Raw genomic sequence first — 118,077 nt, 5'->3', positions numbered from 1 at the left:
TATAGCTTTCACCATTTCGTTGGATGATTGTGGCAGAAAAAAACTGGTGTGGTATATGCTGGTGCGGGTAATACACGGAACTAAAAGAATTTCCTATCTTATGAAAATAAATGCTCAGACGAAATAGCAGTAGACAAAATGGAAGCATACGAGACGAAATTGAATTGGATACAGTGAGACAAGTGGAAATTTACCAGTGATAATATAGGCCTATCATTACCTAGATCTCCAGGAAAGAAACGTCTATAAATTTTAAAAAGAAAGAAAAAAAAATCAGTCTATTCACCTCCAATAACTCGACCTCATACTAGGAAAAGTATTGAAAAGAAATCATACACATATCATAATTCCAGAACAATATTTCCCATTGACACGACCCTAAATAATAGAAACGAAAGAAAAGCCCAAATCGGAACGAAAAAAAAAATCTTTTTGTTTGCCTACCCAGGAGACATAACCTCATACTCTGCGTACCTATGAACCCGCGATTCTACCCCATGTAAATTGATTATTTTATTTCTTGTCAGATTTTAGCCTCATATTCATTTTTTTTAAAGGGGAGGTTCTCTCTGACGAGCAGTTGGTTTTAATCAAAGAGAAAATCGTAGAAAATTTTGATTTTTTTTTTTAAACAAAAATACATCAAATAGAACAGAGTTAGAATTTGTTAAACTTTTAAGTCGAGTTTTGCTCATCCATTATGTGATTTTGATGATTTTTTTAATGGCCTTTTTTTTTAATTGAACCTTTGTGAATTTATTATTTGTGCTGTGCATACATATATCATAAGACATTATTCCATATCCCACTTTATAAGAAAAATATTTTTAATCATCACGTTCCGATAAAAAAATGGAAATAGTACATAAAATATGGGGGAGCTGCTAAATGTGTCGTCATAAGTTAAAAATTCATAAAATGCATAACCTTTTTTGTTATCTTTGATGGATTTTCATTAAATCTTCAATATCCATCTCTTTTTTTTTGCTTATGTTAAAACCAACTTATCGTCAGGCTAAACTTCCCCTTTAAGGTATAACTGGCGATGTATGACGCTTAGCCTAATACATAGTAAGCTAGGTTCGGATTAAAAAAAAAAAAAATATATATATATATAGCTCGGGGCTTTCTAACCCCCAAGAAGAGGTTGCCATTGATCACTCTTTATTCCTCTATATCCTGAAATTAATCAAAATCAGAAACCATTACATCTATCGAAATTCCTAACAACCAAAAACGTCTTTCGATTCCATCATCATGCTTTCAAGTGCAAAGTGAAACTACAAATTATGATATATACTTTTGTTTCCAATTTCATGGTCGTTCGCTACGCTCTCTCGGAGGAAGGGGTTCGTTTATATAAATTCATATTATTATCATTGCATTTAAAAAGTCAAGTTAATGCCGAAACACTGGTCCCCCCCCCGATCCCAATCATGACAAATCATCACAATTTAGAGTTTATATTTGTATATATTTTTGCTCTATGTATGTATTATCACTTATTTCATTATCAATGTTACTTGGTTTATTATTATTATCATTATTATTATAATAAGTGTTATTATTATTACTATAATTATTCCTATTACTAAAATTATTGTTATTTATTTATTATTATTTTTATTATTATTATTACTATAAATATCATTATCAATATTGTTAATATCACCCCCAACGCACACACGCAATTTGAGGCACATGTATTAGTTTCCTAGTCCACTGTGGCTTAATATTGCCTGTTCGAAGACGAACAGTAATATAGGGGCGGGCTCTGTGAGAAGAACTTTCTGTTCTCATTGCAACTCACATTGATTTTTTCAAATGAATTTGATTATCGAGAAAGATAACAACAAAATATTACCATCACCTGAAATTCTGGGGTTCTATAAGCCCTGCTCCTGCTCGACCTAAAAAACTTGGTCTCGTGAAAGAATAAACAAAAAGAAATTAACCAAAAATATTCATTCATGCATTCATTGATCAATCAACTAATTCGTTTATTTATTCCTTCACTCACTCACTCATTCACTCTCTCACTACCCCCTCACTCACTCACTCACTCATTCACTCATTCATTCACTCACTCACTCATTCACTCTCTCACACCCCCCTCACTCATTCACCCACTCACTCACTCACTCATTCATTCATTCATTCAATCAATCATTCACTCACCCATTCACTCTCTCACCCCCCTCACTCACTCACTCGCCCACTCACTCACTCACTCACTAACCCACTCACACACTCACTCACTCATTCACTCATTCATTCGTTCATTCATTCTATCATTCATTCATTCACTCTCTCTCTCCCCCCTCACTCACTCACTCACTTTCTCACCCACTCACTCACTCACACACTCACTTACTCACTAACCCACTCACGCATTCACTCACTCATTCACTAATTCATTCGTTCATTCATTATATCATTCATTCATTCACTCTCTCTCTCCCCCCTCACTCACTCACTCACTCACTCACTCACTCACCCACTCACTCACTCACACACTCACTTACTCACTAACCCACTCACGCACTCACTCACTCATTCACTCATTCATTCGTTCATTCATTCTATCATTCATTCATTCACTCTCTCTCTTCCCCCTCACTCACTCACTCACTCACTCACCCACTCACTCACTCACTCACCCACTCACACACTCATTTACTCACTAACCCACTCACCGTCTCACTCACTCATTCACTCATTCATTCGTTCATTCATTCTATCATTCATTCATTCACTCTCTCTCTCCCCCCTCACTCACTCACTCACTCACCCACTCACTCACTCACTCACTCACTAACCCACTCACTCACTCATTCAATCATTCATTCATTCACTCACTCACTCACTCACTCACTCACTCACTCACTCACTCACTCACTCACTCATTCATTCATTCATTCATTCATTCATTCATTCACTCACTCACTCATTCATTCATTCGTTCGTTCGCTGGTCCGTCTATTAATTCGCCTATCCATGCATCACCATTCATCTATTCATCTATTCCATTCACCTTTTAGGACAATCGACCATTTCATTTCGTTCATTCATATTTCAAGTGAGGTAATAAGCAAACGGTTTTGGGGGGAATGATTATAAATGAAATTCAAATCGCATTTCGAATTATCATCATTAATATGGGAGAAGAATGAGCGTAGCAACATCTCTTTAACATCTCCCTAATACCACCTAAATCAATCATTAGATACAAGGTATTACTTTTTTTTTATTATCTCATTATGATAATGATTGTTTTGGTTTCTTTCCTTCACAACAATGCTCAAACAAACTGTTCATTAATTTCTTTGTCATGAAAGTATAGGTCGCTTTTTACATGTCATTTAATCAATCATGCTTTCAAGTATAAAATTTATGAATAATCGATTAATTACTTCATTCATTTCGTTCACCAGTCATTCGTAAAAAGTCTAATCATTTGTACATTCATTCATTTATTCATTCATTAATTCATTCATTCATTCATTCCTTCATTCATTCATTCGTTGGTTTATTCATTCGTTGGTTTATTCGTTCGTTCGTTCGTTCGTTCATTTATTCATTCATTCACCCATTCTTTCATTCGTTCTTCATTTATTCATTCCTTCATTCATACGTTGTTTCATTCCATCATTCATTCATTCATTCGTTGGTTTATTCCTTCATTCATTCATCATTTATTAATTCATTCATTCCTTCATTCATTCGTTTGTTCATTTATTCATTCGTTGGTTCATTCATTCATTCAATCATTCATTCATTCGTTTGTTCATTCATTCATTCGTTTGTTCATCCATTCTTTCATTCATTCATTCATTCATTCATTCATTCATTCATTCATTCACCCATTCTTTCATTTGTTCTTCATTCATTCATTCATTCATTTATTCATTCATTCGTTCTTCATTCATTCGTTCTTTTATTAATTCATTCATTTATCCATCCAATAATCTATTCATTTATTTATTCATTCACTTTCTCAATTACTTATATATCAATCCATCCGCAATCTTTTACTACACATAATTAATATACAACCATCGTCATGATTAATGAATGATTACCAAACTTTCAATTGTAACTTTATTTTCGTTTAAAATCGCATTCATTAGAAGTATTATAAGTATGTAAAAAAACAACATTAAAAAACAAAGATCTGTATCGTTTAAAAGCAAATTTCCAAGTCTAATAGAAAAAGGAAAGGAAGAATGAATCAATAATTTTTAGATGGGAGCTGATAAAATACGCTAGATCCTCATCTATTTTCTATAGTTTTCATTCTCAGCAATGAATATATCATACTTTATGACGTCATACTTTGTTAATGTTTTTCAGACATACATTCATCGAATATTAATTCAACCTTCCATCATTGTCTCATGTTGTGGTGGTGGTGGTGGTGATTTTTTTACCTGATTGCTAAGAAAGCATGAATGCTTGTAAGCAAGTTGTAAATTCAAAATGAAACTTGCATTAATTAGCACGAGCCTGATTCTCGTATCCACACATCGTATAGATATGGGACGTATGGATGTAGGACGTATGGACGTAGGACGTATGTAGGATGTATGGATATAGGACATATATAGATATATGGATATAGGACATATATGGACGTATGGATATAGGACATATGGATATAGGATGTATGGATATAGGACGTATGGATATATGACGTATGGCTATAGGACGTATGGATATAAGACGTATGGATATAGGACGTATGGATATATGACGTATGGATATAGGACGTATGGATATAGGACGTATGGATATAAGACATATGGATATAGGACGTATGGATATATGACGTATGGATAAAGGATGTATGGATGTAGGACGTATGGATGTAGGACGTATGGATGTAGGACGTATGGATATAGGACGTATGGATATAGGACGTATGGATATAGGACGTATGGATATAGGACAATGGATATAAGACATATGGATATAAGACGTATGGATATAGGACGTATGGATATAGGACGTATGGATAAAGGACGTATGGATATAGGACATATGAATAAAGGACGTATGGATATAGGACATATGGACATATTACGTATGGATATAGGACATATGGATATAGGACATATGGATATAGGACGTATGGATATAGGACGTATAGTAATAGGACGTATTGATATAGGACGTATTGATATAGGACGTATGGATGTAGGTCGTATGGATCATGATGGATGGATATAAGACGTACATGGATTTGTGACGTGTGGATTTATTAGGCCTACGTATGGATATAGGATGTGTTGGTATAGGACGCATGGATGTAGGACCTAAATGGATTTATGACGAAAGGATGTATGGATATAGGATCATGTATGTAAGACTTACGGTTGTAGAGCGAATGGACCGGATGCAGGGGTATAAGACGTATGGATATAGGATGTAGGACGTGTGAATATAGGACATGCGGATATCAGTCATATTATATACGACGTATGGAGATAAGACGTAATAATTGCTATCGGAACAACCATGACGTCATTGCGACACCCTTTTTTTATACTTCCACTCTGGCGCAGCATTGCGTCAGTTACCAAGGTAACAAAATGCACTGCCTATAAGTATACTTTATCATTTTTTATATGTAGTTCACACTCATGGCTTATATTCCCATTGGTATCAATTATAACGAAATGATTAATAACATCGGAAATGACTCCATCCCCAACCACATTATATCAGACATGATAGGCTTCAGAAGTGCGCCATATTTTCAAGTTCAGTTTCAAGTTCAAGTCGCAAAGACATTATGGAGCTTCAAGAAATCTCAACTCCTTGCATGCACGTATCAAGTGCATTAGGTGGGCGTAGAGCCCGCATGGGCAACTTATATTTCTGACTGGTAGAGGTATTTCATGACAGTCTAGCTCCTCCAAAGGATAATTAAAGGGAACGCCGATCATTGTGTTACTATATTAACTTTTGTAACATAGAAATAAATTGATTAAATCGGTAACCGGCCTATCTTTCTACATTAATTTCTTGGCATTTGACAGAGCATAAGCTTTTATTTCCCCCTGCAAGATCCAAGGGAGAACAGGAAGAAAATTCTTCCATATTACAAGGTAAACAAAGGGAGAAAGGGCGGCTCCACCATGTAGGCCCAATATTTTGACGGGGGGGGGGGGGGCGTGACAACCAACGCCACCAACATGTATCATCAAGCTTTGAATAGAGGTGTTGTACAGTTACACTACAAGGCTCTGTTTCAATACTTTTTTTGTTTCTCTAATTCTCTCCCCCTCTTTACCTCTTTTTCTAATCATCACTCTCCAACAATTACCTTCGAGGGCTTGTCGCCCCTGCCCCCATAATCCGTGCTTGAACGTAGGGTCCATGAAGGTAAACTTGCAAATTAACAAATATGATAGCGGTTGATGCCTTGATATCACTATAGAAATGAATATATTCCGAAAAGGTGAATTGGAACTCATCATTAAAACAATAAAATTCTGAATTTGAAAGGGCCAAGGAGTGATCCGTTTCCAAATTGTTAGATTATTACAATTGAACATGTTGAACATGCCAGATTCAACATAAAAATGGTTGAAAATATGATAACACTTTACCACATGAAATGTATATCGAATTATGGCAATATGGCCAGTCTTCAGAGTTTGTACATTTTAATTTGGAAATATTGGAAAACTGCTGTGACCATGGTAACCCATTCAAATCATTATTTCAAAAGAACACTCTGAAAAGGAACAGATAGATATAAATTGTTATTTCTTCAACATTATCAATATTACACTACTAACATTCCAATCAAAATCCCACAATCACCTTTCCATATTTTGATGAAAATCCTTATTGCCCTTCGCATTCTCAGCGAATATCTTTCGCTTTTGAACGTGTCGAATGAGAAGTTCTGTAATAATTCATATCTTTTAATTTCACACCACAGCGATTGGAATGGGGATATGTTTACAATATGTTTATGATTATTTTGTCCTTTCTATTTTCATGTAATTGAAATGGTTTATTTCCAATTGGTCTAATGCCAATTCGTCTAATTACCAACTCGTCTAATATCATTTTGGTCTACCATCAGTTCGTCCACTATCCACATGGTTTAATTGCCATTTCGTCCACTCACCATTTCGTCTGATAACAAGTAGGTCTAATAGCCATTTAGTACATAAACCATTTGGTTCAATGGACTAAGTGTTAATTGGGCGAAATGAATGAAAAGAAAATGGGTATTATACCAACTGCATGAACTGGTTATGAGACGAAATGGTCATCGACGAAGTGGTGATTAGACGAAGTGATGATTGGAACAAATGGTTATTGGACCAAATGGTTGTTAGACAAAATGTCGATGGACGGAATGGCATTAGACTGTATAAGGTAGACCATGTGATGAGTGGACGAGTTGGCAATGGACGAATTGGCAATTTACCATTGAAATCATCCCATCAATTGGAGCGTCATGACTGTTTAAAATGCACGTCAAACATTTTACACTAAAAAATTACAGGGATTTAAATAAAATCCAGGTGGACTGTAAGTTAGGGACCAATCGAATTCTGGATTTATTTTTAATCCCAAAGATTAATTTTCAAATCTCAAAGGATAGGATTGAAATCCCCGAGATTAAAAAATTAAGATTTAGGATTAAAATAAATCCAGAATTCGATTGGTTCCTATATACAGTCCATTTTGATTTAATTCAAATCCCTGCAATTTAGAGAGATATTCAATCGTTCTAGTTCACTCCCTTGTGCACTCGCATTCCAATGTTTACAAGCTAAAAGGGCAATTTGCCGATAGGTCTACACTCACTCCGTTTACTTTCAATTTCGAATAATCCCACATGGTCTAATCCTTATGGCCCGTATTCGGATAACAGGTTTAAATCAAACTCAGGTTTAAAGTTGTGGTTTAAGTATGGATAGCCAATTGTTACATAAATCACTAACGGTAGAGATATCATATTTCAGCTCATTTGGCTCTCAAATCATTCATAATTATCTAGGAAGTATATATAGATTATTGTCTTCACCATCGATGAATCAGGAAAGAGCATAGTAAACATAAGAAATGTACAACTTAATAAAAAATGCATGATACTTTGGCTGTCCATACTTAAACCACAACTTTAAATCTGAGTTGAAATTAAATCTGACTTCAGAATACGGGCCTATAAGTCTAAAACCAGTTCATCTAATCATTCGGTCTTATTGTAATTTTAGCCCATTAGCTATTTTGTCTAATTTTCAGTTAGGCAATATCCATTTCGTATATCCACTGGGTCTAATACTACTTAGCCTATTTAGGGGGTTAGATAAAGCGTTCATGATCAGAATGAACTTTACGAGATCAATACGAGTAATAACCCTACCTGCGTCAATGGGCTGGATTCACACGATTAATACAGCATATGAACCTTACGAGATCACTACGAGTATTACTCGTAGTGATCTTTAAGTCTACCTGCGTCAATGGGCTAGATTCACACGATTAATACAGCATTTGAACTTTATGAAACATGAGCACACGAACTTGACAATTAGGGGTCGTATAACCAAATAACGAGACACACACGAGTTAATGCAGCTAAATCAACTTCAAGGAACCCATGGTCTTGGTAACACTACGAATCATGCGGAGCCATTGAGAAAGACGCCCACGAGTAACATTATCTTTCAGACTATATGCGAGTCATGAGAGCAAGTTCCTATACGAAATACAGAGCAAACAACTGTAAATCATACAGCCTCTGTGCTTGGTATCCACGACCCATGTATCGTATTGACCCACGAGCCTTGAGTGACAGTCACAATGATACACGAGCTAAGATGATATAAGTAAATGGAGCCCACGAGCTTTGAGTCCCACGCACGAGCTATATTAATAGACAGGCATGGAAACGTGGCGCCCACGGGCCAGACAGTCGTGATTTATATATTATCCAGAGATCTCGACAACTACGATTCATAAACAACACCACGAGCTCGACAACCACGTGTGATAAGTCCGTCGTATATAAGTCGTATGAATATGTCGTGAGTATGTCGTAAATAAGTCGTATGACCCACGGGCTAGACACACACCATTCATAAGTACATGCTCATACATACTTCTGTATAATGAATACCAAAACCTTTTAACTTTTGTTCTACAAAGTTGGGATTTTATTTATCACGATGATATCATGTGACACTTAATTTTCCAATATTTTATAAGGTGGTATTCGATCGCTGCAGAAAACTTAATCTTCATTGAAAAAATGTTAATGGTAACGTGAACATACTTATGATTCTAAACAATTCCATTCTACTATACAACAACACATCGGTCATACTTACCTGGTTTAATTTTTGTTGTCCATACTCTATTTATTCGAATGTTTTATCATTAACCCCTTTACTTCACCTGTTTGCATTTTTTAACGTGATATTATTCATTTTTATACATTCTCCTTCCATTTCAAGTTTCGGATCTGCCACAAAATGGACGAGATTGTATATTTACCGAAAATTACCAACCAACCGTGAAATTCCAGAGTCTATTTTAAACCTAATTTCACCCGTTTCTCATAATTTCTCTGTGTATAAATTGGATAAATGCCATTGTTCCCGAATATTTTCCCATGGTAAAAGAAAATTCAGGACAAAGATCCGTGAATGGAAAAGGGTAAAGGCCGTAACTTTCGACAAAACAAACGGAACCTGTAAATATTTAGATCGTGTTCGCTTTCCCATAGTGCTTAAAATATAAATAGACAAGGTCAAATAGGAAATAAAGAAAAATGAAAACAAAAGTAAACAGACACAAAGAAAAATTATATGATAGAAATGAGTTAAGTGTGTGTTACCAATGGTTCTAGTGTGACGTTTGCTCCGGCTAAAATTGCTCAGTTGAAAGGTCTATCTACCGAAACTAAATAAACCCTAGTAATCCTTATCTTTACATTATTCTGAACCAAAACTCTATTACAATCCTAACTCTAACCCAATACCCTCTGAGATATTAAGACCGGAGCAATTGTCGTGTCACCGTTACTCATGGGCCGCGGAACGGTTTTCAAAGTGGGGGGGGGGGGGGGGGGGGGCTGAGCCAAAAGTTACCATGCAAAAAAATCACAATCATATGGTATTTTTTACGTTTTTGTACACGGTTTTGGAAAAAAGTGGGGGGGGGGGGCTGAAGCCCCCCAGCCCCCCCCCCGCTTCCGCGGCCCCTGGTAACTTACGAATATCCTTCTTGAAATCAGGTGGCGCACTAATTGGATGAGGAGGAGGAGGAGGAGGGCGTGACGGACGGCAGGGGGGGGTGGGGGAGGGCTGAGGATTTAGTGCCTTGCATTCTCAGGCGACAGTATATCATATCTACACATCACAACATTATACAAAACCTAACTTAAAACCTAGTCCCAAAGCCCTAACTTATAATCTTAATCAGGAATTATGGTGCTTGATACATCGGAACGACGTGTCTAAGCGATTTACAGATTATAACCCCGGTCATCGGATGCAATCAGTCATTCCCGCACACAATGTGTGCACATCCTCCACTCCCTGGGGAGTATTATATTCAGTCGCCGGTGAGGCGCACACAGTACTGGAAAGCTACAATTACTTTCACATCCTACCGGGTACCCATTTAGCACCTGGGTCGAGAGTGGCAAAGTGTGGATTAACGCCTTGCCAAAGGACGCCAGACCGCGGTGGGATTCGAACGCACGACCCTCTGTTTACAAGGCGAGAGTCAGAACCACTACACCACGGCTCCTCCACGATTGTGACAAAAGCAAGCAAGCCGCTCGATTTACCAAATAATCAATCAATCGACAAATTTACTGAAATAATGTAAGAATGAATATGTATTATTTATTATGCATCAAAATTTTGTATTTATTTCTCCTTGATTTTTTATGTATATTTTCTTTATGTCTTGTAATTTGTATGTTCGCATGTAAACGAAATGAATTTCCATCAAGTTGGACAATAAAACAGATAAATACATTTAAAAAAAATTGAGGGTATTGTGTCGCAAAAGCATAATTACGAATTCATTTCTGAATGGGGGAAGAATACATGCGATAAATCACAATTTGATATAAAATGAATCAAATATACATAATTATCTTTGTCTATTTTACTGAATGTAAGAGGAAAAAGGAGAAGGGGGGGGGGGGGGACACGAAAAAGTGAGGGTGAAAGACTATAGAAGAAGTAGAATCTGGGGAAAACAAGAAATATTTCAGCTTTGTTAAAACTTGCTTCCGTCAAGACGCATCACTGTCAGCATCGAGTTACTTCTGAATCATGAATCAAATGGGATGGCATGTCAGGCAATGTGAAATATTAAAGGGATTATTCAAGATAAAAACGCTAAAAATGCAACAAAATAGCAAGAAAAAGACATACAGTAACGGTAACGAAACGGAACGATAAGAATGAGGCAGATTACTATAATACTGAAGCACGTCAACACAGTCATGCAACAGAGTAATTCTCTTGTGTGGGCCTATGCGGTTCTTCGTCGCTAGATGGCGCTAATGCACTTCATCAAACAGATCCTAAAACGGAACTGAATTCAGTATGCGATTCAGGAAGAAAGCAGTAGACCTTCAACAAAACTGTCTTGTTCTGTTTTGTTTTGTCTTATCAACTTGTTTTGTTTGTGTACGGGAGTGATATAAGAGGTTATCCATTTGTCCACACGTGGAAGATATTGTAACTGATGACAGTTGACACGACATAAGTCCTGTAGTCGAGGTAACGGTATTCACATAATTTCAAAATAAATGACTTAAAATAATTCTGATTATCTTTCCTTGAGTTTCTTACTTGCTTCATCAGGAAGCTCATACAAATTGGTGTGGAAATCCAATAAAGAAAGGGAACCAGAGGTCAGGAGATAAGACATCCATTAGAGATAAATTAGTTAATCATCTGGAGCTTGAGCCTTGAAGCAAGATGTCCAAATTTCACAAAACATCAACAAAGTTTTACAATTGAAACTACCACTGAGAATTGACGATTGCACAAGCAACAGATCGCCGAAATACATCGAAATGAAAAGAAAATGTGCTATAAAATATGACTGCTTCGCTCCTCGGCACAAAACGACACTTTTCATAAAGCAGATAGACTCCATAGAGTTGCTGATAACAGTATATCGTGTTATTAAAGGGATGGTCCGGGCTGAAAATATGTATATCTTAATACATAGAGTAGAATTCATTGAGCAAAATGCCGAAAATTTCATCAAAATCGGTTAAGAAATAATAAAGTTATTGAAGTTTAAAGGTTAGCAATATTTTGTGAAAACAGTCGTCATGAATATTCATTAGGTGGGCTGATGATGTCACATCTCCACTTTCCGTTTTCTTATGTTATTACACAAAATTATATTTTTTTCATTATTTCATACTTGTGTGAATAATATGTCTCCCTTTAATGAAATAAGTTGCATCAATGAATATCTAATGCACTAAATCAGTTGTCAATCCAATTTTTCTAGTTCTTGGAGGAAACATCTTGAATAAACCTAATTTCATATAATAAAATACAAAAGAACAAGTGGAGATGTGACATCATCAACCCACGTAATGAATATTCATGACGTCTGTTTTCACAAAATATTGCTAAACTTTAAAATTCAATAACTTTGTTATTTGTTATCCAATTTCGATGAAAATCTTCAGCATTTTGCTCAGTAAATTCTACTCTATTTATTAAGCTATAAATACTTTCAGCCCGGACCATCCCTTTAATCCAAATTAGCCGCACAGTTATGGCAGTTATAGAGAGAAGTCCTGCAACATTGATGATTGTTTAATAGTTTCCATCAGGATAAATAGCAGAAAAATAGGCTTACATCGGTGGAAATAGGCCTACTTCACGGGTTAGGCAGGTTTGGTAGTCTTTTTATATGAAGAGTTTAGTTGCAAAAGGGGTTAGGTCCAGTTTGGACCATTCCGAGAAAAAACACGTTTTTTATTCTCACATATTGCAATATTCTTATGAGAAACTAAATTGTCATGGTGTACTACCCTATCATGTGAACATAAAATTAGGTATTGAAGAAATCTACCTGTCTTCAATTGTTATATATATATGTTTAAAAAAAATTATCATTGTGGACCTAACCCCTTTTGCAAGTAAACTTAAATGAATCCAATCTCTTTTGATTAAAAAAGTGATTTTTCTTTGCCACTTTCATTCACGTTTTCATTTGAATTTCAAATTGTCTTTGGTATCATCAGAGTGACTAAAAATGTAAAGGTTTAGAGATAGAAAACAATCAAATTTATGAAAAATGGACCTTAACCCCTTTGACAAATGAATTCTTCAGAAGAGTTTAGTTGCAAAAGGGGTTAGGTCCACTCTAAGAAAATCATTTTTTTTTAATTCTCCCATATTGCAATATTCTTATGCGAAACTGAATTTTCATGATACCCTACCATGAGAACATAAAATTGGGTATAAGAAAATTTACATGTCTTCATACTTTTTAAGATATTCTTTAAAAAAAAAATCTGTGTAGACCTATCCCCTTTTGCAACTAAATTGAAATGGACCTAACCCCTTTTGAAAAAAGTGATTTTTATTTGTCAGTTTAGTTCACTTTTTAATAGGAATTTCAACTTTTCTTTGGTATCATCTTATAGAGCTACTAAAAATCTATACATTAAGACATACAAATCATTTTTTAAAACCCTTTCACGGGGGTCCTTTAGTGAAATCACTATAATACATATTTTTGACAATACATGATTGAATGATTAACACAGTATATGACACACAAGTTGAATATGTACAATACAATATTCCATGAAATTGTCGTAACATTTGTATAAAAAAAGCAAAATCAAAGTGCAAAGGAAAGAAAAATCCATACAAGATATATATATATATATATGTATTTTAGAATGATATCTGAGAGACTTAATGTAATAAAGTAAAAGATGACCACCTTTTTATGAATTTCTTCTCTTTCAGATTTGTTTTATATATATACTTTTCCATACCATAATAAGATTTCATTTCAGACAAAATATGGTCAAAAACTGGAAGACAGTGTTTGCATTTTGCAAATCAAATTTGATGAAAAATGGACCTAACCGCTTTTGCAAATGAGCTCTTCATATAGAGTGTAAATTCCACCATGTACATTTTGTAAGATTGCCTTTCTAGTCTCGATGGTTATAGTTTTTGCTATCCAACGCAAAACGGCTGAGGTGCCATAGTACAAAAATATTCAACTGTAGAGTGTGATTGCCTGACCTATAATGCATCGAGTAACAAACGTTGAATAGGCAGAACGAAGGCCTTTTAGGCTGGCTGAATGAGCTGGCTCAAAGTGAACAAAGGGCTGGTTTGAAAACGAATTGCTTGTCCGCAGATTTTAAATGAAATAGTTAATTTTGAAGTCTTGAGTAAATTGTTTTTGTGCAGATCAGCTGAATAACACTAACCAACTGCGACTTAAATGCGTGTTTGTTTTATTTGGCACCAAGCAAAATGGGGGGGGGGCGTATAGGGCAAAATTTATCAAAAGTTGTGAGAGAGAAAGCAAAAATGTTGACATCTTTATTACAAAAATCAAACTTTGTGATAGATTTTGACGTAATACTCAGAAAACAATATTATATTTCATCCTTTTCTTCTTGGTCTTTGAAAATCTATTTCTCCCTTCGCCTTCTCTCTATCATCCACACTACGATCTGTATTTTTGCTTCTATCCATGACTCTTCCGTCTGTCAATCCTCATTTCTTTTCTATCCTTCTCTCCTCCCTTCACTATATCCTTCATCCCTTCCCCTCTTGTCGAATTTCTAATTTTCAGTTAACCAAAATACCGAGTCCACTTTTATTCTTCTCCCCATCTTTCCTATTTATCTCCTAGCTCTGTATCTCGTGTGATCCATAAACTCTTCTCCCTCCCTCTCATTCTTTCACCCTTCACCTCTCGCCCCCATTGTTGTCCGTTTCTCTTATTTTCAATCTTCAAATATCAAGTCCATCTTTGTTATCTCCATCTCTTCTGTTTTCTTCCTCTATACCTCCCATAATCATCGTAATTTCTCTTCTCTCTCCACTCTTACCCTTCTTCCCCTCACATCCCCCACCCTCGTTGCTGTCTCCACCCCATCCTCGTTCCAAACCCCCACCCTCATTGCTGTCTCCACCCCTCCTCATTGCAACCCCCACCCTCGTTGCTGTCTCCACCCCATCCTCGTTCCAAACCCCCACCCTTGTTGCTGTCTCCACCCCTCCCCATTGCAATCCCCCACCCTCGTTGCCATCTCCACCCCCTCCCCATTGCAATCCCCCCACCCTCGTTGCCATCTCCACCCCTCCCCATTGCAATCCCCCCACCCTCGTTGCCATCTCCACCCCTCCCCATTGCAATCCCCCCACCCTCGTTGCCATCTCCACCCCTCCCCATTGTAATCCCCCCACTCTCGTTGCTGTCTCCACCCCCTCCTCATTTCAAAGTCCATCTCTATTCTTCCAATTTCCTCACTTTCTCTCTACCTCTCTCCTCCCCCCAAAGAGAAAAACTATCAAAAAGATGGATGTTACAAGAGAAATCGTACATGTAATTCATCTTTACTGTTACACACAAGTTACAAGTGAAATTAGTATTGCATACATAATCCTCAACACATACATTTTATCAGTGCATTGTATTTCTGCACTTTACTGTAAACAAAAAATAGCTAATTTTGTTTAACAGTAATTACTGTGTCAGAAAACAAAATACTGAAAATGGTACAGATTACTGAATACAATAAAATAAATAACTAACAAAGGCTACATCGCTATATCTAATTTTACATTATTTTCCCCTCATATAAAACATACATTGTTAATGTTTTAAGCTAATTTTAATGTGCAAATAACAATAAATAAATTGATCATTTCAGCATTCTTGATCAATGCACCTCATTGATTTTTCTACATTTCACATTTAATAAATGTTCTTGGAAATATATTATGATTACTAACTTAAGCCTGATAAAGACTTGCACAACTTTTAATAAATATTACATGACATGATTTTGTATAATTTTTATTATTATTTTGCTTCAATCAGTATCTGAAAAACAATAATGAGTTGTCAAATTACCAAACAGATTTACATGATATAATCTTGAATGATAATTCATTCCAGTATTTAATGCAAAAAGGAAATAAATAATATATTTGCCTATTAAAAATGACATACTTTTCAGCGAAATGGCTCGACCAACATGACTCTGTATAAGTTTTCCTACATTTAATGAATAACTTCTGTGCAAAAAGAAAATTTATTGCCATATCATGTCTGAGTGAGCATACCACTGATGACAAAAACTAAAAAGACATCTTTTTTGAACACCATATTAACAGTAACTTTTAGCATTTACCTTACCTTAACTTTAACGTGTGCTCACTCAAATATTATATCAACATTATCTCTCGTGTTTATAAAATAAATGCCAACATTTTTGGGTAATGAAAATGTTGGCTAATGAAACCCGTTTTAAATCATTAGCACAGATATACGTCAATATTGTAAAACACTTCTACCGAGTTATTTTTCTCGAGACCCTTTTAATTGAGTCAAAATGAACTAGAATAGCAGAGGCACTGACTGTTCCACACACCAGAACGGCCTAGTGGTAATGACTATACCTGGCAAGTAGATTATGGGTTCAAATCACACGTGTTTGAATATAACTTTTATGACTGAGCAAGTAAATGTACAAGATGGGAGAGTTTCCTGTCTTGGTAAGAGGGTTCCATGACATTTGCTATGGCGACAATTGCTCTGGTGGAAAATCTGCACGTTAAGCCAAACATAAAACCTAATCTCCAAAACTAAATAAACCCTCATCCTTATTTATATACATTATTCTCTAACAAAAAATTCTATTACAATCCTAACTCTAACCCTATGCCCCCTGAGATATTAAGACCGGAGCAATTGTCGCAGGAGCAAATGTCGTGTCACCGGTATGAGCAACGATATTTCAAAAAATAAGAACTTCTCAACAAAAGTTTCAACATTCAGGTAGGAAAAAAATAGTTACAGTATTAACAAATAAATAACTTATCAATGTATACAACAATAACAGAAAAGTTTACATAATTTCAAATTTCATGTTAAAATACCGAGTCATTTCAAGCATCTTAATACCCTTCATATTCCGTATCAATTACGACATTTTGTGGGCTTCACTTGAAAATAAACTAGTCAGTCAAAAGGACTAGTTTATTTGTCAGCTGGAGGCAACCGATATATCTAGTCATATTTATTATGACTTTCTTGTCACAAATGACTGTCTTCAGTTCCATTCAGATGTGACTAAAATAATAGTTTCACACAGCTACACCATTCATCAAGTCACATTATAAAGTTTGTCTATAATTGTTCATTTTACACAATAATACATACGGCTCCATGACATTTCCGCTGGCGACAATTGCTCCACTGTAAATTCCACTCATCAACGGAATGACCAACTTCAACCCTGGATTATTCTAAACCTAACTCTCAACCTAATATAAAACCCTATTGCATCCCTAACCCTATAAGCCCGGAGCAAATGTAGCCGGAGCAAATGTTGTGTCACCAATACATACACTACACTTAAGTATAAATTGATTCGCTTTAGTAAAAATTGATCTATTACCTGTAAATATGCTTCTGAAATTTGTGATTGCAATATTTTTTGCAACATCCCCATAGAGAAAGGGAAATTATTACACCTTGTACAATATCTTGCTCATATTCTTATTGACCACAATCAAAATACTTGATGACAGTCTATTTTCAAACCCCTCAGAAAATATCATTTATAAAAAAATTGCAGTTTTGTGAGATCACTGTAATTGAGTTAAAATGAGTTGTAGAAAAAAAAAGAATTCTAAAATAACACTCAGATAAAAATATTTCGACGCATGACGGTCATAATGAATCTTCAAGGCCAATATCATAACTCAACATAATTATTCATACTATTCAGTTGTGATATCTTGTAATCTAAAATGAAATTGAACTCCTCTAACTATAATTCTCAGTTAGTATACGTTTTTATAAAAAAAGAAGAAGCTATAACTACAAACAATTACAATCATTTTCATCATTACTGATTAATCTATCCATTATTGAATTGAGTTGTAAAGTATCATGAAGTATCCCATGAGCCCAAAATTAATGAAAAGTTGAAGAAAAAAAATATCTAAACTAGATTGTTGAATATATGCAATATCCCCCATAATGAAGTCTTAAACAGCCTCACTCGATTTCTTAGATATTGTACTACACATCGGTATAAAAAAAAATCAATTTCCATCACATACTAAGCTCACAAAACGAAGCTTTACTTTTAAAAGGGTTTATTTCAAAATTCATAGTTTGTAAAAATGATGGCTCTTTTTACACAGGAATCCATGCTGTAGAGTCATCTTCTAATTCCTCCTCTTCTTGCTCTTCTTGTAATCGTTCTTCCCCCTCCCCTGGCTCTTCCCCTAATGACTCTTCTCCCTCTGAAAAATGTTCATCCAATGCCCCTTTTTTCTCTAATGGCTGTTTAGAAACTGATCCTTCCCCCTCCCTTGGCTCTTCTCCTAATGACTCTTCCCCCTCTGAAAAATTTTCATCCAATGCCACTTTTCTCTCTAATGGCTGTTCCGAAAGTGATGCTTCCCCCTCCCTTGGCTCTTCTCCTGACTCTACTCCCTCTGAAAAATGTTCATCCAATGCCACTTTTCTCTCTAATGGCTGTTCCGAAAATGATCCTTCTCCCTCTCTTGGCTCTTCCTCTAATGACCCTTCCCCTTCTGTATTATGTTCATCCAACACCACTTTTCTCTGTTCCTGCAATTTCTCATCCCCTTCTTCCGACTCTTCCACAAATGTCGCTTCCCACATTTCTAAATTTTGTTCCCCCTCCCCATCTTCATCCGATGACTCCCTCTCTTGTTTTATCACTAATGCTTCTCCAAACCCTCGCCCTTCCTCTAATGATGCTTCCTCCCCTACTGGCTCTTCCCCCACCCCGAGGTCTTCTGGCACCTCATAATCTTCATCCAAAGGCTCTTTCTTCAACGGTTTCCCTTCGACCCACAATTCTTCCTCTATCGATTCATCCTCATCTGGCTGTTCCCTGAACTGTTCTTCCTCACTTTCAAGCTGTTCCTTAAATTGCTCCTCCTCCCCCTCTACCTCTTCATCTAATCGCCCTTCCCCCATCCATGGATCTTCCTGTGAAGACCTATCCTCCCCTGAATCCTCTCCAATCCTCTGTTCTTCAGGTAATGTCTCTTCCGCTACACTTTCCTGATCCTTGGAGTTCCCGTGATGATATGTCCGCTTCACACGCAAATCTAAAGGACCAGAACTGCCACCCTCTACCCTGTACGTCAAAGAATCTCCTGCGGTGTCAGGGAAGGTGGCAGGAAGCTGATTCACAGAAGTCTCTCCAACCGAAACTTTCATAAACTTATGCAAATCCGTATGGTTCAGCATATGGACCTTAAGGGAGCTGTTCTGGGTGTAGCTCTTCCCGCAGATCCCGCAAGAATATGGCCTAATGCCGGAGTGCGACCTGACGTGGGCTCTGAAGCTGCTTGGATCAGTGAATCCCTTGGAGCAGAACTCGCATGTGTAGCGGTAGTCCCCTGTGTGTATTCTCATATGGATACCTAGTGAATCCTTGCGGGTGAAGCGCTTCGAGCACACCGTACACTCGAAAGGCTTGCTTCCGCTGTGGACGCGGAGGTGAGTCTTCAGGTGCTCCTGGAGTCGGAAGCTCTTGGGGCAGAGATGGCAGCTGTATGGCTTGGTCCCTGTGTGGATCATGAGGTGCGTCTGCAGATAGCACTGCTGGGAGAACCTGTGGTCGCAGTATTCGCACCTGTAAGGCTTGATTCCAGTGTGGACTTTGAGATGCTTATTGAGGTATCGCTGATCAACGAATGTCTTTGCGCAGATCTCGCACTTGTACGGTCTCTCCGTGCTGTGCGTCTTCAGGTGCGACTTGAGGTGGGATTTCCTGTTGAAGGCTTTGTCGCAGAGGTCACACTTGAACGGCCTTTCGTTGCCGTGATTATTGCGGAGATGAGCCTTGAGGAGGTGCAGCTTCGGGAAGGCTTCGGAGCAAAGCTTGCAGCCGTAAGGCGTGTAGGAACTATGGTTCTTCATGTGTGATTGCAACTGTGCGCTCTGCGCAAAGTTCTTGTGGCAAATTTCACAGCTAAACGGTCTATCCTTGCTGTGTGTTCTCATATGAACCTTAAGGGTGTTTGCAAAGGTGAAGCTTTTGGAGCAGATTTCACAGTGATGCGGTTTAACCCCAGAATGAATCTTCTTATGACGTAGCAAACCAGAGCGGTCTGAATAACACTTCAAACACTCATCACACTGGTGGGTCTTACCGCTGGCGTGCGTCCGCATGTGTGCTCCAAGTTCCCGAAAGTGTGCAAAACTCTGCGAACATACATCACAAGTGAAAACCTCACCACCGTCTTCGGCGCTTTCCTGCATCTTGCAGCCATCACACAGCGGTGTCTTCGGGTTTCCGTCCTCATCAGTTTCGTGGGCGATGTACAACGTCTTCTTGCAGATCTTACAAAGCTCCATTGTATACAGTTTCAAAGGAGGATCGTTCGATTCCATAGTCAACCCACTCTCATTGCCAGATCCTTTTCCTATTAAGTTCCCTTCTGTAACTACTATATCAGCATTCTTGTCCAATTTTCCTTTGGTGGTTTGACGAGGTTTCCGCCTCCGAGCTTTCTTGGTTGCGACTGCTTGTCCATCATCAACTGAAGCTGGAATACAGAAAAAGGGAACAAGATCAAGTTAACATAATTCTGTTTATTACTGAGAGCCTGTTTCATGAATGCGTAACAACTCCAGCTCGATGGCATTTCTATGGAAAGCCACGAACTATTATTCAATGGTCATTTGTACCAAGTGTAAACACAATTGATGCAGAAATAAAGGAATGAGAGCTATTTGAACAATAACTTGACCTTTTGACCCCAATATGACCTTTGACCCCCATCACCCTCTTGGACTCACACGTGGTATTACCCAAGCATCATAGGTACCAAGTATGAACTTAATTGATGCAGAAATTAAAAAATGAGAGCAATTTGAACAAAAACATGAACATTTTGGAACAGACTAATGGACTAATAAACCAACATTACTAGGTCTCTACTGAACTTTGTTCAGTTTTTGTCACATAATATCAAGGTTGATGTCTGGAAAATTTTTATAGTTCGTAGGCTAATAACATACCAATTGCAAAATAGATTTCGTTGTAACAATCATAGGAACAAGGTTTTGTTAAAACTGGTGTGAAATCATTAATTTTCACACACATATCATATTTTGCTAACCTGTAAGGAAATTGTATAATCTGTTTTAATTTGTTAATACTCATTTTTTAGTCTTTGTATGGATGATTGTAATATGTCAAGGGTACCCCTCTTTCTTTCTCTTAGTTTCCCAACGTGGTCAACCTTCATCTTTTGCTCTCTTTTCATCAATATTTTGTGAACCTCATACTTACCCACGGTAGTATTGATTATTTTAAAGTCAATATTTAATTTTGTAAATAGTGTATATACATTTGTGTTACAGTGTTTATATCTATATAATGTTATAGAATTTTGCTGATTATTTTACTCTACTTATATCATATTACCCTTGTATAAAATTTTGATAGGGGGTCTACATTTTACAAGCTTTGCTTTTTAGTAGGCCCCTCCACTTTTTTCACTTCATTGCTACGTTTCCATCCTGCATGTGTTATGCATTTTTTCATTGTAAAAATGATTTATTATAAATGTTCTTTGATGATTGTGGAATATGAATATATCAATAAATAAATACAAAAAACTTAGAAATATGGAATAAACGGTGGAAATAAATGGAGTAATTTCTTGCTAGCTTTCTCTTCTCCACACCTTCCCATCTACCTCTCTCGCTGATGTTCATTCCTTCTTCTCTCTCTGTTTGTCTCCCACTCCAAATTTGTTCTTTATTACCGATCTACTGCATAGGATGGCTCAGTCGTTAAATCGTCTGCCTATCGAACCAACGATCTTGGGTTCGAGTCCACCCCGTGCGGACGACTGAAGCCTGCGTTGTGTGGAAACGTATCTCCCCTGTTCCATAGATACAGGCTATGTTACAGAGGAAAACATTCCATCCCTTGGATAGGACGTTAAATGGAGGCCCCGTGTAGAGGAGAGTCACCACCTTTGCACATTAAGAACCCACTGCAATATTCGTATAAGAGTAGGGGGAAACCCCCGGTGTAGTGGTCCACCTGCACTCCCCCAATCAGTTATGTCGGGAGGAGAGCGGGTCACAGTGATTCAGTTCACTCTTTGCCTCCCAGGCGCAGGTGACGCCAAACAAATAATTATGATTACATGTCTTGATGTGTTTCTAAAATGTACCCACATTTTCATTTATTAATGTTTATATTTGTATCACTCTCAAATTATCCTGACTTATTGTACTTATTGTGCAGGGCCCTCGGTGAGAACAATTTGTAAACTGTTGAGGTCACCCTGTTGAAATAAAATGAGAAGTTAGAAACTCCGAGGAAAGACTAAGATGTCCGATGACATTAATGGAAAACATATTACATGATACTGCGCGCATATGCTTATATGACATCACAAAGTATATTTTTTAGAAGTCAGTTCAGAGAATTGAAGTATTTATCAACAAAGATGTATGACAAAGAAACACACAGGAACACGTTTATGCTTTGTTTTGCATTTATTTACAGCGCTATAAACAAAATATTCATTAAGTACGGTCATGACAGAAGTAATTGAAAATAACTTGATTGTTCTCTCTCTCACTCATGTCTCTCGCTCTCTCCCTCTCATTATTTTTTTTAGATACAGAAGCCAGCAATGATAAGATTTCATCATCCAATAGTTATCATAGCAACAGCCAGACACATGAGCTTCCCAGCTAATCGAACTCACGGAAAGTTGTTAGATCTGGGGATGTTAGTATTTCACAAAGATTGAAGTGTGACCAGAGTCGCATTTCAATTTCCAGTTGCATGGGGTATAAAAGACATCACCGCCATTGGTCAAATCATGCTAACTTGACACGCTATTGCTTAGGAATCAATAAGATTGTGCGTTATGTATCGTAAGTAGCGTCAGTATTTAAGCACAATTCTAAGTCGCACTTTACTCTCTGTAAACACCCCCCTGAACTTGTCAAACGACAAATGTTGATAAGATACCCCAGCGAGTCCTTTTAGACGTGCATTGAGAGGCTGTTACATACAATGTAATATACAGGTAAATCTGCTTATGGGCAATTCCATAAAATTATCAACCCTTTTTTACGTCCGACCCCCATTTTTCTCAAGTCTTGCTTCACTTCATAAACTAACCAAGTCATGGTCCTTTAAGAGCATCACAGACTTCAAAAGACGTAGACTTTTTTACATGAATGTATAAATTAAATTTAGTTGTTGTTGTATTCATGTTTTGCTACATTTATGCATTTATACATAATATTTTACATTGTATTTGGATATTTTTATATGGTTAATAAATGAAATAGAATTAAATTGAATTGAAAAGAACAAGAAATCAGAGACAGAAAATTTCATGAAGGTCCAACATATAGGGGGTCGCATGTACATATTTTATGGAATTGCCCTTAACTCTTTGCCTGCTTTGTTCGACTAGAGTAACATTCAGGGGGCTGCCAACTTCGACTCAAGTAATATTTCATTCACAATACACACAGAGTGTATAAAGTCTATTGTTCAGACACACATACACAATAGTGATGTGTGCAATAAACCAATCAAAAGCTTTTGTGAGCTGAATTAGCATGGTCAATGCAAAACCCCTCTAAAGGTTGCACCTTGAAATTACTATGACGCAGGAGTGATTCTGTCTGTGGCAGGCAAAGAGTAAAGTCTTTTGGGATCAAAGAAATCTTGTTCTATTTCAGCAAAATTAAACTAAAAAGATATAATTACACAAGTCTGCATATTCAGGTCTGAAGAAATGCTCTGACTCGGGCAATTATTTGACTTTTGGAAGGTCAGCTTTAGCCGAGTCCATTGTATATCACTCAAGACCTATCTATTTTTATCATCACTGTCATCACTTCAAACTCTCATGAGTAATGAAAAATGTTTGTACATATTTATCATGGCAAGTTTAGCTGCAAGAAACGTGTTACTCAGCCTGAAGTCCACAATAAACTCGAGTTGCTCTATGAGTTGTAGTTTTTTTAGTCCCCTCCACAACTTCTTATACCATTCCAAAGAACAGTCGCCAGCCATCTGCCTAATATTATGGGGCCCGTCTTACAAAGAGCTGCGATAGATCCGATCAATCACAACTATGGAAAGCCAGCAACGACAACATCTCAAATACATGTTTGTTCAAAATATTTTCTAGAAATGACATATACATTCACTGTTTTCTTGACAATTGAGTATGCTTCACTTTGTTTTCAAAGGACATTGAGCAAATTTCCAAAAGAAAAAATTATGGTATGGATGGACTTCCATATAGTTGGGATTGATCGGATCAATCATAACTCTTTGTAACTATGATGTATATTCATGCATTCAATGTTTTCTTGAAAATTCACTGTGCTTCTCTTTGTTTACAAAAGACATTGTGCAAATTTCCTGTAGAAAAAATCATGACATTGATGGATTTCCAGAGCAATCGTACGATTGATTGGTTCAATCGTAAGTCTTTGTACAACGGGGCCCGATCTATCCTTGAGCCCTATATTCAGCAAAGGATATACTGTTGTTTTCTTCAAGATCATAAGCACGTGTGTCATCAATGCATGAGCATCAAGAAATGTTCTTTCAGTTCTCCATACAGTTCCTCAGACTTAGTTAGATGTTCAGGAAAGATCCTCCATTACGATCCTGTGAAGTACAATGAAAAAAGGAGGAAATAAATAATTATAAGTTGAAGACATAGATTCTAGTCAGAGATTGTTGCGCACATGCACATGACCAGGCATTTGTTTTACCCGACTCGCACATTTTACTTTTGAGAGGGGATGAGTAAAATAAATGAAGTATGACCAGTCTTGGTTTTGCGATGAGCATGGTTTTGTCAAATAACAACATCACCATCTTATAAAACAAGTAATGCACATCATTTTCATATATAATTACCCATATAATACTTTTAAAGGGTCCAAATGTTTAAAATGTATAATCATTACTTTTTAAGGGTCCAAATGTTTAAAATGTTAAAAATGAACCTTGTGTGTATACTCTCTCACTGTTGTGTAATATTTGGATATTATTGTCTACTATTCAATATACAGTAATAATATAATAATAAACATCAATTTAATCAAAAACTAAATGACAACTTAATTTTACACCAACCCTACACATGCCCCAGTCAACAAACGGCTCCCCATAATACACATGTATAGAGCTTCAAGTGCTTATGGTATTTGCAGGGTGCAAACCATGGATATAAAAAGAACTGGATAGCGATCGTTGTATACTGCTGTGCACACAACTTTAAAGCTAGAGGAAGAGTACTCCATGACACAATTAACAGTATATGGGACCATACCAACAGGTATGAAACAACATGCAAGATAAAAAAAGTGGAATTTTGTGCACACTTGACCTTTTATAGAGTACTTTAAAGTGTTTCCGGTGCCCTCAAAAGAACATGTTGTTCCTTTATCAATTTTTTTTTATACTGATGGTGCAAATAGGTATGAAAGACAAGGAAGTCTTACCAGATGTTGTTGAGACGGAAGTGGTGGATACCGTGATGCCGGAGATGGTGGCGACGGGTGCTGTCGTTACCGGTGCCTGCATGAACTGCTGCCCTTGAGGAGGACCCGGGGGGTGCGAGTGAGGTGGCATCGGAGGGTACATTGGTGTTGGACCGGTAGAGGGCGCCGTAGGTGGTCGGTAGTACCCTGCGCCTGGATGATTGGGGTAGCCGTACCCGTGGACGGCATTGGGGTCGTACGGGGGAGCATGGGCGGGCGGGGCAGGTGGCCAGTACCCCACAGGGTACGAAGCAGCAGGTGGCGGGGCCGCTGGTGTCGCTCCCGAAGGCTTGGAATAATTCCGGATGACCAGCATAATGTCGGTTTTGACATCGTTCCATCTCTCCTCCGGGATGCGCCTCATGCTGCTGACGATGGTGCGAGCAAAGTCGTTGAGTTCTGCTGAGTGCGGAGAGTCGGGAGTGGCTGTGGGCTGGACGGGACCTTTTTCTATTATTCTTGCACATATCTGAAAAAAAGAGAAAATGCGCAAACAGAGAGAAAGTTATAGTGAAGACATTGTTTCAGTAATAAACAGTAAAGAGACAATACATGAATAGTACTGCGGTGTATAAAATGGAGTTGGCACCTTAGAAATCATAATAATTATATTATTATCATTATAAACAATGAGCTTCACTTTCACTGGTTTGATCCAATAGCAGGGGCCCGTTTCTCAACACATGGACAAGTTAGTCATATCTTTATCCACCAACCACGGAGTTAGTTCCAATCTTACTAAACCTGTTTCTTGAAAGGCTTCCTAACTAGAATACCTTGATATCGATATTATCGGTAAAAAGAGCAGACGAGGCGTAGCCTTAGTCACAAAATAGCATAATTTTCAAAAAGAAAAATTATGACAAAATTGCAAATATTATGATGAATTGGGAATTAAATCTTTTCAAAATAATAGCACAGGTGAATTATGCATCATACATACTTAGACCATGAAGACTGGAGCATTCAATTGCAGAGAACATTAAATTATGAATAATTCATTTCATGACTAAAAAATCACTTGTGGACGTTGAGATGGGTACCCCCGGAATACCCAATTTTAATAGTTAACGAAAGTAAACCATAACGGTTTTCTTTGTAAAATGATGATAATTATACGGACTTTTACGATTCCAAACGTCATCAAAATATAGTTTAACGAAACATTTTTAATCATTGATACCAAAAGATACGACATTGGACAAATTGTATGCATAAATTAGAGATAGAATTCATCCAACTGTTAATAGGGGTCTGAAAACAACAAATACGAGTTCAGTTATGGATGGCCCGACGTGGTAGAATCTTTATCGAATAAATCATTTTACTATTTCAAAATGAATGGTTTTGTGGCGTTTACCAACAGTTTTTATAGTTTCTTTGTATTACAATTATCATTGAATGCATTAACCCACTTGTTTTGTGATGTAATTTCAACCTCTATGATTGATAACGTAAGATTATAATTTAAAAATTTCTAGGCACTTTCGCATGTCATAGTCTACCCACGTGATGCCACTACGTCATTAAGAAAGAAGTTATGACAGGTTCGGAGGTGTCATAAATATTTAGTGAGGTTGTTGTACCCGATCTTGGTAAAGAGGGCTTCGTGAAACGGTTAGCGGACAAGAAGCTCACTATCTCCGATTTAGTCAAGAAGTTAGACTTATGACGGTGTTGAGAAACGGGCCCCAGGAAGATAATAAATGGTCCTAAAAATAGCTACATTTTGTTTTTGCTTATATTTTGACAGAACGTAGAATAAAAGTTATTCCTTCAAATAAGATATTCAATAACTTTTTGATTTTTTAAAACCCAAATGCTAATTTTGGCTAATTGCACAGAACCTTGACTTGGGACCTAGATGCTGGATTTTGATCTTGGCTGTCAGGATATAAAACAAAGTGACATGGTATGTCATACTAAATGTTTACACATTATCAGAGATGCCAACCTAATCAAGAACGTTTCACTATTTCAAAGGCTGAAAATAAGTATTTTGGTAAGAAAATCAGTATTTTCACAGAAATACCACATCACATAAACAGAAACTTTAGAAATCAGTAATTTACATGAAACCACCAGTATTCTTTCTCATTTTTCAGTAATAATTATTAAAAAAAGAGTACTACTTGGCAACTCTGCATTATGGAGCGTTGTGGCCCAGTGGATTAGTCTTCGGACTTTGAAACTGAGGGTCGTGGGTTCGAATCCCAGCCATGGCGTAATTTCCTTCGGCAAGAAACTGATCCACAATGTGCTGTACTCAACCCAGGTGAGGTAAATGGGTACCGGTAGGAAGTAATTCCTTAAAAAGCTGTGTGCGCTATGAACGCCTAGCTTAGCCGGGTAATATAGGAGCGCCTTGAGCACCTAACAAGGTGGATATGTGCGCAATATAAATACCCTATATTATTATTATTATATTATTATTATATTATTATTATTATTATTATTATACATAGGTTGTTGAAGACCTATGTTGTGCCATGTCTGTGTAACAGGATGCTGCAAGAAAATATTTGCTATCGACTGCAAATTTCAGATGAAAATTTACAAGAGGCAGATTAATTTTAACTGATGCAAATCAAAGTTTACTTCTTGAGGCAATGAGCAGACCACCCATCAATTACAATATTGCAATGAAATGAGTGACTTGCAACTAATTTTGGGTCCTAAAATTGACTTGCGATCAATTGCAATGTTGTTGGCAACACCCCATCAGTCATTTACATTCTGTTGATGGAATGAAAATTGATAAACTAACCCTTTCTATGGTGCCGACATCCATCTTCTCGACCGGTGCTGTCTGCATCAGGGGCGCTCTCGTCTGCAACGAGGGAACTGCCGTCTGCATCGAGGAAACTCCTGTCTGCATCGAGGGATCTCCCGTCCGCAACGCGGGTACTCCTGTCTGCATTGAGGGATCCCCCGTCTCCAACGCGGGGACTCCCGTCTGCAATGAGGTAATTCCTGTCTGAATTGAGGGAATCCCTGTCTGCAATAAGGGGACTCTTGATGGTATCAAGGGAACTACTGTCTGGATCGAAGACACCTCCACCTTGGCACCGACCAACTCCTTCCCGTCACTCCATCCCTGCAGAGTTGCTCCACCTGCGCTGGTGCCCAGACCGGTTCCACTGGTACCAGGGGCGGTGTCAACAAGTTCTTCAATCTTGACAACCTGCATGGGCTCTTCGATTGGATCGGTCACGATGCTGTCCGTGAGGCTTTCAGTGAGGCTATCAGTGTGGCTACCAGTATGGCTACCAGCTTGGGTGTCCAACTGCTCTCCCTTTCTTTTCCTCTTGTTGTATATACCTAACTGCAAACACAATAACATTGCAATCCTAGTAACTGATACAAGCTGAAGGGGACACAATAATATAGAAAATGCCTTACTATTGTTTTGAAATATTGGGGGGGGGGAGGGAGGTGTCATAAAAAATGTTTGAAAATTACCACAACTTTATCAATGACTCTCGATTGAAACAAACAATTTTCTTTTCTTAACAAATATAGAACATGACTTCATGGTCTAAACGGTTGAAAAATAGCTTATTACTTTGAATAAAATGATGTGTTATTAGGTTTGTTTACAAAACTATGTATTTACATTTCCCATGGTAAATTTCATTTGGTACAATTCCTATGGTACATTTCCTATGGTACTTTTCCTGTGGTACTTTTCCTACAGTACATTTCATGTGTGTACATTTCCTATGGTACATTTCCTGTGGTACATTTCCTATGTTTCATTTCATGTGGTACATTTCCTGTGGTACATTTCCTGTGGTTCATTTCTTACGGTACATTCCCTACAGTACATTTCATGTGTGTACATTTCCTATGGTACATTTCCTGTGGTACATTTCCTATGGTACATTTCCCGTGGTACATTTCATGTGGTACATTCCCTGTGGTACATTTCCAATGTTACATTTCCTATGGTAAAAATCCTGTGGTACATTTCCTATGGCTCATTTCTTGAAGTACTATTCCTGTGGTACATTTCCTATGGTACATTTTCCATGGTATATTTCCTATGGTTCATTTCCTATTCAATGATTCCCTCTCCGGAGATGAGCATTGATCATGCAAATGAATACAACTCACCGTAACACCTTTTCGACTCCTGATCCTGACAATGTGGTCCGATAGGAACTTAAAAGATTCTTTGATCCACTGCTCCCTGTCGGTCAACCTGTGGTCAGGTGGGAGAAAGGCGCCCTCTGGGAGGTACTTACTCCGGCCGATGTTGTCCAGTCTCCCGTAATACGTACGCATGTTTGTCATCCAAGTCGTAAGTTGGGCCACTGGAAGAAAAATTGAGGGTAAGCGAGTCAGATTGTAGGGGTGAACCTGGTGTTTCATAAAGCCGTTTGTAAGTTACAAGTGACTTTGCAAATGACCGGTGACCTTTTCTCAGGAATTAATCAACACAAATAAAAATCTTGTATCATTTACCACAAGAAACGATTACCAATCATTCTTAAAGTCAGTCGTAATTTACGAACAGCTGTAACACCCACCAGCACACAAGCAGATAATGAACTGATCCACATAGTTTTACTTAAAATTGCATTGCAAGTAGGAACATGCTAATCAGGAGGTCCTACACTATTTTCAATGTAACATGAATCAAAATTTTCAAACCTATCATGATGAATTCTTGATGAATATTAATAACTTCATGAAATAAATTTTGTGAATGTCACATAATCACTGAGAGGGACACTACTTATAGTAACAATTATTCTTACTAACAATACCACAATCCTTATGCTGTGTTTCATAAATCTCTTACTAAAATTTAAATGAACATCTTCTTTGGTGCTAAGTCCCCTACATAGAGATATATAATTAAGCACAAGAAAGGGCCATCAGTCTTTAAAAAAAATCACGCAGAACTTACAAACAGCTTTTTGAAAAGGTCAAGATATATGTGGTAGTAACCCATCAACTAACATAATATCTAATCATCATTATCAATAATTAAAAGAACCACTAGATTCCCCATCCTCAATAGATTAAGGGATGAAAGTAGAGAACTCACGTGAGCAAACGTTTCCTTCTTCGTCAACATACTCTTTGGCCTTGTCCTCTATAATGCGTCGCTTGAGGTTGGTGCGCCGGAACTCTCTGCACCGCTTGTCATAAAATCGTGGATTGTCTCTGTACCATTCAGCAAGTTCTTTCTCCTGCTCGGGAGTGAAGAGGAAGGCAACGATGTTCCGCCGACGCCTCTTCTTGCCCGTCTCGTCGTAGCTTTCATCAGGGAGATCCGGAGAGGGCTCGACAGGGTTGCTGCGCACTCTCCGAGGGGGCGGGACGGCTATGGGTACATCACGGGGGTCTTGTTCTTCCTCCTCATCTTCCTCATCATCATCATCCTCAAAGAAGCCCCGTGCCTCATCCTCCACCTTCCCAAAATACCTCTTCTGTTGTGACCTCCTAGGAGAAACCCGAGAGTTCTGGTTGAAACTTGGGGGCGCCCTTCGTCCGCTTCTCAAGTGCGATTCGGTTCTGTCTGTGGAGGTTGACGAGAAGGCACCATTAACTCTTTGTTTATACGCATCCATGTCTGTACATCTGGAACATGTGTCTAATTCTGCGTGATTGAGCCGGACTTAGGCACATAGCGTGGGATTTTAGAGTGATGAACTTGAGAGAAATTGTTGTAAACTTGTAATGTTCTCAGAATTATGTTCTACTTTAAAAAATATTGTCAAAATGAAGCACAGAACAAGTGTTGCTGATCCAGTTAGAAGACTCCATCTTCATTTTTCTCACGATGCATAAAGTTTTATATAAAGTTAAATATCCCAGCAATGGAGTGAATCTTTCATGAAATTTATACATGTAGCTGTGGAAGATTATGAAGACAAAAGGGACAAAAAGAATGCAGACTAAAAATTTCTCAGAAGCAAGTTCATCGAAAATCCTTTCCGCGTTACATGCCACTATGATCATCATTTCCATTTTCAAAAGGAGAGATTACATATATTAAACATTGGATCGTGATTGCATACATATGTACCAACAAATGTTTACAAAGTGTACATGTTAACCTTTCTGAAGTGTATTATGTGATTGTGTTTTAATTATGTACACATATTACTGCCTGACACTTTCATGAAAAATATGTATTTCCCCACCCCTCAACATTTTGTGATAATTTCTGCTTCTCAATCATTTCATGGAGCAAAATAAAAAAGGGCTTTATAGAAACCTTGGTCTTACTGTGATTGAATAGCGACCAAGTAAGTTGGCAACTTCTATCTTATCATAATATGCCACAAGTGCATACATCGACTCTCTGAAGTCTTATGGGGCAATAATAATAATAATAATAATGAAACGTTTTTGTATAGCGCAAAATACATAAGCAAAGTTGCATGTCTCTAAGCGCTTTTTACAGGAGTGGAGATGGAGGGCACTGGGTTCTTACATTAATTGTTTACAAAATGGTGAATAAATGTGTTTTCAAGCTATTTCTAAACTTTTCGTATGGTTGTATATTTCTAAGATATTCTGGCAGATTATTCCATAAAATAGCAGCTGCATGTGAAAATGATCTTTCCCCATATGACTTTGTCACAGTATGTGGGACCTGTACTAATGACTTTTTACTTGAACGTAGCATTCTGTCAGGTTTATATGCCAATATGGTGTTAACAATTCAATGAGATACAATGGAGCAAACTGATGGAAACACTGGTAAGCGAATAAAAGTACTTTGTAGTGTATGCGGGATTGGATAGGTAGCCAATATAAGTTTTTTAACTTAAAGAGTTAAAGAGTCATATGGGGCAATAAAGTCTATTTGATATCAAATGCAAATTTTGCATGAACACCTAAAGTAGTCTTCAAGTTACATTTGCTTTGCCATGAACGGCAAGACGTATGTTTGATTGATCAAGCGTAACTATTTTCTGCGAAAAAATTAAGTGTAACTTATGATCAATTGCAAATTTTGTGTTTAATCCGAAGACTTATACATTTGTACACTTGATTTGCAATTAAGTGTACAAGTTTCTTACACTGTCCCTCTTTTGACAAAAAAAAAATCCACAAATACATGTACCAAGGAGCTCTATCAAAACTACATGTAAACTTTTGTTCGTATAATCTAAATGAAACTCAAGACACACACATTAATTTTTTTTACAAAATATATGAAGGCATTTATTTACACCAAACGATCATTCATGATGACAATGAAATTCATTTGCAAACTTTACACTGAACAAAATACAAACAAAAAAGTGAATATGTGGGCTGTGTGTATACTACATGAGAAAGCCAAATATTGAGGTTTTGTAAAGAATCAATTAATTGTATTTTATTTGAAATTCATGAAAGCAAAATTTGTATGAAGGCATGAATGAGGATGAGAAACTGACAACTGCTCCGATGGAAAATCTGCATGTTAACTCAAGTGAAACATAAAACCTTACCTCCAAATCTAAAACGTTCAAAAGTTTTAATAATCCTTATCTTTACATTTATTCTGAACAAAAAACTCTAATACAATCCTAATTCTAACCCTATGCCCTCTGAGATATTAAGAACGTAGCAAATGTCACAGGAGTAGATTCTTGTTGACAAGCAAAACAAAAAACAAACAAAAAAGACTAACATACAGGCACAAACATACATCCACACCACAATAATTAAATTTCCCAATTTACAAAATGAGTCTTATAACTCTCCACATAGTTAGGTTTCTCTACACAACTTAAATTAAAGGCTAATTCATTGTCTGTATCATTGAGTTATCTCACAGTGTATATTTGAAGACTAGATATCTATAACACACAGTCAATGAGAGATCACAACACAAGAGTGTCGGCCAGTTTGTTCCCCTTTAACCATAGAATTAACTTAGTGCAGTTTGGCGGAATACTGGTTGCCTCCTCATACACAAAACAGAAATCATTTAATTCCATAGAGATTTTTTTCCCCCAAAATTTATTTTGTTACAAAAAACGAGAAGAATAGGATTAAATTAGCATACAATTGATTATTTTAAATTAAATTATTTGGTACATTATCTTTGTCATGTATATTGAAGAAGAAAGATGAACCCCAACAATCCACAGAAGTGTTGATTAAATTTAATGTTTAGTCTGGAGTTAAACCTTGGTTCACACAACAATAATTATGTTGCCAATTTGCAAAGCAATTATTTTAACTCTCCACTTATTTTGGTTTCTCTATACCAATAACATTAGCTAAACCTTGGTTTAACGAACAAAACACAAACCTATGCATCGGCCTGTATTCTGACGTCGGTTGAAACTTAGGCCACGGTCTAACTCTGTGCTAAATTTATGGGAAGCCTGAAATGTCAAAATTTTGTTTACATTGTATGTTTCTTACGTTTATTGCAATAATGTGCTCTTTTCGATATCTTTATGGTGAAGAAAACTCTTTTTTTTAAAATCCTTCCCAGGCAGTTAAGAATGATTTGAGAGTCCAACGACCTGATAAACTAAACCTCATGTCACAATTGGCAATCCATAGTTAAACCACAGCTTAAAACCAGAGTTTAAATTAAATCCAACTTCGGAATATGGGCCAATGAGTTTATATATGAGTGGTTTAACTGCCCAATTGAAAATACAAATGTACTTGATAACATAATAAATGGCAAGCATTACCTGGGTATGATTTCACAAAACATATTAAACATTGGCAAGTTGAGAGAGAATGAAATCAAGCCATTTGATTGGTGGAAGGCAAATCCAACAAAGAAACAAGTTTTATGTAACATTTTGCTGTCTGAATGGCATCAACATGCATTCATTGTCCAACATATAAGTGCTTCTTACATCACCGAACATATCAAATGTACAGTTGGCTTTCCATACTTCATATACATTACATTGTAATATTCACATTCTAGGTTTTACGAGTGTAAAACATTTCCCATAGACTTGAATGTTAAAGGGGCACTTAAAAAAAAAAATCATAAAAATAAACATGAAATAAGAGAGTAGAATGTTTACCATCAGTGGATAGGAAATATATCTGACATTCCATATCTGACTAGAAAAGTGTACCTTGACAGGCTTATTTCAAGAAAAAATCAGCATTTATGATGACATCTCCTGACACAATCAAATTCATCACCTGAGACAGTAAAATGGGTCTAATTCTTGTGCCAGTCAAAATAGTTCCAAAGTTGGTGATATTTCTTCATAATTTGGGAAAAGGAAGTTCAGTAGTTACCCTCCATAGAATCAGTGTTACATGGCCAATCATATTCATTCACAAAATAAATATGAATAACAAAATACATCACAGATTTTTCATACTTAAAATACATTGTGATATTCACATTTTGGATAATAAAATATAACACTGCTGGCTTTCCATACTTCAGATACATGAACATTGTAATATTCACATTCTAGATGAAAATACAACATTGCTGGCTCTCAATACTTGAGATACACTGTGATTCACGCTCTAAAAAACAAAATATAGCAATCGTGGCTTTCCATACTTCAGATAATACATGTGATATTCACCTTCCAGATAACAAAATATAACACTGCTGGCTTTCCATACTTCAGATACACGTAAATTGCAAAATTCACATTCTAGAAAACAAATACATCACTGGCTTTCCATAGTTTCAGACACATTTTGATATGTACACATTCTAGAAAACAAAATATAGCCATACTGGCTTTTAATACTTGAGATACACGGATTCATTATCATACAAACTATAACACTGCTAGCTTTCCATACTTCAGACACATGAAGGATGTAATATTCCCATTCCAGCTAATAAAATATAGCATTGCAATCTAAATATCTAAGTGCTTTCAGATTTACTATTTCCCTCGTCATTGGATTCAATCAGTCATTCCCACACACAAAAGTATGCACATCCTCCACTCCCTGGGGAGTATTCCAGTCAGTCAGGAGCACATACAATACTGGACAAGCTACAATGACTTTCACATCTTACCACATAACTATCTAATTCAGCACCTGGGTGGAGAGTGGCAAAGTAAGGATTACCAAATGGCGCCTTGCCAAAGGATGCTAGGCCGTGGTAGGACTCAAACACACGACCTTCTCATTACAAGGCGAGATTTACTACCCCTACACTCTGTGTAGTGACGCGATATTCACATTCTAAATAGGAAAATAGCACTCCTGGCTTTGATCATAAGTCACATTCAAATGTAATATTCACATTCTAGATAAAAAATATGGCAATGCTGGCTTGCCATAGTTTTCACTGATTTAAACCTAAAGCATCTTTGTTTTAATATGGTGACCTGGTGTCATGTTCAATGTGCAATCTTATTAGAGATTCTTTGAGTGTTCAGCTTGGAATATTCGGGTTGCTGCTAACGCTGTCTTGACCGTGGTGATTGCTGAGTCGCTTCAGATTGAGCCTACAAAATAAAAATTTGAGTCAAGTGATGAAATTGCATTTAAAGAGAGAGAGAGAGTGAGAAATAAATGAAAAAACATTTTTAATCAAAAACTTAGATACAGCTTTCACTGACAATGAATGATGTCATAAAAAACAGAGTTAAAATTGTATCTTAACTTTTGTTCCCACTCGATCAAATTACACCATTTTGCAGTAAATGTAGCAAACCAGTCGCTTGCTATTGACAACAGGCTTTAAAGAACATAGCCAAGGGGGACTTATAATCTCGTTGCATTTTGTCAGGAAATTTCACAGAAAATTATAATTTCAACCACTAGGATGCAAGGATTATAGAAGCTTCTGATGGGAAAATCACTTTGTGAAAAGCGAGCAAGGTAAGATTCAAGGAGAGACCAAAGTTACCAAACATCCTTCATATGGGGTAAGTAATACAAACTGATTGAAGAGTTGATTTTCACTATTGATTGTACAATACAGTCAATGCAGTCGATCATAAAATCATGTCCTACAATCAATTGCTAAGTCATGTGTGACAGGTTCCTTTGCATACCTTTGGCGAAGACTGAACTGTTAGCTCTGCATTGGACTGGGACATCTGTGGAAGGTGGTTTACAATGGGTCTGACTGTAAGAGGAACGACTGGCACCTGTCGCTCCTTTTCCTTCAACTCCTCGCTCTGGACGTGGTACTTCATCACCAGGGCCCAGGACTCCTGGTAGAAGGATGTCAGCAGCGACGGGTGCAACGATGTCACAGCGCTTGACAGGAAATTCCCAAACCCTTTGGCCATGCTGTTGTTCTGGCCGGCAGAAACTGCTGCAGAGATGCCAGCGAGTAGCTGTTCCGCCTGCCCACAAGGTTGGGACACCTGATTCACCACTGGAAAGGTCTGGAAGGAATCCATCTGCGCAGGAAGTTGGGCTGTTGATGAAGCTGCAGTAGGTACGTTTACTGATGGTGAGGGTGCTGCAATGCTGTTCGGAATGCTTGGAAGTTTGTACAGATCTTCATAGTTTTCCTCATCCTCAGACCCGGACTGCTGTTGATCATACAGCCTGGACTGAAACTTTTGCTTGAGCTGCCAATAAACACAATTTAAAAGACAGTTTCTGAAATGCATAAACTAAACTGTAACAACTACGATGCACCAACTGAGTTTGATACAAAATGCGGCGGGACAGAACTAAATTGAAGAATTTGCATTACCCTGATAAAATATAATACCTAAAGAAATCTTTGTCAAACACAGTCTAGCACATTTTCAACTGACAAGTGATAATATAATTGCTACAGGTAGAGTTTCATGGTTGATATTTATTGAGAAATCCTAACAATAGAAAAGGTGTGCATAGCATAATACAAGTATTAAATAAAGCACAAAAATATGAATACTTACAATGCTGCCTCCTCCTCTATTACAAACATAGATGTGTGGGGAGATGAAGTCAAAGTTCCTCAGTATCCATTGATCCCGCCAGGTGAGTTGTCTCGACTTGTTCACAGACATAATCTTCCTAAGTTTGCCAAACCTTGTCCTCATCGACTTGTACCACACTTGGAGATGGTCTCCCGACTGCATGCCCAGCTCGCTTGCCTTATCCTCCCAAATGCTGTTCTTCAGGTCAATGTCTTTGTACCTTTGGTGGCTCTTGTTGAACAGTTCCGGGTTGGACTTGAGCCACTCCACCAACTCTTCTTCCTGCTCATCCGACAGAAACAGGCGGGCGGCTTTGCGCTTCTTTTTCATAGCAGGAGAGTCCGTTTCGTGTCGGGGATTGTCCGACAACACCTCCTCTTCTTCCATGTTTGCTCGACTGCGGCTTTCGCGGGGAGGATTCATCCTACTTGGAGCCGGTCTCTTCTGAACTCTAGTCACCGAGCCTCCGGAGGCTCGTCTCTTTGGCAATGTCCCTGAGAAGAAGAGCAGGCAAAAGACAAACTCTGATGAATTCCAAGTGCAATGCGTCACAGTTTCTTTACATACAACTTGATGGAATTAGAAGCTGATGAGTAAATAAAGCTCTTCAGGCTCTTTGGACGAGAAATGTCTGATGGATTTCCCCACATGGACGCTCCTGCTAAAGTCTTTGGAAGATGTGCACACGTGATAAAAGAAATTTTGGTCCTGGAGTCGACATTCTTTTACTTGTACAAGTAAATGATAACACTCTTACAGCTGTAAGTGTAATTGACCAAATGGTGTTAACTGTTCCATATGATGAAGGGGATTTCAAATCCTTACCAAATGATGACGTTTTTTTAAATTAAAGTTGAGGGAACAAAGAGAAGCAATGCGAAATTGGATTATCTTAGGTAACAAGAGTTGATAGTACTGAACTCATCTGATCATGATATGTTTCACTGATCGGTTAAAATCATTAGTAACTGACATGAGAAAGTATTATACTAAAATGATTGATAGCAGAATAGAAATACAGAAAGAAAACAACATAGAGCACTGTGCGAGTCTGAGATTGCATTCAAACAAAACTTTGAATGTAATCCCTGCCCCTAGGATCATGGAAAGTGTTTAGTTGAATACATGATTGTATTCAAGTAAACGTTCCTACAAGTATACATGTACATAATTTAACTTGGTAAAATAGAGCACTGTGGGAGTCTGATATTGCACTCAAACAATGTCTTGAATGCAATTCCCAACCATACAATCATAGTTCGAAAAATGTGTGGTTGAATACACAAGCGCAGTCAAGTAAACGTTGCTACAGATATGTATAACAATGATTGAGAATGCACATAAAGAATGTACAGTTGAATACACGATCACGATTGAAAGAACGTTATCGTTGAAAACACAGGTGTGTAGTGTGCTTGTATTCATTCCCATATTCATATAACTTGTGAAAACACGCTCAGCAAAGATATTCGATTTTGAAATGGAATACTTTTACAAACATGACTGCCATGAATGCAATCATGTTCACTGACCACTGGGTAGCATGCATGAGATTTGGCCCATGGTTGAGTTTCACTCACATGGTCAACTGTGCAGCGATAGTGAAGGGTGATATTCGTTACACATCACTGACAAAATATTTCATGAATGCTCTTTCACATACCACTGTTCAAATGGTATTACAAACATTCTATGAAGGGGTTATAATTCCTGGAGTCAGACAATTAATATTTCTCACTTTCTTTTGTATAATAAGGCACACTTCGCAAAATTATGCAAACCACAAAAACTTTCCTGACCTTGGGCAGTCTTTATATATACAGGTTTTTTCAATATTACTTGAACCTGCCCACAGAGAACACCTTTATTGTCTACCTTGAGCGTTTTTTATACACATATTTCACTTCACCATGCAATCTCCTGTACAATGATGCTACTCATTTTTCTCATCACATTTCTGCGTAGCCTGTATCAAAACTGCGCAAGAGCTGGATTACCATATACAAAGAATATCTGTTGTTCAAGGTTCATACCAACCAACCATACCCACCATATGTTATGTGTGAATGAATATACACACACAAACACGCGCACACATGTTCATGGTGGAAATAATGTAAGTTTTTTTTCTTCAGAACATGTTTTCTATTGATTTAAGGCCACCAAATTTGCTTTGCGGGCAACCAAAAATATGAAATCGATGATTTTGGTGGGCTGATCGGGCCACCAAGAAAAAAAAGTTAGTGTGGAGCCTTGGCTTACTTTTCTTTGATCCGTAGTTCCTTCCATTATGATATTCATTAAAATACCAATTGGAACCAGTTTAACCTAGTTTTGACCGGTTTTAATACTGAAAGACTGTGCTTACTTCTCTTTGTGCCGTAGTTCCTTCCATTATGATATTCATTAAAATACCTATTGGAACCAGTTTAACCTAGTTTTGACCGGTTTTAATACTGAAAGACTGTGCTTACTTCTCTTTGTGCCGTAGTTCCTTCCATTATGATATTCATTAAAATACCTATTGGAACCAGTTTAACCTAGTTTTGACCGGTTTTAATACTGAAAGACTGTGCTTACTTCTCTTTGTGCCGTAGTTCCTTCCATTATGATATTCATTAAAATACCTATTGGAACCAGTTTAACCTAGTTTTGACCGGTTTTAATACTGAAAGACTGTGCTTACTTCTCTTTGTGCCGTAGTTCCTTCCATTATGATATTCATTAAAATACCAATTGGAACCAGTTTAATCTAGTTTTGACCGGTTTTGATATTGAAAGACTGTGCTTACTTCTCTTTGTGCCGTAGTTCCTTCCATTATGATATTCATTAAAATACCAATTGGAACCAGTTTAATCTAGTTTTGACCGGTTTTGATATTGAAAGACTGTGCTTACTTCTCTTTGTGCCGTAGTTCCTTCCATCTCCACCATCCGATGATTCGGGCGACCCCAGGACATCGGAGGTCATGTGAGCGAGCGGGTCACAGAGATTACCGGCCTCGTCCTCGCACCATTCCTCACCGAGATCTTCGACCGTTGCCGATTCGTTATCGAGGTCTCCCATTTCTATGTTTTCCGTGCCTGTATGATGTGAATAACAAGGTCAGTGTTCAATTTTGTTTTCATTTCAAGAATACCGTTTGCGCTGCCAGATACAGACACAGGGTTCCCACAGAAATTTCAAAACAGAATTCCATGATATTTCCATGACTAAATTGCTGGTTTCCATGACTTCCTGTGACGTTCCGGGAGTTATGTAGAATTTGGGATGTCACAAAACTGGGAAAAATGGATATCATGAACACCAATTATAATAGCACAGTATGGTCACAGAGTATGAGAGTTGCAAGACACGACAAACTGGAAAGCTGCCATAGCCAAGTGGTAAATGCAATTCCATGACTTTTCACAAATTTTCCAAATTCCGTGACTTTCCATGACCACAATTTCTTTTCCAGGATTTTCCATGACAGTGGGAACCCTGCAGACAAATCTGTCTATTAAAGCTACCCAGAGGAAATAGAGTAAGTGCCCACTGTAGACAGGTTACCTTTATAGACAAGTTCTTTAAAAAAAATATTCTTTACAAATGGCAGACAATTTTGATGGACACTAAAGACAGGTTTTTCCCCCGAGACATGTGGTCAGTGGTCACTAACACAGTTTTGACTGTACAAGTATACAGGCAATAGGCAAGTTTAGCCAGCATTAATCAATACTTTGGGTAGTTTTGGTTCAGATTTCATGCAATAGTATTTGCACAGTGATCACTGGAAATTGGTATTTCAGTTTAAGTGCCACCATACATGAATGGATACTTATGTACATAACTCACTCTCTTGGCATGAAACGACCACTGGGCAAACTCTTTAATTAATCCCATTTCGTTGTATCATGCCAGTGCGTGAAAAACATATGCAAGGCAAGACGTTTTATCATGTATTCATCATGAATTCAATTCTTAATATAGAATCAAGAGAACATTCTGTGTTGTTGACAGATGTTAATTCTTGATTCACTGCTTTGACGGAAGTAAAATTCAACAAAAGCTTACGCATAGTCTGTATACGACTTGACGTGTATTATCACACAAGCCTCCTAGTTAGGGTAGTATATTTTGATAATTTTGTTATGCTAGAACCTTATAAATGAAAGCAAATCGTCAACGGAATTATAAACTGAAGTTATCAACTGAATATCTCTAAAAAATTTTTTTAGAGGTCACCTGATATACAAAAAAAAACCTTGCTCTTCGACTCGACTTGAAGTCGGCTTTTCGAGGATATATTCGCATTCATGGTGAAGCCGGTATTCCGGCTTTTCGGGTTCAAAGGGTTAAGTATGAATATTATTACGTTTTACAAACCTTTATGACATATGTTTATTAAACTACCAACAGATAGATCTATTTACTCATTTATTCAAATCTCTTTTTCTTCTTAGGCTATATCATCAGGGTATCATTGACCTGTTATAAGTACTACCATGATTAAAACCCAATTTCCATACATGTACATTTCTAGTTGCTATATCTGACAAGTCTCTGGCAAGCTTTCTGTCTGTCAAGAACAAACAGCAATGAAAACTCATTATGAGACGAGTTCCCCAATAGCATTTTAATGAGGATGAAATAACAAAAGGACAGCAAACTAAAGTGTGTACTCTACATTAATCAAACACATGATACTGAATATCAGTCATGTGACTGATCATGTGATAGACAACCACTCACCTTGAGAATCAGGTGACTTAGGAGAACTCCCATCCAATCCTCCTTGATTAGATCCGTATTCTGATGTATTCAATAAGTAAGAGATATAGGGAGGGGAGGAGAGCAAGAGAGAGAGAGAGAGAGAGAGAATTAGAAGAGTGACAGTCAAAATAATTATCATAATCATCATCATCATTAGTACATATACATCAGAATCACCATTCTCACTATTATCAAAATCATTATGACAATCACTTCTCATTTGCAGCTCCCAATTGGATATATAACTCCCTTTACTTTAAATATTGGTTATTTCCAAATTAATGTCTGAACTTATAAAAGACCAATTCCAACTGATTCTTCTTTGGCATCTTTATTCCTCACCTTCTCTCTTTTCCCTCCTCCTCTTCAGGCAGAAGGTTCAGTAATACTCTTATGTCCATGTTTCATGAATTAGATCCATATATACTAAGTTATGATGACATTTCAAAAGCTTAACCTTGGCTAATATTTGGATGTTTATTCCCTCAACGTGGTCTAACTTTATTGACCCTAAATGACCTTTGACCTCGGCCATGTGATCTGAAACTAGGACAAGATTTTCAGTGATACTTGGTCACCCTTGTGTCCAAGTTTCCCGAAATACTGTAGGTCCATATAATTTCTAAGTTATGGTGATATGATTTCATAAACTTATTCTTGGTTAAGATCTCTATGTTGACGACGCCACCGCCGTTGGAAAAGCAGCGCCTACAGTCTCGCTCTGCTATGGAGGTGAGACAAAAATGTTGCTTGTACCTCCCACATGTTTGACAACTCATATCCCACTGATTCGGCCCACAACAAGACCCAACCCATTGACTGCCGAATTATGTAATTTTCATTACCTTTGTACAGGGATCACTTAGTTCCAGAATGCAAGGGGTTAAGGGTTGAAACAAACTTTTTTTCATTTTACCTTGCCAGGCGGGTTCCTGCTTGATTTCAACAGCAAGCTCTTGTTCAGCTTGGGCCATCACACTTCAGAAGCTAACACAGGCCTTGGAGGCAAAGGCATCGCATAACATCATCCAACAACTATGTTCTGGGTTTAGATAGCCAACTGTATACAAAGAAAATAGGGAGTGTATGATTTAGTAGTTATAGAAATCAGTAACTTCCATGTCACTTCAATGACACGATTTAACACAGGCCTCGGAGACAGAAGCAATTGCCTCAATCACAAGCAATATTATTGCTAGCATAGCAACAGATCAAGCCCTTAGCAAATATTGCTTTATTTTGCATGCACAACCTTTTGATTACAAGTGCTTAAACCTTTATCTTGCCTTCAGAAAGCGATTGCTAGAGGTTTGAAAAAAAAGCAACATCATGCTGGTGCAAACATGATAGTGGTGATTATGAAGATGATCAGATGATGTTGATATTGATGATTATTATTATTTGTTTGGCGTCACCTATGCCTGGGAGGCGAAAAGCAAACTGAATCACTGTGACCCACAGGTCTCTCCTCCCGATATAACTGATTGGGGGAGTGCAGGTGGACCTTGTCTTGAGGACTCCATGATGATGTTTTTTTTTAATTTTGACATATACTTCTTCATCATGGAGTCTTGAACCCCCAGGCATATATGTATAAGAGACACATGTACACAAAGATGGATTTCCCTAGGAAATCCATAGTTAGAGGGTGAAATCGGACTGTAGGGTCGAATTTTATATATCTATGAACCTTCAGGCACCTAATGCGTAAATTATCGATCTGTTTGTCAACAAAGCAAAGACAATAGGCCTGACCCTTGAACTGCGTCGTGATGACGTACATCCGACTAGCGATGCCGTTTTGAAGAACAATTTATGATAAAAATTATTATTTAACAAATACTAAAATTTAATACGTGATTATAAATAATTAGTATATACTACTAGTTATTTATAATCACGTATTAAATTTTAGTATTTGTGAAATATATAAAGATAAACAACTGAATAGTCTAATAATAGTTTAATACAACGAAGTGCAGATCCCTCCATTTACATGTGTAGCTGTAGGTCAACAGAGTACCCATCATCAGTATCATCTAGACAAATTTGATTCTATTTTGGCCGTGTTTATGCTTCCACTTTTCAGGCCAGAATCAGCGTTTCCAAACCTGATTAGTCCAAAACACGGTTGCGTCCATGCTTACTTTCATTTAAACGCTGTTTCAAAACGCCGATCGTAAACTCACAAAAAGGTGCGTTTGTAAACGTCGTTTGACAAGAATCAGGCTTTCTGGGGAAGTATAAACAGAACCACGATCGTAAACGTGTTTAAATGACGTCATTTGGTGCATGCTTCTGGTGAGATGAAAATCCACGGGCAAATACAGTCGCATTGCTCCATGGTCGCATGTTACCTCCACGGAATTACCTCTCATCTCCCTTGTTACATTTGCATGTGTGATAATTGATTTAAGTACTATCACTTCCAATTTGTCATCACGATTAATGTTGAGGGATTTACACAAAAAAACCTGGAACATGAGTTATAATGAGGAGACATCGCCAGATGCCCATAAACAAATAGATGTTTTATTATTTTATTATGTTTACTTTAATAATCTTTATTTTTTCTCACTATCATCCTTACCATAGTGGAAAATATATGGCTATGTCAAGTAGCTCCATGCAATGACTAAAATATCGGAAATTGTTCGATGTTTAAATAACAGTCAACGTACCTTCCCCATAACCATGATAACAACTCTCGGAAAAAAAAACTTTTGAAAAAGGGCGCGCCCAATTTGACCTCGCTTTCCTGCTCATCGAAAATTACGATGCGAAGCCAGCTGGAGTTTGTGATTTCGCCTCTGAAAAGTGAAGCATAAACAGCACTCCCAGAACCACGTTTACGATCATGACGATCAGCATTTTGAATCGACGTTTTGAAAACGCTGATTCTGTCCTCGCAATGGAAGCACAAACACACCCTTTGATCACTTGTTCACTGCAACCATCCTGCCTGTGGGGAATCTACAGATAGGACTATGGTTAGACCAAAAGCTTCAGTCTCTGTATTTTGGTTGTTCCGCTGAACTGCGTTGGCTCACTTACCAATACATAGACTGAAGAGCTTGGAGGCCCGTTAGATCCGTTAGATCTAACATTCGGCGGAAACCTGATTTTCCGATCGTTTTTTTGTACACAAAATGTCACATTATGAAAAAGAAATTACATCCATATTTACGAAAAAATGTATAAAATTCAGAAATATCGTACCTTAGACCGCAGTTACCGCTAATTCCTTTCAAATGATGATCGAAACATCGTCATCTTCGATCCTTTCGTTGGTCAATGTAAGTTGCCATCTTGGATGACGTCATCATCCTTACAGACGTTTCTACCAGTCGCTATATATCGTGATTTGTGCCGCTGCTTTGCGCTTGTAGATGTGTGTGCGTTCGGAACTTGTCGCTCGCATTGATTCGCCAGGATATCGAAAATTAATCGGAAAGCCTTGATAAAAGCACAACTCATTGAACGTAGAGGGCAGCAACACACGGCTGCCATTTTTTTCATCTCCGGCAGAAGAATTAAAAAAATAAGGAATAAATCATTGGTAACGTATATTTTCGATATTTTATTACATTTATATAGTATCAAAAGAAAGATTAGAGTCTAACGAAAATAGTGGGCATTCGTTCAAGATAAAATAATGTCATTTAGAATTAAAAAAAAAAAAAATCTAGACAACCCAGTCCCCCGAATTGGAAGCAATGATTACACATGCAGGCTCGCACTAACACACTACCGTCTGTGAATGGGGATGATAGTAAAATGCAAGAAATTGTTGAATAAATCCCCAGAAACGACGGTTATTCCTGTCTAGACTATGGTATGCCAATGCTGTACACAGCACACACTTTAAAAAATCATCAAAATGTCACTTTTGTGACCAAAATTACTAATTTCCATACAGTTGAAATTTATTTTTCATTAGTAACCAGGGAATAATTTTTGTATTCACCAGAGTGCTAAAAAACTTAAATTTTGGGCATATTTTTGTGTACGCCCTCTATTGATGGAAAGTAATATGGTAAGAAAATTTTCATGTTTCAATCTCTATAGACTATAGTATTTGTACAGTGTAATTAAGAAAAAAATAATTTAAAGAATCAAATTTACTTAAGAGCCAAGTTATATGATGAATAGCTGTAATGGAAACAGACAGTGTAAAAAATCAAGCATTTGTCCCAAAGAAAAAGAGAAATTAAGCCAAATATTGCTACCCTTGGCCATGTTGGCTTATTTTGCAACACATTTCATAAATCATGGACTAAAAGTATGGAGATGTCATGTAACTCAACTGAGTCTGAGAACAAGCCAGGTTATAATCATAACCTTGTTCAGGGCGCGACTAACCCGCTTGCCCGGGGCAAGTGAAAATGACGTGCGGGCAAGCATTTCTCAAAGTCAATTGCCCGATCGGGCAAGTGGTTGTTTTGAAAATGAACAAGATAAATTGACAGTAAAGTTTAATAATTTTTTGATAAATTGCAATTATCGGCCAATTATCTCTCATACAATGTCATACCAGTAAAAAACAGTGGAAACATGTCAAATCAGCGCCAATTTACCGACAAAAGGCAACAATTTATCGCCAGCGGTCCCGTTCGATGGAGGCTGCCATCTTACTTTCTAAACTACAATGTGCGCATGCGCTACTAATCGACGAAGGAGCTAGCTGGGGAAACCCCTCTCTCGCCCTCTGAGCGCATGTACGGACGTACACGAGCGATCGCGATCGAGCCAGCCGAGTCTCGAGCTAGATCGCGCTGAATGCATGCAAGCTTCGGACTGACTCGGCCAGGACCAGACGTCCCGTATTTTATTCATTTCTAAAACATTTTAGTTTTTTTTTTATTTTAAAAATATATAAAAGAAACACCAAATATCATTAGTAATTTGTTATATGATTGGATTGCTTTTATTTGCTTGAAGTTTGAACTTTTTCCTCTTTCTTTCTTTTCTATCGTTCTTGCCCTTTTTTGTTACATATCTATTTTTATTTCCTGATCCTTTCTCTCTCTCTCTCTGTTCATTTTCTTTTTTTTCCTTCTTTCTCTTACTTGCCTTCTTTATTACATTTCTTTTTTTTTATTTCCTTCATTCCTTCTCCCTTCCACTCGTTTTTATTTTCGTTCTATCTCTCCTTCCATTATTTTCTTTTTTTTTCATTCTGGCCTCCCTTCATTCTTTCCTCCCTATCTTTCCTCCTTTCTTTCTTTCATTATTTATTTCATTTTGTCCTTATTCTTTTCCCTTTCTTCCTTCCTTCCTGTTTTCTTCTTTCTTTCCAAGAATGAAGGAAAATTTTCTTTCCTCCTCCTTTTTTCTTACTTTCTTTTTGTCTTTCTCTTCTTTGTTCTGATTTTCACACATTTATTCATCTTCCCTTTTCTTTTTTTTCTTTCTATATTCAATTCAAAGAATGACCGAAACCTTTTTATCTATTTTTATTCTCTCATCCTTCTTTTATTAGAACTTTCTTATATTTTTATTATTTCCTTCATTTTCCCCTTCATTTTTTCTTTCTTTCTTCTCAATTCATCTCTTTTCTTTCTCTCCTTCATTCTTTCGTTCACCCTCCCTTCCAATTCTGTACTTTTTTCACAAGTCTAACACTGTGTAGCCTTCTTTCTTGATTTTTTTTTTTGTCGATTGTCCCGTATTTCATTTTGTGAAATCTGGTCACCCTGGCCAGGACTCGGCTTCAACTTCAAACCAAATAAACAATGAGTCATCAGACTAAAAAAATAGGCGACTTTTGTCGTCATGATCGGCGGCCAGAACAACTTGAACAAGAGTCAAGAAAAAGAAATGCCAAGGGCAGCGCCAGTAAATCAAGTTCAGCCAGGACAGAAAAGAATAATTAAGAGCAAAAGAATTTTTGAAAAAAAATCGGGCAAGCAGTTTTTCTATCGGGCAAGCAAATTTTTTTATCACTTGCCCGACAGGGCAAGTGTGAAGTGATGAATTTTTTTTATGTAGAGGCCTGCCTTGTTCATTAAATGAGTGCCTTTCATCAGCCTCAGACAACCAATACAAATTTCTAGCAAACAGGGGCACATTAAAATGATTTTGGACAAGCTTCAAATCAGAAGATAAACTTTTGACGCGCAGTTAACCAAACGGCCATTCCAAAAAGACGAGCGGTAATACAGGACGTCAATTCCTGTATTTGGGACTAAACATTTCAAACTGCCCATGGACCATTTAATAAACATCTACACCAGATCAATATTACTGTAAATTTCCATAAAATCAAAGAATGATTACCTTGGAAACCAGACAATACACTCATACTCATAAAGTTAAGATAAAATATATGCATTTCAGGGTAAAGAGACGACAATACGTTACCTTAATCTGAAACGAAAAGGCCTCCGACTCCCCGCAGGGTCATCAAACGGAAGTGACGTCAGTGTGCTCCAAAATTCAGTTGTCTTTAATATTTGTAGATCAAATAAAACACTTTTCTTGCCACTTGGTTAAGAAAGCATATTAGTGCCCCTAACAGTATGTTACACATTTTATTCAATGTTATGTGTGCTTATATTTTCAGGAAGGTGCATATAGGTAGTTGTGATGTTTATATTACTTTATAGTCTTGCTGACAGCTAGGTAAAGAAAAGATGATATGTTTTGATTTTAATTTGATAGTAATTATTTAACGTTTTCAAGATTAGTAAGGGTTTGATATTTGTACCGATATTTGTATCATCAAGAATAATCAGAAAGTTTGTTTCCTAATAAGCATTATTTATTGTTTTACGGAATTTCTATACCTTTTAGAGGTTGGTAGATTTTTAATTCTTTAGGGATATATATGGCATTGTTTTTAACCTGTTGTAAGATAGTACCTGTTCACATATGGAATTAGAAGTTTAATACTTTGTTACATTGCTAATGGCACTTGTAATCACCAATCCATATACAGTCTTAAAGGGGAATCCAGCCTTGGTCATAATATGTTGTGTTTGAAAGGAGAAAAACAGAATGGTGAAAGTCTGAAAGAAATCGGACAAGCAATGAGAAAGTTATGGCTGTTCAAGTTTAAAATTTAGATCTCTAAGCAGAGGCGTCGATCCTGGGGGGGCAGGGGGGGCGATCGCCCCACCAATGAAAATATTGGGGGGGCAAACATATCATTTTGCCCCCCCCAATAATTCCGGATATGCATTAAAAAAAAAACAAGATTGTAATGTTCAGCAAGCGAGATTGAGATACACAACTCGTTCTTTATTTAAAATCGTGCTCAAAATGTCAGCTTTTCAGATTGGAATATAAAAATTTTCAGCTCGCGCTTCGCGCTCGCATCATTTCTGCCCAGAAGGAAAAACCAGTAAGACCAGTAAGAATTTTTACTGGTTTCCAGTTGAATTTTACTGGTTTCCAGTATATTTTTACTGGGCCAGTTGATTTTTAACTGGACCAGTAAAAATCAACTGGAGACCAGTTCCAACAATTGCATTCCAGTTGAAGCAATTAGTAATACCAGTTAAATTGTTTTTCATCAAACTGGTGTTACTGGTCCAATAAATGGTTTCCAGTAGATTTTTACTGGTTTCCAGTATATGTTTACTGGACCAGTTGATTTTTAACTGGACCAGTAAAAATCAACTGGAGACCAGTTCAAACAATTGCATTCTAGTTGAAGCAAAGTAGTAATACCAGTTAAATTGTTTTTCATCAAACTGGTGTTACTGGTCCAATAAATAATGATTTTATTTCAAGTCAGATCATTTGTCGAATTATGGAAAATGAATCTTGCAATTCAGAGAAAGTTATCGTTATCGATTGTTATCATCATTCTTCTTATAATTATCATAATTATTATTTGTATGATTATTATGATCATTGTTATCATTCTTATTACTGTTATCATTGTTATTGATATTGTAATTATTATTATTAATATTATCATAATTATCAAGTATTAACATTATCATTAAAACAATTATTTCCTTTAATTATGATTAAGAGCAAGATAAATTCCTCTGATATAGTCAACTGGTCTAAATTAATTCATTGTTTGAAATTGAACTGGTCAAGACCAGTAATACCAGTAATTCTGATGTTGCTGATCACGTGGTTTACCTCATTTGCATATTTCCTGTTTTTAAAAGAAAAATCAGGATTTAGCATGGAATATCCTTGCAATGGCACTCATTGTTGTTTAAAAACTTTCTAAATAAGTGTGTGAACTAATTCACAATGAAAATGTGTAATTTCATATATCACATTTAAAATAACAGCAGAAAAATTAATTTACTAACCATCTTTTCCATCACATTTCACTGACCATGGTATATAACAAAGCAAATGCATGTAATAAATTGATCCAGTAAGACCAGTACGAGGACCAGTTCGACCAGTTCAAGGACCAGTCAGACCAGTAGAAAATACCAGTAAAGACCAGCTTAAATTGGATACCAGTATATGAAGACCAGTGAGACCAGTAACAACCACCAGAAACAACACCAGTATAAAATTCCAGTTATTCAAGACCAGTTTAATTTTTAACTGGACCAGTAAAATTTTAACTGGACCAGTATGACCAGTTAGACCAGTAAACCGATGTTCCAATTTCCAGAGTTACCAGTTAAAATTCTACTGGTCTAACTGGTCCAGTGGAACTGGTTTTTCCTTCTGGGTGTAGCAAAAACCCATACTTTTCATGATTAAATTGGTGAATGTAAATGTCCCATTTTCAGTTCTAAGCCTCAAAAGAACTGCTTCAATTTGCAATCATCTTTTCTTGGATATATAGCTTGTTCTTTATCAAAAACGTCCAGTAAACTGTCATTTTTTCAGATCGAAATATCAAAATTTTCAGCTCGCGCTTCGCGCTCGCATCTATTCTCTTTTAGATACAAATCTTAATCATTGGTACCAAAAATGCTTAGAATATCAAGTTTTCAGCTCAGAATATAAAGAAATTTGAGCTCACTCTCGGCACTCGTACTATCTGTGTAGTGAGATACGTGTCTGTGTCTATATATATACATATATATATATATATATATATATATATATATATATATATGTGTGTGTGTGTGTGTGTGTGTGTGTGTGTATATATAATATATATATATATATGTATGTGTGGGTGTGTGTGTGTGTGTGTGTGTGTGTGTGTGTGTGGGTGGGTGTTTTGTACGATCGAGCGCCTTTGGAACGTTAATGATTTCGCCCCCCCAATCTGAAAAATGGATCGACGCCCCTGTCTCTAAGACTATAGATTTCACATCATTGGCAACTGGCTAAGTAAATGACACGAAGCAAGGACAACTTTCCCATTGGCCATGTACTTTATTATCAGTGATTTGTGGTTTTCTCCCAAGTACCTATTCCCCTGGGGCAGTAATCTAAATATAGCCTATAGTATATTGTTTTATGTCCTCATGAAAGAAAAATATAATTTGAAGTAAAACATTTGTAAACAAGTAATTTTAGTCATTTTATGTATTGGAGTCACTGAACTGGAAATACGTATTTCTAGATCAGTGATTGGAGTACATCACATTTGTTGCCAATTTGAAATCTCCATGGGTAAAGTGATTACCAATATTCACAGCTTTTAAAAATTCATAACTTTCTTATTGTTTGTCCGATGATGTTCAAACTTTCACCTATCAACTTGTCTAATTTTTTTTTTCCTCTAAAAGCAAGTTATTCTTTCGGTTGGATTCCCCTTTAACGTGGGAAGGGAAAAGGACAAAGTGGTCACGCCAATGTTTGTTGTTTGTGCTATAACGCCACCTTGTGGTGGATTAGTTTTAGCGTCAATGCAACGATGGTATTTCGCCCCTTGTCGGCGCCGCGGTTGTCATGAGCTGCCTAATAAATTAAGGTACAATTATACAATTAATTTTAGTGAAGTGTCATTCTTTTTTTGTCGCCCCCTACTATTTTTGGTCTTTTATGATGGAAATGAATACATCATTCAAAATCGAAATAAAACGTGTATTTTTTTTGCTTGTCAAATTTCTATAGGATGATAACCTTTTTTGTAAACCATAATGGTTAGTCGCGTGCATTTGAGTGTCCGAAAGTCCACACAACAGCTTCAACACAGGGAACAGTGGTTTTCATGAACGTGATATTGCAGAAATCCGGGTATATATCTTTATAACTATCTCACACCAGATTGATAATAGTGTGAACATTTTATCCAATTTCATTAATTTGATGTAAATATTATTACAATTAATTCACTATTTACTTCTCGCTGTTCATTTGAAAGTGTCCATGTTCACAACTCTTGTTATGGCAAGCAGTCTGAAATCACCCATATTTTCGAGACACTGGCACCTTTGTTTTCCCACTGGAATATCCCTAAGGGTAAAAAAAGGTCGAGATTGATTGTCATGTCAATGCTTAATAGATTACCTACATGTTGATGTATAATACTTTATGACTGGTATAATGGTTACATCTCATTTTCTCCCAAACTTTGAGATCGAGCAGGCAGAACATGGCATATTTCTGTGTACAACGTCACATGACTAACGTATGATAGTTTCCGTTCCTAGACCCTTTTCATTTGAAACAATTAGTACAGTCAAAACAAACATAATTACCGCATTTAATGTTGACATTAACAATGTTCTTGTACTATAAAGCTTTGCTTACCGATATTTATAATATAGCTACAGTTTGAGGAAGCAAATATCGAGTCCGGAATTTATTTTGATTTGTAATAGGGTCTGCGTAAGTATACTATATACTAGCAGGCTAGCATCGTCTGCTACGTAAACCAAATGAGCGAACATGACCGAAACTAACCATTATGCTTTTTTTACATTTATTTCCGCACCTGGTCCCCCTACCTTTGGGGAGATAATTCCGTCCTTGCCAATTGTGTAATATGGGTTTCGGAAATTCTGCCACAGAGAAAATAGTACATGCCTTGATTTGCTCCCGGCCGTCTTGATTTTTGCAATGCACTTCTGTTCAATTTAACCCAGAAACAGTTATCGCAGTTTCAGAAGCTTCAGAGTGATGCATCTCGTATAGTTACACTGTCAAACAAATACTCACATATTACCCCTATTCTGAATTCGTTGCACTGGCTCCTGATCAATTAATGATCGGACAACTTTTTAACTCTTTGCCAGCTTTGTTTGACTAGAGTCACATACAGCAGACTACCAAGTTCGACTCAAGTCACAATCTATATATTCACAATACACAGAGAGTGCATTGCGCTCACTTGTGGTTCCAAAAGTTTCAAAAACTAGCGGGAAAGATTCTTTGCTCATGCGTGCCCCATACTATGGAACAGACTTCCTGAAGACATCAAAAGTTGTATCTCTGTTGAATCTTTAATAAATGGTCTTAAAACTTTTCTTTTTACATTTTTGAATTCTTTACGCGCCTTTTGCACTCTACCGAATGGATATGGCCCTTTATCAGTTGTATTATCATTGTTATTTTTAAATGTATTGTGAAATTAAGCGAAACTTAAAAATATCAAAAACTTTCTTATCTTACATCTGATTTTGATGAACATTTTAAGTTTTATGCTTGTTGGTTTTCCCCTTTTTATTAAAATCAACTTTCTTTTGTTGGGTGAACTTGTGACCTTTCAAAAACCAGATTGGATGAGAAGTCCTGATAATCGCCTGGCGGGGCGATGATGAGTAGGCTAGATGAGAGGCGACGAGTAGGTGGGCAGTGGAGAGTGGAAGCGATGAGGTTTCTCGACGGTATGAGTAGTATAGCTTTACTGTCCATCATCAGGAGAGAAAAAGACAGACAAGGGCGAGGGAAAACAGGCGCAGATCCAGAGTTGAAAACTTACGGGGTGCTACAGGATCTAGGATTTTTAGAAAGGGCTGGCACATTTTACACGTTGGAAATTTCACAAGCAAAAAAAAAGAAAAGTTTTCACTTATATTCAAGGTCGATTCGTCTCCCCCTCTTTTTTTAAAAATCCTACGGGGGGCTAGCGCACCTTCAGCCCCGGATCCGCGCCTGGAAAAGGGATGGGGTATGATATTATTACTGAATATGATGTCAAAATCCATCAGAAAAAATAACTTTTAATAAATTATGAAGAAGGCAATATATTTTTTTTTTTTTTTTTCAATGCCCATATTGTATAAGTTGAGATATTTAATTCATGTATATGTGAAGCGCATAGAGACCTTGTGTATTATGCGCTATAGAAATGTAATTTTATTATTATAATTATTTCTACTCAATACACCGTGTTTGACCCCTTTTTGGCTAAGAGCACAACTTTATTTTGATGTGAAACAAGGACTTTTATCTTTTCGATGACTATTTTGCAAAAGCACGATCGAGATTCGGGACCATGTACAATAAGTATTGGATCGGGGTCGTCAACAGTTCGCCGTGTGTTTTCCGTTCCTACTGTCGTGCGGTCCCTTACGAAAAGCCACGATTTGCCTTTCGTAACTTGTGAAAATATTTGAACCTTTCAAAAAAATTCGTTCGATCAATACTTGGGACCTTTCGCAATCCTCACGGACGCTAATATTACGGTCCCCTAACACAAAAGTTAACGCTTAATCATACACTTGATTTTTAAGATTGAATGTGCATTATAGTCAATAGAATCAAACGTAGAAAACTGCTCTACAATCAATGCTAAACTTTGTGTTACAGGGGGGTTACAGGCCCTACAGATCTGCTTTTCGTGTGCAAAATCCTTTTCTGCGACACTCGCACCATACATAGCATGTATATTACGACTGATGGTTTGAGATATTCGAAATGAAGACCTAAAATAGATTATGACATGGATAAGAAAGTGGTTTTTCAAACAAATCGAGTACATATTGAGTGAGGAAAAACTTACTGAATGAAGGCTTAGATATAGATCATTACAGTCCATCGAATCGATATTACATTTAATGTGGATTATTGGTGTATCACTGGCAATTGATTTCATGGGTCAGATCAACCTCTCCAGCCGAACATTTCGCGTGAGTTGATATGTGCACACCATTATGTAATACATTTGAACTCGTTTCTTTTTGTTTCTTTTGTTTCTTTTGTTCATTCCTTCTACACAAACGATATGCCTCTCGCACACGATGTAATGGGCATTATGTTTTACTTCCCCCAGAAATGGGGATTAGATTCAAATTCCGGGGGGACCACTTCCATTAATGAGTGGATACCAGGCACGACCATGGGGTTTCGAAAAATACCCTAAACAAGCTGGGAAGTAATTCTTTTCCAGATTATGAAAATGCATCTCTTAACAAGAATTTGGCTTGTGAAACCCTACAAGTATTGGATATCCCTTTTTTGTCAGCATTTTAAACATCGTTTTGACACCCTTGTAGAGCCTTATTTCCATAGTTCAGAGAACTTTATATTTTCATGTACAGGTTAGATGCAGTTCAGTATTCTATAGGTCAGAGAACTTTCTTTATAAACAAGTTGGAATGTTAGATGCAATTCAATTCATCTGCTCAGTCTTTGTGAATTTCACTTCTTTGTTAAGACATGGAGTTGACCTGGATTACCGGTACATGCTTCAATTCATTGATTCTCTGTATGTTCTGTTACACACACATTGACTATACAGTATAGGGCCTACACACTGATTGCTGATTGGTTAATTATTATGTTAATTCGATGTCTATGATTTTGGAGAGGAGACAGAAATAAAGTGAGCCACATGCTCTTGGGCAGTTCCAGCCTAGCCTTGAATAGAGAGACTTCTCTGTGTTTTTATATTACACCTGTGTAGTGAACCCTAACTCTAACTCCAGTAGCCACCCTACATCTGGTAGCAGCGGTGTTCTACAGTGTTCTACAGTATTTTCTTGCTGGTCATTTATAATTTTCTCCCTTCATCGTGACTATTTTGGATGTTTTAGTAGCTGTCTCCCTTCATCACTTTGGATACTTTGTGGAATCACTCTACTTCGTGCATCATTGGATACTCCGTGACTGTGCATATACTTCAGTGGATACTTTATACATTACAGTGATTAGTAGATTTACTCCATCATTGTGAAAACTTCTTGGATCCCTCTACTCTGGAACATTGTATTTTCTGCAGAGATAGGAATAGGATTTATGTCTTCACACTAATTGTCATCTACTCTGGTGAGACTTTTACTTTTACTTATGCCTATAATCTCGCTGTTACTATTTCATGATGTTTCGCCTGGAGCTCCCTGAAGTTTTTACAGGAGAACATGAAGCTGATTTTCAACAGTGGGTAAAGAGATTTGAAGTCGCTTTAGATGCGTCGGGGTCGACTTCTGGCCTGAAGAAAGAAGTGTTTCTCCCAACCCGTTTAGGTGGCGCAGCATTCTCATTGTGGGATGGTATGCCCACAGATGTGAAAAATAACTATGATGCAGCAAAATCAAGACTATCTCAAGTCTTCTCCAGAAAAGGTTTTCTAGACATTTTTAGGACAAATGCAGCAGCTAGACCCAGAGCAACTGAGGAGCCCTTAGAAGTTTATGCTGCAATTGTTCAGAAACTTGTATTAGAGGCGTTTCCGGATTATGAAGAGAGAGCAAGAAATGGAGAGAATCTAAGACGCTTCATTGCAGGTCTTGACCCATTTCTTCAGTTGAAGGTTCGAGAGCATGGTGCAAAGACAATAGAGGAGGCGTTACAGATTGCAGTAAGGATGGAAAGAGCATTGCACCAAAGCCCTATGCAGCATCCTCCATCGACTGAAGCTCCTTTCAAACCGCAAGTCGCCAGTGTAGACCATGATGCCTTATTGGACAAATTAATGGAAAAGATAGACAGGATAGATTTGCAGGTCAAGGAACTAAAGAATAGTCGGGATGGTGGTATGCCAGATAGATACAGGCCTAGATCTACTTTTGGGGGACGTCGTTCTTCAAGCCCATATCCCCATCGTTCTTCAAGCCCATATCCTCATCGTTCATCAAGCCCATATACCCGTCGTTCTCCAAGCCCATATACCCATCGTTCTCCAAGTCCTGGGAGTTCTTATCGTCCTTCAAGAAGGGATTTTGGCCGACGCTCGCCGAGCCCAGGAAGGCGTCCTACTTCGAGATATGGTGAATCGAGGTACCGATACGAGGAAACATACCCTCAAAATCGGAATGGAAGGCATCCTGACTATGATGACTCGAGATATATGTATGATGAGACACGCCCTCGAGACCAGAGTGGCAGGCGTTCTAGATATGATGACTCGAGGTACAAGTATGAGCAGACACATCCAGGGCAACGTACTTCCTATCGTCATGACGAGAGTCCTCGTCGAGTCCACTTCTCCCGGCAATCGGAAAACTTTCATTAGCTGATGATGAGGGTCAGTCGTCAGCTCAGACTACAACAACAGGCCCCAAAATCAACCATCCATCTCCTTATATCCCTGTCCTTGTTGACAAGACATATATTCTAGCCTACCTAGATACAGGGTCATTCATATCGTTAATGAGTACTGACTTCTTTAATTCAATTCCTCCACCTCACAGAAGTCCTATTCAGAAAGGAGTAATTTCTGCTACTTCTGTTACAGAGAATTCACTGGACATAACAGGTTCTGTTTGCTCCTCCCTGCATCTGGGTAACAAGGCTCTTCAACACAAGTTCTACATTGCCCGGAATGTTTCACATCCCCTTATTCTCGGCTGGGACTTTTTCCTTCGACATGAGGCAACGGTATCTGTAGCAACTTCCTCCTTCAGTATGCCTGGACTTCAGATACCCCTTGCTGATTATCGTCAACATCAAGCTCCCCTACATTGTAATGTATCTTTGATAGGAACAGTGACACTACCCCCTCTGAGTGAGGTACACGCACAGGGGAAGTTAACATCATTGCAAGCTGATCTTACTCCACATGGTTATGATGGGATATTTGAACCCTCACTTCATGAGAAGCTTGAAGTAGCAGGAGCAAGATCTTTATCTAGTGCTCAGAATGGGATAATCTTAGTACGCTTGGTTAATCCTTCTTCGATGCCTTTAGAGTTACAGTCAGATACACACTTAGGCCAATTTCATTCTTTGATAGGCGACCAGGAAGAGGAGTACAATGTTGTTAGTGCAATACAACCAGGGACTTGTAAAACTCCTCCAGCTTCTTCCTCTCTTCATAACGTCAGTGATACAGATAAAAGTCACACCAACTTTATTGATGCTGAATCTGATTTGACAGAGAGTGAACGACGCCAAGCTTTAGAGTTGCTTGAGTCTTACAGTGATATTTTCAGCTCTGGTCCAGAAGATGTTGGAGAAACAGACTTCCTCCATCACAGAATCCATACAACTACAGAGACGCCTACCAGACAAAGAGCCTATCGAACATCGCCATCTATGAGAGTAGAGATACAACGACAAGTTGATGATCTTCTCGAGCGCAATATCATTGAGGAAAGCCATAGCCCATGGGCTAGTCCAATTGTCATGGTACGCAAGAAGGATAATACTTATAGATTTTGCGTGGATTATCGTGCTTTGAATGCCATTACCATTAGGGATTCACATCCTATCCCTCGACAGGATGACTCCATAGATGCGTTATCTGCGTCTTCCTTCTTCAGTGTAATTGATTTGTCCAGTGGATACTGGCAAGTCAAAATGCACCCTGCTGACAAAGAGAAGACCGCATTTACCACGGGCAGTGGACTCTACCATTTTAACGTGATGCCATTTGGGTTAGTGAACGCTCCCATGACATTTCAACGTTTAATGGAGATTGTTCTTCACCGCTTACATTGGTCTACATGTCTTGTATATCTTGATGACTGCATTGTTGTGGGAAGAGATTTTAATCATCACCTACACAATCTACAAGAAGTGTTTAATCGCTTTCGTGATGCTGGACTAACACTCAAACCGTCAAAATGTCACTTCTTCAAGAGGAAAGTTACATATCTTGGATATGTAATCAGCTCAGAAGGTGTACTCCCTGATCCTAGTAATACAGAGAAAGTGACTAGATGGCCACAACCAAAGACTGCCACTGATGTTAGATCATTCTTGGGTTTAGCCTCTTTCTACAGACGCTTTATACCTGGATTTTCACAGATTGCAGCTCCAATGACTAGGCTTACTCACAAGGGCACACCCTACATCTGGTGGCAGCGGTGACTTCATCTGGACCGCAGAGTGTGACGCTGCTTTCTGTCACTTAAAAACTGCTTTGACTAGTCCCCCTCTTCTAGCATATCCTGATTTTAGTCATGGTTTCACCCTATCTACAGATGCTTCACTTGATGCAGTTGGGGCTGTCCTCTCACAAGTACAGCAAGGAAAGGAGAGAGTCATAGCCTACTTCAGTCAGATGCTGACAAGAGCCCAGCAGAAGTGGTCTACGTATGACCGTGAATTGTGGGCGATGGTATGTGCTATTAGACATTTTAGGCACTATCTTCGAGGTCAACACTTCGATATTGTGACAGACCACCAACCTCTTTTGGGTTATAGGAAAGCCCCCATTCAGGATGATGCAACGGGAAGAAGAGCGCGTTGGATTGTTGAGATGAATGCCTACTCATTTGACATACAACATAGACGTGGTCGTTCTCATCAAAATGCAGATGCTATGTCAAGACGCTTAGATGGTCAAAGAAACGGTACGAAACAGGAATCTGTTGAGTGCGATGCGGTGAGGAAAACATCCAAGGAGAAGGTTGATCTAAATATTCATCCTCCCTCTACATCCAAGACTACTGGTACTCAGACGGTTCACCAGCCTCTTTCATTACCGTCATCTACTACTGGTACTCGAACTACATACATTCAACCTACATCAGTTAAATGTGATGAAACTCAGGCAAACAATCTTCCTGACATCGAGAAGAGACCACTTGGTGATTTGATTTCTGACCTCGACCTACTTCAACACCAACGGTTAGATGAAGACATCTCTAAGGTTATGGAGTATGTCAAAGATGGGTATCACCCTACTTGGAAAGAACGTCGCCAACAATCTGCTTGTATGCGACGACTACTTTGGCAGCTCCCTCGTCTTGTGATTAAGCAAGGCATCTTATGTAGGAAGACCTATGACAAGCCTAGAGAGATATACACTTACCAAACTGTAATCCCAAAATCATTATTACAGAGAGTTCTACATAATTTGCATGGTCATCCTTCGTCTGGACATTTTGCTGCACAACGTACATTGCAGAGAGCTCATGCATCATTTTACTGGCCTTATATGCATAAGGATATAGTGGATTATGTTAACACCTGTAAGGCATGTGAATCTTTTCGCCTTCCAAATCCACAATACAGAGCAAAGCTGATGACCATTACCACTACACGTCCTCTAGAGAAGGTGTTTGCTGATATAGCACAACTCCCAAGATCTAGGAACGGATATCAATATCTGCTGGTGGTAGTGGATCACTTCAGCAAATACTTGAACGTGTACGCTATGAAAGACCAGACAGCACAGACAGTGGCAAGGCACATTTTTGAAGATTACATCCAAGAACATGGAGTGCCTGAAAGCCTGCACACAGACCAAGGAAGGCAGTTTGAATCCAAACTTGTGCAAGAATTATGTAAAAATCTGGGAATAGAGAAAACAAGGTCCTCCCCATACCACCCTCAGGGTGCAGGTCTTGTGGAGAGAGCCAATAGAGTCCTGAAAGATCAACTAGCCAAGTACATTGCAGACCAAGGTGGAGACTGGGATAGCCATTTACACCAACTTCAATTGGCATATAACTCTAGTGTGCATTCTACCACTGGGTTATCACCCTACTTCATAATGCATGGACGAGAGGCTAGGACTCCAGCCAACGTCAACTTCCCAACGCCAGCAGCTACCTCACATCCTACTTCTACTCCAGAAGGTTATACAGATTCACTGAATAAACGTCTGTCTAAAGCCTTTAGATTTGTGAAGGAGCATACTAGGAGAGCACAGGTAGCCCAACAGGAATATTATGACAAGAGAAATAGGACTATCAATTATTCCGCAGGTGACCTGGTTTGGTTACACGATCCGGTGAACGTGCGGAACAAGCTAGAGCCGAATTGGAAGGGACCATATAAAGTTCTATCATCATGTACTGAGGGACTGAACTACAAGATTTCTAGGAACGGAGATGTAAAGATTGTACACCACAATCGTTTGAAGCCGTTCAGGTCGAGGATGGGAACTCCTACTTCCTCCTTCAGTAAAGCTACTTCCTCCTTCGGTAAAGCTACTTCCTCCTTCGGTACACTTTCTCCCCCCTTTAATATACCATTTTCCTCCCTTAACAGGTCTACATCCTCCAATAGGCCTGCAGACTCTTTTGATATTTGGTGGCAACCACAAATACCACCAATTCCACCCCGCCGGGCAGACGAGGGTCAACTACCAATTCCACCCCGCCAGCCGGACGAGGGTCGACTACCAATTCCACCCCGCCGGGCATATGAGGGTCAACTACCAATTCCACCCAACCAGGCGGACCAGGGGCACTTACCAATGCCAGCCCCCCAGGTAAACCAGGGGCAATTACCAATGCCAGCCCCCCAAGCAGACGAAAGGTACCTGATACCCATCCCCTTCCCCCAAGAGGATGGAGAACAACTACCAATGCCAGCCCCCCAAGCGGACGAGAGGTACCTAATACCCATCCCCTTCCCCCAAGAGGATGGAGAGCAATTACCAATGCCTGCCCCCCAGGCAGACCAGAGAAACCTGATACCCATCCCCTTCCCCCAAGAGGATGGAGAACAACTACCAATGCCTGCCCCCCAGGCAGACGAGGGAAACCTGATACCCATCCCCTTCCCCCAAGAGGATGGAGAACAACTACCGATACCGCCATGTCAGGCAAATGTTGAGCAACCGCCACGACGATCACGAAGTGGACGCTTATTAAAACCGCCTAAGAGATTCAAGGACTATGATACTTCGTGATGTCACCAAACCAAAATGGAAAAGCGAATAACTTTGATTGGCTGAGAAGTCGTCGTTTTACTTTAGTAACTGTTTTTCTATTGCAATTTACAGAAACGGGTATACTTTTTCTTTTTTTGTAATCCCTGACATTGCCAACTTATAGTATTTGGATAAAAGCTTCTTTTTAATTTTGGTTAATCCCCCTAAAAGTGGTGGCCACTCTTCAAATTATTAACATTATAATTATGAACGTCCTCAACATATGATGTGATATAAAAACTTGATTGGATGTACCTGTTATTTTATACGAAAATGTCTTCGTGAACTTTTTCTCATCAAAATAAGGATGATGATTGTCAATCAAAGAATATGGATAGAAAGCGTGAAAACGGCTATTGGATATGGAAAAATATCACTTCAGGATGAAGATTATTGAACATTACTTTAGAATACAATATAGCACAAACATTTTTTTAGATAAATACAAATGTTATCCCAAAATGATTACTTTTAGGATGGAGTGTAGAAGGAAGTAAACTTGCAACATAATAGTATGCTACCCAGCTTTAATTAGGCTTGATTCCGGTGGTACCTTTGTGTATCATGGCATGATGTCTATTGTCTACCATCACTACTGTAGTGCGTATACGATGACGTGAAGCAAGACAAAGTCTCAGTAGAGACTACGGTATATTTAGTGGTATATAATATACTATACATAGCAAATGTAGAGAAACTGTTTTTAGCACATTTGATCTCAAATCGAGCCATCATAGTTATAAATATAGATGGGAATTGCTCTATGTGTCTTTATGTGTACAATGCCAAAAGGAAAATTTCCATTAGACAGACCCTGTGAATTGGAATTCATAATTTTCCCCAAAGGGCAATTTTTTTTAACGAAATATAATAACTCATACCTGTATAAAACCATTTCTAATACATGGAAAATAGAAAAAAAGTTCTTGTCATGGTTTGTAGCTTTGTGAAAGGAAATCACTTCACATCTAGGACAAGTGTTCAGAAAGCCATTAAAAAAAAAAAAAAAAAAAATCATTAGTAAGATACCAAAGAGACATATGGCTTGCTGAATAGGTCCTTTCACCTTTTTTTTTTAGGCCAAATTTTATACCATTGCAATGTTGCACAAATTTAACTGTTTGTCATTTTGTTTTTGTTTTTCTGGTGAAAAATACAATAGAAGTTGGAATATTCACTATGGAAAAGTAAAGTTTTCTTTAGAAAATTATCAAGGATTTTGAAATGGGGAAACAGATATCTACACATTTTGAATTTACTTGTAATGCAGAATTTACTGTACATGACCTACCAGCGATTAGTACTTTGCCAGCTAACAGTGATTTTACAAAAGAAACATTTATCACTGGTGCAGTTAGCAAATGCAGAGTTGAATGTACAGTGCTTGTTTTAAGGTTTGTGGCCTTGCAATGGTGTAGTTTGGAGGGTAGCGTCAGAGTACAATGGTATGATGTTGCAAATTTCAATATCCATATGTTAGTATAAAGCAAGTTCTGAAGGCATTGAACAATAAGATTTTCATCATTAAGCTTGAATTGTACTAAAATATTTGTTTTCCAATTTGGAGCTGATGTTTGCAGAACTGACAATGGTCATTGACCTGTGTAGTATAGTAGAAAGCGAAAGCTACCTGGTCATAGCAAATTTGTTTGTGTTTTTGAAAACATGTTTATTAACTGCATTTTCGTGGTAAGTTCAAAATGATAAATATGGTGCCCTTGCACATAGTTTTTTTTATCAGTACACAGTACATATGTTTGATTGCATTGAAGGGGATACTTGTTTAAGATGATTTCGTATCTCATTCCATGACAACTTTCATAGTGAATTGAGTTATTTCCCAACATTTGGAAGAAAAAAAATTTCTTCTGACAATATTTGGAGAAAAAAAATTTCTTCTGACAATGAAATCTTAAATAGATTTCCCAATTTTAAAAAAAAAAAAAAAAATGAAAACATGAAAATGCAGTATTCTTTCAGGGATTCATTTCCATGCATTTTATTTTCATATTTTGGGAATGGCTGTTGTTTTCTATTCAGGAACTTGTTATCTTGAGGATTTGTGTATGCTAGGTCTCAAACATCTTAGTTTACTAGTATTTTTCATGATTTAAAAGAAAATACACAAATCAAATATTTTTGCAAAGTCGTTTTTTTTTTACAAGAACCTTTCCACAATATTTTTTTTAATACATGAATGCTGTTAATAAAAAAAAAAAAAGGTTAAAATTTGTCTGGTGTACACTGTATGATGATGTTTAATAATACATTACAAGACTGATTTTGGTTTAAAAGAAGGTTGGTTAAAAGAAAAAGAAATGGGGAAGATAGACCATTTAAAGAAAAATGAGGACATTTTTACTGTAAGAGAGAGTATTATGTAGAGCCTTATTTCCATAGTTCAGAGAACTTTATATTTTCATGTACAGGTTAGATGCAGTTCAGTATTCTATAGGTCAGAGAACTTTCTTTATAAACAAGTTGGAATGTTAGATGCAATTCAATTCATCTGCTCAGTCTTTGTGAATTTCACTTCTTTGTTAAGACATGGAGTTGACCTGGATTACCGGTACATGCTTCAATTCATTGATTCTCTGTATGTTCTGTTACACACACATTGACTATACAGTATAGGGCCTACACACTGATTGCTGATTGGTTAATTATTATGTTAATTCGATGTCTATGATTTTGGAGAGGAGACAGAAATAAAGTGAGCCACATGCTCTTGGGCAGTTCCAGCCTAGCCTTGAATAGAGAGACTTCTCTGTGTTTTTATATTACACCTGTGTAGTGAACCCTAACTCTAACTCCAGTAGCCACCCTACACCCTTATAACGTTACATAGGCCTATACGTAACGTACCTGCCCACTCTGTCCCCTTTACGCGTGGTCGCTCCTGGGATCCACTAATCAATGGAAGTGGGCCCCCCGGGCGGCCTCTCGAGCTCTAGGAGGAGTCAAATGTGGCTTTGGAAAGTCGTCCTCAATGAGATATATCGCTGTTACCATAGTAGCAACCAAAATTTTGCACACGAAACGCATATTGAATGTTTCCGTCGCAGATGCGAAACGAAAAAAAAATCTCATGTCACACAATTTGCATTGCAGGACGACCATGATGACGGGCCCAAAAAGTCTCTTCCAAAATCAACTAACGTCGTAAATAAGCGTGCGCGTCCTCAAACGAAAGGTCCGGATTGATGCAACGACTGATCTGGTACGATCCCGACGAATATGACGCGATTAACATCACCGTTTAATTTGTGGTGCGAATCGAGACAGTGTGAATAATTGCATGGAATGTGTGTATGTCCCCAGTTGCTCGGATGGATGCTTGTTCATACACACACCCCTTTTTTCAATTCAATTCTTTATTTCATTTCCATTCAAAACATAATACAAAGTAATATAAATTAATACAAATCAAGTACAATTTTACAGAAGGGTATTCTTACTTCGTAAAAAAAAACACAGAAAAAACAGTATGATATAGAGCATAAATGGAAATGAGGGGGATCCACTAAAAAGCAAAGCTTGTAAATTGTGGATCCCCCTTGGAAAGGAAGTATAGTAGACTTATTCTCATATGCGTACATATATGTATTACAGGAAAGAAAAAGAGAACAAAAGAAATCATACGGATGCAAATATAATTACTGAACAAATGCAAAGCTTTTCACACAAAGAGGTCTTCGTAGTAAAGGATGTGTTGCACCCCTACTTTCTCACACTCCATAGGACATAGACTCAAACACACCCAGCCCTCTCCTTTATTACATTATTTTTATGGCTGGATTTTTTGATAAAAAATGACATAGAGAGAGGAAATGAAATGATAAAAAATATCTTTCCATCGTCTCCCTCTCTTTTTATTTATCCCTTATTTTCTTAACTCGATCTTATTCCCTTTATTTCTCAATATCATTCTCATTGCTGTATTGATCTTGTATTGATTCCCGGGGGGGGGGGGGCAATTCCATTGACGAGTGGATACCATGCGCGACCATGGGGTCTCGAAAAGCACCCTAAACAAGCATTTTCCATATTCTGAAAAATGTTAACATGGCGTGTGAAACCATACCCTTAACAAGACTTTTTAGTATTGGAAACAAAACGATACCATTGGCAAGTATCCCCTGCGTATTGAACCCCTTAACAAGTACAGCGATATTTTTTGACGGGGCAAAAAATACATCCTTTATAAAAATTTTGGTCTTTTTTATATCCTCACAAATTTGACCCTAAATAAGTATCTTTCCTAGTGAAATAGATATCCTTTTTTCATTATTTTAGTGTTTTTGACACCCTTATTACGTTACGTTCGTAACGTACCCTATCTTGAAAAAGACATCCTTTTTACGTGTTTTTTGGGGGGTCGCGCATGGTATCCACTCGTCAATGTAAGTGCCCCCCGGGATTGATTCATTTACATTTCTCTCTCTCCCTTCATGCTCTAACCCTTTTGGTGACACGACATTTGCTCCGGTCTCAAAGGAGAATGAAACCTTTGGAACAAGATAGCTTGTGTGAAAACAGAAAAATCAAAGAATAAGAACAAAGAAAGTTTGAAAAAACATCTGACAAATAATGAGAAAGTTATGAGCATTTGAATATTGCAATCACTAATGCTATGGAGATCCTCAAATTGGCAATGCGACAAAGATGTGTGATGTCACTTGTGAACAACTTTCCCCAGTATATATTTCACTTAAATTGCCTCTTTTATCACATCTATCCGTAGATCATGTGTTCTTTCTATAGGAGGGCATGTAATATAGATTTTTAAAGAATACATCATGGATAAAGAATTTGTATCACCATAAGAAAAAGCAAAAAGAGACATTTTGAGGGTATTTTATAGTCCATCAAAGGTAAAGTTGTTCACATGTGACATCACACATCCTTGTCGCATTGCCAATGGGAGGATCTCCATAGCATTAGTGATTGCAATATTCAAATGCTCATAACTTTCTCATTATTTGTCCGATTTTTCTCAAACTTTCTTTGTTCTTATTCTTTGATTTTTAAGTTTCGACACAAGCCTACTTGTTCCAAAGGTTTCATTCCCCTTTAATATCTCAGAGGGTATTGGATTAAAGTTAGGATTGTAATATATATATTTTGGTTCATAATAATGCAAAGATAAGGGTTAGGGTTTATTTAGTTTTTGAGATTAGGTTTATTCTTGGCTTAACGTGCAGATTTTCCTTCGGAGCAATTGTCGCCGGAGCAAATGTCATGGAACCCCATCTTTTATCGATCTCTCTTCTTTCCTCCATATGTATCTTCTACGGACGTAAAACTATCTTTCTCTGTCATTCTCTTTATTCATCTGTTCCCCTTTTCCTCCGCTCGTCTCTCCTTCTTTATCGCGCTCTCTTACTGTCTTCTGTCATCTTCCCCGTCTCTTTCTCTCTCTCCTTCATTATGAGTCGCACTCAATCTCCTCAATAACGAGTTTTCGCAATTGCATCGGGGACGGATTCTAGAACATAGTAAATCTATTGAAAATGTCAACCAAATTACAATGAACAGCTCAAAGGTTTTTGTCGAAAATTGATGAACCGGGAGATCATTTTATCATTTTAAAGGTTGGTAGCTGGCGAAACATTGCATATAATATGTCGTTTGTCCGGTTTATTTCCAATTCATCCAATTGCAACTCATCTACTATCATTTGATCTACCATCAGTTCGTCCACTCACCAAATGGTCTACTGTCATTAAGTCTAAAGCCATTCCGTCTAATAACCAGTTGGTCCATATACCATTTTGTCTAATTAAGATGTGAATTAAAGTGTTAATTGTGCAAAATGAAGGAAAAGAAAATGGAGATTTGACCAACTGGTTATTAGACGAAATCGTAATAGACGAACTGGTTATTAGACGAAGTGATGATTGGACCAATGGTTATCGGACCAAATGGTTGTTAGACGAAATGTTAATGGACGTTATGGCAGTAGACTAAATGAAGGTAGACCATGACTTGTGGTGAGTGGACGAATTGGCAATTCACCGTTTGTCCAGAGTCCCAGACTACACTGATGTTTTGATTAACAGATTTTTGACCAAGACTGCTTTGTCATGAAAGCTCTCTACGTTCCAGAAAGCGTCTGCGAAGTAGTTGCAGAAACGCCCTATTTAACTCTTTCTCTCTCTTATCGATTTCTATTATATTCTTAATATATTTGTTTTTGCAAAGTAATTGGTGTTCTACAACATAAAGCCGAGGTTGTGTTGCAAATCTAAAGCTGGATATTATCATGATTATAAATACTCGTCTCCACCTTCTGTGCGAATGCCATGTAATGAGATGCAATCCACATTTAAGTTGATTCATATGTGCGTATATTGAAGATTAAGAGTGATTTGTTGCTATTTAAAGTTCCAGATATGTTGCGTTGATTTCTGAATAAACTTTAAAATATATTTTTCCCTTTAATTTCCAACTTTTAAAGCTCCAGCCCTTAAGGAGACAGCTTAGATTTCCTGTGACATCATCTTTCGGTCATCAGCAAAAATCACCAGTTCAAAAACTCTGATTAGAATTTTAGTTATTATTATTTATAATAGTGGAGCTCAGAAAGTTGAAAAAAATACATTCTTTCAATATTGCTTTAATAATATATAACTATGAAATCATATTTGGATACTTTAATGGCAACGTATGCACCAATGAGAATTAACTTCAATTTGTGTTACATATAGGTACAGTGAGACGGTAATATGTTGTGTAAGAAATACCTATAATTCCAGGACATAAAATGTTTATCATACAAAAATAAACCAGATACTACAATGAGTAATGCAGTTCAATTTGGATTTTATTCGCTCAAGATTCGATAATACATTTCGGTTATGGTCGATAAATGATAATGGAACGGCTTTTAACTTTGGAAGGCTAACTTGGTGATGAGGATAACTTCAGTGTGAAAGGCGTATTGCATCGTGAACATTCTCGTGGAAGACATTCTGATCACCTAGTATCTCTTTGTAGGTACAGGTGAGACCAGAATTATTCTCTTGATGACAATGAATAGAAATAGATCTTGTTATCTATAATGTTGTTACAACTCTCTCATGAAGATAGCACCCTCACGATACTTGCTCAACCAAAATACAGTGACAATACATCTAGAATTCAAATTATCGCCATGACTGATAGATGATTTGGAATATTATCAATCATTAACATCCCATTATATTTTTTAGTTGCGTTGTTTAGTCATTTCTCAAAAAGAAAATAATTGAAGGATATGACCTTTTCTGCACGTCATCAGTGCTTGTTCCGGAAAAGAAAGACCCCCGTATTCTTACATGGCTTAAAACAGCCTATACACTACAGTTACCCCACGTTTACATTATTATCGATATGGAATTCAACCTATTGCAACATGTGCAGGAAGTAGCGTTTTATAATAAAAGTAATTTCATGTTATTTTTACCGTGTCATTTATCAATTTCAGGATAAGTCAAACACGCAGATGGTCATTTTCAAAGAAAATTGAACAGTTTATTTTTTTTCTTAATTTTGTGTTTCATAACTCTGCTTCGTTGCTGCTTGGAGCGGGCCGCCACCTGAAAAAAAACATATGGACACAAAGTTTTAAACTTTAAATCATATAGGCCGACGTGTACGCATCGGTTAAACATGAATTCAAATTAGAGGATCATGGGTTGGAGCTTCATAAGAGAATGAACATCAGAGACATTAAATATAAATTCCAGTTGTAGTAACGATTTTAAAATGAGTTCGTACAGAATCCAATGAAATGACCACCAAAGTGTCTGTTTGTATAAATGAAAAATATGCACCAAAGGTTTCTGGAAGAAATTGTGTAATTGCTGAGAAATTAGCAAATAAGCACGGGATTCGGGTCAAGCGTCGGGCCGACATTCAAAGCAATAATAATGCACTGTCCCACGTGCGCTTATCTGTGTTGGTGATCTTCAGTGTGAACATTTTTCAGCGTAGATTTCAAGATTTCACAAAGTTCAGTTTATGTAACTGTACCAGATTTAGTTCCTCGATGATATAGTGACAATTAAGCTTGGTTTCACACACTTTCTCGTGTAATCAGTGTTTACTGCAACTACGTTCATTTACCTTTAATCTCTACTTGACCACTCTCCAACCAGGATTTTAATTAAGAAGGCCTATACAATACACACTAAGAAATGCGGGTTCAATTTTACGCCCCTAGGGGTGCACAGGCTTGTCCCTATACGAGTTCCCCTAGCGGTGCACACTCCAAATAGGGGTGTACAGTGTGCACCCCTACACGTCTACCCCTTAGGGTGCATAATGTACCCCCACCTAAAATAACAAAGTGTGGCGTAAGTGCATTGTTATTTCGGGTAATCTTCGATCACAAATCAACTTTATCTATACCATACGTCTATCAGCGAGACTGGTGGGGTGCACGAAAAGAGTACACGGGTGTACAACAGACACGGACTCTCGCATAAGAGCTAACTTGCACCTCGATTGTCTTAAGGGGTGTACGCACGTATCGTACACCCCATTTGTACCGGGATTTCTTAGTGTGTACATGTGGAAACAAATGAAGTGCACTTATGAAGTCTATTTCAGCTGGACAGCTATTTAAAAAAAATCCCCACCCCAGTGCATGGCACGAACGTCCCTTGAAGAATATGGTAAGTTATATGTTTAACGTGGTCACTCTCCAGCCAGGGGCTATATGGGCCTAAGTGTAGCCTGAAAAGAAGGAGGCCTATGCCTAGTAACTTGTGTTCTATTTCGGGATTAAGTTTGGTATCTTTTGCTTGAATGTTCCCAAAGGTTTCGAAAAGGAACATAATGAATTATACTCACCACTCATTATCCGACGTAGAGAAGTTTATTAGGGCTATTAGTTCCTACATCAGTAATCGTATTGGAAGTAGCATCAGCAAGCATATCAGAAGTGCTTTTGCTGTAAAGGGCAATGGCACCTGTAAATTTTAAGTGAAGACAGGTCAATGAATTAAGGAGGCGTCATCCAGATATAAATATATTTTCTAATTACTGGTCGAACACAGAATACAGTACGCATTTGTAATTTAGGTGCCTACCAACGATTGTTCTTATCATTGTTATCATTGTTACCGTAAATTGGTGTTATTATTATTCATACTGCCATAAGTATAGAAGTATTAGTAGTAGTAGTAATAGTAGTAGTAGTAGTAGTAATAGTAGTAGTAGTAGTACTTCTACTACTACTACTACTTCTAATACTTCTAATATTACTGCTGCTGCTGCTACCACTAGTCGTACTATAGTTATTAGTATTTATCACTACTTTCAGACTGTGACGTCATTTCCCAAATAGTATATACTATTTGGAATATTGGAAAATGCTTTCACAAAAGCAATGTCATTGTCAAAATAGTATGTCATGGAATGTCGATAATGCAACATTCTAAACTAGTTCAAAACACCCTAATCACCTGGAACTCAACCAATCACAAAATAAAAACATTTGATACATTTAGCAGCTTAATGACATTAATATTGCGCTCTGATTGGTCATTGAGACCACACACCCACCAAAATCCTAACGGTGGCTCTCCAAGGTCACACTAATCATGTCGTAATCTTTTCAAATTACCCATGAGTTTTGTTTTGTAAACATTATTCAGCCAGTCAGAACTCTGGATTTTATGCTACTAAAAAATGTAAGAAATCTCGTTTTGTATCTTGATGGAAAAGCTTGCTTCTGACCCATCTAAAAAGTGCCAAATACCAAGAGTGATATTGAAGAAAGTACAGAGTATGAGCTTTCTGGTGATATGAATAGTACTTGTGCCCAAAACAAAAGGTTTGCACGATTTGCAAGAGAAAACAGGGGAAGAAAATTCTGTTTAAGCTATTTTTCCGACCTGAAATTCACTTATTTATCAAAATATTTCATTCGAAAAAATAACCAACATAAAAAAGGAACATTTACTCTTTCTTTTGGACAAGAATAAACGATTTTCATGGAGGTAAAGTTGTTACAAGTTTTAAGAAAGAAATCTTCACAATTCACAAGAATTTGCAGGGAGTTGAATTTATTCACAATAGGATTTGGATAAATCTTGCTCCATTTGCTCATCAGCATCGGGACCTGCAGTCTGACTGGAATGGAAAAACGTGGGGCTTACCAGCAACATGAGGACAGGCCATCGAAGTTCCACTGATGGTATTGGTTGCTGAATCAGACGTATGCCAGGTAGACGTGATAGAAGAACCTGGAGCAAAGATGTCCACGCAGCTGCCGTAGTTGGAGAAATAGGAACGAGAGTCGCTACTATCTGTAGCTCCAACTGTGATTGCCTGAAATTTTGAATTCCCAAAAAATTCACTGGAATTTAAAACGAAGATGGCAATATACTTAACATATATACTAAGGATCATAACATGTAGAAAAATTTAATTGTGCACGATGGAAAAGTGTGCTACGCTATAACTTCTTTTAACCCGAAACAAGAGCGAGCTATCAACAAAGTGAAACTTTCCTCTTTTCGAACACTTGCCTGTTAACATCCTGATAATTCAGAGTAAAAGTTGTGCTAATGTTAATTTGCTTTATATATATATATATATATATATATATATAGGTTCAAACAAAGAAAAGTATAAAAACTCCGTGGACAGTAATATTTTAACGAATTTTCGCCCATAGGGCTTTGTCAAGTTATGACAAATTTATTAGATTGCGTCAAAATAATGCATCATAAAAATGCGCGGTATCCAAGCAGTGAGCAAAAGCGCACAAAGGATGACGAAAAGGATACGTCATAAAGGGGAAACGAAAGAAGACAGTAGGAGAAGTAGATAGAGAGAAAATGAGAGAGAGCGCGTGAGAGAAAGAAGAAGAGAGAGTGGGTGAGAAGGAGGGAGATAAGGAAGAAAGAAAAAAAGAGAGAAGAAAAAAGAAAAAGAAAGAGAACAGGAAAGAAAGACAAGGAAGAGAAGGTAAAAGAAAAATAAAAAAAAGAAGAAAACAAATATCCACGTCAAACGAAATGAGTGGAAAGAAACATTGAGAGAGAAAGAAAGAAAGAAAGAAAGAGCGGGCGAGAAGGAGGGAGATAGGGGAGAAAGAAAGAAAAAAGAAAAGGAAAAAGAAAAGGAAAGAGAAAAGGAAAGAAAGGAAGAGTGGGTAAAAGAAAAATAAAAAGAAAGAAAAAGAAGAAGAAAGGAAATATCTACGTCAGACGAAATGAGTGGAAAGAAACATTGAGTCCATTGGGTTGGAGACATCCAAGGCGATGGATAATCTTCTCTTCCAAAAGCTTTCTGTCCTCATCACTTCCTTTGCAAGATAGAATTCCGAAGATCTTCATATCATCTATGGTGTGTCCAGGCAAATTGAAGTGACGGGCCACAGGAAGACCTTGAGTGTTGAGTCTAACGGACCTTAGGTGTTCAGTAGCACTGTCGGCCATCCTACGCTTGGTTTCCCCGATATAGATCAAGTCACAGCGAGAGCAGACGATGGCATAAATCAGGTTGGTGGTGGTACAGGTAAAATCTTCCCTTATTTCCCACGTGCCATTCGGCCCCTTCAGCAAAGTGCAATCAGAAACAAAACGGCACGTGTTGCACCTACGTCTCCTGCAAGATGTTGTTCCTTGCCGCTGGGATTGATTGACTGCAAGTGGTTTCATTCTTGAGTGAACGAGTAAGTCCCTCAAACTCTTGTCTTTTTTGTAGGCAACAATGGGTGGTTCGTTGAATATCCTCTTCACTTCAGGGTCTCTTTCAAGGATAGAGGTATTGCTCATGACGTTGGAGACGAGTTTGACTGTCTGGGGGTGGTAAGCCATCACTAGAGGTACCCTCTTGGTTTTTTGACGAGTTCTCTCCTGAAGAGCTTGCTGACGTGTCAACTTGGAGGCATTGCGTACAGCACTTGCGATAACATCTTCCGGGTAACCCCTTCTGCGAAAGAAAGAGATCATTTCCTTCGCTTTGTCAAGGTAATCATCATCGCTGCTGCACAATCGGCGAAGTCTTGTCAGTTGAGAATAAGGTATCGACCGTTTGCAGTTGGGTGGATGTGATGATTCATAGTTCAGGTAACAGTGCGCATCGGTCTTCTTGTAGTGTACGCTGGTGGTAATGCCAGTGCCCTCAATACGAAGGTTGATATCCAAGAAAGGGACAGTCTGATCTGATATATTATGCGTGAATCGAAGGGATGGATGGTAGTTATTGAAATACTCAATGAAGGAAGTCAAATCTTCCATAGAGCATGTTGCAACACCAACGAAGTCATCAATGTATCTCTTCAGCAGGAGTGGCTTAGGACCTTGGTAGTTGTTGAGAAGTTCCTCTTCTACGAAGCCCACAAAGAGACATGCATAAGAAGGACCCATTTTTGTGCCCATAGCCACACCTTTCTTTTGTACATAGAATTCATCTTCGAACTGGAAGGATGATAACTTAAGTACGAGTTCAGTAAGTCGAAGGATGGTTGGGTCATCGGGACGATCATCTGATGGAAACTTCCTTAGGAAATGCTGTATGGCACGCAGACCCTCTTCCATGGGGATATTGGTGTATAACGAAGCAACATCCATCGTAAAGAGATACCGGTCTCCGTCGGCTGGGAGTGTGACAGATTCCAAAATACGAAGGGCATCTGAAGAGTCCTTGACGTACGTCTTGAGCATAGATACGATAGGTGTGAAAATGCCATCCAGGTATTTACTTATTAGCTCAGTAGGGCAACCTATCGTTGAAACTATCGGTCTGCCAGGGTTACCCTCCTTGTGAATTTTGGGCAGGAGGTAGAATACAGGGCTGTGAGGATTCCTTTGGCAAAGGTTGCGTGCAGAAGGAGGAAGGGCTTCATTCTCAACAAGGTCATCAATGGTGTCTTTTACTTTCTTCTGATGCTCTTCTGTGAGATCTTTTTCGACTCTCTGGTAAAACTCAGTATTGTTGAGCTGTCGCTGAGCTTCACTGATGTACAAGTCACGCCGCCAGACAACAACTGCCCCACCCTTGTCCGCTGGTTTTATGACGTATGAGTTGTTGTTACGTAGTGATTTAAGAGCATCCTGTTCAGACTCGGTCATGTTGGAACAAGTGTGCCGAGAGTTCATGTTGAGAGCACCGAGGTCACTTCTACACTTATCGATGAAAAGATCCAGATTAGCATTTTGTCCCTCCAGAGGAGTCCAAGATGAACGCTTAGGTTGTAGTGATTCAAATGTAGGAGGAGTCATTACGTTGCTGACTGGTTGTGATTCTTCCTCTTTATCTTTAGCAAAATGAGCCTTCAGTCTCATCCGACGTGCGAAGCTTTCAAAGTCTCGTCGTAGCTCAAATTCATCAACTGACTTTTGTCTTGGAACAAACGTGAGACCCCTTGACAGAAGTGCCCGTTCTCCGTCAGTCAATGGGAGATCCTCGGGAATGGTTACCACAAGACTCTTACTCCTATAATATATTGGCGCAGAAACAGTCATGACGAGATGCATGTTCACCTATTTTCCGATGTAGTCGTGAATATGTACCTAACCCCACAGAAATATGAAGAGAAAACCAACCAGTATACGATTCAATTAATGATTTGCGTATAATGACCATCAAATCAGACCTCACCAATATGTAGACATTGTAGTCGAGAAAATCGAAGCGAATAATAAACTACATTACGTTTTGTTGCAAATACCAATCATGATTCGTCAAAGACGCATTTATGTTTCAATAGCCTTCTTTAATTTTGGAATAACCGATGGTACTTAATGGGGGGGGGGGGGGGGACGCAACAATAGCGCGTCTCCCCAAACACAAAAGATAATCCTCTGCTCCGCCGCCAATGGACATGGTAACTGCATATACACACTTAAAATGTTGTGCAACATACTGTCCACTGTGTTGGGTAATGTATGTTGGTAATATGTTGGTAATATACTCTGGGCAATTATTATCCAATGGAGCAAATTCATTACCCAATTATTAGTTTTTATTACCCAATTTGGACAGATTTTAACCAATGGTTGTGTGGACAGTTAGTTGCCCAGGGTTGGTTAATAGTTTGGCATTTTTGCCCAACTATTTTAAGTGTGTACATGTTAACACGGGAATTCAATCCAAATAAAAGAATATTTTCAAGGGAAGAGAAAGATGAAAGACTGAACAATATCGGACAAACAATAAGAGAGTTTTGAGTTGTTAAAAGTTGTAAAAATTGGGAATCGCTATAGGCCTACGCATGGGGACTTCAAATTGGCTTGAGACTTTTAAAATTATGATATCATAATGTCATAAGGCAAGGACCACGCTTCCTTTATCTCCAATACATAAAATGACTAAAATGGAATTAAGAATTGATTTACTTCAGATTATATTTTTTTATAAGGACATTATGTAATATGCTACCCTGGTTGTAATTCGATTACAGCCCCAAGAGATTAAGTACTCGGGATTAAATCACAATTCCCTGATAATTAAGTACATGATTCCTACCACATGTCATAATTTCCTTACACAGTTGCCAACTCCAAATGGACATAATAGTCTTATGGATCCAAATTTTAAAACAGCCTAACTTCGTTATTGCCTCTCTGATTTCTTCCAAATTTCATGATTTTGATTATTTTTTACCCCTCTCAAAAATCCGATGACCATGGTTGGATTGCCTTTTAAATAGAATGAGGAGTGTATAGGTACATAAATTAGGCCCCTTTCCAGAATTTGTTTCCGACCATAATTATTCCAGCAAAGAAAATAAATCGAGGTTTCTGATTTCTACAGGGGGTATACTCGTCATGGTCGTAGGAAAACAAAAGTACGAACAATGCAAGGGTTATACGCTTGATGTATCCCTTGTTCACTCTTGGGTCTTGGATAATGGTTGAACTTACCGTCGAAGCACGTGCAGGAGAGGAGAAGCAGGCATTGGCATCATCATTACCAGCAGCCACGGCGGTTGGAACTCCTGAAGAAACAAGTTGCTCGACAGCAGTGTCTAAAGCTGTTGAGATCCCTCCTCCCAGCGACATTGAGGCAACGTCAGAGTTTCCGCTATAGTACTTTACATAATCCACCCCTGGGTGACAAAAAAACGTTTCTAACGCTTAAATTTGTGTCGTGGGGAAAACTTAGAAGTTATTTGGAAGGGGGGAAAAAGACTGATCTCAATATTACATTCGTTTGCTCTGATAAACAAACTAATTTGAACACACTCTCAAACAGCATTACCAAAGCCTTACTTTGTCAAGAGATTGTAGTACATGTAGATGACTTTTTTATTGATGAAAAGGTACGAATTCATTTATCAAATCTAGATCTGGAGCTCACTGATGTAGTTATATACACTTAAAATGTTGGAAAACATACTGTCTACTCTACTCTGATGGGTAATGTATGTTGGTAATATATATATATATATACACACACACACACACATACACACCCTCACACACCCTCACACACACACACACCCTCACACACACACACACACACACACACACACACACACACACACATATATATATATATATATAGCAACCTATGTTTTCATTTTGCAATTTGTGAAACTTTCATTAAAGGACAAGTCCACCCCACCAAAAAGTTAATTTGAATAAAAGGAGAAAAATCCAACAAGCAAAACACTGAAAATTTCATCAAAATCGGATGTAAAATAAGAAAGTTGTGACATTTTAAAGTTTTTCTTAATTTCACAAAAACAGTTTTATACACATCCTGGACGGTATGCAAATTGGCAGACTGATGACGTCACCCACTCACTATTTCTTTTGTATTTTATCATATGAAATATGAAAAATTCAAATTTTCTCCCCATTGTCATGTGAAACAAAATTTTATTACTCCCTGAACATGTGGAATTACCATTATTTTAACAGTTTATGGTTAAGTCAAGTTGGTCCTGATTGTCAAATCTGTAAAAATTGAAATATTGTATAATTCAAACAAAAAAAACCAAAAGAAATAGTGAGTGATGGACATCATCGACTCTCTCATTTGCATATCGCTGAGTTGTGCGTTTAACTGTTTTGTGAAAAATAAGCAAAACTTAAAAACGTCATAACTTTCTTATTTTACATCCGATTTTGATGAAATTTGTTGCGTTATGTTTGTTTTATTTTTCTTTATCGATTCAAATCAACAATTTTCTGGGTTGGACTTGGCCTTTAAGAACGAGATAGAATACGGTAGGCATCCTACTTTACTACCACAATAGTTTGTAATTACGGGTATGTCTTATTCATTTATATAATTATTATTTAGTCGAATTAGTTATTTGTTATTGATTAATTAATTCATTCATTTGTCTAATGAGATATGGAATATATTCAACTTAATGATAATTCATTGATGTGTAAGACGAACTTGGATGTTTTATCTCCTTATATTTTTCAGACGCTTCTAACGAAGTCTTAATAAAGACGAAAGCTAAAGCTAAGAATGGTGGCCTGCGTCATCTTTAGAGTTGGCCTCATCTCATTATATACATATATATATATTCTGGGCAATTATTATCGAATTGAGCAACTTTATTACCCAATTATCAGTTTTTATTACGCAATTTGGGCAGATAGTTGTGTAAACAGTGTATTGCCCAGGGTTGGTTAAAAAATTGGCATTTTTTGCTTAACTATTTTAAGAGTGTACGAATTAAGGCGATGGGGTAGGAAAGGGCTGGTTTTGTATTAATCCATTATTATACAACTCGTACAAAGATTCTTGCTATTCGATTGGTTGAAAGCCTTTCAATATTTGATCTATTTTGTGTTATACAACTCATACAAAGATTCTTGTATTTTGATTGGTTGAAAGCCATTCAACATTTGATCAATTTTGTGATGCATGCAAATTTTATTTTCCATTGCACGGCGATCGTGCATTTTCTATTTTTCCATTGCACTATAGAGCTTTCTTCTTCAGTGTGTACCACTAACCATGTGTGTGTACGTACATTTTGTATGTGTGTTTGTTTGCGCGCATCGAAGTAAGCGCATCAACAAGGCTGACTGTGCACATTCAGGTTCATGAATCAAAGTGCGTCAAAAAAGAATTAAAACAATTAGCTGCTTTCATACACCGAGAAAATAAAAATGTTTTCAGAGAAACTGAATTTTCCCGAGGGAATTTTCAGACAAAGGCAAAATATGTCTTAATTCCATCTGCTTTTGTTGACTTTTTCTTCTCTATTGTCAAATAACAAAATCTGGAAAAGTCATTGTATAAACCAAATGATGCAGTCTTCATTCGTCCATTATGTGACCTATCCACACTCGTTGAGGCTGTGTTCACCCCATTGCACTCAGCCTAACGGCTCCGTGCAATGAATTGAACAAAGCCTCAACTCGCGTGAGGATAGATCGCCTAATGAACTCATGTGCATGCATCATTTGTATATGTCTTGGATTGTGCTGTATTGGATTAAACAAATTATTAAGGTATTGTATTGGTGTATAACTATCACATCAATAATCTTTTGTCGTCAACACTTTGGATGTAATTCCTGATAGCTTACCTGAGATAACACCGCTATTGGTACCCGATCCTAGACAGCCTAAGACTTTGACTCCCTTGATGTTTACATCCTTCGCGACACCATAGGTAGTGGAGCCAACTGTCCCAGCGCAGTGGGTTCCATGCCCGTTACAATCCGTCTGTAAAATCAAGAAAATAAAAAGCACTTTTTACACACTCGTCAGAAATATGAAATAAATTTGATTTCTTGCAGTAAACTAAGAAAAAAGGAACGTGGGGACATGACATCATCGGTCCATTTATTTTCTATCCATTTCGACATGCATTAACTTGAGGATTTTCCGCTGGGAATGTACTTTACTTATTCAAATAACATTGTTTTAGTTTCTTGAGGAAACTAAATTTTGTATGTGAAGTTTGCATACACCCTTATTTAAAGCAAAGCAAATTTAGAATTATTATTTTATGGTTGATTCGCGTGACCACATTTGCTATATTCCCTCTGTTCTTGTCGTCATTTGTAAACGGTTATTAGCGTTCGAAACTTGGAACACAATTTTTTTCTACTGCCATTAATTTTGTGTAAAATTCGGGTTATTGACAAAAAGTACATATATATATATTTATATATATAAATATATAATATATAAATATATAAATATATATATATATATATATATTTATATATATATATATATATACAATTCGGGTTATTGACAAAAAGTACATATATATATATATCTGGAATATTTGAGCATTCTTTGACTATTCTTCATTTAGTTTGATTATTATTTTCTTTCCGTGACGGGGGACATACTTCGTTATTTCATCGTATATATATATATATATATATCGAGAAAGGCCAGTACATTTTTTGCGTCGATTCGTCCTCATTTCATTGACCAGATCCTTAGAATGGTCATGGACCTATTTGTAATAGGTCCATGGAATGATAAATATATTCTATTCCATGGTGTACATGGAAAAGATCCTCGCTTGGCAATAAAATGCTTTGGTGTTAACAACAAGGAGATAAAGAAGAACAATTTGAAATCCGCTTGAATATTAAGTATAGGCCAACAGTTCTACGATAGTATTTCTCAAAAGACATTAGGGAGTATTCGCTCGTCGACGTACGGAGGATTTTAGAACAGAGAAAATGTATTATCAAATCCCCTTCATGACAACCATTGACCTATAACAAACAAAGAGGCTTTTGCCAAAAATTGTTAATCAAAACAGCTGTTTAGTTCTTGCTATTCAGCAATTGACATATATGCAATTTTCCAGCTCTGTAATGAAGGACGAATCTGCCGTTCCGGATCACCAATTTTCGACAAAGGCCTCTCAGGTGTTCATTGTCATTTGACGGGCAGTTTCATCTCTTCTTGAATTTCCGTATGTCGCTAAGCAAAGACTCCCTATTATTGGACATGTTGGATGACTGTAGTACTTACATTTGAACCAGATGCGTAGTTTACAACTTGGGTAGCACGACCACCAAAGTCATTGTGGGTATCCTTTACGCCGGTATCGATTACCCACACAGTATATCCGTTTCCAGTGCCTGTGATTGAGAGAGAAATCATATTCAATACATTCATCATCATCGTCGTCGTCATCATCATTATCGCCATCACCATAATGTAATCACGGCCATCGATCATGTCGAGATTATCACCAAAATTGGTGTAACGGTAATCTGAAAGGTGTGTGTATGTGGGGGGGGGGGGCAAGACGATGTAAAGATGGTACCGCTTGTTTACTCTTTTGGTTGTTGTCTTCCTTCATGGTTCTTGACCTTTTCCAGTTTTCGTGATCATCTAAATGGTCTCTTCTATATCAAATCTTTTATCTTCCTTACTGGAGACACATTTGTATTATCTGTATAAGTTTCATTATTATGTACAATAAGAAATGTGAATTGAGAACAGTCCTGATGGGTGTAGCTTTAATCAAGGTTCCCAAGAGCTATCTTCCTTTTTTTCCTTCTGGTGAAGCCGAAAAGTGTCTGACCGGAATCGCATCAGGCTCCCCAGCTTCTGTTTCTATACGCCTAGGTCCAGCTGGGTCACGTTGGCTTATGTCATGTCTTTGTCGGTCTGCGGTGTATCAGACACCAGTTTCAAAAGAGCCACGAACCTGTCTCTGTGGTCTAGTGGTCAAGTTGCAGGCAGTGTTTGCATCCCGACAGAAACACCCCCCGAGAGAGAGAGAGAGAGAGAGAGAGAGAGAGAGAGAAAGAGAAATGTCCAAATGGGTAGAGAGGTCTTGGGAACCTTCATCAGGGCTAAGCCCACCATTCTTCTATACTCACATTTCAAAATAAAAAAAGAAACATTTGCCAAACGATTAGAAAGAGAATAATGATAATAATAAAAAAACTAGAGTTTGTGCCAACGTTCCCTCAGGGCTAAATCGACCCATTTTGAAATTTTGTCAAGGTTGAGAAATATTTCCGCTGGGAATCGAACACGAGCCTTTTGGGTTGATGATCGCCAATGCCTTTTACCACTAGACCACGAGACGTGAGTCTGTGGTTACGGTAAGTCCTCTTGTCTACGAACGGAAAAATCATCGTCTACTAGCCCTTTTCTATTTTGGTGGCAGATAAGGTTTGAGACGATTTTGAGATAATTGTGTTCAAAGTTTGGATGTAATTTCAGACACTCGTAGCAAAAAAAAAAACAATTTCAGAATGCTGAAAAAGAAATATACGAATTCAAAAACAAATTCAAAGAACGAACGAAAGAAATATATTACCCCTTGGACTATAGTCATTGTCAAGAGCGAGACTCCTTTGGTCGATACGGTCAAGACCCCACGTAACCTGAGTACGGTAGACGCCGTCCTGTTCAACGTACTCAACGGCGCGAAGCCTACGAACCTGTGTCAAAGATATTCGAGGTGGAAAACGGAGATAAATATTGCATGATATCGTATCTATTTCATTGACAAAAACTTCAAAGTTTATATTGAAGATAAAGATAACCAGTCTCGGGCAATCAAGAGTGAAGTGATCCGATATGCATGTACCTAACTTGTTTAAGATACCATACTCACCCCTCTTTACATGGTGATGTCATAGTGGTTTTCGCGATGCAGTTCAACAACCCCCATTTCCTAGTATTAGCACCGTCTGAGATTCTTTCACTCCTCTATTTTCCTTTAATTTCCGTCCTTCCTATAGTGTCCGTCCGAATTACCTTTCATAGTATTACAATAGGTGTTTGGTAGGGCGAAATCGGAAAATACAGGAATATTCTTCTTCCCAATCTTCATTAGAAGTCTTCCCATTGCTTAGACTATAATCTACAGGGAGGCTACACAGCTTTTGCCTAAGTTGACTTTATTACTCTGATGGAAAGGTATAAACGACAAAAGCAAAAGCCGTAGCTTTCGCCTCGATTATAAGAAGAACAGAAGAGAGAAATAAGAACAGGAAAACAAAAGAGGGAAGAAGAAAATAAAAGAGATTTCTGGGTGGACTAACACTATATTACCATGTAATGAATTGAGAAGAATAACGTCACATATAGGTCGTTTTTGCAGCACCCCCTCCGAAATACCCCAGCACCAACCCCTGGATAGTGTAAGTCGGGGGAGGGGGTGGATAGGAGGCTTTAGTCTGCTCCCTTTGCCCTGAATTTGTGAACAATCAGTATGTTTCAACGAGCAATGCCCCCTCGTCTGCTCTATGTGAAAGTCGAGATGCGGTATGAGCTTTAAGGACGTTCCACAGTTAAAGTGAAATCCATGTCATTTTCACCAAACTTTGCACATAGATACTTTAGAACCTTAATATTCGAAATATGCAAAAATTAACATAGGTCCATGTGCTTGATTTTTTTGCTATAGAGCTTCAAAGTTCACCCAAATTGATGTTCTTAAGAATTGCGCATTTAAAAGAATCTAGCATTTTTAGACCGCCCAAGATTCCTACAATGAGTTTAAACCTCTATTACTCAGTCAAAATACATGAAAAAGTCATCAAATTTTGCAAGAGAGTTAATAATTGTATCGTTAGAATCTATTTATAGTACTATTTGTTTGCAATTGTAAGTTTAACAGCACTGTCAGTTCTTAAAAATGGCGTAAAAGATAACAAAATCCCAATCTAAAAAATGTAAACTTTCAGTAACAAACTACAAACGTACAATAAATGCTGCACTTTATTCAAAATCCATGTCATTTTCACCAAAATTTGCAGAGTTGTAGAGGAAGGTATACCTAAGAGGTACAAACATTAAAACATGGGGGTTCATGTGCTTGTTTTTAAACTATCAGCATTTTTAATAGAGCAAATGTGCTTTTTAAAACACCAAAAATGCGCCGAATGCTTTGTATCTATGTGAAGAAAAAATCAAAACCACTCTACCATTTTATTTAAACTCGGGGTAATATTCGTGATTCTTGGTAGCACTGCAGAGTAAAGTATTTTGAAATTGTAGAGAATTTTTTTTTAATGGTCCATGAAATAATTCCCTTATTTAGCTTCATGAAATAACGCATCGGATCTGCAGTTAAGTGCAGAAGATGAGAAAAATCAGCTCATACCCGCAGCTAATTAATCACCTGTTCATCCATTGTGACGTCAGCGCGCAGAGTGTAAACTATGCGCAGATCATAATGCGCACAAACATAACTGTGGAACGTCCTTAAGCGGGAGGCGTTCACCTGCTTGCTCGATTACTTGAGGGGGATTTTTTGCAGTTATTTTGGTGAGGGATGATCATTTTTTAATTGAAGTCGTAAAAATAGGACATGGTATACTCTCTCATCTTAAGGCAGCATTAGGACCAATTCATAATTGCGTATTGACACGTAAGCAAACTTCAGTACCTTGCCAATTTGGTACATAATGGTAAAGGGAGACCAACAAAAAATGAACTACACCTGCGGGTGTTTCACATATAGTAAAGTTTGATTTACAATCACACGTAGATGCCGACGTACATATAGTATGCAATCTTATTCAGTAATACCGCGGTAGCATGGGTCATCTTACTATGATTTGACCAATGCGGTGCAGTCAGTCCGCAAGCCCCTGTGTTAATGAGCAAATGAGCAAGATTTATCCAAGTCCTCTCGTGGCTGAATTCATGTCCCTGCAAAATCTCGTGAATTGTGAGACTTTCTTTCTCAAAGAATTTAACCACTTTCTCCTTGAGTAATATTGATTATTTTTGTACCATGGGCAAGAGTTAATGTTACTCTTTTATATTGGTCATTTCTTTTGAATGAAATATTTTGATAAATAAGTGAATTTTGTACCTGAAAAGATGCATCAAACATAATTTTCTTCCTCTGTTTTCACTTGCAAATTGTGCAACATTTTGTGTTTTAGGCACCAACATTATTTATATCATCAGAAAGCTCAAACTCTATACTTTCTTACAATGTCACTCTTGATATGTGGCATCTTTTAGATGGGTCAGCAGCCAGCTTTATCCATCAAGATGCAAGACGAGATTTCTGAAATTTCTGAGTAACATAAAATCCAGAGTTCTGATTGGCTGAATACTGTTTTCAAAACAAACAGGCGCGGGTAATTTGAAGAGATTACCACATGGTGAGTGTGACCTTGCAGAGGCCCAGTGTGGGGAACATTGGAATTTGCGTGGGTGTGTGGCTCTATGACCAATCAGAGCGCAGTATTCTTGTTTTTGAGCTGCAAAATGTACTTGGCCTATGAAAAGCTGGCTGCTGACCCATCTAAAATACATCTTCTTATTAAAATTATATCATATTAAAGCTTAGATCTTCAGCTTTATCATAATCTAAAAATCATTTGTGCCCAAACAGAAATTAAGTGTGAAAACAACAACTTTTGTTGCTTGAAAAAAATATTTTGTTTCATGTTTTAGATCAAAAGTTTTTCCTATATTACAACATTCTTTTAAAACTCCAAACACATGACCTGAAAAAATGATTCTTCTTCTTTACAAAGATACCAAAAACATGAAATTTGGTCAATATTTAGAGCAGCAATGGCCGAATAAAAAGAGGTGTTTTGGTTCACACCAAGCTCATTAACTATGCAAAAACCCTCTAGTCATGAATATCACTTTGATAAAAGAAGCAACTTTTTCAGGGCTTGCGGACTGACTGGGTGATGTCTTTTGTACCGCACGCAACAGAGAATTTAAGTGTGACTCAAAATCACACTTGAATAGTTGCGAAACAACCCCCCTCTGAATGGATCGGATTGAATTGAAAAATAAATGAAATGAAAAAAGATGGACATTGTAATAGACAAATAACTCACAATGTCGAGGACCTCATCGGAGAGCTCGGCAGCGAAGCCGTGTAGGACGTGTCTGAAAAGATTACCTACTTTTCCACCAGAGAGACGAACGGTAGAAGCAATTTCATCGATGTTGAAATCGTCCTGTAATAAAGCAGTTTGTTAAAAGTTGGGATGGATTCTTGTGTAAACTGTAGTCCACGGCTATGGGAAACAGGGGTGCACCCCGCAATTTTCTTTGCACCCCCCTGATCCCTGCACCTCTGGAAATTAGGTTGATATGCTATAATGTAGAATTTTCACGCAAAGTAATACATTTGGGAGCGAAAACCATAATTTTATTAAATCAAAAATCACTATTTGCTAGTCAAGTTAATTTGGCCAAAATTATTTTGACTTCATCTAGAAGTGAAAACTTTTCTATTTTGGTTGTCAAATTATCTAACAAACCAGAACTCTCTCCGAAAATCGTTCCCAGGTTCCTGTTGTGATCTTGTCAAAGTGAAAGGAGAACTACTTTTTGTAAGGAGCAGAAACAGTTGTAGGAGACAGTTGCGTTTAAAAGCATCAAAAGAATTCAAACCCAAACCCAAAATGTTTTCGATTACAACGCTCAATGGGCCTCTGATTATTACTACTTATAACTGGCTACGGAAAACGTTATACTTACACGGAGCTTGATGATGTACTTTCCTGGGATGGGCTCAGAGTTCTCGAGCAGAGGGGCCAACTCGGCCGTGGCAGCAGCCACAAACATGAGGGCTAGGAAGACATGCATCGTGTCTGAAACCAACACAAATTTGAACGTTTCTCTTTAGTGAACCAAGAATAGAGACAAATGTGATATGATATGACGCAAAATGGTAATACAGATGCCTATCAAGTGATTGGTTAGACTCCATCATGTGACCAGCCCAAGCGTGCTAACAATGAAAATAACTCTAGCTTAGCCCGTGATTGGCATAGAGTAGGCAGAGAGCCTAATTATACCTATTGTACTGGTAAAGAAGCACGACAGATTTAAGAACGTAGAAAAATGTATTGTCAGATGCCCCTCATGACAAGGCACAACCACGAAGTCTTTGTCGAAAATTGGTGAATCAAAACAGCAGTTACGTCCTGTTCAAAAGACATATTTGCCAATTTTCGTCAGCTCCGAAAGTTTTAGAACGAAACAGCTGTTCAGGTTCCCCAATTTTCAACAAAGACCTCTCAGCTTATTTGTAATTGGACGGTCATTTTTAATACATTTTCAGTGTTCTTAAGTCTATCCCGGCTGCACTTGCAAAAAAAACTCCATGGCGCATCTTTTTCTACATTATACATTTCTTATACTTTTACTGGGTAAGTGTCAAACGAGTTTCAACCAAGCAAAGGCGTTTTATTACATAATGGTAAATATGATTTATTTCGAAGTACATGTAGTTTCGATTAGGTGTGAAATCGATTAAAAACATCTTCACACGTTGGACAAAGTGTGCAAGAAATTGTATTTCGTTGAAAGTTGCAATTTATGTTTATTCTTTCTACGCATTCTCGCAGGTTTAACGAAGCAAGGAGTTGGTGACCTTATCTAATGGAACCTTCTTATAAAACGAGAAGTATATATAAATATATATATGTATGTATATATATATATATATATATATATATATATATATATATATATATAAACCGTAGTCGGGCATTAGTAAATTACATACTCTACCCCCAAAGTTACCGTTGGACAGACAATTATATCGATGCAACATGGATAAATATATTTAAATTTTTTTGATTTAAACGGACAAAAACAGTTTCATTTGTGTCTGGACATCTACCCCGTCCCATTAAGTACATTGCAATCAAAGCGCTCAATTCTTGGTTGAAATACCTTAACCATGTTAACAGTGTTCCCGAAGGTCTTGTCCTTTCCCAAGTCATCACTTTCAGTTTTACGCTGACCATCAAACAGAAAAAGATGCAATTGGGACTGCCTATTGACGTCTCTAGACTAATGACAAGAAACCTTTCTGACTTAAAAAAAATATACCTAAATAAAGCTACTGTCCTTCTGAATGATCAGAAGCCGTCAACTCACCAGGTTCTGGACGTCAAAGCAGTGTTGATTTGGAAGAGAGCTTCTTCAATATCAGTACCACTTTCAGTTTTACGCTGACCATCAAACAGAAAGAGATGCAATTGGGACTGCCTATTGACGTCTCTAGACTAATGACAAGAAACCTTTCTGACTAAAAAAATATACCTAAATAAAACTACTGTCCTTCTGTATGATCAGAAGCCGTCAACTCACCAGGTTCTGGACGTCAAAGCAGTGTTGATTTGGAAGAGAGCTTCTTCAATATCAGTACCACTTTCAGTTTTACGCTGACCATCAAACAGAAAGAGATGCAATTGGGACTGCCTATTGACGTCTCTAGACTAATGACAAGAAACCTTTCTGACTAAAAAAATATACCTAAATAAAACTACTGTCCTTCTGTATGATCAGAAGCCGTCAACTCACCAGGTTCTGGACGTCAAAGCAGTGTTGATTTGGAAGAGAGCTTCTTCAATATCAGTACCACTTTCAGTTTTACGCTGACCATCAAACAGAAAAAGATGCAATTGGGACTGCCTATTGACGTCTCTAGACTAATGACAAGAAACCTTTCTGACTAAAAAAATATACCTAAATAAAACTACTGTCCTTCTGTATGATCAGAAGCCGTCAACTCACCAGGTTCTGGACGTCAAAGCAGTGTTGATTTGGAAGAGAGCTTCTGGAGGTCTTCGGAATGAGGATCTAGAAGAGAGCTAGAAGGTCTTCAGAGTGATGATCTTGTTGAGCACTGATCAGATCTGATGATGAGCTAGGCTGGATGAGCTGTATTTAAGTCTTCCTGAAGCAACAGATGTAACTTTCTCAAGAAGTGCGTGATGCGTCAACGAGGGCAAAGGACGAAGAAACCTCGTGATGAAACAACTACGCACGTAAGCAAGATCTTTTATTTCTATTGTCATTCTTTTTAGTTTTATTAAAATCTAAACTGCACCACAGGCAAGATCTTTTATTTTCTGTAAACATTATCTCAACCTGATAAGCTCCTAAACTGCACCACAAGCAAGATCTTTTAATCTTTATTAAATATGACTTTATATTTCATAACTTCCCAAATTCAAACAAAAATAATGACTTTCGAGTCAATGACCCGTAAGTGCCTAAACTGCAGTACAAGAAAGATCTTTAATTCTTATTATCTCATATTTCACAATTTCCTAACTGCAGCTATAAGCATGATAAGCAATAACTTTCGGGGGGGGGGGTGTTACTCTGTCAGCTCCTTAACTCCGGTATAATCGAGATGCTTTATTTCTGTAAATTGCCTATGTCCTATGTGATATGGACAAAAACTGCAGCAAAGCTATATATTTTGATATTATAATATATAAATAATAACAATAATAATAATTAAAAAAAAATAATATATAAATATTTGAATGACATATGTTACTAATTTCATATTCAAGCACTACCCTATATGGCCCGTATTTAGTTTAAAATCTTGTTTACAGTTGTGGTTGAACTTCATTTATGGATGGCCAATTATGGCATGCAGTATCTCTCTAACAGAAGGGTGCAAATTCGTCAGTACATTTGGTGCCCAATCCATTTTGAACTGTCTGGGAATAATATCTCGAACAGTTTCCTTCCCCCATTCAACCCATCAGAACAGAATACAGTAAAAATAGGAAATATACAATGTAAAATAGGCTGACATTTTGGCTTCCCATAATTTCATCACAGATTTAGATTATAGTTTAAGTTGACTTCAGAAACTGGGCCTCTTTCAGTAGTCTGCTTCCCTTACTGCTAAAGCAGTGTAAAGTGCATATATAGAAAGCAAAATATGCAGGTTCTTTTAATACATTAGTACTTCTTTAGAGAAATCCTGAATTGAACATGATTTGGCTTGAGAACAAAAACATTGATATTGTGCATTGGTGTCATTTGGGATGTTGGTGTGAGGGCGCTCCATTATTGCTACGTGGTGGGAGAGAGCAGGCCAAAAGTTCGATGGCCCTACAGCCTGTTAGGTGTCTACGGAATAAAAACGGATTTTTTTCCTATCATGATTGTGAAGCAAGCGCACGGTGTCCTAGAAGTAAATGGTTATCAGCCAATGTGTAATTTGTGAGCGAGTGAGGAAATTGGTATTACAAAAATCAAATTTTGTGATAGATTTTTACATGATATTCAGAAAATAATACCATATGTCAACTTTCTCTATTTCTTTTTCTCTTTTTTTCTTGGTCGGGATTTTAATATTCATTTTATTATCATTATTTTAATTTTTATTTTTTTATATTTATTATTATTATTATTATTATTATTATTATTATTATTATTTTTTTTTTTTTTTTTTGGGGGGGGGGGGGGCAAGAGCCCCTCCCCCAAGCCCCCCATCTGTATGCTACTGCATCTGATTGTTGCTTTTTGGCATTGTCCTCCACGCCACACACACACACATGAAGTTTGAAAAGTAACCGTTTTGCGGCACCTGAAGATGATCAGATAGTGTTAAATGGTTGTCAAAAAGCTACTATAGGGGAAGGAGATATTGAATGTATTACCAGTAATCGATTTGATTGAAAATATGAAATTTATATGGATTTACATTCAAATAATAACCCTTGGCTAAATTTGAAAGCAAAATGAAGTATCAGAATAGTGTAGAAGATTAATTTGAACCGTAATTCAAACAGTAAACGTGATAACGATGAATGATGATAAACCGCTTGAACTTTTTGAGATGCCTGAAACGTGGCGGGCGTAATTGAACTATCCTGCAACAGAGGCAAGTTTCTTTCCCCTGTATATCTTAACCTGATAGTTGTACAAGTCGAGCAAGCAGGATCTCTAAAATGTATTATATTTCATATTTCATACACTCTAAAATATGGTTTACTCAATATTGGGTAAAATGGGAACATGCATGTTTGTTGGGTAAAAAGATACCAATTATTTTGTAAATTATTACGCAATGTTGCGTTGAAATTGCCCAATAGTGGGTGAAAAAAAAACCAAGCAAACATGAATGTTCCCTTTCTAACCAATATTGGGTAAAATTTTACTCAGTGTTTTTAGAGTGTAAATGAAAACACAACTTTTCTTTATTTTCCCTACTAGTGTTAACATGCAGCATAGGCAAAATGGTACTATAATTATTTCACAGGAATATTTGAAATACGTTTCTAATTGCAGTGCAAACAATAGACTTTATTAGTCGTATTTCCTTAATATTAAATTGCCAACAGTGCAACGGAGTCAACTTTATTATCATTATCATCATTATCATCAGTATTATTATCATTCTAATTCATGGTTTAGTTCAAATTGTATCTCACCGCCAATGGCTTAATTGTACACAATTGATATTTAAAAAAGGAATACAAACATGGTCATGACAACAGGCATACCATTAAATTTCATAACATAATGTCCCATGAAAAATCAAAAATAGAGTAGTCAGAAATTAGAGAAAAACAATGGAGAGAAAATGTCATATTGATTATAAATGAAGATTTTTTAACAGATTCGGCATGAAACAAAAGTCATTCTATGTCATTCTATGTATTAGAATGTCATGTATCAATTCTAAAATGGATTAGGGAATTTCAAATTTACTAGATATCAAATAAATCAAATCAAAAAGTTTAAATTTAACTCAGATATTTTGCAAATTCTGCATAGTTGTGACATTAAATTATTGAAATACAGTTATAGTCCTTCCTTCAGTTTAAACGGGACCGAAGAGAAAAACAAAGAAAAATTTCCCCTAAAATCTACATACTCTTTGTCCGGATATAAAATTGATCGAGTAATCAAATAATTATGTGAAAAACTTGTGAGTATATTATCTAAAAATTGAATCCAAGATCCATCCAAATTAAATTATTACAAATGATAAACTCATTGTTCATTAAGTATGTACATATACTTCAGAATTATATATATATATATATATATATATATATATAAATATATTGTGAAAGAAATGGATGAAGAGAACAATGGTAGACGTAGCTTAAATCAAGGTTCCCCAGAGCTATCTGCCCTTTGGAAAAATTGGTGATGCCGAAAAAATGTGTCTGCCGGGAATCGAAACCGGGCCCCCAGCTTTAAACGCCGGTGCCTTAACCGCTAGACCACAGAGACGGGTTAGTGGCTAAGGCGACCCCGATCCAATTGACCGTCAGATAGACAGATTTTCCGCACTTTACCAATTATAATTTCCTTTGTCGGGTGAAGGTGGGTTTCGAACAATGACAAGCCGCCATGCTTCAGCTGGATCAAAGCTGTTGCTTTGATACAGTACACGTATGGGAGAAAGCATACAAATGTGTAAAGTTATACATGTACAACAGCTTTTGCAACTCTTTTATTTAAATATTTTGTGAAAGAAATGGATGAAGAGAACAATGGTAGACCATGAAGCTATATAGCTTCATGGGTAGACGTAGCTTAAATCAAGGTTCCCCAGAGCTATCTGCCCTTTGGAAAAATTGGTGATGCCGAAAAAATGTGTCTGCCGGGAATCGAAACCGGGCCCCCAGCTTTAAACGCCGGTGCCTTAACCGCTAGACCACAGAGACGGGTTAGTGGCTAAGGCGACCCCGATCCAATTGACCGTTAAGCCCCTTTCACAATTGACGTACGACCTGTTTACGACCGCCTGCAACAGTTTTTTCTTGTTGTTGCACGATCGATCTCTTGGTGTCTTGCGAGCACTCGCAGTGGTTGTAGACGAACGCACGAATTTGAGGTGGTCGGAGGTGTTCGTGACTGGTCGCATCTGAATTTGAACATGTTCAAAATCCAAACGCGATCAAATACGATTGATTTACTCGCAACAGGTCGTACCATCGGTCGGGCGATCATCGTGTGAGTGTTGTTCAACGTTGTACGACTTGGTGCGAGAGGTGACACAACTACGTATAGTCGCATTTAGTCGACTGGAGGTCGTACAACACTTGCACATGCGCCAGATACCTACAGAGACCAGTCTTGCGACTGGTTGCGATAATATAAGACTGTTGCAAGACCGATCGAAATTACGGCTTACAACATTCCACTACCGTTGCATTCGCATGTATGCGACCGTACAGCCCCTTTCACAATTGACATCCGACCAGTTTACGACCGCCTGCAACAGTTTTTTCCTGCTGTTGCCCGATCGATCTCTTGGTGACTTGCGAGCACTCGCAGTCGTTGTAGACGGTCGCACGAACTCGAGGTGGTCGTGACTGGTCACATCTGAACTTTGAACATGTTCAAAATCCGAACGCGATCAAATACGACCGATTCACTCGCATCAGCTCGTATCCGGGGTCGTACCATCGGTCGGGCGATCATCGTGGGAGTGTTGTTCAACGTTGCACGACTTGGTGCGAGAGGTCACACAACTAAGTAGTCGCATTTACTCGACTGTAGGTCGTACAACACTTGCACATATGCTAGCGACCTACATGTACAGAGACCTGTCTTGCGACTGGGTGCGATAATATGATGGGCCACAAGACCGATCGCAACGGCTTACAACATTGCACTACCGTTGTGTGCGACCGTTCCCCTCACAATCCCTCGTGCAACACTCGCATGTGATCGCACGAGCACAATAGGATCATAAGCGACTTACTCGTGCAACGGGTTTTACTGGTTGTTTTTGTTGTACGACAGCTGTTGCAACTGTGAAAGCCTCTGTGCGGTATTATGAGATGACTGGCGATTGATGCCTGTTGCAGCCTGTCGCACGACCAAAAGGTCGCAAGTGGTCGTGCGTCAATTGTGAAAGGGGCTTAGATAGACAGATTTTCGGCACTTTACCAATTATAATTTCCTTTGTCGGGTGAAGGTGGGTTTCGAACAAGACAAGCCGCCATGCTTCAGCTGGATCAAAGCTGCTGCTTTGATACAGTACACGTATGGGAGAAAGTATACAAATGTGTAAAGTTATACATGTACAACAGCTTTTGCAACTCTTTTATTTAAATATTAAATGGTAGTACTGTATCAAAGCAACAGCTTTGATTCAGCTGAAGCACCTTTTATAGTCATTGTAATCATGATTGTCATACGCATCTCACTAATCAAATATTGCGAGCGCGAAGCGCGAGCTGAAAATTTAGGAAATCCAGACCTGAAGAGGGGCATTCTAAGGCTTGTTTGTAGGAATTCGCGAAGACCATGCGTATTTCACTAACCAAATGATGCGAGCGCGAAGCGCAAGCTGAAAATTTCTGATATTCAGATCAGAAAAAGGGACATTTTAAGGACTGATTTTAGGAATTCATGAAGAGCAGACATATCTCACCAATCAACTAATGCGAGTGTAAGCACGGACAGGAAATGTTCTATATTAAGACCTTAAAATGGGGCAATCACTTTTAGTAGTCATGAAAAAGAAGCATATGTCTTAAAACATCCCGTTTTCAAGTCAATATACACCAAATATTATTCCTCGCACTTCGAATTATTATTGTTTTATGTAGTGACATATGCTTCTTAAACAGACAATGGGAGCACCAGAAACAATGAAGTCATAGGCCCTGAGCAAATTATGTTTTATAAAGTTATGAAGTTGTTAATGTAATATAAGATAATATAACTATAATAAAATATAACATTATAATGAACAATAATTTCTTCTTTCCTACTACCTTTCTCTCTCTTTCTCCCTCTTTTTCTCCTTCCCCCTTTTTTGCCAGCCGATGGGGGGGGGGGGGGGGGGGGGGTGGGGCACGTGCCCCACCCTGCCCCCCGTAGTGACGCCACTGATGGTAGAACTAGGGTGAGTGTTATGTATGGAGTATAATTTTTGTTTAGCTGATAGTTCTGCAACCACCGACTTGTACGTTTAAAGATCAAGGACCGGAAAAAGGTTCCAAAATTAGGGGCGACAATGCAAAAAATCACAATCAAACGGTAATTTTTATGTTTTTTTACACGGTTTAAAAAATATGGCTGGGCTCACCCCCCCCCCCCCCCCGCCTAAGCGAACGTAATAGCAGCTGTGCCCTTTGTAGGTAAAGACAAATTATATAATAATCATGATAATAGTTTGTAAATATTCTCATTCTCGAAGTAAATATGAAAAGGAGGATATTGAATAATCTGTGGATAAAATGTGTAATATCGCGTGCGTAGTTTCAACGCGTCGGATACCGACCAAGGTAATGTACATTACTCCACTCTTGCCTCCTACGGATTATCACGTTTCGATCGAACTTTTCGCATGCTCCCGACTAGTGTAATAAGCCACACCAACCTATTCCATTAGCGAATCAGAAATGCAAAGAGACTCGAACCATTTTTGTTAAAGCTACACGACTGGGTTTGAGCATTTACGTAATCATTACGTCTGCTGATGTAGGTCTATCTCAAAACAGCAAAATATTATTCAAAGTGGGGGGCTGACCATGCAAAAAATCACAATCACAATCACATGGTCATTTTGTACACAGTTTTGGAAAAAAAAGTGGGGGCCGAAGACCCCCCCCCGCTTCCGCGGCCCGTGCTGTCGGCTATAAGGTCAGCAAGAATTTACCTTGGGACTCTTGGGAGAGTGAGTGATTGTACAGCTTCATCCAATCAGAGAGCTAGAATCGTTTTGGAGACCCCCACCCGGGTGGATGTACAACCACTCACCAGTGGACGAGAGAGTGGTCGTACATGACGGGCCGTTCTTGCCATAAATCGTCATTCATTCGCTCACTCTAGTGAGTGAATTGTTTGTACGTATTTAACCATCATTCGTTCGAGAGAGTGAGTTGTTGTACAGTTTTATCCTGTCAGAGAGCTAGAATCGTTTTGGAGACCCCCCTCACTGAAATGGATGTATATCCAATCGAGTGTATTAGTCCAGGATAGGCCCCATAGAGAATTAACCAAACCTTGTTTTTTTTATATATACAATATTTTTTGATGGTTTCTTGTCAATTCGAGGGTGCTGATTACGAATCTGGATGATGCCACTCGTGTAACCTTGAGCATTTTCCGCAAATTGGCAAAATCCAATATGGCCGCCAAAGTATGCAAATTACCCATGAAAATCATAACATTGTCCACCCATTGGTTATGAAATGCATGAAAATGTGTGGCAGGAGCGATATACTCTATGAAAAAATAATTTTTGACAAAATATTTTTTTTCCTGAAATTCAAAATGGCCGCCATAGGCCATTCTATACTCTATTATGTACAATATGAATAGGGACAACTAATTTTCACACAAATGAGCACTAAACAGCAAAAAATCGCGATGTATGAACGAAGTAATATATGCAAATCATCATTACTAACGAGATATATCATTTATTATGTCATATATGAGAACATTGTTGAAATTTGATGTCTTAAATAGCCGCCACTGGCCCAAAGAGTATTATGTACAATTAATGACAATTATATGGCCGGGGCAAAAAAAATGACAAGAGTGAGCACTAAAATGCATATTATTATGATAAACGAATGGAATACTGACTAAAAACACAATTGGTGATGTGCCATTTAAGTGATAAATGCTGTATTTTGACATTAAAAATGGCCGCCATAGGCCCTATATTTATCATGTACAATGCGAATGGAGAAATTAATTTTCAAACGAGTAAGAAACATTAAATGCATGTAATTGTGATCTACGAGTAAAATATTGTCTGACAACATGTTTTATTGCAAGACATAAAAAATCATTTCTTTTGTCATGCATGAGATAAATGTATTATGAAATTAAAAATGGCCCCTGTAGGCCCTAACAGTATTATCTACAATGTGAATGGGACATATAATTTTGTAAGAATTTGGATTTGCTTGACTATGACATCCATATAATCCTGTTGTATGAGTGAAATGTTATTTGAAAACATATTTTTTATATAAATTATATCATTTCTTCTGCCATATAAGTGATAAATGCTGTATTTTGACATTCAAAATAACCTCTGCAAGCCCTAACTAAATTATGTAACATGCGAACATGGAAAGTAATTTTCACAAGAGTGAGAATCATAAAATTCATATAACTGTGATGTACGAGTAAAAATATTGTCTTAAACATGATTTCTAACTAAATACATCACATATTGGCCGTGGAGGTAATAAATGCTGTACTTTGAAATCCAAAATGGCTGCTACAGGTCCTAAAAGTATTGTGTACATTGTAACATGGGACATATAATTTTAACGAATTTGGCTTTGCTTGGCTTTAAATATTGCATATAATGGTGAATGGTGATGTAAGGGTGAATCATTGTCTAAAACCATGGTTTCTAACGAGATATATCATAATGTTGTGTAATTTTTGTGATAAATGCAGCATTTTTAAATTGAAAATGGCCACCATAGGCCCTTATCGTATAATACACAATTTTAGTGGAGACAAATAATGTTCACAAAAAGGGCATATGGCAGCCATTTTGAATATTGAAATTCAGTATTTATCACCTAAATTACATAAGATATATATTTTGTTACAAATCGTGTTTTCAGACAATATTTCACTCATACATCACCATTTGGCCAAGCAAAGCCATATTCTGTTGAAATGATTTGTTCCCATTCACATTGTGCATAATACCGTAAGGGCCTGTAGCGGTCATTTTGACTTTAAAATAACAGTATTTATCACCTAACTGGCAGAATAAATGATATATCTTAATAGAAATTATGCTTTCAGACAATAATTTACTCATAGATCACTATTTTGTGCATTTATGGTGCTCACTCCTGTGAATATTGGTTTTCCACTTTGCATTGTACATAATACAGTCAATATCTATGGCGGCCATTTTGAAAGTCAAAATACAATATTTAACACAAACTTTAAACCTGAATGATATATTTCGTTAGAATATACGTTTTTAGACAGTATTCCATTAATTTATCACATATATTGCATTTTAGTGCTCACTCTTGTGATTTCTTTGCTCCTCTTTCTCATTGTGCATAATACTTTTAGGGCCTTTGGCAGCCATTTTGAATATCAAAATACAACATTCATCACATTCATGACATATTAATAATATATTTGGTTAACAATTATGTATTTAGTCAGTATTCCACTCGTTTAATCTTCATAATAAGCATTTAATGATCACTCTTGTGATTTTTTTGGCTCCCATTGCCATTGTACGCAATACTGTTTGGGCCAGTGGCAGCTATTTTAGATATCAAAATACAGCAATGTTCCCATATACGACATAATAAATGATATATCTCGTTAGTAATGATTATTTGCATCTATTACTTCGTTCATACATCGCGATTTTTTGCAGTTTAGTGCCCATTTTTGTGAAAATTAGTTTTCCCTATTCATATTGTACATAATAAAGTATATAAGGGCCTATGGCGGCCATTTTGAATATCAGAAAAATAAATATTTTGTCAAAAATTATTTTTTTCAGAGAGTATTTCACTCCTGCCAAACAATTTCATGCATTTCATAGCCAATGTGCAGACAATTTTATGATTTTCATGGGTAATTTGCATATTTTGGCGGCCATATTGGATTTTGCCAATTTGCGGGAAATGCTCAAGGTTACACGAGTGGCATCATTCAGATTCGTAATTAGCACCCTCGAATCGACAAGAAACCATAAAAAATATTGTATATATGAAAAAACAAGGTTATGCCTCTTCAATCCTGGACTATATGTACGACCACTCTCTCGTCCACTGTTGAGTGGTTGTACATCCACCCGAGTGGGGGTCTCCAAAACGGTTCTAGCTCTCTGTTTAGATGAAGCTGTACAAAATCTCTCACTCTCCCAAGAGTCCCAAGGTAAATTTTTGCTGACCTTATAGCCGACAGAATGTACTCTCCAGCATCTTTTATTGAAGTGGAGACATTGGCAGAGCGGGGATTCGAACTCACAACCTTAGACCACACGACCCAGATAAAATAAACATAAACTATTTAAAATTAAATTTCATTTTCATTAAGAAATTTGATCACCCATACAAACCGTGAACCAAACGAATTTTGTCAATCGACCCATCTACCAGAGGAAATTGACCCTACTTTTTAATAAACGTCTATTCCCCGACATCTGTCGATTCTCAAGATATAACTGGGGTAACGTTAATTTTAGAAAAGATGTATGTTACTCTACCCCTGATAAAAAAAAATAAGTAAAAAGCCTAATGAAAAATAAATTTAGATATTAGGTTATGATGATAATATAGTTAAATAATATTTTGCTGTTTTGAGATAGACCTACATTAACAGACGAAGTGATTACGTAAATGCTCAAACCCAATCGTGTAGCTTTAAAAAAATGGTTCGAGTCTCTTTGTATTTCGGATTCGCTAATGGAATAGGTAGGTGTGGCTTATTACACTAGTCGGGAGCGTGCGAAAAGTTCGATCGAAAAGTGATAAGCCGGAGTAGGCAAGTGTGGAGTAACGTAACCACCCATGCGATTTTACAAATTTGCCAAAGCTTATTCAATATCCTCTTTTTTTATACTACATAGGGTATGAACATTTGCAATCTATTATCATAATTATTATATAGTTTTCCTTTTGATTTACCTACATGCACTGTACAATCAAGGAGCTTGCTCTACATAGACACATACACTCTTCCTCACGCACACACGCACACATCCATCATGCCCACACACCACTCTGTCCTTGCACCCACACATACACACACACACTTCAAACCTTCCCCAGACCGTCCTTACCCACGCAAAATATCGTGCATTATCATGTGTACACAACACTCCCCTCTCTAAACTCAACACCCACACATATTCTGACCTATCTCTCACACACACAATCACACAGAGAGAGATGGGTGGGGGTTAGGGGGGAGGGACCGAGTGACACACTAATTTGCACCCATCCGTCAAATACGAACAACCTTCAAAACTACCTTAACACTCTCTTCCATATACCCCCCCACACACCCACACACCCTAACATACATTGTACAAATACCCATGCACAAACATACACTAATTCGTTTTGGAGACACCCGAGTGGGGGGTCTCCAAAACGATTCTAGCTATCTGATTGGATGAAGCTGTAAAATCTCTCACTCTCCCAAAAGTCCCAAGGTAAATTTTTGCCGACCTTATAGCCGACAGAATGTACTCTTGGGCGTTTTTTTTTCCATTGAAGTGGAGACATTGGCAGAGCGGGGATTCGAACTCACAACCTTACGATTATGAGTCCAATGCTCTAACCACTAGACCCACGACCCAGATAAAATATACATATAGTATTTAAAATAAATTTCATTTCCATTATGAAGATTAATCACCCCTACAAACTGTAAACTAAACGAACTTTCTATATCGTGCACTTTGCGAATTGACCCGTATACCAGAGTAAATTGACTTTACTTTTGAACAAGCGACTATTTCCCGACATCTGTCGATTCTCAAGATATAACTGGGGTAACATTTATTTCAGAAAAGATATCTGCTATCCCTGATAAAAAAAAGATAAGTTGAACGCCTAATGAAAAATAAATTTAGATATTAGGTTATGATGATAATATCGTTAAATAATATTTTGCTGTTTTGAGGTAGACCTACATTAACAGACGTAGTGATTACGTAAATGCTCAAACCCAATCGTGTAGCTTTAAAAAAGTGGTTCGAGTCTCTTTGCATTTCGGATTCGCTAATGGAATAGGTGGGTGTTGCTTATTACACTAGTCGGGAGCGTGCGAAAAGTTCGATCGAAAAGTGATGATTCGGAGTAGGCAAGTGTTGAGTAATGTAACAACCCATGTAGTCCAGTAGATATGTGAAATAGATGCTCGAATCTGGCAGAAAGTGTGAAATTTGGCATTTAAGGGTATTTTTGGGCGCTGATTTCAAAAATTGCCGGCCCAAAGCGATTTGACCATCGGGTCGGCCGCCATTTTGAAATACAAGATGGCCGCCATGAAAAATTATTAAATGTCATTTTCTTGAGTTTTACATGGCACGTGACACTAAAATTTGGCATATAGGGGTATTTTGAGGCACTGATTTCAAATATTGCCGGCCCCCAGCAATTTGACCATTCGGTCGGCGGCAAAATGGCCGCCATCTTGAAATCCAAGATGGCCGCCATGATATATTATTGTAATCATTTTCTCGAGTTTCATATGAACTGCGGTATTGAAATTTGGCATATAGGCTTAATTTGGGGTGCTGATTTCAAATATTGCCGGCCCCAAATGATTTGACCATCGGGTCGGCCGCCATTTTGAAATCCAAGATGGCCGCCATGAAAAATCATTGAACTCATTTTCTTGAATTTAATATGTGCCACTGAAATTTGTAGCATACTGGTATCTGGGTGAGTTCATTAAAAAAATTGCTGGCTTCAAGCAATCTGACAATTGGTCGGCGGAAAAAATGGCCGTCATCTTGAATTCCAAGCTGGCTGCCATAGAAATATTGCAATTATTTCATTGAGTTTTATATGATCTGCGGTATTGCACTTTGACATATAGAAGTAGTGTAGGGAGCTTATTTCAAATATTGCTGGCCCTCAGCGATCTGATCCCATGAGTCAGGGTTATCGGGCGTAATTACAACTGGCAAGCCAAAGATATTCATTCGAGCCAACCCATTAATTCCCCAAAAAATGAATGAATATGATTGATAATCTAACACTGATTCTAGGGAGGGTAATTATACTGAACTTCTTTTTTTTCAAATTGGGAAGATATATCACCACTTTGGAACTATTTTTATACTGGCGAAAGAAGTATTGCCATTTTACTGTCTCAAGTGATGAATTTGATTATGTCAGGTAGTCCAGGATAGAAGAGGCATAACCTTGTTTTTTTATATATACAATATTTTTTGATGGTTTCTTGTTAATTCGAGGGTGCTGATTCCGAATCTGAATGATGCCACTCTTGTAACCTTGAGCATTTTCCGCAAATTGGCAAAATCCAATATGGCCGCCAAAATATGCAAATTACCCATGAAAATCCTAAAATTGTCCACACATTGGCTATGAAATGCATGAAATTGTGTGGCAGGAGTGAAATAGTCTCTGAAAAAATAACTTTTGACAAAATATTTATTTTCCTGATATTCAAAATGGCCGCCATAGGCCCTTGTATACTCTATTATGTACAATATGAATGGGGAAACAAATTTTCACAAAAATGAGCACTAAAGTGCAAAAAGTCGCGATGTATGAACGAAGTAATATATGCAAATCATCATTACTAACGAGATATGTCATTTATTATATCATATATGGGAACATTTCTGTATTTTGATATCTAAAATAACCGCCACTGGCCCAAACAGTAGTTGCGTACAATGGCAATTGGGGCCAAAAAATTCACAAGAGTGATCACTAAAATGCATATTATTATGATTAAACGAGTAAAATGCTGACTAAAACATAATTGTTAACGAAATATATTATTAATATGCCATGTATGTGATTAATGTGTTATTTTGATGTTCAAAATGTCTGACAAAGGCCCTAAAAGTATTATGCACAATGAGAAAGAGGAGCAAAGAAATCACAAGAGAGAGCACTTAAATGCATATATATGTGATAAATTAATGGGATACTGTCTAAAAACATATTTTCTAACGAAATATATAATTCAGGTTTCAAGTTTGTGTTAAATACTGTATTTTGACTTTCAAAATGGCCGCCATAGACATTAACAATTATGTACAATGCAAAGTGGGAAACCAATATTCACAGGAGTGAGCACCATAAATGCACGTAATAGTGATCAATGAGTAAAATATTGTCTGAAAGCATAATTTCTATTAAGATATTCTGCCAGTTAGGTGATAAATATTGTTATTGGAATATCAAAATGGCCGCTACAGGCCCTTATAGTATAATGCACAATGTGAATGGGAACAAATTATTTCAACAGAATTTGACTTTGCTTGGCCAAATGGTGATGTATGAGTGAAATATTGTCTGAAAACATGATTTATAACAAAATATATCATATCTTATGCAATTTAGGTGATAAAAACTGTATTTCAACATTCAAAATGGCTGCCATATGCCCATTTTGTGAACATTGTTTATCTCCACTCAAATTGTATATTTTACGATAAGGGCCTATGGTGGCCATTTTCAATTTAAAAATGCAGCATTTATCAACTTAATTACACATGATATCATATATCTCGGTAGAAACCATGGTTCTAGACAATATTTCACCCTTTCACAATTCACAATTCACAATTATATGCAATATTTAGAGTCAAGCAAAGCCAAATTCTGTCAAAGTTATATATCCCATGTTACAATGTACACAATGTTTTTAGGACCTATGGCAGCCATTTTGGATTTCAAAGTACAACATTTATTACCTCCACGACCAATATGTGATGTATTTAGTTAGAAATCATGTTTAAGACAATATTTTTACTCGTATATCACAGTTATATGCATTTTATGATTCTCTTGTGAAAATTAGTTTGTCCATTCGCATTGTACATGATAAATATAGGGCCTATGGCTGGCGGCCATTTTGAATGTCAAAATACTGCATTTATCACATAAATGGCATATTAATGGCAATGATGTTTTTAGTCAGCATTCCACTCGTTTATCTTAATAATATGCATTTTAGTGCTCACTCTTGTCATTTTTTGGCCCCGGCCATTGCCATTGTACATACTCTTTGGGCCAGTGGCGGCTATTTTAGATATCAAAATACAGCAATATCCCCATATATGACATAATAAATGATATATCTCGTTATAAAATGATGATTTGCATATATTACTTCTTTCATACATCGCGATTTTTTTGCGGTTTAGTGCTAATTTTTGTGAAAATTAGTTTTCCCTATTCATATTGTACATAATAGAGTATACAATGGTCTATGGCGGCCATTTTGAATATCAGGAAAATAACATTTTGTCAAAAATTATTTTTTCAGAGAGTATTTCACCCCTGCCAAACGATTTCATGCATTACATAGCCAATATGCGGACAATTTTAGGATTTTCATGGGTAATTTGCATATTTTGGCGGCCATATTGGATTTTGCCAATTTGCGGAAAATGCTCAAGGTTACACGAGTGGCATCATCCAGATTCGTAATCAGCACCCTCGAATTGACAAGAAACCATCAAAAAATATTGTATATATAAAAAAACAAGGTTTGGTCAAGTTTCTATGAGGCCTATCCTGGACTAAGGTGTAGTCTTCATAAATGCCGATTTATTTTTAAAATGAGCTGGTCGAAGTACCCCTTTCTGGTCAGATATGGAATGTCAGACATATATCCTATCCACTGGTAGTAAGCATTAAATTCTCGAATTTCATCCTTATTGTTTTTTAGAGCGCCTCTTTAACACACGAGTCTGTGGGAAATGTTTTAGGCCCGTGATACCTCAGCTGCAAGATGGCAGCCATCTTGAAATCCAAGATGGCTGCCATAAAAAAAATCAAATTATAACGTAGGTATTATTTTGAAATTTGGCATCTTGGGGTATTGGAATTTCCCCTCAGTAATCTGTCCAATAGATATGCTGCAAAATGGCCACCATTTTGAAATCTAGAGAGGATAGACTGTCATGAAAATTCATTAAAATAATTTTTTTTTAGTTTTAAATATTTTGAGGCACTGCATTTTAGTCATACATGCAGGTTTTGGCCTGCTGGTCTTAGAATATTGCTGCCCCAGTGATTGATCCACCGGGTCAGTTGAAAATGACCGCCACTTTGAAATCTAAGATGGCTACTACGAAATATCTTCAAAAATGTTTTCCTGAATTCTACGTTACCTGTGGCACTGTAAACTGGTATCATGAAGCAAAAACTTGTATTGTATGTTAATTTCAAATATGGATAGATAATGAACATATAACACATTACACAGTTTATCTGTCATTTTAAATTCCCATATGACCCATCATGACACAAAGGACATGATTACCTAGCTTAGTTCTAAATATTGATTATTTTCGGGGAAAATAGATACAATATGATAGCACGAATCAAAATTCATGTATGGTATAACTGATGGCAATCCATTTATTATTGCTATCAATCATTTATATTTGTTTTTTCAATTTGTTTCCCCTCCACATTTATATGCTAAACGGTTGACAGTGAATCTTACAGATCTCCAGGAATTACTTTGGAACGATTCAATTGATAACCATCATGACTGTGTTCGACAATCTGACAATGGGAGCATGTTCGCCTCACAATCGGGAGATCAAGCTCCGACAGCATCAGACCAAAACATGTTAAAAGAGGGGATTTGCTTCTGTTTGGCGGTCAACGAATTAAAGGGGAAGTTCACCCTGACAAAAGGTTTATTAAAACAATAACAGAATAAATGATGAAAAAAATATTTAAGGTTTGAGAAATTCCATCAAATATTTAAAAAGCTATTGGAATTTTATTTGTTGTATTGTGACGTCAGATGCAAGCAGTTCCCCCATGTTTCTTATAGTACAAAAATCAATGAAATGCAGCCTCCTCACAAACAAAAATGAAAATGCTTTTATTGAACCCTCAGTATATCAACAAACAAATTATTTCACACCTGCTCCATAAAGAAAAAAAAATGCCCATGATGAACCATTAATGCATTTTATATCACACAACATATGAGGCAGCTACTCGTACATTATATGACGTCACAAATAAAAAACTTAAAATTCTAATATCTTTGATGGATCCACCAATATCTTTTTTTATATCATATTTTCTTGTGCTTTTCTCCGGGGAAAACTTCTTTTTTAAGGGATAGAGCAACGTCCGATGTGGCGCTGCTAGGTTGCTGCCGGGCTCACGATCTACAGGGTATGGGCAAAATAAATTTTCAGAGAATTTCTGTTACTGAATTCTATTTTGAACAATAAAATATGTATTATTTATCATCCATCATTTAATATCAATTTCATCATCATCATCATTATACCACTATATAACCATCAGTACTTCAAGTCTGGAGCTGTGTTCTTAATCGACTTGTAATAAAATATTGCAATTATTGGTGCAATATTCTAAAACCAGCAGGCCAAAAACATGCATGTGTGTCTAAAATGCCAAGGAATTTAAAACCAAGGAAATAATTTTAATGAATTTTTATGACAGTCGATCCTCTCTAGATTTAAAGATAGTGGCCATTTTGCAGCATATATATTGGACAGATTACTGGGGGCAATTTCAATATCCCTAGATGCCAAATTTTAAAATAAAACGTTACGTGATACTAGTTAAAGTGATTTTTTTCAATAATCTTTTTCATGGCAGCCATCTTGGATTTCAAGATGGCTGACATTTTGCTTCTGACTCAGGGGATCAGATCGCTGAGGCCCAGCAATATTTGAAATAAGCACCCCGCATTCCGACGATATGTCAAAGTGCAATACTGCAGATCATATAAAACTCAAAGAAATAATTTACAGCCTCTCAACAGAAAATGATTGTTCCGGATGGTTATTATTCAACCAAAGCCACTTCAAATGTGTAACTGCAGAAGAAGCTAGCTGGTTTGTGTATTTATGGTGGTTCATAGTTACGTAACATCTATATCAGTAATTAAGGGTGCCAAAGTATGATAATCCTTGCAACGGACAAAAATGTGGTTGTGTTGGATTTGTTTTCAGTGCCAATACAATGGGTTTTACTCACCATTATAATGTTGTACATCATTCAAACTTTGTAACCATATTGGAATTTAAAATAGCATCTATTTATTATGTTTTTTCCATTGATCAAGGATGCAAAGATCAAGTTTTTCTCCAAATTAAAAGTGTTACAGGCCATACGTAAGACTTGAGCAAATCGGCCATCTTGTATTTCAAAATGGCAACCAAACAGGGGTCTGACAATAATCAGTGCCAAAATATATGCCATATAAAAATATATGCCAATATGACAACTTTCAGGGCCAGAGTTCATATAAATCTCAAAACAATTATCATTGTTTTTTCATGGTGGTCATTTTGCCGAAACCTGGTGGTTACATTGCTGGTGGCCGGCAAAAATCAGTGCCACGTACTTCTGTATGCCAAATTTTGGTGTCATATATAATGTAAAATCCAAGAAAATTATTTTGATATGGTTTTTCATGGCAGCCATCTTGCCGCTGAACTGATGGTCAGATCACTTGTGGCTGGCAATATTTGAAATCAGCACCCCAAAATAGGTACTCTATTTGCCAAAGTTCAGAGCACATGTACAATTCAAGAAAATGATTTTTAGTGATTTTCATGGCGGCCATCTTAGATTTCATGATGGCGGCTGACCTGGTGGTAAGACTATTTGAAATAAGTGCCCTAAACTACACCTACACTGCATATGCTAAATTTCAATACCATAGCTCATACAAAACTAGAGAAAATTATTGCAACGATATTTCATGGCGGCCATCATGGATTTTAAGATGGCGGCCGTTTTGCCGCTGACCTGGAGGTCTAATTGCTGGGGCCGGCAATATTTGAAATCAGTGCCTCAAAATACCCCAACATACCAAATTTCAGTGTCACATATCATGTAAAACTCAAGAAAATGACATTTAATGATTTTTCATGGCGGCCATCTTGGATTTTAAAATGGCGGCCGACCCGATGGTCAAATCTTTTGGGGCCGGCAATATTTGAAATCAGCACCCCAAAATCAAGCCTACATGTATATGCCAAATTTCAATACCGCAGTTCATATAAAACTCGAGAAAATGATTGCAATAATATATCATGGCAGCCATCTTGGATTTCAAGATGGCGGCCATTTAGCCGCCGACCAAATGGTCAAATTGCTGGGGGCTGGCAATATATGAAATCAGTGCCTAAAAATACCCCTATATGCCAAATTTCAGCGTCACACGTCATGTAAAACTCAAGAAAATGACATTAATGATTTCAAATGGCGGCCATCTTGGATTTCAAAATGGCGGCCGACCCGATGGTCAAATCTTTTAGGGCCGGCCATATTTCAAATCAGCACCCCCAAATTAAGCCTATATGCCAAATTTCAATACCGCAGTTCATATACAACTCGAGAAAATGATTGCAATAATTTATCATGGCGGCCATCTTGGATTTCAAGATGGCGGCAATTTAGCCGCCGACCAAATGGTCAAATTGCTGGGGGCCGGCAATATTTGAAATCAGTGCCTCAAAATACCCCTATATACCAAATTTTAGTATCACATGCCATGTAAAACTCAAGAAAATGACTTTTAATGATTTTTCATGGCGGCCATCTTGGATTTCAAAAAAGCGGCCGACCCGATGGTCATATCGCTTGGGGCCGGCAATTTTTTAAATCAGCGCCCAAAAATACCCCTGTATGCCAAATTTCACACTTTCTGCCAGATCCGAGCATCTTGGCCATTTTTTGTGACATAACCGCTCCACTAATGCGATTTTACAAATTTGTCAAAGCTTTTTCAACATCCTCTTTTTTATCTACTACTTAGGGTATGAACATTTGCAATCTATATAATGATTATCATATAGTTTGCCTTTTGATTAACCTACATACACTCTACAATCAAGGAGCTTGCTCTACATAGACACATACACTCTTCCTCACGCACACACGCACACATCCATCATGCCCACACACCACTCTGTCCTTGCACCCACAATACACACACACTTCAAACCTTCCCCAGACCGTCCTTACCCACGCAAAATGTCGTGCATTATCATGTGTACACAACACTTCCCTCTCTAAACTCAACACCCACACACATATTCTGACCTATCTCTCACACACACAATCACACAGAGAGAGATGGGTGGGGGTTAGGGGGGGAGGGACCGAGTGACACACTAATTTGCACCCATCCGTCAAATACGAACAACCTTCAAAACTACCTTAACACTCTCTTCCATATACCCCCCACACACCCTCACATACATTGTACAAATACCCATGCACAAATATACACTAAATCGTTTTGGAGACACCCGAGTGGGGGGTCTCCAAAACGATTCTAGCTATCTGATTGGATGAAGCTGTAAAATCTCTCACTCTCCCAAAAGTCCCAATGTAAATTTTTGCTGACCTTATAACCGACAGAATGTACTCTCGGGCGTTTTTTTTCCATTGAAGTGGAGACATTGGCAGAGCGGGGATTCGAACTCACAACCTTACGATTATGAGTCCAATGCTCTAACCACTAGACCACACGACCCAGATAAAATATACATATAGTATTTAAAATAAAAATTTCATTTCCATTAAGAAAATTAATCACCCCTACAAACCGTAAACTAAACGAACTGTCTATATCGTGCACTTTACGAATTGACCCGTATACCAGAGGAAATTGACTTTACTTTTGAACAAGCGACTATTTCCCGACATCTGTCGATTCTCAAGATATAACTGGAGTAACATTTATTTTAGAAAAGATATGTTCTATCCCTGATAAAAAAAAGATAAGTTGAACGCCTAATGAAAAATAAATTTAGATATTAGGTTTTGATGATAATATCGTTAAATAATTTTTGCTGTTTTGAGATAGACCTACATTAGCAGACGTAGTGATTACGTAAATGCTCAAACCCAATCGTGTAGCTTTAAAAAAGTGGTTCGAGTCTCTTTGCATTTCGGATTCGCTAATGGAATAGGTGGGTATGGCTTATTACACTAGTCGGGGCGTGCGAAAAGTTCGATCGAAAAGTGATAATTCAGAGTAGGCAAGAGTGGAGTAATGTAACCACCCATGTGATTTCCAAATTTGCCAAAGCTTATTCAATATCATCTTTTTTATATACTACTATTTGGGCATGAACATTTGCAATCTATTATCATGATTATTATATAATTTGCCTTTTGTAAAAAAAAAACAATCCATATTTTATTGTTCGAAATAGACATGAAATTAAATACTCCGAAAATTTGCTTTTCCCAATTGATCGTTGGCCCGGCAGCCACTGTGCAGCGCCAGATCGACGAGGCTCTATCCCTTTAATCGTTGAACGCCAAACAGGGTAGCAGCAACTCCCATCAATGACTTTCACGACCTATCGGGTAGCCATTTGTCACCTGGGTGGAGAGTGGAAAGTTGTGGAATGTTTCTTTTCCATAGGCCACATTGGGATCCGAAAACACGACGCTCTGATTACAAGAGTAAAAGCCACTTTACCATGTACACCACGGCTCTTCCTCTAAACCCTGAACTAAACGAATTTTAAATACCGTGCACATAACAAATTGGCTCGTCTATTAGGATAAACTTTTCCGTACAAGGCCTATCGAGAAGAGTATAGTCGTTGACATCTGTTAACTCCCGATATTTTTCTGGGGTATTGTTTGTTTAACAAAGATAAGATGAACGCCTCATGAAATTAATGTTAAAAATATCATACACTGTTATGATAATACTATCATAAAAAGATAAGATAAACGCAATAATGAATTCAAAAATAAGGTTATGATAATATTTGCTGTTTTGAGATAGACCTACATCAGCAGACGTAGTAATTACGTAAATGCTCAAACCCATTTGTGTAGATTTCACAAAATGGTTCTAGTCTCTTTTGCATAGTGTCGAAAATCTGTCTATCTGACGGTCAATCGGATCGGGGTCGCCCTAGCCACTAACCCGTCTCTGAGGTCTAGTGGTTAAGGCACCGGCGTTCAAAGCTGGGGCCCGGGTTCGATTCCCGGCAGAGACAATTTTTCGGCATCACCAATTTTTGCAAAGGGTAGATAGCTCTGGGGAACCTTGATTTAAGCTACGCCTACCATTGTTCTCTTCATCCATTTCTTTTCTTTACAATATTTAAATAAAAGAGTTGCCAAAGCTGTTGTACATGTATAACTATATATACATGTATATATTACACGTATGGACAATAATATATATATATATATATATATATTGTAAAGAAATGGATGAAGAGAACAATGGTAGGCGTAGCTTAAATCAAGGTTCCCCAGAGCTATCTACCCTTTGGAAAAATTGGTAATGCCGAAAAAATGTCTCTGCCGGGAATCGAACCCGGGCCCCCAGCTTTGAACGCCGGTGCCTTAACCACTAGACCACAGAGACGGGTCAGTGGCTAGGGCGACCCCGATCCGACTGACCGTCAGATAGACAAATTTTCGACACTATACCAAATATAATTTCCTTTGTCGGGTGAAGGTGGGTTTCGAACAATGACAAGCCGCCATGCTTCAGCTGGATCAAAGCTATTGCTTTGATACAGTACACGTAGGGGGAACGTATACAAATGTGTAAAGTTATACATGTACAACAGCTTTGGCAACTCTTTTTATTTAAATATTGTAAAGAAATGGATGAAGAGAACAATGGTAGGCGTAGCTTAAATCAAGGTTCCCCAGAGCTATCTACCCTTTGGAAAAATTGGTAATGCCGAAAAAATGTCTCTGCCGGGAATCGAACCCGGGCCCCCAGCTTTGAACGCCGGTGCCTTAACCACTAGACCACAGAGACGGGTCAGTGGCTAGGGCGACCCCGATCCGACTGACCGTCAGATAGACAAATTTTCGACACTATACCAAATATAATTTCCTTTGTCGGGTGAAGGTGGGTTTCGAACAATGACAAGCCGCCATGCTTCAGCTGGATCAAAGCTATTGCTTTGATACAGTACACGTAGGGGGAACGTATACAAATGTGTAAAGTTATACATGTACAACAGCTTTGGCAACTCTTTTTATTTAAATATTGTAAAGAAATGGATGAAGAGAACAATGGTAGGCGTAGCTTAAATCAAGGTTCCCCAGAGCTATCTACCCTTTGGAAAAATTGGTAATGCCGAAAAAATGTCTCTGCCGGGAATCGAACCCGGGCCCCCAGCTTTGAACGCCGGTGCCTTAACCACTAGACCACAGAGACGGGTCAGTGGCTAGGGCGACCCCGATCCGACTGACCGTCAGATAGACAAATTTTCGACACTATACCAAATATAATTTCCTTTGTCGGGTGAAGGTGGGTTTCGAACAATGACAAGCCGCCATGCTTCAGCTGGATCAAAGCTATTGCTTTGATACAGTACACGTAGGGGGAACGTATACAAATGTGTAAAGTTATACATGTACAACAGCTTTGGCAACTCTTTTTATTTAAATATTGTAAAGAAATGGATGAAGAGAACAATGGTAGGCGTAGCTTAAATCAAGGTTCCCCAGAGCTATCTACCCTTTGGAAAAATTGGTAATGCCGAAAAAATGTCTCTGCCGGGAATCGAACCCGGGCCCCCAGCTTTGAACGCCGGTGCCTTAACCACTAGACCACAGAGACGGGTCAGTGGCTAGGGCGACCCCGATCCGACTGACCGTCAGATAGACAAATTTTCGACACTATACCAAATATAATTTCCTTTGTCGGGTGAAGGTGGGTTTCGAACAATGACAAGCCGCCATGCTTCAGCTGGATCAAAGCTATTGCTTTGATACAGTACACGTAGGGGGAACGTATACAAATGTGTAAAGTTATACATGTACAACAGCTTTGGCAACTCTTTTTATTTAAATATTGTAAAGAAATGGATGAAGAGAACAATGGTAGGCGTAGCTTAAATCAAGGTTCCCCAGAGCTATCTACCCTTTGGAAAAATTGGTAATGCCGAAAAAATGTCTCTCTGTGGTCTAGTGGTTAAGGCACCGGCGTTCAAAGCTGGGGGCCCGGGTTCGATTCCCGGCAGAGACATTTTTTCGGCATTACCAATTTTTCCAAAGGGTAGATAGCTCTGGGGAACCTTGATTTAAGCTACGCCTACCATTGTTCTCTTCATCCATTTCTTTACAATATTTAAATAAAAAGAGTTGCCAAAGCTGTTGTACATGTATAACTTTACACATTTGTATACGTTCCCCCTACGTGTACTGTATCAAAGCAATAGCTTTGATCCAGCTGAAGCATGGCGGCTTGTCATTGTTCGAAACCCACCTTCACCCGACAAAGGAAATTATATTTGGTATAGTGTCGAAAATTTGTCTATCTGACGGTCAGTCGGATCGGGGTCGCCCTAGCCACTGACCCGTCTCTGTGGTCTAGTGGTTAAGGCACCGGCGTTCAAAGCTGGGGGCCCGGGTTCGATTCCCGGCAGAGACATTTTTTCGGCATTACCAATTTTTCCAAAGGGTAGATAGCTCTGGGGAACCTTGATTTAAGCTACGCCTACCATTGTTCTCTTCATCCATTTCTTTACAATATTTAAATAAAAAGAGTTGCCAAAGCTGTTGTACATGTATAACTTTACACATTTGTATACGTTCCCCCTACGTGTACTGTATCAAAGCAATAGCTTTGATCCAGCTGAAGCATGGCGGCTTGTCATTGTTCGAAACCCACCTTCACCCGACAAAGGAAATTATATATGGTATAGTGTCGAAAATTTGTCTATCTGACGGTCAGTCGGATCGGGGTCGCCCTAGCCACTGACCCGTCTCTGTGGTCTAGTGGTTAAGGCACCGGCGTTCAAAGCTGGGGGCCCGGGTTCGATTCCCGGCAGAGACATTTTTTCGGCATTACCAATTTTTCCAAAGGGTAGATAGCTCTGGGGAACCTTGATTTAAGCTACGCCTACCATTGTTCTCTTCATCCATTTCTTTACAATATTTAAATAAAAAGAGTTGCCAAAGCTGTTGTACATGTATAACTATATATATATATATATATATATATACATATACATGCAATTAATATCAATGAATAGATCATTTAATTCTCTTTAAAATTATACTCTACATAATATGATTATGGTTCACATGGAGGGGCAGTACTGGCCTTGAAATGTGGGGCAATGTCAAAATTCAAAAGGTGCAAAATGACACAATATTGAAAGTCATCCGTGGTGATGAGTGAGTTTCTCAGCGGTTTCTTTTAATTGTTTTCATGCACCTTAACATCAACATTAACATGGAATCAAACACACCTCTGCACAAACAAACATATAACAAACAAACATGCATGGGTATTTCAATCCACGACTCAAACCATGTTATCTCACAGAACCATCACTACATAAACCCCAACAAAACATTAAAAAATGAAGAGGCAGGGACTTCATTTGAATGGATTTTCACCTCTATTGACACAGACAAAAGAATCATGTTCTGTATTGACCCTTCATGATTATTTCTGCTCGTTTTGCAGCTTTTCAATTCAGACCTCATCCAACACTTTTGAATCCTGCTCTTTTCGTGATGGCATGACCATAACAAGCATGATATAATTTTAAAAAGAATTAAATGATCTTTTGAATGAAATCAAATATGCAATGTGTAAAATTGGGAGTTGGGAGAAATCAATGGCCAAACTCAGATTTCCAAACTTTTTTTGCTCGTTTTGCAGCTTTTCAATTCAGACCTCATCCAACACTTTTGAATCCTGCTCTTTTCGTGATGGCATGACCATAACAAGCATGATATAATTTTAAAAAGAATTAAATGATCTTTTGAATGAAATCAAATATGCAATGTGTAAAATTGGGAGTTGGGAGAAATCAATGGCCAAACTCAGATTTCCAAACTTTTTTTTGCTCGTTTTGCAGCTTTTCAATTCAGACCTCATCCAACACTTTTGAATCCTGCTCTTTTCGTGATGGCATGACCATAACAAGCATGATATAATTTTAAAAAGAATTAAATGATCTTTTGAATGATATCAAATATGCAATGTGTAAAATTGGGAGTTGGGAGAAATCAATGGCCAAACTCAGATTTCCAAACTTTTTTTTGCTCGTTTTGCAGCTTTTCAATTCAGACCTCATCCAACACTTTTGAATCCTGCTCTTTTCGTATTGGCATGATCACAACAAGCATAGGATCAGATGTCAAATATGCATTATGTTGAATTGGGAGTTGTGAGAAATTAATGGCCAAATTCAGATTTCCAAACTTTTTTGAGGGGTTTATATTATATATATATATATATATATATATATATATATATATATATATATATGTATATATATATACACACACATATATATATATATATATATATACACACACAAATATATACACACACGCACACACCCTCACACATATAATGGTGTGTGAGGGTGTCTGTGTGAGGGTAAGCTTGGGTGTGGGGGTATGTGCATGTGTAAAAAGATATCTGAGATTAAGACTCGAATGCACTGAATATCATTTCCCAAAAAAAATATTTTGTAAAATTACGAAATACGTGTAATTCTATGAAATATTTATACCCAACTTGTATTTTTCAATTTATCTCCCTATTTCAATATCTCGATATCATGCCGCGATGGCTAGACTCACATACCAGTCTTCTGGAGAGAAAAATTATTGTCTTATATTCGACTTATATCTTGCTTCTGGTGTACGGTTAATTGCGAGTTTTCGCAGAATACTTTCAAGAACATGGAAAATGTATTGAAAATGCCGGTCAACAGGTCAAATAATAATGAACAACTGGGTGGTCTTTGTAGAAAATTGGTGAACGGGAACAGCATTGCTCCCCAAATTTTAGAGCTATTTTTGCAACTGTAACGGGAATACAGGAAATGTAATTAAATTCCCAAATCAAATAACAAAGGACAACTGGAATGTCTTTCGAAGCTGACGAGAAATTGCAAGTATGTCGTTTGCCCAAATTCCAGGACGAAGCTACTATTCCGATTGACGGATTTTCGACAAAGACTTCTTTGTTGCCATTTGTGATGAAGGGAAATTGACAATACACTTTTTTGGGTTCTTGAAAATGTTCTGCGTAGTGGTAGGAGATGCACAATTTTTTACCAACAAATTTAATCAATGTGTATTATGATCACTTAGACATGGTTTGTATCATGTAGTTGTCAATATCTGTCCTGATATAGCTCGAGAAGTGATTATTGATTGGCGTAACCGTTTTCATTCATTTTAATCATACTTTTTAAAGGTTAGAAACAAAATAAATAAAATTAATCTAATAATTAGAGAATTTCTACTCGGCAATTTTGGTTTCTCATTAACTTTATTTTTGCTGAGGCGTTTTCTGATAAGGATCTGTCATGGTAAGCGGTATCTAAGTTGCATGATAAAATAATAACAATTACTTCTAAGCGCTTTTTCAAAAGTTAGAAAGTGCATTGATAGTGCTTAAATTCCACACCATTTTCATAGCTATTCAAATGTCTATCCAATGATGATAAGTACAACGTGATACATGTCAGCCAAAAACCTATGAACTTTGTAATTTGTTTGTTTGTTTGTTTGTTTGCTTGCATTTATTTCTGCGTTCAAAAACACAATACAAAAATATTTACAATTACAAGATACAAAATAATTCACAATATAAACAATGTAGTCATATTACATGATAAATACAAATAAGAGTGTGAGTATAAATTAATCTTTTATAAATGTAAACATATATATATAATGTAATAAATGAACGCAGGAGACCACCATCGTGAGCGGTTAGGCTTGAATGGATGGCGGCCTCATAAAAAGATTCGTGACTTAGATTGATATTTACTGGTCAAGTGGGTGCATTGCAGGTGCAGGTGCTGTATAGCAGTTGAGTAAAATCAGAATGTTAAATAGCGAATGTTGATATTTGAGTGAATGTTTTAATTTGGAGCGAGGGGTTGATAAGATTGAATGATAGTTTTCTTTAGAGTGGCTTTTAATGAGTATATGGTTGAACAAGTTTTAATATTGTTTGGAAGATCATTCCAAATGTCTGGACCATGATGTCGAATTGATTTAGAGGCAATTAACAGTCTGGGGTTAGAGAGATGAAAGTTTCCGGATATGCGCGTTGGGTAAGTATGGACAGAACTATTAAATTTAAACATGTTATCAAAAGACGAAGGGAGCAGATTGTTAATATATTTAAACATAATTATAGCTATTTGAATAGTATATAAATCGGCAATTTTTAATGTCTTTTGTTTAAAAAATAAAGGATCGGTGTGAGCCAAATAATGCGATCCTGTACAAATGCGAATTGCTCTTTTTTGTAATTTAGAAATAGAAGTAAGTTTTGTGGAACCACAATTAGCCCAAACAACGTTACAATATGTTATATACGGGAGTATTAACGAATTATACAATAGAAGTAAAGTTTTATGAGGTAAAATAAATTTCAACTTGGAAATTATTCCAATATTTCTCGAGATACATATAATGATATGGTGCAGATGTTCATTCCAAGACAAAGCTTGATCTATGATGACGCCTAAAAATCTAGAGTGAGTCTTCCGCTCTAATGGTGTACCGTCAATCTGTAAGTGAATTGGAGTATCTGTAATATGAGAATGTTTAAAATGGATGAAGTGGGTCTTTTTTGAGTTCAAGGATAGTTCGTTTGCTTTAAACCAATGTGAAACTTTAATCAATTCAAGATTTAATATGTTGTTTAGGGAAGTTATATTTTTATGAGAAAAAAATATATTTGTGTCGTCAGCAAATAATACAAATGATAAAATGGAAGATGTGTTGATAATATCATTGACATATAATAAAAATAAAAGCGGGCCTAGAATGGAGCCTTGAGGGACACCACATTGAACTGAAAGTGAACTAGAATCGTTGCCATTAAATGTGACATATTGTTTTCGATTCATTAAATAATCTTTAAACCAAAGGAGTGATTGACCTCGTATACCATAATAATTAAGTTTTGAAAGTAAAATATTATGATTAAGTGTATCGAACGCCTTACTGAGGTCACAAAATATACCAATGACATGCTCTTTGTTAGCTATGGCGTTTGTTATTTTATCGTAAATTTGAATTAAAGCCAAGTTTGTTGAATAATTTTTTCTGAAGCCATATTGATTAGAAATTAATAAATTGTGTTTGTTGATAAATTCATAAAGTCTATTATATACTATTTTCTCAAGGATTTTGGATATACTAGGGAGTAGAGATATAGGGCGATAATTGCTTATTTCATGAGGATTGTCTTTTTTAAAAATTGGATTGATTTTGGCGATTTTGAATAAGTCAGGAAATATACCTTGTGATAGAGATTTATTAAAAACATGACTAAGAGGGTTTGCAAGCGGGTGAATTATTTCTTTTAAAAGAGACATACTAATTTTATCATGCCCATGAGATTTGGAGCTATTAAGAGACCTTGTAATGTTGAGAATTTCTGTGGGGTTCG

General features: G+C 37.5%; 4 protein-coding genes across 6 annotated transcripts; all 4 read right to left on the bottom strand.

Moving 5' to 3' along the window:
* Positions 1-15,601: 15,601 nt before the first annotated feature.
* LOC129282425 (zinc finger and SCAN domain-containing protein 2-like) lies at positions 15,602-22,005 on the bottom strand. Its single transcript, XM_064114740.1, has 2 exons — positions 21,987-22,005; positions 15,602-20,828 (listed from the first exon to the last, which is right to left on the bottom strand). Exons 1-2 carry the CDS (start codon positions 22,003-22,005, stop codon positions 18,433-18,435), a joined length of 2,415 nt encoding a protein of 804 aa, XP_063970810.1. The 3' UTR covers positions 15,602-18,432.
* A 775-nt stretch (positions 22,006-22,780) lies between these two features.
* LOC129282368 (uncharacterized) lies at positions 22,781-48,855 on the bottom strand. Of its 2 annotated transcripts, XR_010296766.1 has the most exons (10): positions 48,796-48,855; positions 43,349-43,492; positions 42,412-42,471; positions 40,575-40,760; positions 30,890-31,363; positions 29,950-30,149; positions 28,601-29,158; positions 25,795-26,302; positions 24,778-24,952; positions 22,781-24,616 (listed from the first exon to the last, which is right to left on the bottom strand). XR_010296766.1 is itself a non-coding variant. In XM_064114718.1 (9 exons), exons 2-9 carry the CDS (start codon positions 43,404-43,406, stop codon positions 24,945-24,947), a joined length of 2,052 nt encoding a protein of 683 aa, XP_063970788.1. In that variant the 5' UTR covers positions 43,407-43,492; positions 48,796-48,855; the 3' UTR covers positions 22,781-24,944. The 2 variants fall into 2 exon arrangements, 1 of the variants encoding a protein (XP_063970788.1); XM_064114718.1 differs by having other exon boundaries at positions 22,781-24,952.
* Positions 32,993-40,063, bottom strand: LOC135157796 (uncharacterized). Its single transcript, XM_064114719.1, has 4 exons — positions 40,045-40,063; positions 37,656-38,170; positions 36,810-37,337; positions 32,993-36,257 (listed from the first exon to the last, which is right to left on the bottom strand). The coding sequence occupies exons 2-4, from the start codon at positions 38,097-38,099 to the stop codon at positions 36,210-36,212; spliced, it is 1,020 nt and encodes a 339-aa protein (XP_063970789.1). The 5' UTR covers positions 38,100-38,170; positions 40,045-40,063; the 3' UTR covers positions 32,993-36,209.
* A 20,265-nt stretch (positions 48,856-69,120) lies between the features above and the next one.
* Positions 69,121-88,851, bottom strand: LOC129283423 (aqualysin-1-like). 2 transcript variants are annotated; one of them, XM_064115029.1, is made up of 10 exons: positions 88,741-88,851; positions 86,692-86,804; positions 86,043-86,165; positions 82,538-82,661; positions 81,232-81,341; positions 79,815-79,953; positions 77,179-77,363; positions 72,460-72,631; positions 71,150-71,268; positions 69,121-69,891 (listed from the first exon to the last, which is right to left on the bottom strand). In XM_064115029.1, the coding sequence occupies exons 2-9, from the start codon at positions 86,797-86,799 to the stop codon at positions 71,156-71,158; spliced, it is 1,074 nt and encodes a 357-aa protein (XP_063971099.1). In that variant the 5' UTR covers positions 86,800-86,804; positions 88,741-88,851; the 3' UTR covers positions 69,121-69,891; positions 71,150-71,155. The 2 variants fall into 2 exon arrangements, with proteins under 2 accessions (XP_063971099.1, XP_054775233.2); XM_054919258.2 differs by lacking the exon at positions 88,741-88,851 and having other exon boundaries at positions 86,692-86,878.
* Positions 88,852-118,077: the final 29,226 nt, after the last annotated feature.

This window comes from Lytechinus pictus, unplaced genomic scaffold, assembly GCF_037042905.1.
Source record: "Lytechinus pictus isolate F3 Inbred unplaced genomic scaffold, Lp3.0 scaffold_20, whole genome shotgun sequence".
Lineage (NCBI taxonomy): Eukaryota > Metazoa > Echinodermata > Echinoidea > Temnopleuroida > Toxopneustidae > Lytechinus > Lytechinus pictus.
The sequence above is the reverse complement of the archived record's forward strand: the minus strand, read 5'-3'. Positions and strand labels throughout refer to the sequence as shown.

Coding starts and splice junctions, on each gene's coding strand:
- LOC135157796 (XM_064114719.1), bottom strand. CDS start 38,099: ATGAATCCTCCCCGCGAAAGCCGCAGTCGAGCAAACATGGAAGAAGAG. Junction 37,338..37,655: donor ATAGAGGAGGAGGCAGCATT/GTAAGTATTCAT, acceptor GTTTATTGGCAG/CTCAAGCAAAAGTTTCAGTC. Junction 36,258..36,809: donor CAGTTCAGTCTTCGCCAAAG/GTATGCAAAGGA, acceptor TTTATTTTGTAG/GCTCAATCTGAAGCGACTCA.
- LOC129282368 (XM_064114718.1), bottom strand. CDS start 43,406: ATGGCCCAAGCTGAACAAGAGCTTGCTGTTGAAATCAAGCAGGAACCC. Junction 42,472..43,348: donor GCAGGAACCCGCCTGGCAAG/GTAAAATGAAAA, acceptor TGAATACATCAG/AATACGGATCTAATCAAGGA. Junction 29,159..29,949: donor GGAGTCGAAAAGGTGTTACG/GTGAGTTGTATT, acceptor TTGTGTTTGCAG/TTAGGTATATACAACAAGAG.
- LOC129283423 (XM_064115029.1), bottom strand. CDS start 86,799: ATGCATGTCTTCCTAGCCCTCATGTTTGTGGCTGCTGCCACGGCCGAG. Junction 86,166..86,691: donor AGTACATCATCAAGCTCCGT/GTAAGTATAACG, acceptor GCTTTATTACAG/GACGATTTCAACATCGATGA. Junction 82,662..86,042: donor CCGATGAGGTCCTCGACATT/GTGAGTTATTTG, acceptor TCTTTGACACAG/GTTCGTAGGCTTCGCGCCGT.